We start from the raw sequence: 144,179 nt of genomic DNA on the forward strand, positions 1-144,179 counted from the left end.
ATATCATAACGTTGACACTGTACAAGAAATTGTAGGCATAAAACTTACACTTCACCAATCTCATATATAATGGAGAAATAAAACATAGTAACTTTAGCGGGTTTAGCATACTTTATTTCGCAATACAAAATATAACATAATTAAATAAAATAAACTCAAACGTTTTCGACACGTACGTGTGTCCTCATCAGGAATTAAATCTGCAATACATAAAATGAAAAATCGTAAGATAAATTTGACTATGCACTGTAACTGTAACGACACTCTGGACTGAAAGCACAAACTGAACAAATGATACGAGAATGATCGCGAGTAAATTATGCGGTGGGAAACAGATCACGTGAGGTGTAGACTACAAGCATTGGACAATACAATTAGAACACACACAAAAGGAACGATGAGCCACAGGCGAATAACTGCCGGTTGAGAGATGGATTGTTACGTTTGATTCTTAAGGCTTCCATGATCTTTGTCTGAAAATCAAATCTGCCTCGAGAGATGATTTTAAATCGATTTTAAACCAATTTAAAATCATCATTTAAAATCATAAGATCATGGAAGCCTTAAGAATCAAACGTAACAATCCATCTCTCAACCGGCAGTTATTCGCCTGTGGCTCATCGTTCCTTTTGTGTGTGTTCTAATTGTTTTGTCCAATGCTTGTAGTCTACACCTCACGTGATCTGTTTCCCACCGCATAATTTACTCGCAATCATTCTCGTATCATTTGTTCAGTTTGTGCTTTCAGTCCAGAGTGTCGTTACAGTTACAGTGCATAGTCAAATTTATCTTACGATTTTTCATTTTATGTATTGCAGATTTAATTCCTGATGAGGACACACGTACGTGTCGAAAACGTTTGAGTTTATTTTATTTAATTATGTTATATTTTGTGTGAAATAAAGTATGCTAAACCCGCTAAAGTTACTATGTTTTATTTCTCTATGGTTCAACAAAGCAAACTCTCTACCAAAGCTTTATCATATATAATGGTAAATCAAATAGCAAAAGCTGTTTGCTCTGGTTTCAGTGTTTTCATATTCGACACACTTAACCTTGCTGATGCTGGATTTGACTACTTATATTTCAAATAAGTTGTGTGCTTTGAACGTAATCCTATATGCATCGGGAGTTTGTTTTTACTTAAATATTCGTACTTGTTTCTAAAAGTGTTTAAAACAACTTTCTGTTTGGGCCAAATAAAACTCTAAAAGATTTAAGGCAGTTGGAGATTAAAATGGAGACAAATAAATGTTGCATTGAAATAAAATCTTATATTGACGTATTTAAAATTTTTCAACTCATCAATTTCCAAAATACTTTGGTTTCTATGAATTTTCACAGCAGTTGTCTAAATTGTAATAAAGTTGTTTTGATGGATATTTCTTGACTTGAATCTAGCCTACAAACCTTGAAAAAAAAGATTAATATTTGAATTTGTTGAAAATAGAGAAAGGAAATCTGGAAATGGTTATTGTGACGTCACTTTGACTGTGGGAGATGATGAATTTTCCAGCCACAAATGTATCCTTGGAGTATTTTCCTCTTTTTATCGAAAGCTTTTCTCTTCAGAGGTGAATTTTGTTAAGACCTTATTTGTTTCTTTGTTGATGGTGAGGAGGGAAACTGGTTACACATAAACCTCTAACTACAACAGAAAGTTTGTTCGGTTCTTTACTTAAAATGTTAAAGTTTTGCGAAAAAGTGCAAAAGCATTTTTTGGTTATCATTTGAACCGAATTCGGTAATCAACCCTTTAATATTTTGTAGATAATTTAGAATTTTAATCTGTCATCGTTTGTTTTCGCAACACAAAGTATTGATGTTTTCATATATAATAGGCTAAAAAAGTAGTTTTTCATATTGTAGCTAAATAGTAGCATACTTTAACTCTGAACACATAGGACTGTTATCAAAAAAAACAATTCATGAAATGATTTAGAAAGAAAAAAGGTTTTATGAAGATTTACTGAATTATAGAGAATTGAACAATGCGGTTATTACTTTTTCAAAACTATTCAATCACAAAATATATAGCAATTGTATATTAGGGTCTAGGGCTAGGCCTGGCATAGAAAAAATAAAACGCTTCTGGACATTTTGTTGTGTAAGCTACTTTATATAACAAGTATATACATTGACTGCAGACAGACACGCCACTGTTTCGACTTTTAAGTCTCCTCATTGCAATAAACGTAGATGTAGATTTGAGAGCATTTTTAGAAAAACAGAATTCACCAGATTAAACGTAATAACGTAAATTAAAATTGTTTTCACTTGAAATTTGAACAGAGATGATATTATTAGTTAAATTGAAAGGTATTTTCATCTTTGTTCAGCACTCGATTGTTTATTTGTAGCCTACAAGCTCATTTATTAGTCACATCATCAACATCATAATCTTGGTAAATGCGTAATGTTATGACTCAGCTTTGTTCATTTTGTGAATTGTTAGATGAAGGAAAAATATGAAAGTAAAGCGAATATCCACGAAGTGAAAGAGGATACCATGGAAGCTGTTTTAAACTTCATGTATACTTGTGAAGTGGTGGTCACAAGTGAAAACGTATACAATTTGCTTGAAGCTGCAAATTATTTGCAAATTCCAAGTAGGTGCTGTTGACGATTGTTTACTTTAAAAGAATAAATTCATCTTTTTTTGTGTTCTACAAATGTGAGGAAACATTTTTCACAACAGCTTATGATAACTTTAATCATTTAAATTTGAAAACAACCAGTTTTTTGAACACTTTTTTTGTTTTTAGACGAAGATATCAGTACAACAACAGAAGTTATGATTTTTAACTTGTTGATGGATAGTTTTGAAGCAATTTTCGTGATACAAAAGATTATTCAATGGTGTCGGTTGTTGTTTAGATCTCAAGCAATATTGCATCGAATTTCTTCTTGATGAAATTGATGTGACGAATTGCTTAACAATTCAAGCATATTCGAAAATGTATAATTTGGACCAAGTTGTGGCAAAAGCAAACATTGTCATTGCTGAGAACTTTGAATCAGTCATTGATGGAAAAGAGTTCAAAGAGCTAACACCAGATGTGATGTTTGAAGTGATGCAAGTGGAAGATAAAAAGGTTTGAATTTTAATCATAACTCCAAACAGATTTTGATAATCACAAATTCCACAACAAAAACGAACCAGACTACTCGTCGAGGCATTTAAGTTGCAAGATTGTAAGTCATAATGGTCTTCTGCAGGTCACATAAACATGGCATGTTCATTACTCAAACCAGTCCATGACATCAGATGCCTATCCTTCATATTGAACACATTAAACAATGGCTAATTTGGCGGTATTCTGATTCCTGATACTTAATGCAAGAGATTGAATGTTAACGTACACAAAATTAATAAAAGCGCCAATAAGTGAATTCTAGTTAATGATAAGTCGATTTAAACCTGCGCAGCACAGCAACTTTTAAGCTAGTAATGCTGACACTTACAGGAAAGTGAAAATTTGTGACTGCCATTCATATTCAACAGTGTAAAAAATGTTAGCAAGTACTGGACCTAACATTCTGGTAAATTATTTGTTTGGCCATTATTTGCTTCCTATTCCATGAACTGAGCGGGAGAATTTGGAGTCGACATTTGATATCTTGTTCTGTGACGTAATACTCACTTCTGATGAAGTGCAATAATAATAAATTGATGTCGTCATTCAGGTATCTTCGGAAGAAAATGTTTTTCATGCGCTCATAAGTTGGGTCAAACATGACGTCACCACACGTAAGAAGCTCATGGTTAAACTTTTCAGTTTTGTTAAACTTGGAAAATTATCCTGGAATTTCTTGCAAAATGTTGCATTGAAAGAGGTAAATCTGACAAATATTATACAATTTAGGAATCACTAACTGGCATGGTTGTGCTAGGAAAAACGATGAAATGAATATCATCAAAACAGTGCTGCCCAATGCCCATTCACTATTGTCACATATGTGATTATTTTGAAAGTATGTAGGAGATAGCATAATGTACTATATAATACCTGTGCAAACATTACGTCTAAATAAGATTCTTCAACAATAAGTGAGAAGAATTACGAGAAGTATTACATTCAGCTCACCATAGCGATGGGAAACATAACACGAGTTATAACAATAACAAGAAGTTTGAATACAACGTCACAAAACAATAAACTAACGTAGTGATGTAATCAATATAAACTAAGCAAAAGTAGTTCCACTCCAGCATACGGCTTCTGTTGTGGAGAAGGACTCGAGTATTTTGATCTGCAATCAATATCCTAAAGTTAAAACATCTGTACAACTTTGAAATTGCTAAATTTATGGCTCAGTTTAGTTTTAATTCATTGCCCGGCACTTTTCAAAACTGCCTTAAAAATGCAACGAAATTTAGAATCTAACTACTGGAAACTCCACCAACCTAGATTATTATTCATTATTGATACATAACCACTAAATTGTAACGGTCTATAAAATACTCTGGCCCAGAAATTCGGAATAATATACCAGTTGAAATTCGCAAACCCTCCTTCGCAACTTTTAACACGTACATTATTAGGAAAACGCCTAATTACTAATCAGACTTGCAATTGTAAGATAGTCTATGTTGGGCTACCTAAAGTTTTAATTTCTTATCATCTTGGACAGCTTCACCATTATTTATTTATTTGTTTCAATTAGCCAATTATACTTATCATTGATGAGTTTAAGGGTGGGTGAGACTTGAAGCTTGACTTGAAGACATTGAATGGAAACTTCGCAGCATTCCGTTGCTTTGATGCTATTATTCTTTTCTTTTTTTAATTGTGATCTTTCCAACAGTTTTAATTTATATACAATGTGTTTTGATATATCGTAAATCTTTTTTTTTCAGCCGCCAATAAACATCTATCTTATCAATCTTTTGTTGATTTTTGTGCCGAAATTCAATTCAAAAATAGTTTGATTTGAATTTATGAAACCGATGTTACAACAAACAACAACTATCTGATAAATAATGAAATATTGACAGTAAACTTGCGTTTAAATTTGCTAAAGTTCCTTTCAATTCTTCAGGAATTGATTACGACTTCATTGGAATGTACAAATATTTTACTTCAATCTGCAATTCCACGTGCTGCTGCAACTGAAGTTCTTCCCGCTCCTTCAACAAAGGAAGGTTTGGACAATATTTTAGTTTAAAATTTTTGTACTGCATGTAAGAGTTGTTCATTGAGTCACAATGTCCCACAGCGTTTATGACCAAAGTTTGTGTCGCATTATTGATGAAAGTTATTCATAGCGGAGTCAAACGATTCAGATCGTTTGTTTATTGACGTCACTAATCAAAGGTTTTGTTAGGAAAATATACGAGGAGTAATTTTTTCTACTTTTTATTAACAACTTCGAACATTGATCCAGTGCAAATTGAGGAAAGCTGCTGAATAATAACAAATTTCCAGAAATGCGAACGTTTGCCAAGAGAACCATGCTTGTTTACCAATAGCCTTGAACCAAATTTGATCTGGGTTTTGAAATCAAGACGTCAGTTTCGTCTTTCACATTAACATCGCTGTGTTTTACAAAAACTCTGGACATTTCAATCGTGGACGACGCTATGCTATTGTAGCGACGTCCACGTTTCAATTTATAACGGAAAAGCAGATAACTGACATTTTAACTCACCACATCCGGTGATATGTAACTTTTATAAAATACTTAAACCTGCAACCTGCATATTGCTTTTTGTATGTAATTGACACATCACATAACACAATGTTACTATGCTATTATCAGAGTGACTGATCAAGTTGTCTCAGCGGCGTTTCTAAGGCGCAGTGATAAACCAGAATTGTGCAGCGATATACTGAAAAATGCGCAGTGACAAAATAATCGTGTTTTGGACGAATAATAAGCAACGCATACAAACCACAAAGCAGATTTTTATTATGTTGGCAGTTTCATTGTTTTCAAAAAACCAATCAGTGTAAAATAAAGTTCGTTTGAAGTTGTCTAATCTATGACGTAATAATGTCAGTCTGGGCGTTTATCAGGTCATTTAAGCAGTGACAGTGGCGTACACAGGATTTTCTGAAAGTGGAGGGCCATTCAATTTTTTTTTGAATGAAAACGAATTAAAAAACGTCCACTTGCTAATAACAGCCACTAAGTCATATTGTGTAAGATTAGTAGGTGGTAGGTGATCAATCAACATTTTTGAAGAAAGGTGGTACTTCAGCCCAATGGCGCCTTCAGCGTACGCCACTTGCAGTGAACATGAATATTCACAGTAAGACATGAGACCACTTGCAGGCAACCGCTAGTGCGTCAAACTATCAGCGACTGCTCGTACATCAACATGAATATACCATCGATCTCTGAATACAACACAAGATCTGCTATTTTGAGGTCGATTGACGATAAAAATCGCAAAGTAAAAGACGCCAAGAGCAGGGAAGCAAGAGTGGCTTGCAAACATCTTTAATTATTACTATTATAACAATGACAAAAGTGCGCTTTCAGAGGAAACAAAAACAATTCAACGCTAATTTTGAGAAAGTTAATTTCCTCATTCCTGCATAACATAACATACAATGTACATTGACATGACATCGGTCTATTGATAACTAACCTACAGTTGTCTTGCCACAAACCTCTTTTATGTTTTTCAAAGTTGTTCTTATTGTGACATCACATCAAAAGCGGTTTTAATTAAACCAATGAAGCGCTTTGACTGATTTAAAAAAAATTTAAGTATTTTTTAATATTTTTCATCTGTTCAACTTTTACTTATCAAAATGCAACTTGATTGGTTATTATTGGCTTCTCTTCAATTTTCCCCAAAAAAGCTTGGATTTTGCACAGTAGCCTAAATCAGGGGTGTGCAACCTTTATTACAGGAGGGCCATATATAAATAACTGGGTGAAACCGCGGGCCGCACGTTTATTTAACATATGGTTTCTAGTAGTTGCAGGAACAAAAATGTATTTTTTTTGTTGTTTATGTTATTCTCATGGCACTATTAGGGGTTATCTCTTTGCAGATATAATAGGTCAAGACGCATAATTTTCGAAAGAAAACTGCTATTTAAATTTATTGTCACACCGACTTTATTTTCAGTTCAGTGAGAAATTGGCAGCTGGTTTTTTTTCCGACTGCTTTTTCTCAATTAACTTTATTGAAGTGCTCGCAATTCGAAGTCCATTTTCCAAATGTTCGTCTGTCAGAACCGATCGATAGAGAAATTTTATGACAACCATTTTAGAAAAAAATTGTTAGCACAAATACGTTGAGCCAAAAAGAGCCATTTTTGAAGCCATGAGTTTTTTCAAAAGTGGAAAGTCACCCTGTTTAAGACGTTTTCGGTAAAAATCGCCAAGATATGAATACTTTGCTTTCAAATCCGTTTTATCTTGAAGATCAATCAGTTCAAGTTGGATATCAGCTGGTGCTTTGTGAATGTCTGTCTTGAATGGCGAAAAGAATATATCAAACAAATGTTCATGAGATTTGAAGTCCTTGAAACGAGCCAAAAATTCATACAAAAATTTATCAAGTTGGTCTGCAAATTCAGTTTTCTTACCAGGATGCATTCCATAGTCTTTCAAAGTTGGAAAGTGGAAAATTTTTCAGTCTGTATGTGAGCTTTCCAAAGTCGTAATTTGTTCATAAAGCCTTTTATGTGACCATACATTTTTACGTACCAAATGATTAAATACAATGAATTTGCGGTCACCGGTGGAAAATTTTTAAAATGGCTGGGCTAACAGAAGGTGCTAAATTTGCAATACAATAATCCACTTCATAATGAATTGTTAACACGTCGGCCTATCAGACTAAACTAAATTATAAACACGTTTCGCGGGCCGCGCACAATTCAAAATTGGCACATCTTCGTGGGCCGCACAGATTTTCTTCGCGGGCCGCATTTGGCCCGCGGGCCGCACGTTGCACACTCCTGGCCTAAATGAAGCTGTGATACATAACAAGCAAAACCAAGAGCGAGGTAAACGGAAAAGCCGCTTTTGCTTGAGCTTGCAATTTTGTAGTTTTCATGCCACATGGTAGCCTATTATGTAACTGTTTTCTTAGAAAATGTGCAATGATAAAAATTCGTTAGAATTCGGTATGCAAGAACGGACTTGCAATCTCGCATGTAATGAGAATTCGTATACCACCAGTTGATAATGTGTGAATGAAATTCTTTAATTTTCCATCTCCGTTCAAACTTGCAGGTTCTTGCAGTGCACCTGCTGTAAAAATCATATACTCACGCTGATTGTTATTAAATTTTATATTGTTAAATATTTTAAACGTATTTTTTTTTTTGTTTCAGAATCGAGGAATCAATTTCTTGCGTTTCATGAAAAGAATGTGTGGAAGTATGACGTAAGAAAGAAAGAAGCAACTGACTTTCTGGTAAAACATTAAAGCTTTTCGGTTTATTGTTACTAGGATGAGTGCATTTGTTATTTGATGGTGTGCGCTCTAAACAAAAACTATTCTTGTACTATGAGTTGTGAGCTCCAAGTTCTGCTTCGTTGTTTGAGCTGTCTTCTTCCGGACTATATGTTTGGGCATGAGGTCATCAGCCACTCGACAGTCTCATTATCCAGGGCCTTCAGTCCAAGCGTTCCATGTTGTGGTTGGTGGATTGGGCAGTCATGGACGACATGGTCTACTGTCTGGTCTGTGGCACCACACTCGCATCCCGGTGAGGGAGCCAGGCCCCAAGTTGTTAATATTTAAATGTTCTTGTGTTTGTGATATCTTGCTCTTCAGCAAATGCATCACATGCAGTTGCAATGATTGCACTCGACGTTTCACAATTGATGTGAAATTATGTCGAACATTCAAGCAAGTCTTGTGAAATCGTGACGTTGTTGATCTTACACATTCTTAACAATTTATGTTTCTTCAGAACACAAACTTTGAACATGGGTGTGGGTCAGCTGTTTGTCATAAAAGTGAGGTTTTTGTTATCAGTGGAGAGGATACTAAAGTGGTTGAAAGATTCAATTTAAATGGTGAAAAATCTGGTTGGACTCAACTTGCTTCGACAAATGCTGTGAGAATTGACGCTGCTTCTGTGGTTTGCAATGGTAAGAATCCACTTGAGTTTAAACTCAAATTAAGTTTGTTGCACAACATGCAGACAAACTCATGTTTGTGACCAAAGTGATGAATATTAACAACGATGAGCGCCGAGTGCGCATGTGACGCGCACCACACAAGTTTGTTCTGGAGTGCCACATCCTCGCTAATGTTTCACCTTCATTTCACTCGATCAACAATTTTTTACGCAAATTTTACTATCGAGCGTTTATGTTTTATAGGTTGATGTTTGATGAGATTACTTTGGTTTGTTTGGAAGTTTGGTCCGGAATGCCACATGCTCGCCAATGTTTGCGTTTAATTTTACTCACTCAACAATTTCACTATCGTTGATTTAATTTTTCAAGTTTGATGTTTGATGATTTTTTTCATTGATAACGACATTAGCGCGATAGCCACTTTTTCATACCTCGTTCGATCTTATTTTTTAAACAAGTTAGGCCTAAATTTGATTTTACGAAATTAGCACAACTTTAAAAGTTATTATTTTTGCGCACTTTTTGAATAACATGCTTTCAAACAAAGTTTTGAAATGGTTTTAAAAATTTGTTGAACTTTGCATTGAATAATGCTGAAAATAAGCATTGCAATGCTCTTGTATTTAATTAAATTGATGTCTAAAATACGTTTCAGCACACAGTAAAAATGCGGGAAAGAATTTTCTTCTGACAGAAATTATATCTACAATAGCGTTCGATGAAAAACAACCTAGCAACATGTTGCGATATAAAATGGTTTACACTTGCACGAGTCAGTTTAATTATGCTCATTGGGCTCAACAGGCTGATATTGAAAATTATTAGTTACATATGAAGATGATGTGATTGGAAGTTCTCTGAGCGTGGTTAAGTTTATTCTTACGCAACTTACTACGTCGCTTCCCTCCCCCTTTGTGCTTAAAGTTTCTCTACATCAAAATCATCACTTTTATTATATATTAATGTCACAAAAGATTCATCAAAATCTATTTGAAGTAGTGATTGCGAATGTCTTCACCTAATAACAGAAAACAGGGCTGAGTGGTATCATGAAAAACTAAAGTAATGAAGGGCGCTGACTTTCTCAATGGTTTTCACCAACCTATTTTATTTTTTGCAGATATGCTAATCAAATTATGACGTCACGACCTGGTAAACTCTGTAATAACATAAATTGACATTGTAGGTTATTTAGCCTTCAGAACAATGTTATATGTGCTAGCAACGCTGGCTTGGTGACGTAGTGAATAGAACGCCCACCTCTTGATCGGTAGACGTGAGTTCTATACCTTGTCGGGTCGTGTCTGAGACGTTATACAGTAAAATTAGCACTAAATTGTGTTCTTGCTTAGCACTAAACATTGAAGAAATGGATTCGGTGTAACAATGCACCCGCCCGTACGGCTGCGATCACAAAGCGCTGAACACAACGCATTGGATCCAATACGCATATTAATGTATCCACAATAAAGTACAGAGTTTTATAATATGTCTATGTCACTTCATGTTAATAAGTGATAATAAGCCCAAAAAAAGAAAATAGATTGTAAAACACTCTGCAAATCAATAAACTCGATATCCAGCTTAGTGACGTAAAAATTATCTGAACGATTGTAGCGAGTATCATCATCGTGGTCGTCTCTATCTTGCCTCCTATTATAGGTTTTGTCTTCCTTTAATGGCGACGTATTAGAATGGATGTAAATGTCAGATGTAACATTGAAAGCCCATCATTCTGTGGTAAAATTAACGTGAGCAGAAGTCACATTGTGTAGAGCTGGAATAGGCAACTTGCACCTCGCGGATGAACAAGATGTTTTTTAAGTTTTTGTGGAATATTTCTTCTTTTTCCAGTCATTTTCCCCAAATATGGTTCATTATTTAGGAACGTTTGTTAGCTCAATTATCTGTTTAAACACAATAACATTCTGTGCACTTCTCACTAACTTTTATTTGAGCATTCACATGTCTGTATCGTTAAAAAGATATTTTATATGTTTAGTGGAGCACGGAGAAAGTTTTTCCTGAGTCTAAGTGAAAGTATGCTAACCTATTTTTACCCAGCAGAAACAAAAGTAGGTTTGTGATATGTCACGAAAGGTAGTTCTGTAATTGTACTGATCATCAAGGCTCCAAGATGTCGAGCCAGCTTCGCCAACATTACGGTTTTTGGTTTAAAATTTGTAAATATATTGGTTTATTAGGAAGCGCAATGTATTCAATGGATGCAATCTGCTTTCAACAAATATCGCACGCGGTGTTTGGTTGGTCTTCACTGTGAAGCACGAAAACAATATTTTCATGGGACTTGCATTGAAATTCCATCTAATGTTCATAGCAAAAGGGTGGTTTGAATACTTGTTGTAGAGGTTAACTTTTAGTCTGCTGCAAAAAAATTTAGATCCAATATAAGTAGCCCACGTGTTGAAAATGTTGCTTGCCCCTGTCATAGAGGGCGACGTAGTTTATTTAAATTTAAGTTTTTGTTTATTTTTTTTTACAAAAAATTTCTTTCCATCCCTGATTTTTCTCCGCTAAATATCTTTTGTTAGAGAAGTAATAAGCATAATCTATAATTTAGATTAATAATTATTAATTAATATCAAGTTATTAATATCTAGTTTTTTTCTCGTCGTCTATTTTTATTTTTGAAAAACCTTGTGCCATCCCTCATTTTCCTCTATCAGGAAGTCTTTTATAGAGAAGTAGCAGCATAATCTACATATACTCACACGTAGTGTTGGATAAATGAATGAATAATGAAACTTTCTGGTAACGAGGTGTCCACTTAACTCAGTGAGTTTTTCGTTCCTGCCTTCTTCCAGAAAATCATCAAGATTCTTTTAATTTTAATTTTTTGAATCAATAAGAATAGCAACATAAATTACAGGTTTGTTTCTGATTGTTAAGTAATACAAAATAAGAGGATTTTAATCATGATTTGATTCCAGCGTTTATACATAACAAAATTTGTTCGCATTGTTTAATATAAAATTTGTATTCCTTTTGGCAATACTTAAGAAAATGATTAAATCTATTTATTTAAGTTTCTGTTATTTATTTAATCTAATTATTTTGAACAAAATTACCATTGAAGAGAATCATTGTTTATACATGAACAGATTCCATCTTCACTGTTGGTGGCACAGAAGATTATGACACTGGTTTGACTTCATGTGAAAGTTACAACATTGTTGAAGACAAATGGTGCAACAGCGTTGATATGAATGAAGGTCGTTGTGCACATGCTTTGGCTTCCACTGGAGGTTTGAACTTTGTTGAAAAATTAAACAAGTGTAATCAATGTGTTGTGATACTGTTATACAGTAAAACTCATTCATCAAATTTATAAGTAAATATTACGATCTTACAGTAATTCATTACATTATAATTTCATTGACTTAACAAACAATTTTTTATTCTACTGAGAACAACAACATGATCACAATCTCATTCGATTCATGGTGAGATTGATCAATCTCATCAAATCAAATGTTTTCCGATTGTAACTATTGCACAGTTACTTGGCTGTTGTTTCGCCCCAACCATTACTGCACAATGCTCAAGTCCTTTCGTCGTTTCACCTTTTGCCTCGACATAATTACGTTCAAGAAGATATATCAGTTATAGTTCAAAAAAACAAGAAAACGTAATTATCGTCGTCATCAATTTTCGCCAAATAATCCTTTTTATTTCGTTCTTAGAAGCAAATTATAATGCTTAACAAGTTTGCATGAACTTTGCAGAAATTAGGTTTATGAGATAATTTTAAAATCTTGATATTAAAAAATTATGTCCGATGTTTTCTATGCGTTTGAAACCATACACAAAAGAATCTCTGAATGCTAAACGCTCCAAAAATTAACATGCTTTGAATGATTTATCGCCATTTCATTAAACATTAAATTAACACACAATGAAATAATTGATAACTACCCTGTGCTCCTTTCTTTGTTCATTATAATCATCTTATTGGTTATCAACTACGTGCCTGAGAGATGAGAGCGCTTGCACGATGCTGGTGACGTCTGTTGGACGCTTATCCATTGTGCCTTGGCACACATAATGACATGTTTGAAGGTGGACACGAAGATTGGCTTCCTTATCTTCATGTCCACTTAATCTTCAATGACAGAGCATAAGTCTGGATATGACAAAACTGCTCACTTGGGTTTGAAAAAAATATAAAGAAACAAATAGTCGAAAACAGCACCAGCTGGAAATGTTCAGAATGAACTGCAACAGTTTTGGAAAACCAATGGATACATAGAAGCTAATGTACATTGAATCAAATATTGATTTTAATATTGTCCTGAGTCTCAAAAGTTTTTGTGGACTTAAGAAAAATCTCATTGTGTGAAGTGTTGTGGGTTGTAGCCTTCAAAAAGCAGGAAGAGGTTAGATTACACATTATTCTATCGGTATAAAGCCTTTATTGGGGACAACGATAATAACAAATAAGAACTCATATCATATTTTCGAACGTAATTTGTACATGACACCATAATACTTGAACGATTTTAATGCCTTCTGAACGGCCAATCAAATATTAACTTATGTTTTTGAGATATTGAATTGCCTATGAAAATCATTTCCTGAAAACTAAACCTTTATACCTTACGATTTTTTGAAGTCGTCACTCAGTTTGCATTTTTTTAAATATATTTTAGCTTCAATGGTAATTTTAATCAATATTGTTCCAAAGTGAGTTTCATTATTCTTTGTTATTGAAGCAAACTGTGGAAGTGTTATATTATTGTATGTGTTGTGAGATATAGAATGCATGCGTAATTTGCATACATTTGCTCAATTTACTCTTAATCTGTCACTTTTATACGTTGAAACCAATTGTTTTCACGTCATACATGCCTTAAGTAAGACGTTGCGACCGTCCCAGTCCCTTGGTTTTGCTACTGTTTCTATGCATTTGCAATGTTCTCATAAGTTCTTCAGTGCAACCAATTGGGAATCAAAAGTATGTATCTTAACTTTGTTTTGGATTAAACCTTTTTGTGAAGGAATTCGATTCGTTTTGACCCGACAAAGTTTGTTTCAAGCAGTCCCAGTGCAAGCATATGAAGAATAGCCTAATGAACAACATGAAACACACAAAAAGTTGAAACTGACAAAAAACTTTTCAGTTTATACCATGCATCTTACATTATGTGTATCCAACTCACTACACGTAATGCAGGGGTTCTTAAACTTTTTTTTAACGCGGACCCCTTAAAACAAAAGTTTAGTTGGCTTGGACCCCCTTTGTGGCAATAAAATTAAATTGAATTGGTAACAAAATTTATGTTTTATTAAATCTAAGAAATAGCGAATGCAGATTGTTTTTCAATATCTTCGATTTAATTTAATGAAGGAAGCTGCTGTTTGTCTTCAACAAGAACATGAAATTGTGGCTTCGCCTTTGATAGGACAACAGCAACACGCATGTCATCCTTTGCATCCAACCGGTTTCGACTGTTCATTTTGATAGTTACCAAGGATGAAAATCCTGACTCACATAAATATGTAGTCGCAAAAAGGATTATAGCAGCCATGGCTCTCTTTACCAAAAGAGAATATGTTTGCATCAATGAACTCCAAAAATCGCCAATACTTTTCGAATTGAAAGACAATTTTAATGAATAACGTAATAAACGTACGTAACAAAAAAAACAGTACCGGTAGGCAGTACCAAACAGTACCAATAAAGTACTACTTAATAATAATGTACTTAATATGTACTAATATGTACTACAATAAAGCTTACTTAAGTAAGCAGCAATTGTTATTTCTAAATTTTGTATCGAATTATTTGAGCTTATCAGGGCTGTGTGGAGTCGGAAGGTGTGTGAGGTATCTGAAGTCGGAATCGGTGGAAAAAGCACGATTCCGACTCGCTTGATATAAAACGACGAACAATAGCACCTTTGTTGGTTGTGTTATTTTTGTGTCACCGATTGTTGCAGTTTTCTGTTTAAGTTAATTTCTTTACCTCAATGATTGTTCTTTTGACTTAGTGGGAAGTAAAGTAGCTTATGTTTGCTCGAAATGACGTTTATTTACAATGAAAACGAAATTTTTGGCAATTTAATTTGAAACACAATCAAGACAAAATCTTTTGCGTCAAATTAAAGTAAGTGAATATTTTTGAAATGTTTTCGTATGTGACACTTTTATGCTTAAATATATGTAGCCACTCTCTTACAAGTTTTATGTATCTTTTGTATAAAACAATTTTGGTAAAGAGGTCACTTTCTTCAACCACAGACATATACAACCAAGAAACCATACGGCATTTAACATAATCCATTAAAATTGAACATAAACTATAAACTACAAACGTTTTCGGCCATACACACGTTAGCCCTTATCAAGTAACAAAAAAATAACTGCTTATCATATCTACAATGAAAATGAATGAATGATCTAAACCAGGGGCGGGCAACTTCTCCAGCCGCCGGGCCTGATATAGGAAAATGAAGTACTTGGCGGGCCGGATTCATTAATCGCGTATTTATCTACCTACTGTAGACAAGAAATAAATCGTATTTAATGTAATGTAAACTTTAAGTTTAAAGCATAGAGACTAAAAACAGGATTTCATGAATTTATTAACAATTAACTTAATGTACTTCAATAGCTGCTGAAGTCAATGAGACATCTGTGGTCGATCAAAGTTGTCAACAAGTTCTTTGAACTCTGGCTGCATGTCGGACGTAGAAACCCTCAGTAAAGACTGCTCGAGAACATCAGTGAGATTGGATCGCAGCTTTGTCTTGTTGATATTGACGGCCGAAAATGTTATGTAGACCAGAACAGAACAAGTAGGCCTAGTTTCATGGCCATTTTTCTCAGGTTGGAAAACTTGGACTCATTCAGTGACGCATAAAATTTGTCAATGTTTTTGGATTGGAATATCTCTTTCTGGGTAGACACTTTAACAATCGGAAAACTTAACTCTGCCAATCTCGGTAACCGACCGTGCGTCAAAAGTCTACAAGTGGGCCTATGTGAAAGTACTAGGGTAGGGGAAGGTGGGGTTAGTTGAGTCATGTTTCAGATTTTTCCTTATAATTTTTTACCTATTGTAGATACACCTATCAAAGTCTAAGTGAAACAAAGGTAACGAAGTATGTTTGCTACTACCCATTTATTAAAATGCTATCTCACGTTTAATTGTCATTTTTATTACCTTGAACACAGAGCACCGTTTGACTCAACCAACCTCGCATGCAGGGTTAGTTGAGTCAGTGGGTGGGGTTAGTTGAGGCGCAATGGCATTCATGAGATGCGTAATTTTTTGAGGCTATTGGGCACCGTCCCCATCTGGCAGACTGGCACCTCAGATCTATACCATCAATGAACGTTTATTGTATCCAGAAGTGGGGAATAACCTATACTTTGTACTATGGGCCACAAGAAATATTAAAAATACCAGGCGGGCCACATGGCTCCTCCAAATTCGCCCGTTTCCACAAACTTTTCATAAAAAAAGAGTTTTCACAGCAACCAGTCACAAATTTTCTTCGAATTTGCCCGACTTCATGCCATTTCTCTAAAAAAAAGGTCTTCATATCGCCCAGACCCAAATTTCACACGTATTATCGAAAGTGACATGAAATCTAATACTTTTCATGCTCCCACAGGCCACATTATATTGCTTTGCGAACCACATTTGGCCCGCCGGCCGTAAGTTTCCTACCCCTAAATTAATCACAAGTGGACATGTAAAAACAGCACTGTTGTCGGTGCACGCCAAATGTGCCCAACTGTTGCATTGGAAACATGTAGAACTACTACTTCCACCATAGGACAGCACGAGTTGCATCAAGTGCAGCAATAACGAATCGAGCAATTCCAAGAGTATTGATGGTGCCGATCATAGTCACCAAATCTCCTCTATCCCTAAAAACAATAGACCCAACTTGTTTCATGCCTTGTTTGTGGTTTGAGCATCCCATCTTTACTTTAGAAGCATCAGCTCAAGTTTCATTTATCTTCTTCAAACATCTACGAAACGTTTCTTTGTCCACACCAACTCTTTCTGCTGCCTTTCTTAACGACATACCATCTTGCACTAACTTCAAACCAGCTTCAAAAGTCTCCATAAGCCATTGTCCACGACCAGTTTTTTTTATAATTTTTAAGACTTAATTTGAAAATATTTTAAAGCTAAACAGAAAAGTAATAATCAAATAATAGCTCATTTTGTCCAAGTAACTGAATTAATAATGCGCGTTTAGCAATAAAATTCAGAAGTAAGATTTCAGCAGCCTGCAACTTGAGGTAGGGTTAGTTGAGTCACTGCCTCAACTAGTCCCGCAGCTATTGACTCAACCAACCCCAATCCTTCCTCGTAACAATTATTGAAAGTATTATCTATACGTAAAGCTTTATCAGTTTTACACAAATGCACTGTGCATAAGATAGCTATAAACTATATGAAACTTCGACGCTATCTTCGCTTACGCCTATCATACAGTAGCTTCAGCATCCTAATCAACTTTGAGCTGAAAATATTTACTTTTTAGTCCAAAAAATGGCATTTTGCTGACTGTATAACCTGTATAACTTACACAGCTGCTAAAACAAGATGGACGCAGTTACCCATAATGCTTATTATTTCAAGCAATTAATCTTCACGAAGTCATGCTTGGTTAGTCAGAAAACAATGGTGACTCAACCAACCCACTGACTCAACTAACCCCACCTTCCCCTACCCAATCAAGGCTTTATCAGTCCGAGGATAAAGATACAAAAACCAACCAAATCAATCAATTCCAGTTGTAGAGCTTGAGACTGAAGGAGATTCTTACAAGAGATAAAAAAAAAAATGATGGAAAGGCACGTTTATGACGGAACACAACATAGCCTACTTGTCCCTTGACTAAAAGCCAAAAACAAAGAACTATAAAAAATAACTAACAGTCACTATTATTTGACGTAGTAAGCAAGTAGTGGGGGATTGCGGCAAAGTGTGGTCGCGGGCCATATTACCATGCAAAGACCGGAATCTGTTTGCGGGCCGCTCAAAATCTCGTCGCGGGCCGGGTCCGGCCCGCGGGCCGTATGTTGCCCGCCCCTGGTCTAAGTGAAACAAAGGTAACGAAGTATGTTTGCTACTACCCATTTATTAAAATGCTATCTCACGTTTAATTGTCATTTTTATTACCTTGAACACAGAGCACCGTTTGACTCAACCAACCTCGCATGCAGGGTTAGTTGAGTCAGTGGGTGGGGTTAGTTGAGGCGCAATGGCATTCATGAGATGCATAATTTTTTGAGGCTATTGGGCACCGTCCCCATCTGGCAGACTGGCACCTCAGATCTATACCATCAATGAACGTTTATTGTATCCAGAAGTGGGGAATAACCTATACTTTGTACTATGGGCCACAAGAAATATTAAAAATACCAGGCGGGCCACATGGCTCCTCCAAATTCGCCCGTTTCCACAAACTTTTCATAAAAAAAGAGTTTTCACAGCAACCAGTCACAAATTTTCTTCGAATTTGCCCGACTTCATGCCATTTCTCTAAAAAAAAGGTCTTCATATCGCCCAGACCCAAATTTCACACGTATTATCGAAAGTGACATGAAATCTAATACTTTTCATGCTCCCACAGGCCACATTATATTGCTTTGCGAACCACATTTGGCCCACCGGCCGTAAGTTTCCTACCCCTAAATTAATCACAAGTGGACATGTAAAAACAGCACTGTTGTCGGTGCACGCCAAATGTGCCCAACTGTTGCATTGGAAACATGTAGAACTACTACTTCCACCATAGGACAGCACGAGTTGCATCAAGTGCAGCAATAACGAATCGAGCAATTCCAAGAGTATTGATGGTGCCGATCATAGTCACCAAATCTCCTCTATCCCTAAAAACAATAGACCCAACTTGTTTCATGCCTTGTTTGTGGTTTGAGCATCCCATCTTTACTTTAGAAGCATCAGCTCAAGTTTCATTTATCTTCTTCAAACATCTACGAAACGTTTCTTTGTCCACACCAACTCTTTCTGCTGCCTTTCTTAACGACATACCATCTTGCACTAACTTCAAACCAGCTTCAAAAGTCTCCATAAGCCATTGTCCACGACCAGTTTTTTTTATAATTTTTAAGACTTAATTTGAAAATATTTTAAAGCTAAACAGAAAAGTAATAATCAAATAATAGCTCATTTTGTCCAAGTAACTGAATTAATAATGCGCGTTTAGCAATAAAATTCAGAAGTAAGATTTCAGCAGCCTGCAACTTGAGGTAGGGTTAGTTGAGTCACTGCCTCAACTAGTCCCGCAGCTATTGACTCAACCAACCCCAATCCTTCCTCGTAACAATTATTGAAAGTATTATCTATACGTAAAGCTTTATCAGTTTTACACAAATGCACTGTGCATAAGATAGCTATAAACTATATGAAACTTCGACGCTATCTTCGCTTACGCCTATCATACAGTAGCTTCAGCATCCTAATCAACTTTGAGCTGAAAATATTTACTTTTTAGTCCAAAAAATGGCATTTTGCTGACTGTATAACCTGTATAACTTACACAGCTGCTAAAACAAGATGGACGCAGTTACCCATAATGCTTATTATTTCAAGCAATTAATCTTCACGAAGTCATGCTTGGTTAGTCAGAAAACAATGGTGACTCAACCAACCCACTGACTCAACTAACCCCACCTTCCCCTACCCAATCAAGGCTTTATCAGTCCGAGGATAAAGATACAAAAACCAACCAAATCAATCAATTCCAGTTGTAGAGCTTGAGACTGAAGGAGATTCTTACAAGAGATAAAAAAAAAAATGATGGAAAGGCACGTTTATGACGGAACATAACATAGCCTACTTGTCCCTTGACTAAAAGCCAAAAACAAAGAACTATAAAAAATAACTAACAGTCACTATTATTTGACGTAGTAAGCAAGTAGTGGGGGATTGCGGCAAAGTGTGGTCGCGGGCCATATTACCATGCAAAGACCGGAATCTGTTTGCGGGCCGCTCAAAATCTCGTCGCGGGCCGGGTCCGGCCCGCGGGCCGTATGTTGCCCGCCCCTGATCTAAACACTGAATTGAAAAACGAAATGCAAAATGAAACGGCAGAGCATAGGAGAAAGGCAAGTTAGGCTACATGGCGCTTAAATTACGAGAGGCAAAGACGCATCATATGACGCATCAAGAAAAGACGTTGAGTAAATAAGAAGCGCCTGAGGCAAACAACTGTGTATTGAGGCAAGGATTGCATGATTTTATTAGCAAAGCCTCGTGGATTTTAGTGTCGAATTCAGTGGAACATTTACGCATAATTCTAAACGACTCCAAGGATGGTTTGTTATTTGAACATGTCTGGCAATCGAATATGTGATCTTTAATGGCACTTTGCTTGTTCAAATTAGTTAAATCTAAGTGCTCTCTCACTCTCGTGGCCAAATGCCGCGTAGACATACCGATGTATGTACAATTTGCGTCATGCGAACAAGTGAACTTGTACACGACATTTGAACACAAGTAGGAGGGAGTCCTAGATTTAAGCTGAAAATAATAGCCAACTTTAAACGTTTTATACACAGGAACAATATCCACGTTGAACTTCATTTTGATAAAACTTGACATATTACTGACAAAGCGTCTCGATGCTTTACCCCAAAGGGAACTGTAAGAAAGTTTTTCCATTCACGTTCGTCCGCTTGAGAGTGCGTAGAACGTGAATCCAAAAACCCCCTCAACACCTTATTGAAAAACCAAGTGGGGTAGTTGTTCGCAATAAAATAAGACCGTAAACGATTGACTTCAATATTAAAATTATCAAAATTAGAGCAAATATCTTGTGCTCGCTTGAGCAGGCATTTAATTAACCCAGATTTGTAGGTAGAAGGACATACAACATTAAAATTGAGAAGGAGGTTGGTATTGGTTGGTTTTCGCCAAACCCAAGTGTCAAATTTGTTTTTTATTAATTTTAATTTTGACATCGAGAAAGGGAATGGTCTGGTTGGCTTTTTCTACCGTGAAAGTTATATTAGGATGTTGCGAGTTGAGAATGTTGAGAAACTGCATACAAGAATTATCATCATTATCATCATCCTTTTGTATAAAATTAAATAACGATTTCTGGTAGTTAAGTGACGAAATACCAAAAACATCATTAAACCGATCACTCTAAAAATTTAGCTTTGAATTTGAAAAAGTGCCAGTTTTGTACGTTATATTGGATTTAGCTGCACAGTTAGAAATTGAGAATTGGTAGATTTTCGTTCGACTTCACAGTTTGATTTTCATCAAATCAATTTTTATGCAAAAATAACTCAATCCTAGATTGACTCATTGAGCTATTTTTGCTGTTTAATGTATGTAATGATGTTGGCCAGGTTTCATAATGGGAACGGCAACATACGCATGCAGATGCTGTCACTGATAGTTGTCGAGTATGACATTTTCGCTAGATTGCCATATTTGTGTCGTCATGAAATATGGCGCCATACTGCTTTTGAAACAGTAGCTTATAAGGATGTGTTACAAATTCTTTGTTACTTATTTGTGTATGTACAATCACACTTGTTGCTCATCAAAAGATGTTGAAGTTACAATACTACCGTAATAGCGTAACAATGTTTTACATAACTTCCAGCAAAACTAAATTGTTTGTTGCACTTTATTTTGATTTATATTTATGTTAAAAGAAGAGAAAATATTTTATCAAATTTAAGAACTTTTGGAAAGTAAATATTTAATGTCCAATTTCTGAGTTGGCGAAATGAACGGGATGTAGTTGCTGGTGTGCAGCGCTGCTGTAGTCGTCGCACCTTCCATCATTATTATTATATTGATACAGCCGCAACAATCACTTCTTGTTGCATTTTTATATTTAAAACATTGATTTATATAGAAATCTGGGGATGAAATTGAAATATTATTATTAACAAACCTAAATCTCCAACAGGGTTGATATACGCTCTCGGTGGTATGGACATAGGGGTGTTGAACACAGTGGAATGCATGGATCCACGAGAAGGTCGGTGGAGAGGAATTCCGTCGATGAAAGTTAAAAGATGTGACTTCCCTGCAGTTGTTTTGAACGATCAAGTCTATGCAATAGGTAGGATCGGTTGTATTATTATGATATCAACGTTTGTTGCCATGTTTATATTGATCTGTTTGTAACAACTAGGACATCTAGAATCTGAAGTTTTTCTGATCAGCTCAATATAATTAATAGAACACACGCAACTAAGTTCCAGGCGAGCATTGGAAAATCTTTCAAAGTTGACAAATGAAAAAGTTAATGTAAAATTAAAAAATATTTAACGAGCTTTTTTTCTCAATTTTTGAGATTTGACTTTATTAACCATTTTGTTGGGGTGGTATCTGGATCGTTTGTTTATACAGTCTTGCGCTCCATGACAAGCGAAATAATTATCGAAAGTATTAAAACAAACCAAATGCGGTACTCACAATCCTTCTTCGTGGCATTCAGAACAGCTCAGTTTGGAGGGAGTTAACACACGATTACGTCACAAGGCCTGTCCAGCGCTTTGAGTGTGGCTTGTGTAGCGCTTTGAGAAGCTATGTGAACAAAGGATGACAAAACATAGATTGGCGACACCCTACGTCTAACCAGGCACAAGAACAACTGTAACTTGACTCAGTGCTACTCAACCACTGGATTGCGACCTATATGTGGATGTCTCGTCCTGCTGCTCAACACAACAAACAGTGTACCAGCCTCATTTTTGTAATCAAATATCGATGTCGCTTTTAAAGCATCTTCAGTTTGATATCGTCAAGAGCCTAGTGGACAGTTTGGCTCTTGACGATATCAAACTGAAGATGCTTTAAAAGCGACATCGATATTTGATTACAAAAATGAGGCTTGTACACTGTTTATTGTGTTGAGCAACAGGACGAGACTAACGATAAGAGACAGTCAATCGCTTCTAGTGGACAGTTTGCTGGGTGGTTCTCAAAAAACAGAAAAGTTTTATTAGTCTATATGTGGATGAACCTTGAATGTCAATGGCTAAACTAACATGGATCAATTTGGTAGAAATCTCACAAAGTCCCAAAAATTCGAAACTTTGCAAGTTTTGCTGTTTAGTTTTGCAAAATTTTTAACAAGTTCTATTAATCATGAGCAACCTGCTGCATTGCATTAACTTTTCCTCTGCTTTGAAAAGTTTTGAAACAAACCATTGCCAGTATGACGACTGTCATTGTGACGTCACAAGGCTACACGGGTACGTGGTCTTCCATGTTTCGTTAGTTTATGATTAGGCTGCAACTGTTAAGTATATTCTTATAAACCTGCTTGACAAAAAAAAGTCGTGAACAGCTAAATATAAGTTTTTTGCTTCAAACTTCCAATTTAGTGATTTACATTGTGGCACCTAATGACAGAGGAGATATTGTCAGATCATTATTTGAAAAAAAATCCTTGAATTTATAAAGAATTGGTGGTAACTTCAATAAGAACATGCAGTAATGCTTTAAAAATAAATTTTGATATTAAATTCCAGTAGCTAACTTAAATTTTCAATTTAATGCAAACGGAAATATTCACTTTGTCGTTGCCAAGTACACAGGAAGTTGTTGTGCGTCCACCATTATGAACAGCTCGAAGCTTCTAAGATCACTTTATACATTTACGAGTGTATCGGATTATTTCATTTCCAACTGAATAAATACTTAAAGAATGTTTCGGTCCAAAAATAAAACATCGACTTTCGCCACCCATACATGATTTGGTAGAAGGTCGCCATTGCCGAAAACGTTTCCAGCATAATCGATCTTGCCGCCTTTTAAATATTCAACTGGTTTGTAAGCTTCACTTCGGGAAACGGAATGTTGGCAAATTGAAGTTGCTTCAAGTTTTCATCTTGGAGACTGTTTGACAGAAGTTGTTCATTTATCAACAGTGGAATAACCTCAGCAGAATTCTGCCGATTGTAACAAATCGATAAAACAAGTGAACCAAAATTCAGCAGCATACTCTGTTGTACGTTTTTGCTGCACACAAACGTATGCATCGAAAAGGTTTATATTTCTGTCAAAACAGTGTCTTTGTAGAAAACCACTTGTTACACTGTAATCTTGCATTACAAAATGATGAAGAGTCATTTATTTTATCCTCTGCTTCAGCTCCAAGTTGTTTATTTGTAGCATGAGCAATGAGCATTTTCGCTCGAAGAACCAATACAAAACAATGTAGAAAACTAGTTTTTAATAGCCTGGCATTCTTCGGGTGTAAAACTGAGATGACTGACGACAGAAAGAAATGTCATATTTATGTTAAAATAAAACGGAAAAATTTGAAAATACGGCACCAAATAATCGTTATAACATTATAATAAATAACCAAAATAAGGCAATAAATGCAATCACGGTGCATGATATCGAAGGTGCTCAAGCAAAAAAGTGGATTGATATTTAGCGCAATCTACATAAACACAAAATTCAAGTAAAACACGCTCGCGCATCCCCAGCTGAACAAATCTCAACCCTAGGTGTCATTATAACGCAGATTCAAGATGATTGCGATATCTCACCACTTATGATTTCTAAATGTTTCCATTGCATGACGTCACTTATTGAGCCTTTGCATGAAATGTAATAATGTGTTTTTTAAGTGATGTTTTTGCTTATTTTGCTACAAATTGCTATGAATCTTCGTCCTTGTGAGATGAAGCAAAATTTTGCTATTTTTGCAACTCATTCGAAATCGTTTACTCAATAAGCCAATGCAGATGTTCTGACAGTTTGTTCATCATCTTGACTGGTATACACTTTGCGTCCATTTAGTCTCACTTGAGTTGATTATTTGGTGTAAATCTTGCAGTATAACAAGTCTGCACTGTTTCAACGAGGCAGCTAAGGTTACCAGAATATTTATACAATTTGTGAATATTAACTTGGAAACCTTGTTCCAACAGGAGGATGTGGCGACAATTGGTCCAAACTGTCTTCGGTTGAACGATTCGATCCACGGAAGCAAGCATGGTCCGATGTTGCTGATATGAACGTTGCAAGAAGTTACCACGGTTCATGCGTCATAGACGGGATAGTGTATGTCGCTGGAGGGTGAGTGGTTGTTTGTGAACGTCATCAATGCATAGAAAGCATGTATATGTTGAATTAATGGATTCTACTAACCTGTGAATAGAAACATGATTCTAATAACTTAATATGAGATCATTACAATTTATTGAAACATAGTTTGGTTGAATCTGTCCATCGCTGATGTAAAATTTTAAGCTTTAGTCCATTTTGTTTTTAATATTTTAAATTTGCAATATTCAACTTTTGCAAACGACAGAGTTGATTTGACTGAATTAATTCAATCAGTTTTGAACACTGTTTTGTCTTTTAATGTTACTGCTTCGTGTTGTAACTTTTTATTCGATCATAATTTACAGAGGAACCGACGCAATTGAAACTTATGATGCAGCGAAGAATACGTGGGAAGTAGTTGGAAATGTTGAAGCAATCGAAGACGCACAATTCATTATAGCGATATAGTTGCGATAAACTAATCGGGTCATTTCATCGATGACTTTTCAATGTTTTGTTGCATTTTGGAAATTCAAAATCTTTTACTTTCCTTTTAATAAAAGCAGATTTGTTTGTCTCGCCTTATGTTTGTCGCATTTTCTTGTGTTAAAAACAGCAAACAATTTATTTTGTATTTTATTTTGTTGTTGAATCATCGTTTCAAAACGATAAAAGAGCGTAAGCTAATATGTGGAAATTAAACTAATTTTTCAGAAAATCCTTCTTTTCAGTTTTCAGAGCTGTGAACAAAGAACGATGTTTTTTTGTGTTTTCAACGTTGTTTTATATCAATGCAGAGTAAGCCTGAAGTAGTCGTCATTTTCGTTGATCTCATCAGGCATTGTTTTGTTGTTAACCTTTGACCAGCCCTGGTGAAGAGAGAACATGCGAGCGATTTTCTGCTCTAACATGCTCAACCAACTCCTATTAGCTCAAAGTCTCCCGAGACAATAAGTGACATATTATTTGATTGGCCTGTGCAAGTGATGTAACCAAAACTTTGATCGAATTGTCATTGCTTTGTATTTTAATCCCATTTCCATCGTTTTACTAAGCTAAGCTTAGCTGCCCCTGAAAACTAACTCACAAATTACGTAATTTCTTTGCTGTGCTGCATTTTGTTGTGTTATGTTTCTCAATCCAGGGAGAGATTGCCGCAAAACAGTTCGATTTTAACTCTAATGTTTGTCGTTCATAGCTCTATAATAAATAGCGCTAACCTTTTACTCAAAATCTAAATATCTATTGATAGTTGCGGATAGGTTGCTTACCACCGTTAAGATAAGGAACACTGCATGATAAGATCCATCTCATGAAGCTTTGTTAAGATTATTTGGTTGGCTCTAACTTGGGCATTAGAGTGGTCACCTTGGCGCATAGCTATCTCAGCGCTATATCAGCAATATGCTGCAGGATAATGTTCGCCTGCTTAAATCCGTAGTGCTCGCTGCAAATCAAATAGAATTTTTCTTTCCTTGATTCCCTTATAGAAGTGTACGTAATAATCGAAATTTGTAACTGATATTTCTGCTCTTCTTTCGTTCAATGATATAACTCCATCATGTCCTCATCAGAACAATCAAAGTTTCGAAAATAACAATCAAGTCACTATTACACTTTTAATTTGGATTATTTGCTTTTTGTTTGGTGATTAACTTGAGATTAAGATGAGTGTTTTATGTACACCTTGCAATAGAACAAGTCTGTATTGAATATAGACTAAGAGCCAACTAAAGTTACCAGAATATTTGTATGATTCTTGGATATCAACTATTTCATATCAACTATTCAACTAGTTTATATTTCGGGTAACCTATAGTGCTCTTGAGGTTTGACCAGTGAAGAATTTCTGCACAAGGCTGAGTTCACTCAATGTGGTCAACTTTAAAAGCATAACCTGGGTATCCAGTGTCTTTCAATTACTCAGCAACCATTTCTAGAGATTGCAATGGAAGCCTCTGAAGACTTGGTCCATTGATGTTTTTGGTCAACAGCGTAAATACAAGTGGTAGCTTTGATCATAGCGTGGTGTGATAAAAATATTTTGCGAAAATCCACGTAAACTTATTACAAATGTATTTACTAGCCTACCTTGTTCTTGAGCAATTGTATTGACTGATATGCGACCATTTGACCCGACAAATTGCACTTTGCCGCATAATCAAATTTACGTCACTGGTTTGGAGAGCTTCGGACAAAACCGTCAACTGCCGAGCATAATTCTTAAAAAAAAAAAGGTTTCAAAAATTGCTTGGTAGTCGTTTTGATAAAATACTTGTGAACGTGGCCGATCTGCTGCTTTGGATTTATTTTGTTGTGGTAGGGTTTTTGAATTAGGCTATTATAAATAATGCTGGAAAACTATGCTACAGCTCGAGCTGTTCAAAACAAACACATTTTGAAAATTTTGTTTTGATTCATAATTCCTTGTTTTGTCTTCGTTTCAAAATGTTTTTCTCAGCTGAAAATCTGTATAGTATTTGTTACTTGAAGTTTAAGCTTGTTAAACTATAGTTACCTGCAAGTTAGGTTATTTCATCTATTCAATCAAAGTTTTACAACGAGATCCAGGGTGTAACTTTGCAGTCTTCTTCTTCGTATATTACCCGAATGAAGCTTAGACTCTGGAGCAGTGGCCTTTCAATCTTAATGTAGGCCTATTGTGCTCCCCTTGCAGAAGTCTACATTATCATCGCCCCCCAGAAACCGGGGACTTAGAGAGCGTTACTCTAAGTCCCCGCCAGAAACCCATAAACACGTTGCAAATTTATTACAAATATATTAAACAACCCAAACAGTCACTTAACTGAATAGACCCGCACCCGATCTGGACCAGATAAAGGGGCTGTTTGGGGGAAAAACACGAGTCCAGCAAATAGTTTTTTTTGAACGAGATGGATGAGTTTGGTAATTTTCAATGAGCTCTTCAATATTGGGTAACGTTTTGGTCAAGTATAATCGTAAATCGCACTGTTTGCTGGTGGATGATAGCAATAACGTTAAACCTGAAAACACTTTTGTCCAAGTAAGACGTCGGATATGAAAGATTCAATGGTCTTACCTGGTTTCATATGGGCGGCATGGTATTTAACAAGTTTCGTGATCATTCTAACTTTATGAGAATGCGATGTCCCTCGCTTGTCGCCCTTTCTGGGTTTTCTCCTCTCTATTGTATGTTTTTACTGCAAAGCCCAAGAGGGCAATGTGATCCAATTTGATAATCACTGGCCTAGAGCACCACATAAGCTCTTGCTCTATTTTTGAACTCTGCCAAGTCTTGTACCGAGCATTTCACTTTTCGACCGGACCATTGCAGTGATAAATTGCGAATGACGTATCATTGATAAGTATCAATGTTACGTTTACCTCATTGTATAGCATTGCAAGGTAGGTCTACAGTATCACTACACTGTAGGTTTGTTTGTCAACTTAAAATTCCGTGCGTATAATTGCAACAAGCAACAGCTGTCATTTTTACGTCGTTTTAATGTTACGGATGGTATGATGATGTAAAAATGACAACTGAATAGGAAGTAAAATCAATTGAAATAAGCATATTATGAAATTGTAAAATGCTTTGTTTGGTCATGATCTAAAATTCTTTATCTTGTGACGTGTTACTTTGGGAAGTGAATGAAAATGTGTCATACTTTCGAACGTGGTATCACAATGTTTGTGAGGCCTTATAAAAGTTCTCCATTGTTTCCTAATACATAAAATATGCAGTGTAAATGTTGTCAGTTGCAGCTGTCACATCACAGTAACTTTAATACCAGCAACAGCCAGATTTGCAAAACGTATTTTCAGTATTTCCATTAAGCTTAGCCTACTAAAAGTTGTTGTTTTGTTTTCAAATCTAGCACCAGGCATCATTTAAATTTTGAAAACCATAAAACGTATGACAAAAAAAAGATATTTATTTATGTAATTGTACAATCAGCGATTGTACAATCAGTCTTAGTGCCGAAGGCTTAGTCTAATGAGAACCTTATCTTCTCGTTCCCCGAGGCTTGAATCAAGTATGGGACTCACCTTTACCTTTACTTTACAATCAGCAATAAAAATAAAGTGGCGTTTTAAACTGAGCGTTAATGCATTCTAGTGCAACAAAACAAGGACTTTCGAAAGCGGATTTAAATATCCGCTTGTAGCTTTATGACAAGAGAGACTAATTGTCTGCGCTACAAGTCGTTAGAAGATGATAATTGATCCCAAGCAACGTACTACAGTTTCCTCAGTATAAGTGAATTAATCCAAAATGCCAGCAATTTTGAAAATACAAAGTTTGCTGTTAAAGTATGACCAATTAATGTCAAAACAAGAGATCAAATATGTCGAAACTTTTCCATGTGCGAAAATGTGTTTTGACGTGCGCTAGCAATTGACTAAATCGTCAACGATAGAGTGGAAACTACCTATACATAGGCTACCTGACAAAGTGCAGGTTGGAAGAAACTAAAACATGTTGTACATTCATGTTGTAAACATTTACGGTGTGATGTTGAGAACCTATTTAGCAGTGTTGTACGCGTCAATGAAATAAATTGACGGCGTCAGCGTCATCGCGAATAACCTAAAAACTTCACGGCGTAAAATACTGCGTCAGTTCTTAAAGAAATTGTCAGCGTCAGTGCTAATTTCCAGCGCTATTTTTAGCCAGGGTCTCACAAAACACAAGTATTTCAGCCTAGAAGTATTTCAATAGTATTTCAGCCAAGAAGTATTTCAATAATATTTCAAGAAGTATATTTCGATAAGTATGATGTAATTTTGACCAGATCATTTTTCTTAAGATAAATCAAGGAAGTAGAATCCACCATCTGATCATAATGATCTGGAGCCTTCAAGTACATGGGAACCCCACAAATTCTTTCATTTTTCTTTACTTTGATTTTCTTTATTACTTTAGCGAGCAATATCACTGGTATGGGCCCTTTCCTTTTCATGAATTTCTTGAGGATGCATTCAAACAACTTTTCTTTTCAAAATTGTGACACCTCTCTGGAAAATGGTTTGCTCTTACTACAATTATGTCAAGGCTCTCTGCCAAAACTACAAGGGACTCTGACCTTTTATTCATTCAAACCGTTTACATCCGTGTCAACAAGTGCAAGGGGCATAGCGTATAAATATTTGTTTTTATTTTCAGCTTTTTTATATAAATCTATAGACTCACTTAAAAATTTCAACTAATTGAGAATTACTTAAGTAAGTAGGCCTAACAAGTAGGGTTTTCAAGTAGTAATTATGTAATTACGATAGCCTAGGCTAGTTACTTGAATCCAACCCTAGTTGTGTAGTGAAAGGAGTAGAAGTCATTAATTGATTTTAGTGGTCGCATGATGTTTGTTTGTAGTAAATGAAATGATTGATTGAATCTTTATCCTCGGACTGGGAAAGCTTCTTGCAGAGCTTAATCCTGGCAGTTTCGCATACTTGTAGAGGTTGTGAATCACTGACGCAAGTCCGGTCGCGAAATTTTTTTTACCACGAACTTTCTGTTTCATTGATTCTAGTCACTCTAAAAGTAAGATTTTCCGAAAGTGTTTTGAGAGATTGGTTGATTCAGATTGCGAAATAATTATTTGCCAATGAAATTCTGCAATTATAATAAAATATAAGCTTTCCCTAACCATACTTTTTTTTGAAAAGCTCTTGTGCACCGCAAAAATTAATTTAAAGAAAAAAAAAAGTTTGACTTCGACGGGCGTCGAACCCTCGTTCACACGAACACTAGGCAGAAGATGAAACCACTGAACCAACCGTGCCAACGAGAAAATGTTGTATTCACACGATTTTAATACAAACTTTTACCAAAATATGTAAATGAGACAGAAAGTACGTCGGAAAAAAATTTCGCGGCCCGGTCACCGAGATTGACAAAGTGAAGTTTCCGAATGTTGAAGTCTTGTTGCTGGGGAATTATTCCATCCAACAATGTCGCTGAACGGAGAGCAGTCCTTAAAGTGCGTTTCTCAAGCGCATACCGCAAGAATCGAACCAGCGCCGCTTGATCTTGGAGATTCTTCGTTCCAGAAGACACGAGCTAACCAACTGAGCTATCGGGGCGGACAAAAAATTTTCCAAAAAAGATCACGCAAGAATTCTAGGAAACACTGCTCAAACGAGGTGTAAATTTTCTATTTTTCTAAAACTTTTATGATTTTCAAAGTAGAGATAAAATTGCAATTTTGGAATAGACCAATCCATCGCCTAGCAACGTTCAGCCAATCCGAGCGCATGAGAGCAAGCTATCTTCGCTTGCCAACTATGTAGCATTTGTTTTGTGCAGTTTCTGTCACGTTTAAGAAGTTTTCGTGGTGGTAAATAAGAGATTTAGTTATGGCACTTGCAATTTTGACGACAAATATCCAGAGAAAATCAATTGAAATAAGCATATTATGAAATTGTAAAATGCTTTGTTTGGTCATGATCTAAAATTCTTTATCTTGTGACGTGTTACTTTGGGAAGTGAATGAAAATGTGTCATACTTTTGAACGTGGCATCACAATGTTTGTGAGGCCTTATAAAAGTTATCCAATGTTTCCTAATACATAAAATATGCAGTGTAAATGTTGTCAGTTGCAGCTGTCACATCACAGTAACTTCAACACCAGCATCAGCCAGATTTGCAAAACGTATTTTCAGTATTTCCATTAAGCTTACTAAAAGTTGTTGTTTTGTTTTCAAATCTAGCACCAGGCATCATTTAAATTTTGAAATCCATAAAACGTATGACAAAAAAAAGATATTTATTTATGTAATTGTACAATCAGCAATAAACATAAAGTGGCGTTTTAAACTGAGCGTTAAGCGCTCTAGTGCAACAAAACAAGGACTTTCGAAAGCGGATTTAAATATCCGCTTGTAGCTTTATGACAAGAGTTGTAGCTAATTGTCTGCGCTACAAGTCGTTAGAAGATGATAATTGATCCCAAACAACGTACTACAGTTTCCTCAGTATAAGTGAATTAATGCAAAATGCCAGAAATTTTGAAAATACAAAGTTTGCTGTTAAAGTATGACCAATTTAATGTCAAAACAAGAGATCAAATGTGTCGAAACTTTTCCATGTGCAAAAATGTGCAGTTGACTACATCGTCAACGATAGAGTGGAAACTATACATACCTGACAAAGTGCAGGTTGGAAGAATGTAAAACATGTTTTACATTCATGTTGTAAACATTTACGGTGTGATGTTGGGAACCTACTTAGCAGTGTTGTACGCATCAATGAAATAAATTGACGGCGTCAGCGTCATCGCGAATAACCTAAAAACTTCACGGCGTAAAATACTGCGTCAGTTCTTAAAGAAATTGTCAGCGTCAGTGTTAATTTCCAGCGCTATATTAGCCAGGGTCTCACAAAAGAGAAGTATTTCAGCCTAGAAGTATTTCAATAGTATTTCAGCCAAGAAATATTTCAATAGTATTTCAATAAGTATGATGTAATTTTGACCAGATCATTTTTCTTAAGATAAATCAAGGAAGTGGAATCCACCATCTGATCATAATGATCTGGAGCCTTCAAGTTCATGGGAACCCCACAAATTCTTTCATTTTTCTTTACTTTGATTTTTAATTGGAGCATCTGGCAACATTTGAATCTAACCGCTAGAGGGCCGTTTCTGTGATACCGGATGCTATGGTGATAAAGTTTTTGCTGAAAGTTTGTCATTTGCAAGGTCAATATTCAGAAAGACTTTGACAGCCAGCTGGTTAGAGCAGTATCAGTAAAAATGCAGAGATGCAAAAAAAACCGTTATTTTGCACCAACAATCTGTCTAAAATTTAAATGTTGGAACAAACTTTCCACTTATGCTTCTCTGAAATATCTTCTGATATAGCCTACCGTAATCAAGACATCAATAAGTTTCTAAAATAAAACTTTGTCACTAAACTCTTCATTAAAATCTTTTTTTGACTTCACCACTGATCCAAAAGGATGCATAGTACTGTGTGATAAAATAATAAACAAAAGTATAAAATTGTATGAAATTAAATTGGCAAATACAGGTTTATTAAATTTGAATTGTACAAACTTGAATTTTCTCATTTAGCATGGTAGGCTACTCTCTTACTCTTTTTTATCGCTAAGCGTGTATCAGTCAACTAGACTGCAGATTCACTAATTAAACTTTAAATAATACCAAAATATTCACAGCGCTACAGTAGATCATCAGTAAAACCTTACTGCACCAGTGTGAGGTTATCTGCTGTTACCATTTTAGCGTGAAGTTTATCGCTCTATAATCGGTTTTGCTTGGCATTGAGCACTTTTTATATTAATAATAGTATTCATTGTTTACATCAACAATGTATATATGTAATCAGTTTAGTTCAGCAGACCAAAGCCCTAAAAAAGGTCGTAGGCGTTTTTTTCTAGAGCAGCTTGCTGCTCATAATCATGAAAGAAATCAAAGGCTATAGTCGAAGGGGTGCTACTATGCAATCGACAGCATGTCGCTAAGTGTCTTGCCAAAGACTTAGCCTCATGCTCTTGAGCGGTGTCGGACCGGCAGCCTTTCGAACATTGAACCATGGTTCTCACCACTCAGCTATGCAGCCGACATATATGTAATGGGAAAAGTTGAATACTGGGACGACTCACTTTACTGATCTTTCTTGCGATATGGACAACCTAACAACACCTATTATGAGGATATGGACAGTTGCAAGATCACTGCAAAATTCCAAAATTGGAAGAACTGAAAACATTTTTGTTGCTTTTATGTATTCATTCTTATCAAATGAAATACTATATTTTGCTTGAAATGTTAGGTGCTGGACCATCGGCAAAACCTTATTCAGCGGTGTAAGGCTACTTACCGTTACCACTGCAGCGTGAAGTTTATTGCTGCATTATCATACCTTGAATAGTATTTAATAAATATGATATCATGTTTTTTCATACATTTATTTTGGCAATGCACACTTTATAAACATGCGTGGACACTGGACAGGGTCACATACACTGCATCTGGGCATGCGACATGAGGCGGTAGACCTCAAGCTGTAGTTGCATCAAATTTTGTCATAACACTATGACCATTCAGTTGCCCACCTTTTTTTGAGTGAGCAATAATTGCTCACTGAGCATTGAGCATTGATTGATTGATTGATTGAATCTTTATCCTCGGACTGGGAAAGCTTCTTGCAGAGCTTAATCCTGGCAGTTTCGCATACTTGTAGAGGCTTTGAATCACTGACGCAGGCCCGGTCACCAAGATTGACAGAGTGAAGTTTCCAATTGTTGAAGTCTTGTTGCTGGAGAATTATTCCATCCATTAGATGCCGCTGAATGGAGAGCAGTCCCTAACATGCGTTGCTCAGTCAAGCGCACACCCCGAGAGTCGAACCAGCGCCGCTATTGATCTTGAAGTTTCTTCGTTGCAGAAGTGACGCGCTAACCAATTGAGCTATCGCGGTTGCCCTTCTTCTACTATCCCTAATATGTAAAAAGAAAGTGACAGTTTGAAGTTCAATTGATTGTGCACAATACGGTAGCCTACCTCTGCACCGAACAACAGAAACTCAACAAATGACACGACACTGATGACAACCTAACAACACTGTGAGAAACAGATTATATGAGGTTTAAAATAGGCTATGTGAAGCAAATGATGTAATGCAAGCATGTGAAGCAAATGATTACAAAAGTCAAAAAAGAGATGATGAGCCACAGGCAAAGAATTGCCTAATAAAAGATATATCAATGTGTTAGATATTCAGGGATTCCATGGTTTTTGTTTGGTATTCAGATCTGAGACAAGTCTTTGCCTGGTAGCTATAGGCCTCATAAACTCCCAGCATAAAAACATTACGTTTATTATTGTTGAATTAAATGATACTAGGCTGTCACTTTGTTACATGTTGAAGTAGAAATGAAGTTTGCATATAATTCTTTTGATACCGGATTTGGTGAAAATCTACAAACGCTGGTTTATTTTTAAATTGTGATGCTCTGCCCTGAAAAGTGGAATTCTGGTTTAATCTTATCGCCTTAACCAAACGATATGCCTAAAGTAGATTTATGGAATTTATTTTTCTGCCTTTTGTAGAAAAATATTAATTGTAAGATGTACAAAAAATCTGGCTAAACTTGTGTAAAAAAATTTTTTGTAACATTTATCCGGTTATAAAATGTTTAAAGTGGGCCAATATTTTCAGCTAAAGTTGCTTATTTTTTGCTCTTCTAATGTTGTTTACAAGTTTGAATGTTTACTTGACACAAACTAGGCATACATTGATATGTCAATGAGACATTTGTTAATGAGAGCTGGGGAGCACTTTAACACGAATGTAACAAACAAAAGTTCAAATAGCTTATGGAACATGTTGCCTTATGATATCAAGTATATATTGTAAGTCTAATGATGTTAATTGGTTAACTGTGTGATGAAAACTTTATCTCTTTTAATAGTCTGACTCTATTATTTCCTTCCTCATACTGTATTGTTGATCTAATTATATTTTTGAGTTTATCAGAAGGTGTTCATATTTTTGGAGGTATAATCTGATAAAATGAATTTAAGAATTCCTGTATAAAGAACAAGATTATAAATAAATATATACATTTTAGAAGACCAATTATTAACACGCAAAATGCAAGAAATATTTAACAAAACATTCTTTTTCTAGGCTTCAAAGGCCAAACCTTTCATTGTCTGCTCCCTTTTTCCTATTTATGCTGGGAGCAGGCTGCCTGGGAAATTACAGAATCTTTAAGAAATGACATATTGGTTAAACTGGTTCACTAGTTAAAGAAAAGGAAACTTATTTGATGTAATAATGGATTGCTACAGTTTCATGCGTAGCTGGTACTAACAATGCTTCAATTAACTATTTTTATATCATTTCTAGAAGTCTATAAATCTGAGGCAAAAAGCATACTAGGCAAAATCATGGAAGTCCCGAACATCAAACACAATTATGCACCTTTCAACCGACAACTGTTTTCCTGTGGTTCATCTTTCTTTAGTGCATTTTCAAATCATTTGCTTCATGTGCTAGTATCTTACACCTCAAAAAGTAATCTGTTTCTTGCAGTGTTGTATACTTGTTACTATTCTTGTATCACTTGTTGAGTTTCTTTTGTTCGGTTCAAAACTATCGTTTGTGATTAGTGCATAGTCCAATTGAACTTCTAACTGTTACATTCTTTTATGCAACTGACTTGATAACTCTATGTCCCTTCGCTGCTTCCTGTTGTTTACTGTAATATATCTGTAAGCACAATGTAGCCTACTATTTTGTTGGAATGGCCACAAAATAAAACAAGACTGTTAATGTTTTTGTGCAAAAAATGTTTCAAACTATAATATTTTACAATAAATTACATGTTGCATCCATTTTGATTACCGGTGCCAGTACATTTTCATTTATTTTTATGTGTTTGGTACCATGCATTACTTTGAGATATTTTGAAAAGTGTTGTTAGTCTAATGACTGATCACTTAAATTTTGGCTTAACATATCATATGATATGAGTTACTCTTTGACAATAAACAAGTTTCTCAGAACAACATTTTCACTCATGAAAATAACAGCATTGATTCCAAATCTTTACCTGCTGAGGTTATAGAGTGCTCACAATTAAAATTTTAAGTAATTCATGTTTTATAGCTTAACCTTGTGTCAGTCTTAGGTATAATTGTGGCCTTTAAAAAAATTTGATTTTTGCATTCACATCATCACTTGCCAAGGAGCTATACTGTCATATATTTTGTATTGAAGTTACATCTGAGGTAGGTGATGTCACAGAATTTAGTTTCAGACTTAAACCTTAACTACATTACATATGTGATTGTTTAATTATTTATTGGCATCAAATATGGTAGGCCTAGTTTGCATTGAAACTGAAAAACAAAAAGCAAACTTATAAACTTAGGCTACTAAATGACAGGTAACTGACATAAAACTGAAGTTTACAATTTTCTATACATTGTATAATGTGTATTATTAATTTGATGTAATTCGCTCTGCTTAGCTTTTTTGCTTAGCATTGAGCATTTTTGTAGTATTGTTTTATATTATTATCTAAATATTGTAAGTTAAAATATGTTTATCACACATTTTTTAGGATGCTGTGATTAAATTTCAGTATAGACTATTGTGAAATCTGAGGCACAAAACTTTTTTTCTCTATTTCTGCTTGTTTCATATTTGCAAAAGTGTATTACTTGTTTTAAGCAAGCATTTGAAACTACACCACAATAAAAACCATGAGAAATTATGTTTCCTATATTTTTTGAAGTAGACAATCAATGATAGACAGAGATTGCTCATAATTGGATGATAGTTATACTTCTACAAAAGTGGTTTCCAGCCTGAGGTCGATAAACTGAGAACCTTGGGGGAGTGTTTGTTTGTTTTGTTTGTTTGTTTGTTTGTTTGTTTGTTTATCTTTATCCTGCATTGCGGGAAAGCGGATTTGAGCGCTATGCATCGGTGTACGCCTTCCGACATACACCTGACCCACGCTGCAGCCGACAGCAATGTCTGTTTCCGGTTGTCTACTTTACTTATGACTTAAATTTGGTACTACCCATTACTCGAAATCGATCACTAGGTAGAGGCAATTATCGTAAAGTTTCTTGCCCAGAGAAACAACAGCAAGTGCGAGTGGCTGGAGTCGAACATGCAGGCTCTCGACTGCGAGCCCAACGCGCTAACCACTCGGCCACGGGGTTGATAAATGCATTGATATTAGAAAAAATGCACAAAAATGTAAGCACTAAAGATTGCTCTTGGATACTTAACCAGGTTGAGAGTTGAGATCCATTGGTCCAGTTTTTCTAAAAAAATTTGATGCTCTTTTTCCTGGTACGTTAGGCTAGGCAATGAACACGTGTAAGAATGATTGTATTTTATAATGACAAAAGAATGTTTGAAAAAACTCTTTGTGGATACAAGCATTTGCAAGTGAAAACTTAAATAGTGCTTATGCAAAAGCTGTTTATCAAGTGAAAACAGCAGTAAAGAATAACTATATATATGATACTATATAATATGTTTTATTGTTGCAGACAAACAATAGAAAAATGGGATTCAAAGTTTTTCAAAGTGATCACATGAAGGATATCATGTCAAAACTGAACACGTAAATATTATGATTGTATTTTGCATCGATATAGTTGCAAAATACAATCAATATATTGCATCAATATGATTGTATTTTGCATCAATATTTCTAAAACCTCTACACTACAGCTTGTTTCACACTAAAAAGGGATCATCAGAAGGCCAATATTCAAATATTTATTAGCTTGGCATTTAAGCACTTTTTGTATCATTAATAATATATATTTATTATTTGATTGTAGTTTGCTGTTACTTTTCCCCATGAAATAAAATTGTTAAATTATTTTTTGAATTTATCATAAATGTTAGTAACTATATATACTATAGTTTCATCATCATTTGTATATACGGTATACTTTTAAATGAATTTTAGGAAAATTCAAGTATTTATTAAGTAAGTTTCACAGCATTCTGTGCTTTACATTAACACAGTTTGTGCTTTGAGCTAATACAGTTTAAAATATCAAACTTGGATCTGTTCACATAACACTTTTTTCTTCAGGTATTTTTTATTTGAAACCTTTTTTCGTGCTGATACTGCTGAAGGTTAATTTTTCCAAAAATCAGTTATTTTCTTTTACCATAGTGCTTTACATCTTTGGCTTTAAACTTAAGCTTTTATCCTTTTTGAGATTTGAAACAATTTTGTTTTGGGCCAAAGAAATTTTTGTCTAAGTTAAACTACTGCTAAGATAGGACTGTGTTAGTTATCGTGATTGTACCGACATTGTTTGTTTAAATCGATGGCTAAGTCAATGGACATAATTATCCGCAGTTTCTAAAAATCAATGTGATTAATATTCGATTTTTTTTTATTAGAGAAAGGAAGTCTGCGAATGGTTGTTGCGACATTACTTTGACTGCTGGAGATGGTGAATTTGCTGGTCACAAATGCATTCTTACTGCATTTTCGACCTTTTATCAAAAAATGTTTTTCTTAGAGGTGAATTTTATGTCATTTGTACTTTTTAAACCCGAGGTGGTAAAGTAGAGTGCTAACTACGGTGGTAACATCGAGTGCTAAATACAAACGTCTGGTGTTCAATGCCATGCTCATTGCTCTTGTGCACACAAACTTCTTTACGTGTGAGGAAAGAAATAATTCTTTATGTGGTTTGTAGTAGTCATATGTATCACAAATTATTACTTCATTATCAGCTTTAAGTAAGCTAAATAATACCAAATGATGTAAGCCTACCCACACAAAACTGACTGAAACAGTGATGGTTCGTTTGCAGGTGATTCATGTTTTTTTAATTACATGTATATAAATTTATAAATTTATTTTACAATGTTAATAAGTTTAGATTTCACGAAACAAACTGTGCATTTCTTTTGACCGGATTTTTATCTCTTTTCAACCAAAGCTATTGAATGGTGAAAACAGAGAACATTTGTAATTGTATAGGAGGTTTATACTCTAGATTTGACATATTAAGAATAATTGCCGAATGTTCTTCTATAAAATATATTATTTGTTTTTTATAATGTGCATTGGTATTGAATTAGTAAGAACGTTGCTAAAAGTTTGTTATGTCAGCTGCTCAGCTTAATGGTGAGATCATCTTACCTGCGTTCGAAGGTTGTCAGTTCGACACTCACTAAAAGCATGAGGCCATGTCTTTACAAAACAATGGCATGCTTAAGAAACGAAGGTTGGCCTCATATCTTTCCGTAAACACACAATTCAGATATTTACATGGATATATCACAAAATATAAACAAATCAGCCGTGACAATGCAAAGTGAATTTTATTTTTTTTGCGAAATAAAATTGTTTTGACTTGAAGCATAACAGAGAAACTACATCAAAATTAGTTACTAGTTTACTAAAATTAGTAACTAATTTTCAGTTTTAGTTAACTAGTAACTAATTTTGATGTAACTCGCTCTGCTTGGTGTTGAGTACTTTTTGTACTATATATTCATAGCATTTATTGCTTAACAGAGAAACTACATTTTTTCAAGTGAATTTTCTGTGTCTGTTTAAATCGTTTGTTTTATCAAACGTGTTCACTGTTCATTGCTTGCAATTGATAGGCTAACTGTAAACTGTGTATCGCAATGAACGAAAATTTATCTTAGGAAATGAGAATTGCTGTAATCAAGCCTGGTTTGTTTTGTGAATTGTTAGATGAGGGAGAAGTATGAAAACAAGGCGGATATACAAGGCATTGATGAGGAAACAATGGAGCTGATACTCACTTTCATTTACACTTGCGAGGTGAAAGTGACAGATGAAAATGTCTATAATTTGCTTGAAGCATCAAATTATATGCAAATTCCAAGTAAGTGTCAACGATCGTTTAATGAAATGTGTTTGTGTGATTGTTTAATGATGTGAAATGTGTGTTCCATGAATGTGAGAAAACGTTTTCCACAACAGGATAACTTTACTGTATTCATTTAAAACAATCAGGTTTTTAAACTTTTTTTTTAGATTATGGCAATAATATCAGTACAATGGCAAAAGTTATAATTTGTTAATCATAATTTTTGTAGCAATTTTCATGATACAAAAGATTACTCAATGGTGTTGGTTGTTGTTCAGATCTCAAGCAATATTGCATCGAATTTCTTCTTGATGAAATTGATATGACGAATTGCTTAACAATTCAAGCATATTCGAAAATGTATAATCTGGACCAAGTTGTGGTAAAAGCAAACATAGTCATTGCTGAGAACTTTGAATCAGTCATCGATGGAAAAGAGTTCAAAGAGCTAACACCAGATGTGATGTTTGAAGTGATGCAAGTGGAAGGGAAAAAGGTTTGCATTTTAATCATGAGTCCAAACAGATTTTGATAATCACAAATTCCACAACAAAAATGAACCAGACTGCTCGTCGAGGAATATAATTTGCAAGATAGTAAGTCACAATGGTCTTCTGCAAGTCACATAAACATGGCCTGTTCATTACGCAAACCAGTCCATGACATCAGATGCCTATCCTTCATATTGAACACATTAAACAATGGCTAATTTGATTAACTTACACAGAATTAATAAAAGCTCGCCAATAAGTGAATTCTAGTTAATGATAAGTCGATTTAAACCTGCGCAGCACAGCAACTTTTAAGCTAGTAATGCTGACACTTACAGAAAAGTGAAAATTTGTGACTGCCATTTATATTCAAAAGTGTAAAAAATGTTACTAAGTACTGGACAACATTCTGGTAAATTGTTTGCTTGGCCATTATCAGCTTCCCATTCCATGAACTAAACAGAAGAATTTGGAGTTGACTTTTCATATCTTGTTGTTCTGTGACGTAATACTCATTTGTGATAAAGCGCAGTAATAATTGATGTCGTCATTCAGGTATCTTCGGAAGAAAATGTTTTTCATGCGCTCATAGGTTGGGTCAAACATGACGTCGCCACACGTAAGAAGCACATGGTTAAACTTTTCGGTTTTGTTAAACTTGGAAAACTATCGTGGAGTTTCTTGCAAGATGTTGCATTGAAAGAGGTAAATCTGACAAATATTATACAATTCAGGAATCACTAACTGGCATGGTTGTGCTAGGAAAAACGATGAAATGAATATCATCAAAACAGTGCTGCCCAATGCCCATTCACTATTGTCACATATGTGATTATTTTGAAAGTATGTAGGAGATAGCATAATGTACTATATACCTGTGCAAACATTGCGTCTAAATAAGTTTCTTCAACAATAAGTAAGAAGAATTACGAGAAGTATTACATTCAGCTCACCATAGAGATGGGAAACATGACACAAGTTATTACAATAACAAGAAGTTTGAATACAACGTTACAAAACGATAAACTACCGTACTGATGTAATCAATATAAACTAAGCAAAAGTGGTTCCACTCCAGCATACCGCTTCTGTTGTGGAGAAGGACTTGAGTATTTTTATCTGCAATCAATATCCTAAAGTGAAAACATCTGTACAACTTTGAAATTGCTAAATTTATGGCCCAGTTTAGTTTTTGTCCTTGCCTGGCACTTTTCAAAACTGCTTTAAAAAATGCAACGAAATTTAGAACCTTACTACTGGAAACTCGACCAACCTAGATTAATATTTATTATTGATACACAACCACTAAACTGTAACGGTCTATAAAATACTCTGACGCAGAAATTTGGAATAATATACCAGTTGAAATTCGCAAATCCTCCTTCGCAACTTTTAAAAGAATGTAAAAAAAGATAATTATGGACACGTATTAGGCAAACGCCAAATTACTAATCAGACTAGCAATTGTAAGATAGTCTACATTGGGCTACCTAAATTTTTAATTTCTTATCATCTTGGACGCAGCTTCACTATTATTTATTTATTTGTTTCAATTAGCCAATTATACTTATCATTGATGAGTTTAAGGGTGGGTGAAACTTGAAGCTTGACTCGAAGACCTTGAATAGAAACTTCGCAGCATTCCGTTGCTGTGATGCTATTGTTCCTTTTTTTTTAACTGTGATCTTTTCAACAGTTATAATTTATATACAATGTGTTTTGATTTATCGTACATCTTTTTTTCTCAGCCGCCAATAAACATCTATCTTATCAATCATTCGTTAATTTTTGTGCTCAAATTCAATTCACAAATAGTTTGATGTGAATTTATGAAACCGATGTTACAACAAACAACAACTATCTGATAAATAATGAAACATTGACACTCAACTTGCGTATAAAATTTGCTAAAGTTCCTTTTAATTCTTCAGGAATTGATTATGACTTCAGTGGAATGTACAAATATTTTACTTCTATCTGCAATTCCACGTGCTGCTGCAACTGAAGTTCTTCCCGCTCCTTCAGCAAAGGAAGGTTTGGACAACTTTTTTAGTTTAAAATTTTAGTACTGCATGTAAGAGTTGTTCATTGAGTCACAATGTCCAACAGCTTTTATGACCCACAAAGTTTGAGTCGCATTATTGATGAAAGTTATTCAAAGCGGTGTCAAATGACTCAGATCTTTTGTTTATTGACGTCTCTAATTCTCCAATCAAAGGTTTTGTTAGGAAAATATACGAGGAGTAATTTTTTCTACTTTTTATTAACAACTTCAAACATTGATCCAGCGTAAATTGAGGGAAGCTGCTGAATAATAACAAATTTCTAGAAATGCGAACGTTTGCCAAGAGAACCATGCTTGTTTACCAATAGTCTTGAACCAAATTTGATCTGGGGTTTTGAAATCAAGACGTCAGTTTCGTCTTTCGCATTAACATCGCTGTGTTTTACAAAAATGCTGGACATTTCAATCGTGGACGACGATATGCTTTTGTAGAGACGCTCACGTTTCAATTTATAACGGAAAAGCAGATAACTGACATTCTAACTCATCACATCCAGTGATATGTAACTTTTATAAAATACTTAAACCTGCAACCTGCGTATTGCTTTTTTGTATGTAAATGACACATCACATAACACAATGTTACTAGCTATTATCAGAGTGACTGATTAAGTTGTCTCAGCGGCATTTCTAAGACGCAGTGATAAACCAGAATTGTGCAGCGATAAACTGCAAAATGCGCAGTGATAAAATAATCGTGTTTTGGACGAATAATAAGCAACGCATACAAACCACAAAGCAGATTTTTATTATGTTGGCAGTTTCATTTTTTTTCTCCAAAAAACCACTCAGTGTAAAATAAAGTTCGTTTGAAGTTGTCTGATCTATGACGTAATAATGTCAGTCTGGGCGTTTATCAGGTCATTTAAGCAGTGACAGTTGCGTACGCAAGATTTTCTGAAAGTGGAGGGCCATTCAAAAATTTTTCGAATAAAAACGAATTAAAAAACGTCCACTTGCTAATAACAGCCACTAAGTCATATTGTGTAAGATTAGTAGGTGGTAGGTGATCAATCAACATTTTTGAAGAAAGGTAGTACTGTCCAATGGCCGCCCTCAGCGTACGCCACTTGCAGTGAACATGAGAATTCGCAGTAAGACATGAGACCACTTGCAGGCAACCGCTAGTACGTCAAACTATCAGTGACTTCTCGTACATCAACATGAATATGCCACCGATCTCTGAATACAACATAAGATCTGCTATTTTGAGGTCGATTGACGATAAAGATCACAAAGTAAAAAATGCCAAAAGCAGGGAAGCAAGAGTGGTTTGCGAACACTTTTAATGATTACTATTATAACAATGACAAAAGTGCGCTTTTAGAGGAAACAAAAACAATTCAACACAAATTTTGAGAAAGTTAATTTCCTCATTCCTGCATAACATAATGTACAATGACATGACATGACATCGGTTTCTTGATAACTAACCGATAGTTGTCTTGCCACAAACCTCTTTCGTGCTTTTCAAAGTTGTTCTTAATGTGACAACCCTTTGAAGCACAATGTAACATATATGTTACATGACTTCATCTTCAAATATCTTTTTACTTACCACTCTTTTGATGCTTTTGTGACTTCTTGGAACATATTTAAGGTTTAATTTAACTATTTTTTTTATTTGGTTGGAAACACTTTTTATTTTCCCATGTTTGGAGTTGAAAACTTTTGTTGAGTTTGAGTGCAAAATTTTTAGGAATTTGAAACCTAATTTTCTTTTGTCTAAAAATGTATTTTGAATTTTTTTTTTTGCAAATTGTATGAAAACATCTTTAAAATTACTTATCACAAGTTTTTGTTTTGATATAATAAGGTGAAGATGCAAAATAATGAGATTCTACATGATGTAACATATGAGTTACATTGTGCTTCAAGGGTAACTAATCAGCAATCTTGAGCGGTTGCTGTAACTAGCTTCACAAATCAATTTAGATTTTTTTTTTCTTGATTTTTAGTGTTTGCTTAGACTTTTAACTGCAATATTGCTTGTTTTGATAATTTTTTTTTGTTTTCTACTAGTTTATACAACTAGGCCTATTCTACGATGGATTAAATTGTCATATAGCTTTAAAAAACTTAAGTTTATGTAAAATAAACGTATGGCTCATTTACAATATGTTCAGTAAATACAACTGTACTGTTTATGTAAAATAATTTATCCAGCAAGTACAAATTAGCTACCATATGGCATATTTTGTTAATTGCATGTTGTTTTTCTTTTTCATGATAAGCTAATATTGTGTGCATAATATACTATTTGATATGACATCATCGAAGAGGACAAAGCACTTTCAACTGAATGAAGATGAAGTGGAACAACTATTATTTTGCGACAACAGTGACTGCGAAGATGCTTTAGAGCTTGATGAAGAAGATATCCAGTTTTTAGAGGATGACATTAATGCAATAGACAGTAACCGCCTTCAAAATGATTATGATTTCATTCCAGTTGAAGTAACCATTGAACCACCCACACCATCCCAAATCCAAACTCAAGCACCTTTAATAACCACCACTGATTGTAGTTCATCCCACAAAAACTTAAAGTTTGTTTGGAAGAAATCAAAATTTAACAATGCAACCAATCAATCTGATACCAATGACATGGGGATTAATTTCGAATATGGAGAAGTGCTTGCATCAGTAACATCTTCTGCCACTCCACTTGAAATTTTTGATGAAGTTACTAATTTCAGCAAATTAATTGCTGAAATTATAATTCCACAGACAGTTCTTTACAGTCATCAAAAAGGTCATGTTTTCAATATTGAAGCAGATGAACTGAAAGCTTTCTTTGGAATGACTATTGTGATGGGATATCACAAAAACTCGTGTTTGAGAGATTACTGGTCAACCGAAAGTGATCTCGGAGTTCCATATGTTTCAAACGTGATGACTTTGCGACGGTTCGAAGAAATTCGTGCTTTTCTGCATTTCAATGACAATGAGCTAATGAGACAACCATCTGATGCATCTCATGATAGAGCTTTCAAAGTTCGGCCTGTTTTAGACCATTTTAAACTTGCCTTTATTGCGGCAGTGGGTCCAACAAAATGTCAGTCAATTGATGAACATATGATCAAATTCAAAGGTCATAACATACTTCGGCAGTATGTAAAAGGCAAGCCAATTGCATGGGGTTTCAAAATGTGGTGTAGATGCTGTTCTATAACTGGCTATTTGTTTGACTACAATTTGTACACTGGGAAGAAAAGTGGTCAAATTGAATATGGACTTGGAGAAGGAGTGGTTCTTAAACTGACAGAAAATATTAAAGATTTGAAGTGTGAGGTGTATATCGACAATTTTTTCAATTCCCCGTTGCTGCAATACAAGTTATTGGAAAGAAATGTATTGAGTGCAGGAACTGTACGAGCAAATCAAAAGCATCTTCCTAAGCCACCACAAGTTCCACAAGATAAGACCATGAAAACTGGAGATGTGGTGGCTTATGAATCCAATGGCATACATTTTGTCAAATGGATGGACAGTAAACCAGTAAATATGCTCTCAAACTTTGTTTCTGCCTATCCACTCCTTGAAAAAACAAAAAGAAAAAAAGGTTCCAGCACAAGGGAAACAGTAGGCTGTCCTGCCGTTGTAAAAAAATACAATAGCCACATGGGGGGAGTTGATATCATGGATCAAAAAAAAGTGACATACCAATTCGACCATCGATCAAAACACAAATACTATCTCAGAATAGTCCATGACCTTATTGACATTGCAATAAACAACTCGTATATTGTTTACACCAAACTGATGAAGGAAGAAGATGAAAATCATCTTCTTACCTCCAAAGACTTTTGCAGAAGTGTAGCCCGTTCCTTGATTGGATAGTTTAGTAGCAGGAAGCGAGCTTCTCTTTCAACAGCCATACTAACAGAAAAACGGGCAAGATATACAAGCAGTGCTAATGTTGTTGGGCACACAATGGAAAAGGCTGAAAAGCGTCAACGATGCAAAGTTTGCACCCGCAGGAAGCTACAAAACCTCACCAACAATAAATGTGTGGAATGTAACGTTCATCTTTGCTTTTTGAAAGACCGCAATTGCTTTCAGGTCTTTCACAGTGCCGACTTTAATTCGCAGACATAAAATTTAACCATGGCATTGAACTTTTTTATGCTTTTCTGATGATGCAAAGTTCTAGATTTTGCTTCTTCGCTTTTGATTGTATTGCACATATCAGGTGATCTTCATCATCACGATATGGAATAGGTATTCCTGTTTATTACATAAAACTGTTTTACTTGATTTGTGCATACAACTGTGCATATATCCCACGAAACTACAGTGTTTTTTTACTGTGTTTATCTTTATTTACACCAAGCTATACAATGCAATTCTGAAAAAAAAATTACCCTTGAAGCACAATGTAACATATATGTTACATGTCGTAAAATAAAAGCTAAACATATTTTGTGCTATTTTTTTTTAAATTGTTGTTAAATTACCTGCCAACAGGTAAAATACAATGTTCAATGTAAAAAAAAATAGTCTCAATCTCTTATGTACTTTAAAGGGAATAGGATATCTATAACTACGGGATTGGAAACTCTATCCAGTGCTATACATCAGTAGGATCATCACATTACTACGACTTCAGAAATATTTACAAAATGCAATACCGACTAAAAGACATACAAAATTCGATTTTACAATAATAATACAAACTGTACACTCACACCAAAACTTAATTGATGGATAAAAGTATATTTACGCTGCTAGAAAAAAAAAAAAAACGATGAATCCAAAAAATAAATGAATGCAATGAGTCCAAAAACCGTCTACTGTTGTTCTTTAGCATTTTGCGTACTGCAAATCGGATCAGAAGTAAATGAGGAGTGTTCAGCAGTCAGTGAAATATGCTGTTTTATCATCAACTTGTTCACAAACCAATCTAGTACAAAACCAATACGTTTACGATGTTATCAGAACTAAATCCAATAGTCATTCTGGAAATTTTTTAAGCAGCAAACAAAATACAACATGACTGCACTAACGGAATACAAACAAATAAACAAACCCAACGAGCGTAGACCTTACAATTTACAGCAGATGAATTGACTGTTACACTTTGGTTGTTCGTTTAGCCTACTACTTGCTTCCCTTTGAAGTCAATTTATGTGATTATTTATCACAGCAGCGCACAAAGAAAAGTGATCCTACTGGTGTATAAAATGGTTTTCAGTTCCACAGAGTTTCCCTATCCCGTAGTTATAGATATCCCTGATGTGGCATCACTTCAAAAGCGGTTTTAATTAAACCAATCAAGCGAAACCAATCAAGCGCTTTGACTGGCTTCAAAAAAAAATTAAATTATTTTTTAATGTTTTTCATCTGTTCAACTTTTACTTATCAAAATGCAACTTGATTAGTTATTATCGCCTCTTTTCAGTTTTCCCCCAAAAAAACTTGGATTTTGCACAGTAGCCTAAATAACACTGTGATACATAACAAGAGCGAGGTAACCGGAAAAGCCGCTTTTGCTTGAGCTTGCAATTTTGTAGTTTTCATGCCACATGATATTATGTAACTGTTTTCTTAGAAAATGTGCAATGATAAAAGTTCGTTAGAATTCGGTATGCAAGAGCAGACTTGCAATCTCGCATGTAATGAGAAGTCGTATACCACCAGTTGATAATGTGTGAATGAAAGTCTTTAACTTTCCATCTCCGTTCAAGCTTGCGGGTTATTGCAGTGTACTTGCTGTAAAAATCATATAGACACGCTGATTATTATTAAATATTTTATATTGTTAAATATTTTAAACGTATTTCTTTTTTGTTTGTTTCAGAATCGAGGAATCAATTTCTTGCGTTTTATAAAAGGAATGTGTGGAAGTATGACGTAAGAAAGAAAGAAGCAACTGACTTCTTGGTAAAACATTAAAGTTTTTCGGTTAATTGTTACTAGGATGAGTGCATTTATTATTTGATGGTGTGCGCTCTAATCAAAAACTGCTTTTGTGCTATGAGTGGTGAGCTCCAAGCTGTTAATATTTAAATGTTTTGTGTTTGTGATATCTTGCTCTTCATCAAACATATCACATGCAGTTGCAATGATTGCACTCGACGTTTCACAATTGATGTAAAATTATGTAGGACATTCAAGCAAGTCTTGTGGAATCGTGACGTTGTTGATCTTACGCATTCTTAACAATTTATGTTTCTTCAGAACACAAACTTTGAACACGAGTGTGGGTCAGCTGTTAGTCATAAAAGTGAGGTTTTTGTTATCGGTGGAAAGGAAACTAAAGTGGTTGAAAGATTCAAGTTAAATGATGAAGGATCTGGTTGGACTCAACTTGCTTCCACAAATGTTGTCAGAAATGGAGCTGCTTCTGTGGTTTGCAATGGTAAGAATCCACCTGAGTTTAGATTCAAATTAAGTTGGTTCCACAACAAGCAGATAAACTCATGTTTGTGACAAACGTGATGAATATTAACAACCATGAGCGCCGAGTGCGCATGTGACGCGCACCACACAAGTTTGGTCTGGAGTTCCACATCCTCGCTAATGTTTCACCTTCATTTCACTCGATCAACAGTTTTTTACGCAAATTTCACTATCGAGCGTTTATGTTTTATAGGTTGATGTTTGATGAGATTACTTTGGTTTGTTTGGAAGTTTGGTCCGGAATGCCACATGCTCGCCAATGTTTGCGTTTATTTTTACTCACTCAACAATTTCACTATCGTTGATTTAATTTTTCAAGTTGATGTTTGGCGAGTTTTTCATTGATAACGACATTAGCGTGATAGCCACTTTTTCAAATTTCGTTCGATCTTATTTTTCAAACAAGTTAGGCCTAAATTTGACTACGAAATGTGCACCACTTTAAAAGTTATTATTTACGCACACTTTTTGAATTACATGCTTTCAAACAAAGTTTTGAAATGGTTTTAAAAATTTGTTGCCTTTCACATTGCATAATGCTGAAAATAAGCATTGCAATATTTGCAATGCTCTCGTATTCAATTAAATCGATCTCTAAAATACGTTTCAGCACAGAGTAAAAATGCGGGAAAGAATTTTCTTCTGACAGAAATCATATCTACAATAGCGCTCGATGAAAAACGACCTGGCAACATCTTGCGATATAAAATGACTTACACTTGCACGAGTCAGTTTAATTATGTTCACTGAGCTCAACAAGCTGACATTGAAAATTATGAGTGACATATGAAGATGATATGATTTCAAGATCTCTGAGCGTGGTTACGTTTATTCTTAGGAAACTTACTTCGTCGCTTTCCTACCCGTTTCTGCTGAAAGTTTCTCTACATCAAAATCATCACTTTTATTATATATTAATGTCACAAAAGGTTCATCAAAATCTATTCGAAGTAGTGATTGCGTATCTTTTCACCTAATAACAGAAAAGAGGGCTGAGTGGTATCATGACAAACTAACTATTGAAGGGCGCTGACTTTCTCAACGGTTTTCACAAACCTATTTTATTTTTTGCAGAGATCCTAATCAAATTATGACGTCACGACCTGGTAAACTCTGTAATAACATAAATTGACATTGCAGGCCATTAGCCTTCAGAACAATGTTATATTATGGGCTAGCAACGCTGGCTTAGTGGTGCAGTGAATAGAATGCCCACCTCTTGATCGGCAGACGTGAGTTCTATACCTTGTCGGGTCGTGTCTGAGACGTTATAAAATTAGCACTAAACTTTGTTCTTGCTTAGCACTAAGCATTGAAGAAATGGATTCGGTGTAACAATGCACCCGTCCGTACGGCTGTGATCACAAAGCGCTGAGCACAACGCATAGGATCCAATACGCATATTAATGTATCAACAATAAAGTACAGAGTTTTATACGTCTATGTCACTTCATGTTAATAAGTGGTATTAAGCCCAAAAAAATAAAATAGATTAGTAAAACACTCTTCAAATCAATAAACTCGATATCCAGGTTAGTGACGTAAAAATTATCTGAATGATTGTAACGAGTATCATCATCGTGGTCGTATCTATCTTGCCTCCTATTATAGGTTTTGTCTTCCTTTAATGGCGACGTATTAGAATGGATGTGGATGTCAGATGTTACATTGAAAGCCCATCATTCTGTGGTAAAATTAACATGAGCAGAAGTCACATTGTGTAGAGCTGGAATAGGCAACTTGCACCTCGCGGATGAACAAGATGTTTTTTAAGTTTTTGTGGAATCTTTCTTTTGTTTCCAGCCATTTTACCCAAATACGGTTCATTATTTAGGAACGTTTGTTTGCTCAATTATCTGTTTAAGCACAATAACATTCTATGCACTTCTCACTAACTTTTATTTGAGCATTCACATGTCTGTATAATTAAAATGATATTTTATATGTTTAATGGAGTACGGAGAAAGTTGTCATAGGAATCAATTTGAAAAAAAAAAGTTTTTCCTGAGGCTGAAAAAGTATACTAACCTACTTTTGCACGGCAGACACAAAAGTAAGTCTGTGATAGGTCACGAAAGGTAGTTCTGTAATTGTACTGATCATCAAGGCTCCAAGATGTCGAGTCGGCTTCACCAACATCACGATTTTTGGTTTAAAATTTGTAAATATATTGGTTTATTGGGAAGAGCAATGTAATCTACGGATGCAATTTGCTTTCAACATATATCGCACTCGGTGTTTGGTTGGTCTTCACTGTGGAGCACGAAAACAATATTTTCATTGGACTTGCAATGAAATTCCATCTAATGTTCATAGCAAAAGGGTAGTTTGAATACTTGTTGTAGAGGTTAGCTTTTAGTCTGCTGGAGAAAACTTTAGGCCCAATATAACTAGCCCACTTGTTGAAAATGTTGCTTGCCCCTGTCATAGAGGGCGACGTAGTAAAGTAGAATTTGCCTATAACGGCTTCGTTTATAATGTCAATTCGCCTATTACATCACAATTCGCTCGGTCCCGGCAGAATTCCTATCTTTTACGTACATTGTAGCTCGGCTACAACAGCATCGCCTATAACGTCAATTCGCATGTAACAGCACCCTTTATTGGTCCCCAGACGTCTTTTGTTCGTTTATAACGTCACTTTAAGCCATCACCTTCACCACGAAGGGTCAGTCTTTTAATCCAGTTAGCACTGCTGCTTGCGAAATGTCTTCCCTTTATTTTGCTAAGTCGTTCGCAGCATGGACTTCAATTAACTGAATTAACTTTTTCCCCGTGAAAAACTATCACGTGTAAAAAGCGGTTATAGGCAAATTGTTCGTAAGCAATTTTTCGTAAAGCAATTCTTCGTAAACAGTTTTTCGTAAAACAATTGTTCGTAAACTGTTGTTCGTAAAATGAAATCCTTAAAACAATTCTTCGTAAAGCATTTCTTCGTATACATGAAATTTCAACTGCATGCACGAAAAAATGCTTTAGGAAGAGTTGTTTAACGGACAATTAAGTTTACGAAGAATTGTTTTACGAACAATTGCTTACGAAGAATTGCTTTATTACGAACAATTGTTTACGGACAGTTTGTCGGACACCGTAAAAAGCAGCTCTACACCTGACCTTTAAATAACTCAAAGCAACAGTTGTACGTGTAGTTCTGTATAAACTATAGACGATAGCGAGCAAATCCTACATTATTTAGCAAAAGCTTAACGCTATGTGGGTAGAGAAATCCGTGTCAAAACCAAAACAGCTGAAGATCAATGCCTTTTTTGCTAATAGACAATGAACTTCTCTACTACTGTATGTAACGAGCTGTATTGCGCAAATTTCCTGTACATTTCCCTGTAGGTTATTTTTTTTAAACAATTTCTTTGTTTACTGTATTTTCTGCGTGACTTTTGTCAGTTTGGTGGTAGACACAGTAAACTTGACTGGATTATACACCTCTTTCTTTAATCAAAAGACAGTTTTGGAATAGTTTGCGGTAGTTGGTCTATAACATCAATTCGGCTATAACGTCAGTTTTTGCAATCCCCTAGAGGTGCGATTATAGGCGAATTCTACTGTATATTTAAATTTAAATTTTTGTTTACCTTTTTTTACGAAAAACTTCTTTTCATCCCTGATTTTCTTCCGCTAAATATCTTCTGTTAGAGAAGTATATAACAAGCATAATCTATAATATAGATTAACAATATCTAGTTTTTTTCTCGTGGTCTATTTTTATGTTTGAAAAACCTTGTGCCATCCCTCATTTTCCTCTAACAGGAAATCTTTTGTAGAGAAGTAGCAAGCATAATCTACATTTATACTCACACGTAGTGTTGAATAAATGAATGAATAATGAAACTTTCTGGTAATGAGGTTTCCACTTATCTTTAATGAGTTTTTCGTTCCTGTCTACTTCCAGAAAATCATCAAGATTCTTTTTTTTTAAACCTTTGAATCAATAAGAATAGCAACATAAATTATAGGTTTGTTTCTGATGGTTAAGTAATACAAAATAAGGAGATTTTAATTATGATTTAATTCCAGCATTTACACATAACAAAGTTTGTTCGCATTGTTCAATATAAAATTTGTATTATTTTTGGCAATACTTATGAAAATGATTATATCTATTTATGTAAGTTTCTGTTATTTATTTAATCTAATTATTTTGAACAAAATAACAATTGAAGAGAACCATTGTTTATACATGAACAGATTCAATCTTCACTGTTGGTGGCTGGGAAGGTGGTGAACGTGGTTTGACTTCATGTGAAAGTTATAACATTGTTGAAGACAAATGGTACAACAGCGTTGATATGAATGAAGGTCGTTGTGCTCATGCTTTGACTTCCACTGGAGGTTTGAACTTTGTTGAATAATTAAATAAGTGTAATCAATGTGTTGTGATGAAGTAATTCAAATGTGGCGCCAACGCTGTTATGCAGTAAAACTCATTCATCAAATTTATAAGTAAATGTTACGATCTTACAGTAATTCATTACAATATAATTTCATTGGTTTTACTAACAATTTTTTATTCTATTGAGAACAACAACATGATCACAATCTCATTCGATTCGTGGCGGGATTGATCAATCTTATTTGATCGAATGTTTTCCAATTGTAATTATTGCACAATTAGTTGGCTGTTGTTTCGCCCCAACCATTACTGCACAATGCTCAAGTCCTTTCGTTGTTGAACTCTTTGCCTCGACATAATTACGTTCAAGAAGATAGATCAGTTATAGTTCAAAAAACAAGAAAACATAATTATCGTCGTCATCAATTTTCGCCAAATAATCCTTTTTATTTCGTTCTTAGAAGCAAATTATACTGCTTAACAAGTTTAAATGGACTTTGCAGAAATTAGGTTTAAGAGATAATTTTAAAATCTTGATATTAAAAAATTATGTCCGATGTTTTCTATGCGTTTGAAACCATACGCACAAGAATCTCTGAACGCTAAACGCTCCAAAATCAGGGTTCCCACGCAGTCGGGAAAGTAGGGAAAAAGTAGGGAATTTGAAAACCCGTTTTCCAGACCGGGAAAAGGTCGGGAATTTTGTGAAACCTCCCTCGTGGTATTGAAACAGTATGGAAAACCTTGATGACTAAATTGTAGATAAAAACTTCGATATCGGTGATATCGGCCATTGTTTGAGTATCGGTATTGGCAAAATTTGGCCGATACTAAACATGTAAAAAAGGCGCTTGCTGCGGATTTTCTACAGAAGCAATGATACAATTTTTTTAAAGTAGTAACTAACGTCACATTGATGTAGAAAAATAACAACCTGTTAAATTTTTGATATCTCACACTCCCATGACTTCTTGCGCGCGCATTTTGGCTTTGGTTACTTGCATTAATTCTTTCACTCAAACAAAACGTTTTGTTTCAGCAGTTTTGCGTTGTTCGATTCTTAAGTTGTGAAGGAGACTCAATTTCTCCAATATTTATCATTTGTGTTTCTTTTTTACTCTCAGCAGAGTATAAAACTTGTAAAAGTTTTTCTTCCATACGACGTCATGAATGAAATTATATCTCAAATCGGCGTAATGACGTGACATCACCTAAATCCCATTGCTTTCATTTTGAGTGATCATACTGATTTTCAATTTATTCCTACAAGACATTATGATTACGTAATGAAAAAATATATGATAACTAAGGATGGAAGACATTACGTCAGTCATGTCTTTTCAATTCAAAATGAATTTTAAAAGTTATCGTTCGTTCATACTCGTAATCCTCCTTCAAAGCGGTATTACAAAGAACAATGTTGTGGCGCAACATGCAGCTTTTCAATGAAGTTCGGTAACTGTTTTTTTCTTGTTCATCTGCGCTTTAAATACCGCTCATTTTCCGTTGTTCATCCACTAAGCAGTTTAGGTGAACTGTGGTTAGCCTTAGCCTACTTGCAACAGGAGTTATACTGTACAAACAGTGGCGGAGCGTAACCATGGCATGACTTATTTAATTGTGGGGCACTCCAGAAGCAGAAATATTTAACTTGACATGGAAATTTAGCCTCGGGAGATTTTTGTTCTGTAGCCTAACATTCAGAATTTTACTTATTATCATATATACTCGAGTGTAGTTCGAGATTTTCGCAAGTTGTTTTCACCTCAAAAAGCCAGGTTCGACTAATACACGGGACAAGCTGTTCCCAGCTCGGCAGCCTTCAAAATTAACGCATTTTTTCTGCGGCAAAATTATTGCGACCTAGATTACTGAGTGTGAAACTGCGTCGGCTGAAGTAAAAGTTTTGAATACGTTTATTTGCCGTGATTCAAACTTCAGTTTCAAATTTAATGATTTTTGTCAATTCTAAACTTTATACACTTGTTGAGCAATACGCAAAGCTCACGAGACAAAAGAGCTGATTTAAGCAATCAATTTTTTTTTATTCTTCCGAGTATAATCGTTCTCATTACCGTACGTAACATTCCATGATCGTTGAAGTCGATTAGCGGCCGCATATAACAATGATGTCAGGTTGGCTAGGTGATAATAGCGGTAAGAGACATCGTTAATGCAGGCAATATCTGTGACCAAGACCACAACACCTCAGTCCTCAATCACGGTGGCTTTTCATGTAAAACCTACTAGGCTATTATGACACAACAACAAAGACAATACCATTCATAAATCTTATTTACTGTACAATGTCTTTGTGATTCAGTGTTCAGAATCACAAAGACAGTGTTCTACTGTTCAGTGTTCTTTTCACTTACTTCATTTTGTCAGTAGTGTGATTTTTAATTGCTTTGGTTTGGCTTATGGCAGGTTGCCATGTCCGATGGAATGAGACTTTGAATTGCAATTTTAGTATAAATGTGACAGTTTATCTAAACTGATTTCAGTTCGGGTCTTTTGAAAAAAAAGAGTTTTTTTTTCAAACAGGAATCTTCTACTGTACATTATTATTATTTTTCATACTGTGCATGATCGTGTGTGGAAATAATACAGCACAGAAATTTTCATTGATTAAGCACTGTTAATGCGCAATTTAGATCAAAATCAAGTCGGAAATTTTTTTAATTTAGTATTGAAAAAGTAGGGAATTTTTAGAACTTAGTATTGAAAAAGTAGGGAATTTGTTTATAAAAAATGTGTGGGAACCCTGAAAATTAACATGCTTTGAATGATTTATAGCCAATTCATTAAACATCAAATAATTACCACAAAATGAAATAATTGATAACTACCCTGTGCTCCTTTCTTTGTTCATAATAATCATCTTATTGGTTATCGACTACGTGCCTGAGAGGTGAGAGCGCTTGCACGATGCTGGTGACGTCGGTTCGACACCATTCCATTGTGCCTTGGCACACACAATGACATGCTTGAAGGTGGCACATAGGTTGACTTCCATGCCTTCACGTTCACTTAATCTAAATATTCAATGACAGAGCATAAGTCTGGATATGACAAAACTGCTCACTTGGGTTTCAAGAAAATATAAAGAAACAAATAGTCGAAAACAGCACCAGCTGGAAATGTTCAGAATGAACTGCAACAGTTTTGGAAACCCAATGGATACATAGAAACTAATGTCCATTGAATCAAATATTGATTTTGATATTATCCTGATCCTCAAAAGTTTTTGTGGACTTCAAAAGAAAAATCTCATTGTGTGAAGTGTTGTGGGTCGTAGCCTTCTATAAGCAGGAAGAAGAGGTTAGATTACACATTATTAAATCGGTTTAAAGCCTTTATTGGCGACAACGATAATAACAAATAAGAACTCATATCATATTTTCGAACGTAATTTGTACATGACACCATAATTCTTGAACGATTTTAATGCCTTCTGAACGGCCAATCAAATATTAGCTTATGTTTTTGAGATATTGAATTGCTTATGAAAATCATTTCCTGAAAACTAAACCTTTATACCTTACGCTTTTTTGAAGTCGTCACTCAGTTTGTATTTTTTTAAACATATTTTAGCTTCAATGGTAATTTTAATCAATATTGTTCCAAAGTGAGTACGGAAGACCTTTTGCGGTCCAAGTAGATCCCTGGGATGACAAATAAAATTATGTAATATGGTCCAAGTACACCCCTGGGATGATGTCTACATATTTCTGATCAACAAGGTCCAAGCATCTCCGTGAGGTGCTTTTGAAAATTGGGAAATTTTGAAAAAAAAAAATTTGGACCTCAACGGACCAAAATCGGAAAAAAATTTGGTCCGCAAAATGGTTAACTTTTCAATGCTTTTGTTAACATTATCCACTTTGCTCCAACTTACTTTGCAACAAATGCTAGGTCTGTTCTTATTTGATTTCTTTTTTCAATAAAACTGAAATAATTTGTGAGCTAAACGTTCCAAGCAAATCGTGAATATTTTGTAAAATCCATGTCTTAAAATAATATCGCATGCAGCAATTGTTACTTCTAAATTTTGTATCGAATTATTTGAGCTTATCAGGGCTGTGTGGAGTCGGAAGGTGTGTGAGGTATCTGGAGTCGGAATCGGTGAAAAAAGCACGATTCCGACTCGCTTGACATAAAACGAGGAACAATAGCACGTTTGTTGGTTGTGTTATTTTTGTGTTGCCAATTGTTACAGTTTTCTGTTTAAGTGAATTTCTTTGTCTCAATGATTGTTCTTTTGACTTAGTGGGAAGTACAGTAGATTATGTTTGCTCGAAATGACGTTTATTTACAATGAAAACGAAATTTTTGGCAAGTTAATTTGAAACAAAATCAAGACAAAATCTTTTGCGTTAAATTAAAGTAAGTGAAGTATTTTTGAGATGTTTTCGTGTGTGACACTTTTATGCTTAAATATATGTAGCCACTCTCTTACAAGTTTTCTGTATCTTTTGTATAAAATTAAATAACGATTTTTGGTAGTTATGTGACGAAATACCAAAATCATCATTAAACCGATCACTCTAAAAATTTAGCTTTGAATTTGAAAAAGTGCCAGTTTTGTTCGTTATATTGGACTTAGCCGCACAGTTAGAAATTGAGAATTTGTATATTTTCGTTCGACTTCACAGTTTGATTTTTATCGAATCGATTTTTATGCAAAAATAACTCAATCCTAGATTAACTCATTGAGCTATATTTGCTGTTTAATGTATGTAATGATGTTCTCCAGGTTTCATCATGGGAACGGCGACACACGCATCCAGATGCTGTCACTGATATATAGTTGCCGAGTTTGACATTTTGGCGAGGTTGCCATATTTGTGTCGTCATGAAATATGGCGACATACTGCTTTTGAAACAGTAGCCTATAAGGATGTGTTACAAATTCTTTATTACTTTTTCGTGTGTACGATCACACTGGTTGCTTATCAAAAGATGTTGAAGTTACAATACTACCGTAATAGCGTAACAATGTTTTACATAACTTTCAACAAAACTAAATTGTTTGTTGCACTTTATTTTGATTTATATTTATGTTAAAGAAGAGAAAATATTTTTTCAAATTTAAGAACTTTTGGAAATTAAATATTTAATGTCCAATTTTTGAGTTCACGAAATGAACGGTATGTAGTTGCTGGTGTGCAGCACTGCTGTAGTCATCGCACCTTCCATCATTATTATTATTGATACAGCCGCAACAATCATTTTTTGTTACGTTTTTATATTTTAAACATTGATTTATGAAGAAATGTGGAGATGAAATTGGAATATTATTATTAACAAACCATCAATCTCCAACAGGGTTGATATACGCTGTCGGTGGTCTTAACAAAGGGGTGTTGAACACAGTGGAATGCATGGATCCACGAGAAGGTCGGTGGAAAGGAATTCCGTCGATGAAGGTTGAAAGATGGGGTTTATCTGCAGTTGTTTTGAACGATCAAGTCTATGCAATGGGTAGGATTGATTGTATTATTATGATATCAACGTTTGTTGCCATGTTTATATTGATCTGTTTGTAACAACTAGGACATCTAAAATCTGAAGTTTTTCTGATCAGCTCAATATAATAAATAGAAAATACGCAACTAAGTTCCAGGCGAGCATGAGAAAATCTTTCAAAGTTGATAAATAAAAAATTTAATGTAAAATTAAAAAATATTGAACGAGCTTTTTTTCTCAATTTTTGAGGTTTGATTTTATTAACCATTTCGTTGGCGTGGTATCTGGATCGTTTGTTTATACAGGATTGGGTTCCATGACAAGCGAAATAATTATCAAAAGTATTAAAACAAACCAAATCCGGTACTCACAATTCTCCTTCGTGGCGTTCAGAACAGCGCAGTTTGGAGTAAGTGACAGACGACTACGTCACAAGGCCAGTCCAGCGCTTTGAGTGTGGCGTGTATATCGCTTTGAGAAACTATGTGAATAAATGATGACAAAGCATAGATTGACGACACCCTACGTCTAACCAGGCACGAGAACAATTTTAACTTGACTCATTGCTACTCAATCACTGGGTTGCGACCTATATGTGGATGGTCCTTGAATGTCAATGGTCAAACTAACTTTGCTCAATTTGACAGAAATCTCACAAAGTCCCAAAAATTCGAAAGTTTGCAAGTTTTGCTGTTTAGTTTTGCAATAGTTTTAACAAGTTCTATTAATCACGAACAACCTGCTGCATTGGATTAACTTTTCCTCTGCTTTGAAAAGTTTCGAAACGAACCATTGCCAATGTGACTACTGTCACTGTGACGTCACAAGGCTACACGGGTACATGGCCTTTCATGTGTCACTTTTTCACATGTTTTCACATGTTCCAAAATTCAGGTAAAACACGCTCGCGGCATCCCCAGCTGAACAAATCTCAACCCTGGGTGTCATTATAACGCAGATTCAAGATGATTGCGATATCTCACCACTTGTGATTTCTAAATGTTTCCATTGCATGACGTCACTTATTAAGCCTTTGAATAAAATGTCATAATGTGTTTTTTAAGTGATATTTATTTGCTTGTTTTGCTACAAATTCCTATGAATGTACGTGCTTGTAAGATGAAGCAAAATTTTGCTATTTTTGCAACTCATTCGAAATCGTTCACTCAATAAGCCAATGCAGATGCTATGACAGTTTGTTCATCATCTTGGCTGGTAGGCTACTCTTTGCGTCCATTTAGTCTCACTTGAGTGGATTATTTGGTGTAAACGTTGTAGTATAACAAGTCTGCACTGCTTCAGCGAGGCAGCTAAGGTTACCAGAATATTTATACAATTCATGAATATTAACTTGGAAACCTTGTTCGAACAGGAGGACGTGACGACAATTTGTCCAAACTGTCTTCAGTTGAACGATTCGATCCACGGAAGCAAGCATGGTTCGATGTTGCTGATATGAACGTTGCAAGAAGTCATTACGGTTCATGCGTCATAGACGGGATAGTGTATGTCGCTGGAGGGTGAGTGGTTATTTGTCGACGTCACCATTGCATAGAAAGCATTGAATATGTTGAATTAATGGAGTATACCAACCTGTGAACAGAAACATACGAGATTCTAATAACTCAATATGAGATCATTACAATTTATTGAAACATAGTTTGGTTGAATCTGTCCATCGCTGATGTAAAATTTCAAGTTTTAGTCCATTTTGTTTTTAATATTTCAAATTTGCGATATTCAACTTTTGCAAACAACGGAGTTGATTTAACTGAAATAATTCAATTATTATCAGTTTTCAACAATGTTTTGTCTTTCAATTTTATTGCTTCGTGTTCTAATTTTTTATTCGATTACAATTTACAGAGGAATCGACGCAATAGAAACTTATGATGCAGTGAAGAATACGTGGGAAGTAGTTGGAAATGTTGAAGAAATTAAAGATGCACAATTCATTGTCGCGATATAGTTGTCATCAACTGGTCGCGTCATCACATCGATGACTTTTCAATGTTTTGTTTTGTTGCATTTTAAAATTCAAAATCTTTTACTTTCCTTTTTATAAAAGCAGATTTGTTTGTCTCGCTTTATGTTAGTCGCATTTTCTTGTGTTTAAAACAGCAAACAACTTATTTTGTATTTTATTTCGTTGTTGAATCATTGTTTCAAAACGATAAAAGAGCGTAGGCTAATATGTGGAAATTAAAATAATTTTTCAGAATATCTTTTTTTTTCAGTTTTCAGAGCTGTGAACATAGAAGGATGTTCTTTTGTGTTTTCAACGTTGATTTATATCAATGCAGAGTAAGCCAGAAGTAGTCGTCATTTTCGTTTATCTCATCACGCATTATTTTGTTGTTAACCTCTGACCAGCCCTGGCGAAGAGAGAACATCGAGCGATTTTCTGTTCTAACATGCTCAACCAACTCGTATTAGCTCAAAGTCTCCGGAGACAATAAGTGACATATGATTTGATTGGCCTGTGCAAGTGTTGTAACCAAAACTTTGATCGAATTGTAATTGCTTAGTATTATAATCCCATTTCCATCATTTTTAAAACTTTAAAACTTATGACAAAAAAATATATTTGTTTATGTAATTGTACAATCAGCAATAAAGATAAAGTGGCGTTTTAAACTGAGCGTTAATGCATTCTAGTGCAACAAAACAAGGACTTTCGAAAGCGGATTTAAATATCCGCTTGTAGCTTTATGACAAGAGAGACTAATTGTCTGCGCTACAAGTCGTAGGAAGATAATAATTGATCCCAAACAACGTATTATTATAACGTATTATATGCCAACAGAATTAATTATTATTATATTGTTAAATTATTATATTGAATTATTATATTATTAAACAACGTATTATTATATCGCTTAAATGAAAAATGAGTTATCGCGCCCAACACTGCAAACAACGCACTACAGTTTCCTTAGTATAAGTGAATTAATTCAAAATGCCAGTAATTTTGAAAATACAAAGTTTGCTGTTAAAGTATGATTAATTTAATGTCAAAACAAGAGATCAAATGTGTGGAAACTTTTCCATGTGCGAAAATGTGTTTTGACGTGTGCGAGCAATTGACTAAATCGTCAACGATAGAGTGGAAACTAAACATAGCCTACCTGACAAAGCGCAAGTTGGAAGAATGTAAAACATGTTTTACATTCATGGTGTAAATATTTATAGTGTGATGTTGAGAACCTATTTATCAGTGTTGTACTCGTCAATGAAATAAATTAACGGCGTCAGCGTCATCGCGAATAACCTAAAAACTTCACGACGTAAAATACTGCATCAGTTCTTAAAGAAATCAACGGCGTCAGTGCTAATTTCTAGTGCTATTTTAGCCAGGGTCTCACAAAACAAGTATTTCAGCCAAGTTTAGGATAACAATAGCTATATATAAGGAGCAGGTATTATGTTTTGAGACTACAGCCTATTCTAATTGGCTGCTTAACCTAGGCTAGTTATTTTCTTATAGAAGCACAAGCATTTAAAAAAAAACGTTTGTCTGACAATCTGCTGCGTTTGGACGCATAATGTCCTTTCCAAGTGAAAACATGCGTTCTACAGCAGCGCTGGATGGTATTGGTGTGTGGTATTTCAAAAACAAGCCTTGAAAACGTTTACTCGGAAAGGTATCAATGTTCCAAGCGTGCTGTGATGGTGTAGCATATATTAATCTTTTAACGAGGTCCACTGCACCAGGGCCGGATTAAGGTGGAGGCTGCAGCCCCAGGCCAACTAAAAAAATAGGCCCACCGATAACAACCTACTAAGAGCAAATGACATGCTTATTATCAGGATCGAAAGAATAAAGGACGAAAATTATAGAACGAATGCTAACAATGTAAACCAGTCGTTCTTAACCAGACGGCACGCCTCCCCAGAGGGGCGTCAGCTAATTTCCAAGGGGGCCCGAAACCTAGCGTGCATCAAGCAGTTCATCAAGTTTTGAAAACAATGTTTAATGACAATGACGAACAATTACAGACTAAAGAAACAGCCAAGGGGTTTATCTTGTCAATGGAAAAGCTTGAAACCGTTATTTTAATTGAGCTATGGTCGTGCATAATTTAACGGTTTCATAAAACTACAGTGCCGGCAAAAAATCTTTACATTCAGTCGGCAAAAAAAAAAACTTTACATGTAAAATCTGCACAAGTTCTTAGCTTACTGTTCCCTCTAATAGCATTGCGTCATAAAAACGCTTATAGTTACATCATTAGCTACTCTCTGGCTACACTTCACCGCAAAGTCATTGCTCTGCGTGCATAGTGTTGCTTTGCAGCTTCATGAATAGTAGGGTAGGTGAAATCGCACAATATTTTTTATTCTCTCAAAATTTCGAGGTCTTGCAAAACAATTTTCAAAAACTAAAATGGGTCGAAAGAAGAAGCAAATAGAAGAAAAATCTAGTGCCTTGACTTTGTTAGAAAAGGGAGATTCTGTGATTGCTGTAGCCAGAGATATTGGGCCTCAAGAGAGGCAATTTATCAATTAAAAGAGTGAAATATTCAGTCACTGTAATTGTAAAGATGGTCTTTGCATAAAGTGAACAACATGTGTATTTTTTGAATTACATTTATTTGCTTATTTTGTTCCAAATTGTCATCGATTTTCTTGTTCGTGAGAAGAAGCAAAGTTTTGTTGTTCATGAAACCAGATCGAAATTGTTTACTCATCATAGCTGCTGATAAACTTGTACTTTACACTTTACGTGCAAGTGATTTTCTTTGAGTTTATTGTTTAGTGTAAACATTGCATCAGAACAAGTCTGTAATGAACAAAAGAGGCAGTTAAAGTGACTAGAATATTAACTTGGAAACATTGTTCGAACATTAGGTCAGAATAACTATTTGGTATTGTGTATTATTGTACCGTACTATTCTCGCAACAGACGAAATAAAAGTTTTCCCTTTTTTTCATTCTGTCTCTCTCTGACCATGACGAAGATCTGTCTTCAGTTCAACGATTCGATCCACGGAAGCAAGCATGGTCCGATGTTGCTGATATGAACGTTGCAAGAAGTTTCCACGGTTTATGCGTCATAGACGGGATGGTGCATGTCGCTGGAGGGTGAGTGGTTGTTTGTGAACGTCATCAATGCATAGAAAGTATGAATAAGTTGAATTAATGGAGTCTACAAACCTGTGAATAGAAATATACGAGATTCTAATACCTTAATCTCAGATAGTGAAGAAGGAGCGTTCTTCCTGACTATCAGCACAAGGCTGAGTACTCAATCGTACAGCGAACCAAGCCTCATGGGCGAGCACTGTGTCTACAGAATCGCTATCAATTTTTGCTGCAATCGACTGCCGAGATGCATTAATCTGAGATCATTATAATTTATTGAAACATAGTTTGATTGAATCTGTCCATCGCTGATGTCGAATTTCAAAGTTTAATCCGTTTGGTTTTTAATATTTTAAACTTACAATATCATCAGCTTACAGCATTGTTTTGTCATTCAATATTATTGCTTTGTATTCTAATCTTTATTGCATCACAATTTACAGAAAAAACGACGCAATAAAAACTTTTGATGCAGCAAAGAATACAAGTAAGTAGTTGGAAATGCAGAAGAAATTAAAGGCCCAGAATTCATTGTAGCGATTTAATTGCGACAAGCCAATCGGGTCATTACATCAGTTACGATTGTTACGATGTCAATGGCATCGCGCAATGTTGAGCCATGAATCTTCTTGTTTCGTTGCATTGTGGAAATTCAAAATATTTTAATTTTCATGTTATCGGAGCAGATTTGTTTGTTTCGCTTTATGGTTGTTGTATTTTCTTTTGTTTAAAACAACAAATTACTTTCAAATTTCATTTTATTGTTGAATCATCGTTTCAAAATGATGAAAGATCGTAACATGTAAGAATGAAATTAAACGTTTTAGAAAGTCGTTTGTTTAATTTTTCAGCGCTGTGAACAAAGAATGGTGTTTTTTTTCAACGTTTTTTTTCATATTAATGCAGAGTAAGCAAAAAGTAGTCCACGTATTCGTTGATCTCATCACGCACATTTAGTTGTTAGCCGTTGACCAACTTTGCTGTAGAGATAGCCTATCGTGCAAGCGATTTTCTGTTCTAACAATGATCAACCAATTCGTGAAAGTTCAAAGTCTGCACAAACATATCTTCTAACTACTCTATCAATCAGTGACATATCGTTCGATTGTCTTTTGCAAGTGTTGTAACCAATACATTGATTGAATTGTCATTGCTTTGTGTTTTAGTCGAATTTTCAAGGTTTTATTTAGCGAATTACTTTCCTTGCTGATTCAAGTCCAAAGGAATAACTCATGTTATTCAGTCGCTCTGCTGCATTATTTTGTGAAGTGTTTTTCAAAGCAGATGAATCCAGCAAGAGATTTTAAACTATAAAGAAGTTCCATTCGAAATCCATTGTTTATCGTGTACTTAGGTTAGTTTTATAATTAAAGCCTTTAAGCTTCTATCCCGAACTTAAATATCTAGAGGTAGTTCTGGATAGGCTGCTTACCTTCCCCTGCCATAAAGAAGCACTGATTGAAACGATCCTTCTTACAAACCTGTGCTAACATGACTATTGACTAGTTAGCTCTGACTGGGTTGCTGGAATAGCCGCTTTGGGAATAATACTATGCTAATGTCTACATGGCCATGTTAACTGGCCTCTATACTTCCAGGCCAAGGAGACCATCGCTTTCTAGAGACCCACTTATTTTAGATGGCATTTTTAGTTAGGAAACCGAACCCTCGTGCGATATTATTTGAAATTTTAAATTACGCACAGTTTGAGAATCACTGTATGGTAGCCTAGTACTTTACTTCTGAACGAAGATAGTAGTTTAAAAATTACGTCATTTGCAAGCCTTTCTACGACTAAAAAGTCCTATGCGTGAACTGCAGGCGAGGCCGCACAAATAAAGCACAACCAAATTTTAAATGTCTTAATTTATCAACCATGATGCAAACTCGGAAACTTTCACAGACTCCTTGAAGTCGCTTTGCGGACCCCGATTGAGAACCGCTGGTCTACGCCAAGCTGTGGACAACAAAACGTTGACTTTACTTTATATCAGCAATTTGGGGAGTTTTTCTCTGTCTTCTCTGCAAATTTTGGTTTTGTTGAAACGCTGTTCCTGTAACTTCTGATTAGTTCAAGGTTTCATTGACTTTACAAAAAATTGATGTTTAAGTGCCTACATTTTTTTCAGTGTGAACACTCGTTTTTTGACATGCTTTATGATGTAGCCTACGTTTATGCTTGTCAATGTGAACCCCGCTTAAGAGTTGTCTGAAAAAACAAAAGCTGGTGATCAGAACAAATATAAAATGACGTTGCCAAGGTTCACTACGTCACTTCAACTTTTATTATATCACTGTGCCATAAAATTGCCCAATGATTTCGTCAATTAAAATAGTTCGCGTCCATCATAAAATTTAATCTTATTTGTAAAAGAGTTGTTGCTGAGCAACTGCAACCAAACAGGGTTTGTTCAGTTCTATTCATGATTGAATGGATTGGAAATATGTTTGTCGTGTCAGGGCGTTGACTTTGCTTTGTGTGTGATCAACTTAGTTTTTTTGTTTGGTGCCGCAGTATTTCCTTATATAATTATTGTACTAACTTGAAAAGTTGTAAAGTAATACTCACTTGAAGTCAAACTCATGAGCGCTGTCAAAAATGCAAACGAAACATTTTTGTGTGAAGATGAGAAGTTAGTGGCAGATTCAGGAGACCGGACGGGAAGGGGAGGTGATTGAGGTAATCGAGCCTCCTTGAGACACAAAAAGCATCATTCATTATCTATTTGCAAGGTCGGATTAATGTACAGTATTGTAGATCTGCACATCATTGTGTTTTGTTGAAACTGCTCTCATTAAAACTACTTGCTGGATCTTCCCCTGGAGGAAGTTTACGTAGGTTAAGAAATGATAGTTGTTTGAAGACTAGGAACAAAAAAACGTAATTTTTGTTTTATAAAGTTTAAAGATCAAACTTTGAGAATCGCATTCAATATAAACACAATAGCTGTAGTTATAGCCTATAATGTTCACAAGCGAATTTCTTTGATTTAATGAATTCAGCTTTTACAGGATATTCTTGAAAGTAATTTAAGTGTAAATTTCAAAAGACTTTGATTCTTTTCAACTACACCTGTTTATCAAATACTGCAAAATCTCCTCTACTTTTTACTGCAATTTCATCTAAGGTGAGTAATTCTGCACAGAAGGGATTATAACGAAACATAGAGTTGGCATTTGAATAACTATCGATACATTGCATTGCTAGTAGCAATGTAACGAAAGCATGCAGCCCTTGAGCTAAAGTTATTTCAGTGTCGTGGCTACTATCCCCTGTAATGGCATCTTCGTGCTGTTCAGTAGAGACTCGATCCAATTCAACAGTTGGGCTTGGGAACAATCTTTGAAGAACGTTTGCGGCCAGGGCAGCGAGTTTCTGACGTTTTATTTTATGACCAAGCTGATCCTGCGGTTGATCGATGTAGAAAGGTTTCTTGAGGTACCCAAAAAGGTAAACCAGTTCGGCATACCAACGCTCGTCGATTCGAAACCTAAAGCTTTTCTTCGTCCTTCCTAATTTTCGAATTTAGTTATTAGTCCCTTTGTACAAAACCCTGAAGCTTTCAAAACGGCTGGACAGTGGATAGATGTTACGTTTTGCTTTTTTTTTGTAGATTTACAATACAAAAAGTTTTGCCAAACCTCGGATTTCTCTTTGAACTTACATCTTCAAAATTCTCCATTCTGAGCTAAATTTTAATTTTTCCTTTGCAAAAAGATAGGGCAGAATTAGCAGAAACTGTACTAACAGCACAATGGCACAACCGCCTTTCTAACACTGCGATACCCAGTAGCACTAATGCTACGACTGATTGCGATTGCGTAGTTCATTGTTATGGCATGGTTGGTATGATTATCACACTAATGTGGAATGTTCAAAACAACCAGATGATATTGTAAAGCTGCTTTAAAACCAAAATAATATGAGCATCAAGCGATATGGCGCTACATCAGTTTTTGTAGATGTTTTCTGGAAATCCCGGGATTTTAACAAAATTATTCCCGGAATCGGGATCAGAAAAACGGGTTAAAATCCCGGGTTTCCGGGATTGGGATTTCCCGGGGTCCCAACCATAATTGCTACATATTTTGTTAATATGCGTTTCTTCATCCCTTGTTTGTAAGTTTGTCATGACACAATTCTACGATGATTTATTGCAGCATGTTGAATTTTCGTCCATACTTTTCAATTTTTTTCTGTGCACGCCCCTATTCTGATTGAGCATGCGTAATTGCAGACGTAGCTTAATTTATTTGAAACAGACCGGTTGCATTTTACACTAAATTTTACTGTAAAACTAATCCACATTGTATTGATAACATACATTTTGAAACTTAAACATGGCTTTGGGATAAAAAGGTTTGGCGATGAAGATTAAAGCAAATGTGAGTGAAAGTGTTTTTTATAAGTGGCAACCATGTACTGAAAAACAATCATAGCCAATGTTCATTATACGTTGCAGAGAAATTATAGAAAATGGGATTCAAGCAATTTAAAAGCACGCACATGGAAGACATCATGCACAAACTGAACGAGTAAATACGTTTCTTTATATTTTACCTTTTCATTTGTGCACACTGGTTTATTGTGGTGATATTTGTGACAACTCAGTAAAGCAGATATGGAATTAAAATTGCTTGTGGTTTGCGATGGAAGCTTTTTTTCATTTTCACTATAATATTAATTTTTGGGAAGCTGAAAACATTTTTAAATTCAATGCTTCTGCTTTTTATGTACACTGTGCGGTATATCTTGAATTTTATATATAACGTTGATACAGTACAGGAAACAGTAGGTTATGCATAATGCACTAATCTTGTAATGGTAAAAAATTATATATATCACAATGGTATTTTCTCTGGTGTCAGGCCCTTTTTCTTATTTCCAACACTTTTTCCTGATGCTGGAATTGGCTACTTATGTTCCAAATAAGTTGTCTGTATTGAGCATAAGCCTATATGCTTCTGGAGTTTTTTTATTCTTCATAGTTTTTACTGAAGTGTTTCAAATCAGCTTTTTGTTTCAGCAAAACAAAACTTCAATGGATTCAAAGTAGTTGCAAATAAAAGGGCCTCAGAATATTGTTTCATTTTTTGTTTGTCGTATCCAGGCTTTCACCCGGTGGTTGAAGATTTAGATTAAGTGGACGGGAAGGCAAGGAAGCCAATCTTCGTGTCCACCTTCAGGCATGCCTTTAAGTGTCCTGCCAAAGACACAGCCGCATGCTCTTGAGCGGTGTCGAACCGGCGCCCTTTCGACTGCCGTTCCAGGGCTCTCACCACTCGGCTATGCAGTCGACATTGTTTCATGGAAACAATATCTTATTTAAGTTTTTTTTTTTAGTTTTTCAGATTCAAAAATACTTTGGTTTCTATGTATTTTTACAGCAGTTGTTTAAATTGTAAATAATTGCTATAATGGATGCTTCTTCAAGTGAATCTACTGACATTTAAAAAAAAGTATTTGATTTATATTTGAATTTGTTAAAAATAGAGAAAGAAAATCTGGAAATGGTTATTGTGACGTCACTTTGACTGCTGGAGATGATGAATTTTCCAGCCACAAATGTATCCTTGGAGCGTTTTCGACCTTTTATCAAAAGCTTTTCTCTGCAGAGGTGAATTTTGTGTATTATTTGTTTCTTTGTTGATGGTGAAGAGGGAAACTGATTGCACAGTTTTAACTACAGATTAGAATTTGTTTGCTGTTTTACTTAAAATGTAAAAGTTTTACGGAAATGTGGTTACCCATTTTTGCTTATCACTTGAACTATATTTGAGAATCAACGCTTTTATATTTTGTAGATAATTCAGAAATTCTGTCATCATTTATTTTTCTTATACAATGTACGGAATTTTTATGTAGCCTGAAGAAGCTGTTTTTCCATATTGTAATTGAACATTAGAATTCCTTAACTTTAAACACACAGGGCTGCCACATACTTTGTTAATTTATTTAAAGTGTAAAATTATAATTTTAGAGCATTTGTACAGAAGATTTTCTTGCTTAACAGCGCCAGTCCTAGTACTGACCAACCGTGATAACTGGTAATGTTTGTTGCAGGCAAGCTGGTCCATACTTTGAATGCAACTTTAACTCTAAACAAGAAAAAAAAAACAATTCATGAAAAGATATAAAAAAAAATGGTTTTATGAAGATTTACTGAATTATGAAGAATTGAACAATGCGGTTATTACTTTTTTCAAAACTATTCAATCACAAAATACATAGCAATTGTATATTAGGTTCTATGCCTGGCCGGCCTAAAAAAGATAATTTATTAACAAGCTTCTGGACATTTTGTTGTGTAAGCTACCTTATATAACAAGTAGGCTACATTGACTGCTGGCAGATACGCCACTGTTTCGACCTTAAAGTCTTCTCAATGCAGTAAACTTAGATGTGGATCTGCGAGCATTGTTAGAAAAGCAAAATTAACCAGGTTAAATGTAATAAAGTAAATTAAAAAAATTTTTACTCGAAATTTGACCAGAGATGATATTAATAGTTAAGCTGAAAGGTATTTTCATCTTTGTTCAGCTCCGATTGTTTGTTTGTACAAACTCATTTATATGTCATCAAAATCATAATCTGGGTAAACGCGTCATTCTGTGATTCAGCTTTGTTAATTTTGTGAATTGTTAGATGAAGGAAAAATATGAAAGTAAAGCGAATATCCACGGAGTGAATGAGAATACCATGGAAGCTGTTTTAAACTTTATGTATTCTTGTGAAGTGGTGGTCACAAGTGAAAACGTCTACAACTTGCTTGAAGCTGCAAATTATTTACAAATTCCAAGTTAGTGTTAACGATTGTTTAAGAATGTGAGGAAACGTTTTTCACAACAGCTTATGATAACTTTAATCATTTAAAACAATCACTTTTTTAATATTTTTTGTTTTTAGATTGTGGCGAAGATACCAGTATAACGGCAGAAGTTATAGTTTTCAACTTGTTGATGAATAATTTTGCAGCAATTTTTACTGTACTTACTTGTTAGTGTTGGCTCCTTTCCTGAGCTCATTTTTGGTCATAGTCGGCTAGGTTAACTCGAAACATTTAAAAACAATCATTGTTTTGCCTTTTTATCTTTCATAGCAAAGATACCATGGCAGGAGTTGGCAGATTTATTTATTTATTAGCTTTTATCAGGTTTCATTGCACAATAAGTGGTTTCATTGATGTTGGCTGTTGTTTAGATCTCAAGCAATATTGCATCGAATTTCTGCTTGATGAAATTGATGTGACGAATTGCTTAACAATTCAAGCGTATTCGAAAATGTATGATCTGGACCAAGTTGTGGCAAAAGCAAACATTGTCATTGCTGAGAACTTTGAATCAGTCATCGATGGAAAAGAGTTCAAAGAGCTAACACCAGACGTGATGTTTGAAGTGATCCAAGTTGAAGATAAAAAGGTTTGTAGGCCTATTTCAAATTAAGACTACAAACAGAATTTGACAATCATAAATTCCACAAAAGAAAATTGAACCAGACTGTTTGCCAGTTATTTAATTAAAGCTTTGGTAGAGAGTTTGCTTTGTTGAACCATAGAGAAATAACTATTTCTCTATAGTTATTTAATTTGTGAGCATTGTACATGTTCTCGGGCAAGTCACATAAATCAAGGCTAGTGCGACCGGTGGGTGCGAAGAAATGTAGACGGCAAGTCACATACAAGTAATCATTGCCCGTTCATTATCCAAACCATCCGTGATATCAAATACCTATTCCCCATGGTAAACACACAGTAGGCAACAACTAATTGGGGAGTGCCTAAATAGTTAATACGCGACAAAATATCGATGTTTACATAATTTATAAAAGCTTCAGTGATAAGCGATTTCTACTTAAATGTGAGTCGATTTGAACCAGTGCAGAACAGCAGCTGTTATGCTAGTTGTGCTGACACTTACACAAAAGTTAAAATTTGTGACTGCCGTTCATATTCAAAAGTGTAAAAAAATGTTAGCAAGTACTGGACTTAACATTCTGGTAGCTAAATTGTTTGCTTGGCCATTATGTGCTTCCCATTCCATGAACTGAGCAGAAGAATTTGGAGTTGACATTTCATATTGTTCTGTGACGTAATACTAATTTGTGATGAAGTGCAGTAATAATTGATGTTGTCATTTAGGTATCCTATGAAGAAAACGTTTTTCATGCGCTCATAAATTGGGTCAAACATGACGTCACCACACGTAAGAAGCACATGGTTGAACTTTTCAATTTTGTTAAACTTGGAAAACTATCCTGGAATTTCTTGCAAGATGTTGCATTGAAAGAGGTAAATCTGAGAAATATTACACTTAGTAATCACTATCCAATATGTAGCCTACTAACAGTGAGCATATGTTGTTGCTTATGATATTTCTTATATGTTTGTAACTGGCATGGTAGTGGTAGGAAAAATAATGAAATAAATATCAACAAAACAGTGCTGCCCAATGCCCATTCAATATTGTCACTTATGTGATCACTTTGAAAGTTTGTAGGAGATGGCATAATGTACTATATATAATACTTGTACAATCATAAGTCTAAACAAAATTCTTCAAGATTAAGTAACAAGAATTATGAGAAGTATTACATTCAGCTCACCATAGCATTGGGGAAAATACCACGAACTATGATTACAATAACAAGAAGTTTGAATACAACGTTACAAAACAATAAACCAACGTACTGATGTAATCGATATAAACTAAGCAAAAATGGCTCCACTCCAGCATACAATTTATAGTGTAAAAGAACTTGAATATTTTTATCTGCAATCATTTGTAAATTTTGGTGCCGAAGTCTAATTCACATATGATTTTATGAGAAATTTTTGAAACCGATTTTGCAACAAACAACTAGGTCTGATAAATGTTCAAATATTGACACTAAGCTTGCATTTAAATTTGCTAAATTTCCTTTCAATTCATCAGGAATTGATTATGACTTCAGTGGAATGTACAAATATTTTACTTCTATCTGCAATTCCACGTGCTGCTGCAACTGAAGTTCTTCCCGCTACTTCAGCAAAGGGAGGTTTGGATAACTTTTTAGTTTAAAATTTCAGTACTGCATGTTAGAGTTGTTCATTGAGTCACAATGGCCAACAGCGTTTATGACCCACAAACTTTGTGTCGCATTATTGACGAAAGTTATTCAAAGCAGAGTCAAATGATTCAGATCGTTTGTTTATTGACGTCACCAAGCAAAGGTTTTGTTAGGAAAATATACGAGGAGTAATTTTTTCTACCTTTTTATCAACAACTTCAAACATTGATTCTGCGCAAATTGAGGGAAGGTCATACAATTCGAATTGTCTGTTTAGTGACTCAAACGTCTAAAAATATCTGTGTGATTTTTCCGGCATGTTAATAAATCCAATACCGTAAATCAATAATTATGGTCTAATCAATTTTGTCATGGATCGAATGCTAACCAAAGTCCACTACTAGCTGATACATGATCCTAAAACAGGGGTGTCTGAAGTCCTGCTCACAATTGTATTTGTATGGCCAACGTCTGTTGCTTCACAATGTGTTATTTTTGGCACGCGGACCCACAGAAATCATATCAATTCAACTTGCATTATTAAAAAAATTATACAGTATTTTCTTGCGCACAAAACCCGGCGAGAAAAGTTAAAATTATTATTGCGTCATAATTGCGAAATCAACTATTGTCCTGAGGAATAATCTAATGCTACTTTATAGTTTTACTAAGATTTAAAATAGTCGAGGCTATATGTTGGTGAAATATAAACTCTCACGGTCTTTGCGTATGTCTCTGTACGCCTACTTTTGATTGAATAATTATTACATTATGTAAATATGAAATACGCTGAGTTGAATGCAAAACATCCTATTTAAACAAGGTAGTTACAAAAAACTCAGCGACTTGGAGTTTCCTTCAGTATGCAAGCTCGCTCCCTTCCTAAAGATTTTTTTGAGTTAAAAAACGCATCTCGAATGCAAAAGTAGCCTATGTGGTGGATAGTCCCTTTCGTTTCACGATGCGTTTAATTTTTGGACAAGTCTTATGCTATCCACCGTTGATAGACACCTACCAAGAAAGCGAGAGCGTAGTATTATCTCTTCTGAAAACTCCGACAAAATAACATTGATCTGGTTTCGCTTCTTTCAAATACTAGTTATTCCAAATGATCATCAACAATACAAAACAGATGGGGGCAGTCTAAGCCATAAAATGTCGAGTTATTGTAACATTTATTGTCACAGTGTTTGTATAAAATTACCGAAAAACTCTGCACCAACTAAATATGAATATAAGTGGGCCCCTAAACAGAGATATGGGCCCACCAACTGGGGTTTTGGAAGCGGAAAATAGGGCCTTGCGTAATTTAAGCAATTGAATATCGAGCTTCTGCAGCAATATTTACTATTTTTTTCATTTCATATAGGCTAGCTACAAAAAAAACATTAAACAAACTGAAATGAGTGGGCCCCTAAACTGGCGTGCCCCCAGAAATACGAGAGGCGGCTAATATGGCCTTGCTACCGAAGACCACTCTTGAACAATAACATGTTTGCACTACAGTGACTACACAATCACAACAACGCAAAAAAAATCAACATTGTTAAAGGAGGGAGGGGCATGACTCAACGGCCTCCTCTGCGTTCGCCACTGGCAGTAAACATGAGTATTCGCAGTGAGACATGAGACTAATTGCATACAATCGCTAGTACGTCAAACTATCAGTGATTGTTTGTAGACCTACATCAACAAGGATATGGCACCGCTTTCTAAAAATAACACAAGATCTTCTATTTTGAGGTGGATGGACGATGAAAATAGCGAAGTCAAAAAACATCAAAAACAGAGAAGCAAGAATGATTTGCAACTTAAAAATTAACTTTCTCAAACTTTGCGTTGAATTGTTTTTGTTTCCTTTGAAAGCGCACTTTTGTCATTGTTATAATAGTAATAACAATATTTATTATTGCACATTAGCCTAAAATGATTTTGCACATTAGCCTAAATGATACTGATGCAGAACAAGCAAAGCCAAGAGCGAGGTAACCGGGAAAGCCGCATTTGCTTGAGCTTGCAATTTCTTAGTTTTCATGCCTCATGGTATTATGTAATGCTTTTCTTAGAAAATGTACATTGTACAGTGATAAAAATTCCAATCTCGCATGTAATGAGAAGTCGTATACCACCAGCAGGGTGAGGCTGGTGCCCCATTACACCATCTAACAAAATTTCGCAAAAAAATTTTAGTTGCAGAAAATTTTTTATGTATTGTGTTCTGCTACTTCAAACTAATCATCAAAATAGCAAAAAAAAAATCTGATGTGTCCTTACTTTTGATAAAATGTCACTTTTTCTGATTGTTAGTTTTACTCACAGATTTTCTGTATTAACCAGCATAGTTTTCTATTAAACGTGTAAGCATGCAAACACAAAGAAATATTATGCAAATAAAAGCCATATATGCATCATGCAAAGATGAAAACACTTCAAAAGTGATCACATTTGTGTGATATGTGTGTGTGTGTGATACGTGCCATTTTTCCGCTTCCACCAATCACCCATACAAGGATCAACACAATCAAGATGGGAGTGCAGGAAATGCATGTTTATGGACATGAAACACACCATTTTTCATATTCTTTCATCACATTGTTTCCAAAAGTTGATAATTATTGCTTCGTTTAACCTATTACCAAAATTCTGAAATTATGTCTGTATTAGCCTTGTTGAATTCGTCATGAGAGACTTTTTCTATATTTTGAGACACTACCGTGTCTTACGCAGCTTTTTTGCTCGAGGGTTTGAGAATCGGCAACTCAGCTGCTGAGTGCTATGCGAAACAGGTGCAATAGAACATAATATGGATGAATATACAATGTCATGTCGGTTTTTTGTTTTTCTAAACCGTGAATTGTCAACCATATAGCAACAACGGTCTTCTGTATGGTTTCAGGGTTCTCTCCCAACGTTTGAAATAGCAAATGCTGCAGTATCAAATGTCGTTTTCCCTTAGTCATCCATCTAAATTGGACCAATGTTTTCTGCAGATCACTGCATAAGGTGCACAGCTTTTAACTTGGTCAATTTGGTCACTAATTTCCTACCAAAATACATGTCATAAGTATAAAAGCTTTGCTTCTAGCTTTGTTTCACTGCACATTTCGCTTGTTAGTCTGATATGGTTACTGATATAGATAGACTACAGACATAGCAAAAAGTTTCAAAACAATCAGTAGAAAATCAATAAAAAATCAACCAGGTTTGGTAACTACAAAAGTTTATTGGTAGAGCTTTCGCCGCCGTAAAGGCGGCTTCATCAGTACTCTTATTCTATTTATTAGGTTTCTATTTGAATAAGAGTACTGATGAAGCCGCCTTTACGGCGGCGAAAGCTCTACCAATAAATTTTTGTAGTTACCAAACCTGGTTGATTTTTTATTGATTAATTATTATACGTTTGGCTGAATCCTTTTGCATGGATCTTACAATTATTTATGATTAGCAATTCCCAAAACACCGAGAAGCCAGAACTGAGGTTAAGAGTCTGCAGAAACCTTTTATTACAATCAGTAGAAAGTTTGCATTCACGTGATGATCCAATTATCAACTTATTTGCAATTTAGGCTAGAGCTTTTTACAGAACACAGTAAGAAACAATGAATGATTGAAACATTTTAAGTTCCATATTTTCTGATTACATTGATAGTAAATAAAAACAATTTGAAATTTCTGTACTTGCTCTATACGCGACTATGATTGATTGATTGATTGATGAATCTTTATCCTCGGACTGGGAAAGCTTCTTGCAGAGCTTAATCCTGGCAGTTTCGCATACTTGTAGAGGCTTTGAATCACTGACGCAGGCCCGGTCACCGAGATTGACAGAATGAAGTTTCCGATTGTTGCAGTCATGTTGCCAGAGAATTATTCCATCCATTAGATGCCGCTGAATGGAGAGCAGTCCTTAACGTGCGTTGCTCAAGCGCATACCCCGAGAGTCGAACCGGCGCCGCTTGATCTTGAAGCTTCTTCGTTCCAGAAGTGACGCGCTAACCAATTGAAAACAAAGATCATTGTTATGATACAAGCTACAATTATGAAGCTAAAATGATAGCCACCATGACGTCACACTTCATCGACCTTATAAGGAATTTACAGTAGAATAAGAGCTTGAGAAACTGGGTACTAAAAGTTCAAAAACCTTAAATAAATCTTTTTTGAACGACACTTGTGGAAAAAAATTGCTAGAAGCATGTTTTAATCAGCAATATCTATCGAAAAATACTAAAAACTTGACACAACTAATTTTTGTTACATGGTGTTATTTTTCAAACTTTCGGCTATCACCTCTACCTTTTTTTTGGTGGTGAGGTTTGATGAATAAAGCAATTTGGTGAAGTTTTATAAAAGTCGAAATTTGTTTAGGGGTCCCAATATGCATTTTACTATTTTAGCCCCAATAAGAATTGACACGACTGGTAAAAATGTCATATATCGACTTATAACTATCATATGAAGATGGCTTTGTGCTTAAAAAAACCGCAATGACCTATTTCCTATAGGTGTTATTAAGCATTTTAAGCTTTAAAACGTTTACTTTTTGAGTTATTGCAAATAAACTGTTTTTCATTTGTTATATAACCCTAAAAAAGTTCCCTGTGTTCGAGTGGTTATACAATGTCTGATATAGCGCCTTATAGCCCTGTGAGACTTCGTTCCCACAAAATTAATAAATCAGTCAGAACAGAATAAACAAAAGAAAACGTGTAATGTGTGGATTATCAAAACAACCAATACTATCTACAATAATGCTCTCGTCTCAGGTAATAAAAGTACACAGTTATGTATGCACTGATACCGAATTACTCATAAATACTTGATAAAGTCAATGGGTCAATGCCAAAAACCAACAGGTACTCGTAGGTAGTTTTCTTTGGTTTGGTAGCATTTTGCGATCATTCTCGATAATTTGGAGTATGTTATAATAACGTTTCTCGATCTTAGTCGCAGTTAAGAAGTCTGCACCAAGTTTAACTCCCCGCTCAGCACAATCATTGACACATTTTAGAGAGTTTACAATTCCTAAACCATAATGCAGGCCCGTAATTATACATTTTAGCTTGGGGGGGCTCAAAAGCTGTTGCGAAGTAAAAGGCTATGCACCAGTGGCGGCTCGTGACTTTTGGCAGTGGGGGTGCTGTAAATGGTGATGTTAAATATGACGTCATAAAGTGGCAGGAACGGACGAGCGCCGATGGCGCGAGCCTCCTAGGGGGGTCTGGGGGCATGCACCCCCAGAACATTTTGCACTTTTATATGCTCTAAAATGCCATTCCTGGTGTTTTCAGAACAAAAAATAAAAATTTTAAGCAGTTGAAAATGTGGATTTTTAGAACTTTGAAACAAAGAGCACGAGGGATCAGTATCGAGCACGAGGGATCAGAGAGAGAAAGCGAAAAATTAATGAATGTCATCACGGAGGTTGAAGATACTTTATTTCAAGAGCTCTGTGCCCCTGAAAAGAGCGATGTTGGTGCAGTGGGCCTCACTAAAAGATTTAGGCTATGCTAAACCATCACAGCACGCTTAGAATGATGATGATGATTATGTGCCTGATCTGATACAGACGTTGGCGATCATGGTCTTCCAAACTTCTCTGTCATTTGCCATTCGTATAAAATCGTTCGTTTTGACTGTTGTGTTTGTGGCCCATTGATTCAAGCTGTTTTAATAAGTTAATCTTTGTCGACCTCTGCTTCTTTTTCCCTGTATCATCCCCAATAGAGCTAATTTTTCCAAATCTCCATGTCTGTGAATATGACCTACAAATTGCATCTGACGCCTTCTAACTGTTGTTATTAATCTCCTTTCTGCATTTGCCAATTTCATAACTTCGTCATTACTCTTCTTTTCAGTCCAAGATATCCTCAACATCCTTCTGAGAAACCACATCTCAGCAGCCTCTAGTCTTTTCTTCATATCTTTACTTATTGTCCAGCATTCACATCCGTAGGTTAGAATTGATTCTACATATGCTTTTAAAACTTTAATTTTGGTCTTTATTGTCATGTTGCGATTCCTGAAGACTGTGCTCATTTTACCGAAAGTATCCTTTGCTATGGCGATTCTCTTTTTAATTTCAGTGTCACTTTTGCCATCGGAAGTTATAATGTATCCAAGATATTTAAATTTTTCAACTTGTTTCACTGTATCACCATTGAGTGTTAGGTTGCAATTTGGATAAGTTTTCTTTTTTGATACCGTCATGCATTCTGTTTTTCTTGAATTTAACTCTAAACCCATTGCTTTACTGTTATTGACAACAGAATTTAATAAGTCCTGTAGATTGTTTGCAGATTCTGCTATCAAGACTGTATCATCAGCGTATCTCAAGTTAGTTATATTTTGTCCTCCAACCTTTACTCCATTCATATTTTCGATGTCTCTCAAAATCATCTCACTGTAAATGTTGAAAAGGTCTGGAGGTAGGACACATCCTTGTCTGACGCCACGTTGTATCGGTTTGAATTCGCTAAGATCGTTATTTATACGTATTGCAGCCGTTTGTTCCCAATAGAGGTTTCGTATGATTCTGAGGTCTTTACCGTCGATATCTAAAGAATGCAGTATATGGAATAATTTGGCATGTTGAACCTTATCAAAAGCTTTAGAAAAGTCTATGAAACATAGATAAAGATCCTTGTTTTTTTCTATACATCTCTCTATTAACATTTTTAATGTAAAAATTCCATTTTTGGTCCCTTTGTCTGGGACAAATCCAAACTGTGCTGTTGAAATTTCCGGTTTTAGTTTTGGTCTCAATCTCATCATCACGATTCGAAGTAGGATCTTTGTTAAGTGACTCATAAGGCTAATTGTTCTGTGGAGTGAGCATTCTGTTGCTCCGGTTTTCTTTGGTAAAGTTATGAATATGGAACGTACCATGTCACTAGGGATGTTTCCGGTGTCATAAATATGATTTAAGATCACAGTGGTTAGGTCTAAACCCCACTCATCTAAAGCTTCGAGAATTTCAACTGAGATATTATCTGGTCCAACTGCTCTTCCATGTTTTGTTTTGTTCATAGCGATTCTTACTTCTTCTTTCATAATTGCAGGACCTTTCATGGGTTTGGAGATGCCTGGCTTGTTTCCGCGTTCGTCGAAAAACAGCTCTTCAATGTATTCACACCAACGCTGCAGAATATCTTTTTGGTCCATCAGAATAGTTCCATCATTTGCCTTGATGCATCCTGCTTGTGAGCAATACCTCTTCTTCCCTGTTACCTCTTTCACCTTCTTGTGTATATATTTACTATCTTTGATTTTAACATTTTCGATTTCTTCACATTGAGTATTTATCCAGGTTTCTTTAGCATCAACACACATCTTTTTAATTTTCTTGTTCAAAATTTTGTATCTTTGTTTATTATTCTTTGCTTTTCTTCTTTCTTCCATGAGGTCAAGAATTTCAGATGTCATCCATTTCTTTTGTTTCTCAGTTTTGACTAGTGGTATGAACTCTTCCAGTGATTCCGACACGCTATTTTTAAATTGTTCCAGTATTTTATCTGTTGTTGTTAGCCTTTCAAGCGACTCGTATTTGTTTTTGACTGAGACAGAAAATTTTGTACGTATTTCGGGATTTCTACGTAGTAGATCAATTTCATATTTCGGGTTTGGCTTAGTTTTCTTGCATCTCTTTAGCTTGACCCTCAGAGAGCAGACAACTGGAATATGGTCACTATCGCAGTCTGCACCAGGCATTGATTTAGATGATAGAATGGCGTTACGAAACCGCTTTTGAGCAAGGATATAATCGATCTGATTCTTGGATCTATCACCCGGGCTTCTCCAAGTCCATTTTCTTCGTGGGTGGTTTTCCGACCATGTATTAGTGATTAGATATTCATTGTCTCTGCACCATTCAATGAGTCGTTCTCCTCTGTCGTTCATTTTACCAAGACCGTGTGGGCCAACAATGTCTTCAATTCGTTCGTTTCCCACTTTTGCATTAAAATCCCCCATAATAATTTTGATGTCTTGTGATTTTAATTGTCTGATGGCACGCTCAACGTCCTCATAAAATGTTTCTGTATCATCCCAATCATGACTTGATGTTGGGGCGTATGTTTGAACTATTCCAATGTCAAAAGGTTTAGCTTTTAGTTTAACGACCATTACCCGGTCTGATACAGGCCAAAATCCTTTGAAAGTTGCAGATGTAGCAGAATCAAGTATTATACCAACACCTCTTTGATGTTGATCACCTCCAGAATATAAGATTTTGCAGCCATCCAATGTGGTTGTACCTGTACCAGTCCAACGAACTTCTGCTAAGCCAAGAATATTTATACTCATTCGTTTCATTTCCTGCATAACATTAGCAAGTTTCCCTTTTTGATACAAAGTACGCACATTCCACGTTCCTATGCGTTTTGGTTTAACTTTGCTGACAGTCGCATTATGACGATCGGGTGCCACCTGTCGCACATGGCAATCCCTTCCGAGCGAGGTGTTTACCTTGTAAACCCCATTTACGCTGTTCATTTGACTTCTTTTTATTTGTCTGACCATAATTTTCTTTGCAAAGATAGCACACAGTGGTTTGCAGTTGCCTTCTGTGTGGGCAGTGTCCTTACAGGACGAGGGTCCTAGCCATTGTACCTTATTCGGTATCTTCTGCCTAGCACCGTGAGAAATAAAACCAGTTCTGAAACCATATCAGCTGCCTTTACTCCTCATCCGTCACCTGCTTACCATGACTTCCGTGTCCCTGATCGGGGGGCAAGGGGTTTCTCATACGTGCCCATGGTACGACCCCAGACTGCGGAAGGGAGGAGCGTCTTACACCATCCTCCATGGGTAATCCACAGGACAGTATAGCATACCCATGCCGCTACCCTGATTAGAATAGTGATACCTTTGATACGCTTAGAATAGTGATACCTTTCAGAGTAAACGTTTTCAAGGCATGTTTTTGAAATACAATTACACACCAATACCATCCAGCGCGGCTGTGGAACGCATGTTTTCGCTTGGAAAGGACATTGTGCGTCCCAAACGCAGCAGATTGTCAGACAAACGTTTTAAAATGCTTATGTTTCTACAAGGAAATAACTAAAAGCTTTGAGCTTGGGGGGGCATTGCCCCCCTAAGCCCCCCCCGGCAATTACGGGCCTGCCATAATGGTATAATTGGGTGTCGTTCAATTCACCGATAGGCACATCTAAGAAGTTCTTGTTTACTCTCAGTATTGAAAAAAAATTTCCAGAGTCTTGACGAATAAAATTGGTGAGCTTTAGATTGTCAGTATCATGTTCATTCAGTTTTGGAAAATTTGGTTTTCCAAATCCAGTTCAATGGCGATTTTAGAAAGTTGTAGTAGGCTATTGGCAGTGAAAGTGTTAATTCCTTTTTTGCCAATATCGGAAGCCACCTCGCAGAACGAGTCGAAACTGATAAAACAAATAATTTTAAAGACTTTTTAGGTAACCGTGTTTCCTTTTCTATTTTCCTTGAACCACCAGACGTGTACGAAATAATAGAAGAAATACATCAGCTAAAATTAAATAAATCAGCAGGGAGTGTTGTTAGCCTATCTCGCCTTATTTCCTTCGAATCTTTTCGACTATCATAGCCTTGCCTCTATCCATCCTTTTCGACCACGCATTTTCGAATGACATATTTCCAGATGTTCTCAAAATTGCTAAAGTCATTCCAATTTATAAATCTGGAAGCAAACTCGAAACAAATGATTATAGACCACTTTCTCTACTCTTATGCTTTTCAAAGATTCTAGAAAAGTTAATTTTCAAACGTTTGACATCGTTTATAAATAAGCATTCGATCTTAACGCCTACTTAGTATGGCTTTCGTGCCAACCATTCAACAAGTCATGCTGCTCAAGGCATTATTACCTCCTCATATGAGCAAATGCAGAACAATGAATTGACTGGACTTGTTTTACTAGATCTTAAAAAAGCCTTTGACACAGTTCATCATGAAAAACTCTTGCATAAACTTGATCATTATGGAATTCGAGGAGTTGCCAATGCCTTACTTACTTCCTACTTGAAAAATTGTAAACAATTTGTGTCAATAGGACACGAAAATTCTACATTAAAAGAAATAAAATTTGGTGTCCCTCAAGGGTCCATATTAGGACAACTTCTCTTTTTACTTTATATAAATTTTATATCTAACTGTGTTTCTTCTGTTCCTAGATTATTTGCTGATGACACTTGTCTTGTTATTAAATCCGATAATTTAATAAGCCTTCAAAATTTAATTAATCTTGAACTGAAAGGAATCAAACGTTGGATCACAGCCAAATCACTCACGATAAATGCTTCTAAGTCTAACTTTTTAATAATTGCACCCAAGACCAACCAAACATTTACTAATATTGAAGTATTTTACGGCAATACCCAACTAAAAAATGTTCACACTGCTAAATACCTTGGTATCTTAATTGACAAGAATCTATCTTTTCTTCCTCATATTGATGCTCTATCTTCCAAACTCTCCAAATCTGTTGGCATACTCTCTAAATTGAAACATTGTTTATCAACCAAAGCTATGCTTCAGCTTTACTATTCTCTCGTGCATCCTTACCTAATATACGGACTGACAATTTGGGGGTCGTCATACAAAACACTTATTGAAAAGCTTGGTGTTTTGCAAAATAAGACAGTCAAAGCTGTTATGAAAGGAAAATGGGCTGACCAGTGACCATGTCACACCCTTTTATAAACAACTCAGTATCCTAAAGTTAAAAGATCTGTACAACTTTGAAATTGCTAAATTTATGTACCAGTTTAGTTTTAGCCTAATTTATTACCCGACACTTTTCGAAACTACTTTAAAAAAATGCAACGAAATTCACAACTTTACTACTCGAAACTCGACCAACCTAGATTACTATTATTATCGATACACAACCACAAAACTACAACGCTCAATAAAATACTCTGGCGCAAAAATTTGGAATAATATACCAGACGAAATTCGCAAATCCTCCTTTACAACTTTTAAAAGAATGTAGCCTACAAAAAGAAAAATATTGACACATACTGTATTAGGCAAATGCTAAATTACTAATCAGACTTGCAATTGTAACACAGGCTACGTTGGCTTACCTGAATTTTTTAAATTTCTGATCATCTTAGACAGCTTCACTGTTATTTATTTATTATTATGTCTTTTTCTCAATTAACCAATTATGATTAAGTTATCATTGATGAGTTAAGGGGTGGCTGCTTGACTTGAAGACGTTGAATGGTCACTTCGCAGCCTCCCGCTGTTGTGATGCTTTCATTATTTTCTTTTTTTCAATTGTAATTCATTTCAACAGTTTTGCTATGTACATTGTGTTTTGATTTGTTGTGCATCTTTTTTCGCAGCAGCTAATAAACATCTATCTATCTATCTATCTATCTATCTATCTATCTATCTATCTATCTATCTATCTATCTATCTATCTATCTATCTATCTATCTATCTATCTATCTATCTATCTATCTATCTATCTATCTATCTATCTATCTATCTATCTATCTATCTATCTATCTATCTATCTATCTATCTATCTATCTATCTATCTATCTATCTATCTATCTATCTATCTATCTATCTATCTATCTATCTATCTATCTATCTATCTATCTATCTATCTATCTATCTATCTATCTATCTATCTATCTTCATAACTTTTCAGTAAATAGAACAACTCTTTCTTTTCATCATTACTAACTTCTTCTGAAAATAATGACAATGGCACAACCTATTCTACTAGATACCAAACATGTTTGTTGAAAGATTTCAGTGCAGACTTTCCTACCAAGTCATCCATGTTTGTTTTATACCATGATATTTCTTTTAGAAAGCAATGTCATGGATGAAGTGCTGCAGAAGTAACTACAGGTGCAGTGATCCACCATGGAATGTAAACAAATAAGACAGACGGTACAAATTGCTTAAGCTTGTCAAGTTGTCCCTTGCCAAATATAGCACTCTTTGGAAGGTTTTGATCAATCACATCACTCAAGAGAACCATTTTGATACTGTAAAGAAGTCCAGACATCCATCTTGCTTTGTTCATAGCTCCTTGTCTTTGAAAGCAAAATTTCCTTTTAAATAAGTCTTCAAAAGTGTCCGGATCCAAATAGAAAATAGCTAGTTCGATAGAGAAAAGTTCTTTTATTTTGCATCATCGGCACATGTGAAAAAAAACAAAAAAAACAATACAAGATTACAATGTGAGCTAGGTTGTTTGCTGATGATGATGGGAGTGGCAGAAGGACCGAACTGGTCATCACGTCTGCCACACCCGTGTGGTGTCATAGCTTAGTTGACATGGAATGGTGTCGGAGTTAAACGCAAATATATACTATATACAACATAAAAAACAATACACATACGAAATTTAAAAGCACAATATGAATACAGGAATACAGAAATGTTGCAGAAATACAAAATGGCATATACATACATGATGATGGCTATCCCTCGTCTTCGAGGATGATGGCCTTCGCAATAAAATAAAAGCTAACGGTGAGTTCTTAAATCGATCATGAGTCCAATCCTGGCTTTAAAAGTTCGGTTACATTTGGTACATTTAAGATCCTTTGGGAGAGTTGGTTGTGGATGTGATTGTCGTTCTTTTCTATGCATTCTTTTTTCTTTTAACCTTTGAGATCTGCTCTTCTCAAACGTGGCAACATCTTCATGAGTGGCAGATCTCCAAAGCAGCCTATCCTTTGCGGTTTCCTCCCAGTTTGTGTAATTGATTTTACTCATTTTAAGATTACTCTTCAGTGAGTCTTTATACCGCTTCTGTTGTCCACCTACTGAACGCTTACCTTTAGCTAATTCCGAGTAAAGAAATTGCTGAGGGAGACGCTGATCTGGCATTCGCACTACATGCCCGCACCATCTGAGTTGGTTTTGAATAATGCGCACTCAATGCTTGTTGTTTCAGCCTCTTCTAGCACGCTCAAATTTGTTCTTTTCTCTTCCCAGCTGATATTCAGAATTTTGCGCAGGCTGCGTTGTTGAAATCTTTCAAGAGTTGTAATGTGGTTTCGGTAGGTGGTCCAGGTTCCGGAAGTATATAGTGGTGTTGTGATAACTACTGCATTGTAGACGGCGAGCTTTGTACTTTTTCGTATGTTATGATTGTCAAATATTCGTGAGCGAAGTTTTTCAAAAGCGGTGCTAGCACAATTTAACCTATGTTGTACGTAGCGGACGACGGGTAACTTAACTCATCCGCCCATACCTAGCTGTAATACTAGTCTACAGCGACATTTCGGGCACAACAATGTGGCAGAAATGATCCAAGAACGAGGTCTATACTTCTTGTTCAAAGTATGATTTTATTGTCACCACATAACTTAAGATTGCAATCGTCTTTCCACAACAGAACATAATCCAAATCATAAGTCCAACCTAGGAAACTGCACACTGAACGTTGACTGGCGGAGCCAGAATTAATACCACCACTATACCCAGTGATGGGCATTATCGGCGATAATTATCGGCGATAAATTTTTATCGCTTATCGTTATCGCTCAATTATTTTTTCAGTTATCGTTTATCGTTATCGCCAAAGACAATATTTGATTATCGCCGATAACACTGGTCTACACAAAATTTCAGGTTTGGGTTTTGACAACTCATTTTAGCTAATTTTGGGGCGCTGAATCCAAAAATGAGCTCAGATTTTCTCTATCACATCACATTTTTGAGATATGAAATATCCCTAATTTTTGAAAAAAATCAATTTTTGCCCTCCCTCTGTTGTCAAAACAAGGAATTCTGATGCAATAAACACTGTTTTACCTGCAATAATCTAGCTTTAATTAGCAAACAAGCATTCTATATTATATTCACACAAATTTGCGTTGTGTTTATTAAAATTTCATGCCTTGAAATAAAAAATAGGCATGCAAAAGAGCAACCATATAATAACATCAAACGCTACACTATGCTGACGAACATGTCGATAGGACAGTGACAAGGTATTATCTGAATTATAGCCTACAGTTCACACACTATGCACATAGACATTCCAATGGAGTGCAGAAATTCTGAAGACACACACAGAAATAGCAAAGTGCCAAAATAAAGATTGACTCAAAGGGACTTGGGCAGGGCGAGTTCAGAAACAGTCAAAAAAAGAGCTTTCATAAAATATGAACTCTTCACTTATAAGCTTAAAAATGCTCTTTTGAGGGACTTTCTTTTATGAGCAGCATCTGGAATTTCTCTTTCAAAACTCCAGCAATAGTCGGCCATCATATGACAATCCCACCGACCTTGATAACGTTCCTCCATGATTTTAATATCCTGGTGGAAACGTTCACCCTGTTCTTCACTAACTTTCCCAAGGTTTTCTTGAAACTCATCCGCATTGCTCTTTAAATAGTGAACTTTGATGCTCATCCTGCATCCCAAATCTTCAAAACTAAGCAGTAGCTCCCTTAAGAGATCTTTATAATTTTCTGCTTTTCTGTTTCCAAAGAAATTTCTCACAACAGCACCGAAAGCATTCCAAGCTCTAGCCTCGAATGGCAACATTGATTTTACAAAATTTTCATCCTTTAACAATTGCCTGATTTGTGGTCCATTGAAAATCCCAGCTCTTTTTTTCTCTTCACTGAGACCAGGAAAAGCATAACATATATATACTTAAAACACTCTCCTTCATGATCCTAAGCTTTTACATATTGTTTCATGAGACCAAGTTTGATGTGAAGAGGAGGCAAGAGGATCTTTTTGATACCAACTAACTGATGACGTATGATATTTTTGTCTCCAGGTGTCAAGGTGAGCCTTGGAGGCCACTCTTTTTTGTTCCAGTGGTAATCCTTGGCCCTGCTGTCCCAGTAGCATAGGAAACATGGGTATTTGGTGTAGCCACTTTGTTGCCCCAGCAAAAAGTTCACCATTTTTAAATCTACACAGATGAGCCAACCCTGCTCATGGTACTTTAACTTTTCAAGAACGGCTTTGATGTTCTGATACTCTTCTTTCATTGTCACCGAATGTCCTATCGGAATAGAACCGTACACGTTACCATTGTGAAGTAGAATACACTTCAAACTTCGTTTGGAGCTATCAATGAAAAGTCTCCATTCGTCTGCATCATACTGTGGTAATCCCATTTCTAGAAGAAGCCCTTCTATATTGTTGCAATAAACGAAATCATTGTGGAAAGCAAAATATGGAAGCAGTTCTTCTTCTCGTTTGCGATAAAATGTCACGCTTTTACCAGCTTTGAGAAGTTTCCTTTCCTGTAGTCTTGATGCCAATAACTCCGTAGATTGCTAAGGCAAATACAAATCTCTCACTAAATCATTTAATTCCATCTGATTAAACTGGGAAGGCTTTCTTACTAAGCAAGAATTTATTACTAAGTCAAATCTACTCCCACCAGCTGTCTTCCTACGATATTCCATTTGCACAAGTGCACAGAGATAGCAGCTGACCCACAGATAACGCCTGAGAAGCCAAAACAGGGAGTTCAAGCCAGCATGGAAAAACTCAACGCTACCAATCTCCACTATGTCCTATTACGATTATCATAAGAGGAATTTTTTTTTATTTTAGAAGAAATCTGAACCAATTTATGAATTTAGTGTAAAAATATCTCTATGTTTGAAAGTTTATAGTTGTCAGAACATAATTATATTTGACATTTTATTGCACTAAAAAGGGTAAAAATTGGTCAATTTCATAAAATAATCGCAACGATAGAACGAAAACTTGATGTGATAGAGAAAATCTGAGTTCATTTTCGGATTCAGCGCCCCAAAATTAGCCAAAATCAGTTGTCAAATCCCAAACCTGAAAAAAAAAGTTGAAATTTGTAGACCAGTGTAATTAATCGCCGATAAATTTTATTTCGGATCAACACACAAGTGGAAAGACCATGAAAAGTAATATTTTTACTAGCCACCTAGTTAATGAAACTAAAATTTAAACCAGTTCTTTTTCAGTGCCTGAAGTGTGTGTGCACAGGTCGTTATCAAGGGAGGGGGCACACCCCCTGCAGCGACGGCTCTGACAACACAATAATTTTTAGAGTTGCAAATTGCAATGCAAGGAAATGCATGCAACAAGTCTCTTGTTGTTTTGCTGCAATGGGCAATCGCGAGTGAATTTTACAATTAAAATGTAAGCGCACAGGCGGCACAACTTCCTTTGAAGCGAAGCGAAAGAAATTGGCAAGTGGTTTGTGACAGTGTCGCAATACGAGACCGCTTTTACATCGGAAACATGGTCTTTCGCGCCACCTTACGATTAACTATTTTATTCTTGTGTTTTCTTTTTTCGTTGGAAGTGTTAGTTTTTAGTAATTGTGGTAAAAAAATAAAATCTCTCTCGTCAAAACATGAAACTAACTGTTTTAAACGCATTAAATCTTTAGATGAGTAGATTAACTAAAATTGCAAGAACTTGCCTTGAGACGTGCGGTTACGTCACAAACTCAGATTAAAAGACAAAATTCACACACAATAACAACACAAGATCGGTTATAGACTGTAAGATCGATTTTTTTCTAGCTTGGCGATATAACTTTAATCCAAAAATAATAACCAAATGCATAAGTGCCATTTAACTTAAAAAGTTAACCCATTTGTGCCGAAAGTGAAAGTACTTAAAAAAAATTTCGGAAAATTTAAATAGTGCATAATTAGCCTATGACCTAAAAAACATATCACAATTATTTTTTTCTAATTGTGTTTGTACTTTTTGAGAAAAAAGCCGTCCTATATATAAGACGCTAGGCAAATCCGTTATCAAATTTCACAAGTTTCTTGTGCGTAATGCTAAAGCGTTATTACATTTTACTTATCGCTCAAAGTGATAAATGGGAAATGTCTTGTCATGTCATTATTGTCATCGAGCATTTTATTGAAATGAAAGTTCAAAAAATATGAAGATGAAGATTAGCAAAGTAACACAACATCACTGAAACAAGTCATTGCGGAATATGATATTGCTTGAAGCATTTGACATGCAGACCGACATCACATTTTTTGCATCTTGTAGTAGTTTTTGCATGACAATAGGCGCATCGAGTTGCGTGGTAAAATTATGCTAAATACAGTATAACCTTTCTCATTTACTGTAGCCTACCTATGCGACATAGCCTACGTCAATCAAATATTTTTATTCCCACTAATACAGTGCATGCATTTTAATTCTTATCTCAACAACTCAGCGTTCTGCCATTGATTTAATGATGGTGTTCACAGAGAAAACAAAAAAAATTATCTGAAATTATCAGTATATTACGATAATTATGTTATTGTTCTTAAACAAACACGACTAATTTGACAAGCTTGATGGATTTCACAGTATGCACATTTTTACTACCAATAACGCTTAAGATTACTCATAAATTTTCAAGCATTTTGCGTTTTTTGGAATTTTTTCAATTACTGCTGACTTTGCTGTAAACAGCCCGTAGAAAGCAAAATACAAAGTTTGGAATTTTTTATGGTATTTTCATTTGATTTAGTTATTTTGCTGCACGTAAGCGGCAGTGTAACTCAATTGATAAAAGCATCCAACTGGTATCTGAAGGTATAATTATAAGCACGGCGGTTACCTCAGTGGTTTGATTCTGGATCAAGAGGTTGAAGATTCGATACCCACTGCCGCTATTGCGATTCTATTTATGCATAACTTAAAAAAAGTTTTGTTCCTTTACAGTATATTATGTTCGATTTTTCGTCATGTTGATGAAAACAGTTCGTGCTGCATGGGATGGGGCAGCGCTAATCAAGAAAAAAAAAAATTATCGTTATCGGACATTATCGGCGATAATTTATCGTTTATCGTTATCGCTTAACTTTTTTTTGATTTATCGTTTATCGATATCGCTTTAGGCATTTTTCGTTTATCGATTATCGTTATCGCTTAACTGAAAAATGAGTTATCGCGCCCAACACTGATGATGATGATGGCGTATGAGCGATCTTTCCAGGCTAGATTGGAGGGCAGGAAATCTTCAGCCACTCAGCAGTCTCGTCGTCCAGGACCCTCAGACCATGCGCACCGTGTGGAGGCCGGTGGATTAGGCAGTGATGGATGACATGGTCTGCAGTCTGTTCAGTGGCACCACACTCGCATTCTGATGAAGGAGCCAGGCCCCACTTGTGCATTTCCGAACGAAAGCGGCCAACGCCAGTTCGCAGGCGGTTAAGCCTGACCCACGCAAGCCTTGCGAGGGACATCCCTGGTGGACGGGGATCGGCGTCGGGTATGAAGTCACGGAGCGTGGAGGTGTGATTTTGCCACTCCGTGTTCCACATATGGTTCGTCCAGTGTGCCGCACTTAAACCAAGTTCTTCTGCGTTCTTAAGTAGTTGTTGTGCGGCAGGCACAAAGGGGCGTCTTGATTTCAGCCGCTGCTTTATAGGTGGTGGTCTCTTGAGTGCTGCATGGAGGAGATGGTCGGGGTCCAAAGCGCGGCGGGCGAGAGAAATCGTGGCTCCTTTACGGCGTAGCTCAGCGGGTTGGATGCCTGCTAGGATGGGTAGGCAGTCCGTTGGAGTGGGACGCAGGCATCCAGTCACAGTACGCAGTGCGTCGTTGATGGCGGTATCAATCTGGTGGGTGTGAGAACTACGACACCAGACCGGCGCGCAGTACTCAGCGGTGGAATGAACAAGGGCTAAGGTAGCTGTACGAAGAGTTTTAGCACCAGCTCCCCAGCCGGAACCCGCCAATCGCCTCAAAAGTGCGACGCGTGTAGATAGTTTTTTGCGCAGTGACTTCAAGTGCCGGCGGTACGTGAGTGACCTGTCCAGGGTTATGCCGAGGTATGTAGGTTCGGCACAGTAGGGCAGGCGTTCCCCATCAATGTTGATGTTTATCTCACGCTGTGCCTCCCGATTGTTAAGGTGGAAGGCCGCCGACACTGTCTTTGACTTGCTGAGCTGTAGCTTCCATTTCTGGAGGTATGCTGATAGTGTTTGCATGTCTTGGCTGAGGTTCCTCTCCACTGACTGCCAGTTTCCTGCTGAGTGCAGGAGTGCCAGGTCGTCTGCGTAAGCATACTTCCTGGAGATGGTGGGGGGCAAGTCGTAGGTGTATATGTTGAACAGGAGAGGAGCCAAGACTGAGCCCTGTGGGACGCCGTTTTTAAGTCGACGTAGTCTGCTTTGACGACCGCTACCGGTTGTGAGGGTAAAACTGCGGTTTTGCACAAGTTCCATCATCATATGGACCATGTGTCTGTCAGGGAGCAGACGGAGTAACTTGCAGGTAAGGCCGCTATGCCATACGGTATCATAGGCAGCCGTGAGATCAACAAACACGGCGCCAGCCTTCTTCTTAGCCGAGAAGCTGTCCTCAATGTCTTGGGTCATAAGTGTGACCTGATCTACGGTTGATCGTCCGTGTCGGAAACCAGCTTGTTCACGGGGGAGCTGCGGATCTATTATTGGTTCGACACGGGCGTAGATGAGTCTCTCGAGGATCTTGAAGGGGATGCAGAGCAGTGAGATTGGACGGTAGCTCTTCGGGTCCCCTGGGGGCTTCTTCGGCTTAGGAACTGCAACCACAAGGGCTCTTCTCCAGATTCTGGGAATTCTCAGGTGGCGCAAACAGCAGGAAAGGAAGTCTTTTAACCAGGACTTTAAGGAGGCAGCAGCATGGAGTATCAGCTCCGGGCAAAGGTGGTCAGGGCCCGGGGCTTTACCTGGCTTTATGTGCTGGAGGGCGGCGGAAAATTCTTCCGGGGTGAACTCACCCGAGATGTTGTCCCCGTCTGGGGTTGTTACCCTCCAGAGGTCCGTCATTTCTTGCAACACGGATCTATCTGATTCACGGTCTCTCGATTTGTATTTCCCGTTCTCCACAAGTTGTGAGGCGATGGAATTTGCTGAAACGGGACATTGTTGACGAGAGGCACGTGATCTGCCAGTTAGGTTGTTCAGTGTACTCCATGCTATGCGGCTGGAGTGCGTGAAGTCGATTGATTCAATGGCTTCTGTCCAGCGCTCCTTCCTCTTTGAGTCCAGCCTTGCCAGCAGAGCTGTGGCTGAGCTGTTGGTGTCATTGCCCTGAGGGGCGTGGAGGAAGTCGGAGTAAAGGCTTTCACACTCCTTATCCCAGCACGGTATGTAGGTCTTTCGTCGGCCGCGGGGGATGGATTGTTTTGCCGCTGATGTTATTGCATCACAAAAGTCCTGGTAGGCTTTCTCCACGTTGTTGGTTTGAGGGGATGGGAGATACTGTGTGGCTTCATTTGTGAGGATGCTATAGTACTCCCAGTTAGCCATTCTGAAGTTCCATCGCTTAACAGGCTTGCTCGGGACAGGCATTATGAGCGTTGGAGCCGTGATAATCGAGGGTCGATGTTGGGACCTGGGGAACTTCTCTAGCACACGTCTGTCCGGTTGGCAATTATCGGGGTCATCACTTGCGAAAGCCAGATCGGGGTTTGTACCAGTGTTCCAGCGTCCGGAGAAGAAGCTCGCTGCACCCTTGGGATCGTGCAGTAGGGTGAGGTTATTATTGGCTGACCATGAGGCCAGGCTTTCTCCGTCGAAGTTGGTGGTGTTGTAGCCCCAGTCAACGTGGTGGCAATTAAAATCGCCAGCATAGAGGCTGGGTTGGGGGAACACTGGGATGGCTTTTGGTGTTAAGCGTGAGGGTGGTGGCTTATAGACATTGATGATGTGATAGCCTGATATGTCTATGCATAGCCACTCTATCTCCGATTGGGCACTGGACTGATCTATTGGCGTCCAGCTCAGTTGCTCATGGACAAACGTGGCGAGGCCGTGTTTCCTGCTGATGGTTGCGCCTGCGAGTGTGAAGTTGGGTAATACCAACTTATCCACTGATGTGCAGTGGGTCTCCTGGAGGAGAATGACGAGGGCCTGATGTTTTGTGGCCAGATACTCGATGATGCTGAGCTTGCTGGCCGTAATGCCCTCGGTGTTCAGCTGCAGTACGGTGGGTCGTCGGTACTTTTCGACAGAGGAGCTGCCGCGCCCTGAGAAGGGCGTTTCCCTATCCACCCTGCGCTGAACCTGGGCCTGGTTTGCTCGAGTATGACAAGCTTCGCTTCGCATATCTTTTTTCCTTTAAGATATGGTACTGACGGGAGGGACCACGAGAAGGTGCTTGTTCTTCCCCCCCTGACTATACCACTATACTATTCTTTCCCCCCCTGACTATACAACACTGACTATACCAGAATCATATTATAGTGAGCTGCACCAAGAATTATTCCATACTCTAACATACTCCTTCCACCAAAACTAAAATTCTCTGTCTCTCGAATGGTCGGCCAAAACGCGATATACATAGTCGCTGAGGAATGAAGCATCTGTAAGTTATAACGTTGAAAAGACGAAAAACTACGCATACGTGATTGAAACTGCAGGTTGTAAGAATGCTTTTAGCTGACTGGCAACCGATTTCTTAAGAGGCAAGCAAATTCCTAATCATACTTCAGGAAGCCCGAAGCATACTTGCCAAACTACATGAATTGGTTGAGTTACAGAGTAACATTACATATATGCAACAGAACGATGATATCAAGGCGGTAACAAGCGTTAAGAAAGGTTGAAAAGACCTAAGGTGAAAACACAGGGCGCTACAGACACCCCCGCAAGAAGGCAAACGGGGCGAACCGTTTGGCTTCTGATGAAGGTGCGAGAAGCAAAACGTGCAAGTACAAGACACAGCATGTATATATAACAAGGTGAAGTCTAAATTAAATCGACAATCCGGTATGCACTGAAAACAAGAACGGGGTCGGATCTCCTCCGCACGGCGCGAGCGCTAACAATCCCTCTGTCCTTGAAGAGCGGCTGGTCGGCTCTTGATTGGTAGAAGCAGAGGTCTCGTGCAGCGGACATCCGGCCAGTGACAAGACTATTCTGTGCAACAAAAAATGGGGTTAGTGAGGGCGATAACAATCATGAATTACAATTACATACAGGTTACTATTACGACGCCTACAATTACGACAAGGTTACAATTATAGACAATGAGGAACACAATCTAAACGCCACGCAATGACAATCCAATCACTACAGTTATTACGGTTACTACTACGGAAACAGATAATATCCAATTGCAGTGCACGAAGCTTAAGTTGTAAAAGATGATGCAGCATGTCAGGGGACACAGAGCGCACTCTCTCTACGAAACGGAGGGGCAGTCCGAACAACGGCCGTGCGAAGCAATCGCACGAACTACCGCAACCCGCGGCGCGAGAGCAAAGCGTCATGACAGCAGGACGGGAATTCTATCTGAACGGGGAAGGTGAAAAAAATGGACAAACGTTTAAATGAAAACCAGGCCAGGACTGTAGTGCCAGCAGACAACCAGGGGAGACGACGAGGCTTAAGTTCCCAGCCTCACGACAACCTGCAAACCTAGGAACTGAAAGATAGTAGACTGGAAGCATGATAGCTCTGAAAGCACGAAGCGATTGCACGGGGAACCGGTCCAACAGGGCAGGAAGCGGTGGACAGATGAGTGCGAGTAGCTGTGACGAAACAAGGCCGCTGAGGCAGAAGGCGACGGGCAAGCTAGTCGCGAGCAACATGCCGGCTTATATCTATGACAGCTGAGTGACGAGGGCAGGACAATGCCTGTAGAGCAGAAAGCGACGGGCAAGCTAGTCGCAGGCAGCATGCCGGCTTACATCTATGATGCCACTTTAGCGAGCAAGTACCTAACAACAGTGGCTACAAGGGTGAACAACGAGGCGCTACGTGAACCAAGTACTATATACAGGAAGTGTGCTGCGTCGCACGCCTATATGAGAAAGCGCAGCTCCTAAAGACAACTACAGAGCAAGGAACTGCTAAACGAGAGAGTGATTAGCTGAGGCAACTTATGCAGTTCCAAGTCTTACCCAGGACTAAGAGGTGGTTGAGAGCTACTGTAATTAATTCGATAACTATATGCAAGAACGGTGGCTAAGCTAACTACGGAAAGGTGGAATGGATGGATGGATGCAGGTTTACGTCGTACCCAGGACGGAGAACTAAACAGTGAATGTGTAACAAAGCCTAAAGTACCTACAGGCATCACAGTCCAGTGTCTGAAGGAAGTCGTCCGGACGGGGGCGAAACACATTGTCATCGCTGCTGTCAAGACGCCCCGATTGCGAGCCACGAGTGAGGCAACGACCAAGGACGACAACGGCGAGGGAGGTTAAAAAGCTTACAGCTACTACGATAATGTAAAAAGAATATTCAACCATCATTAATTAGTGTCACTTAACTTGAGTTCCACGGCGTCGTCGTTGAAGGAGCGTCCGATGAAAGGCAGGCTTGTTGTAATCCGTGATGTAGCCTACTCCAGAATAATCCAGTGCAACCAATGATCAGTTCACAGTCAGTCAATTCACAGTTAAATCACGTTATCAATTCACAGTTTAGCAAGATCACGTCAGGGTCACCATAAATATGTAGCGGACGACGGGTAACTTAACTCATCCGCCCATACCTAGCTGTAATACTAGTCTACAGCGACATTTCGGGCACAACAATGTGGCAGAAATGATCCGAGAACGAGGTCTATACTTCTTGTTCAAAGTATGATTTTATTGTCACCACATAACTTAAAAGATTGCAATCGTCTTTCCACAACAGAACATAATCCAAATCATAAGTCCAACCCAGGAAACTGCACACTGAACGTTGACTGGCGGAGCCAGAATTAATATCACCACTATACCAGAATCATATTATAGTGAGCTGCAGGGATCTCTGAAGTACGGGATGGCTCACTTGTTTTTGCCCCGGACACTAGTAGGGTAGATTTTCGAAACCCTGCAAACTTGTTAATGTTCTCTTAAATTAATGTTCTAAGAGGTCAATGCATAACGCTGATCCACCACATTTATTTTTTGATGTTTTGAGGGCAACTTAACTCACTTCGTCAGACCACATTGTAGAGATTATTACAATTATATTACCAATAAGCGGTAGCAAAGTTGGCTTCCAAAGGATATAATACAATTTGCAGCGATAATGATGTAACAGTGAATGCGTGAAAGGGAAAGTTTCTTCAAATACCGGTACTACACTAAAACTAGACCGTTTTAATTTGATAATGACATTTAACACATCCAACCTTTTTGGAGAAAAAGGCCGCATTTCTTTAATAAAAATAGTAAGGTGGTGTGGATACTGGATAGCCTGAACATACCAATGCTTTGACATTTCCGAAAAGGTGCAAACAGTTATTGTAACTATTCACCGGATTCGTATCCCAGTCGGGTCAGGCCAGAGACTTCAAGTAGGAACATACATCAAATATCACAAGCATACAAAGTACAAACAACAGAATTCAAAGGAGCATGTGGGTCAAGCAATCTACCCACTATTGTGGCTCTGCTTAACCCTTTGAAGTACAGTGGCACGCATGTGTGCCACAAAATAAATTATGATTTTATATTTCAAAATCGTAATATTTTGATATAATTTTTGTGCTGCAACCTCTCTATGCATCAAAATTTAATTTGAAACTTGTAGTTGGAAACTCTGAACTACTTTCTTCAGACATGTCAATGGTTTAGACAATACAGACAATACAATGGTTCACTGAAAATTTATATCCAATTCCTTATGTGCGTCAAAGGGTTAAACTGATGATTGCAAAGGATCCGATATTAGTTTGCCAGACAGAACATACTGGAAATTGTGTTTATCTTGCAAATGCCGAGTTAATTCAGGGAGTGCCCCCATAGTTTGTATGCACGCTGTGAAGGTTTCGGTTGTAAGTCCAGATCTATGAGATGCTTGCCATTCTTTTAAGAGTTGTGTTGCTTCTTGCAAGTATGCCAATGCTGCATGATTTTCACCATCTACTACCTTCATCTCCATATACATTTGGTCTCTTTTTCTTAAATCTACCAAAACATAACCAGAATTATTTTGTGAATAATATAATATACTTTAGTAGACACTAATAAGGATATATCAGACCTGGATTTTGAGTTCTGGCCAGATTAAAAAAATGCTTTTAAAACCATAACTATTGTGTGACTGTTCTTAGCGACAGTACCTATTTAATTCAGAAACAAGACTTACCTTTATATGGTGCTTTTACTGACATGATTTTCCATAATTATGTTGTTCACAAATTTCACGTACCGAGCAGTCTGCATGAATGGAGGGTAGGTGCTGGGATAGTATTCCAAACTTCTGGCAGTGGATTCACTGAATACACCTGGAAAGTACATTATGGTACAATATACTTTCATTCATGAAGCTCTTTTGAATTGTTCACAACAACAAACCTAATGGATAAGGAATTTAATGATTTACTAATTAATAATTATACAGTATAGTCATTCAATAATTAATCATGCAGTAAAAAGAGCACAAACCTGTTCATATAACCAGAGGTTGTCATTTACCCAGAAGGCTTGACATCAAGCTGCTATCTTACAAAACTTTGCTGTTTTTATGGAAATACAGCACTGGTACTGTATAATACAGTAACCGCTATTTTAACTAACAGTATTATACATTAAATTATGTCTATGTACAATATAAAGTTTGTTATATCCATAATTATTAGTAAAATAAACAGGTAACCAAGGTATAACAAACATATCTACTTACCCAGAGCATGTTGAGAAGTTCGTGCTATACTGCTTGGATTTAATGACACTTTCTTCAATCTGTGGGCTATTTTCTGAGTCTTATTTTCTTCCAGAGCATAGGCCTACAGCTTCTTGGTGTTTGAGAATTCAGCACAACAGGCTTCACCCAATATTTGTTCATGGCCAACAGTGGGAATACATTATTTTCCTGTTAAGAAAGTTGTTGTACATGTTATTGAAGTTGTGTGTAAAGTCGAATAAAATAAACAAACGTTCTCCATTCCGTGTTGGGTGATCAATGCTGTGTGACAACTTCCCCTCACAAAGGTCTACAAAAAGCTTCCTAAAAATATATATATGATATCATATAATATACAATATACATACACCAGTACCAGTAGTTAGTACAGTTTATAAATTACCATAACACAACAAACTAACCCACACAGAGAAAAAGAGCATTAAAATTATGCTTATAACTGTTATCATCGGATGATGCTATGTATGCACCAAAATATTAAAAACAGTGCAACACACTGCTTTGACAAAACCAAAATGCCAAACCACACTGGAATCATACCATATGAACACCACACTCTAGAGGATAGAAATTCTAGATGCAATTAAACGTTTTAACTCCACATTTGCTATTTAAAACTCCGAATCTTTTCACATACTGTATATACATTATGCAGTGTCACTAACAAGTTCACTTTTGCACAAAGCCGGAAACAAATGTGAGTTGCTCATAGGTTTTTGTAAAGAAAAAATGTTACCAAGTTAAATCATTTTCATGAAAAAATTTCAAACTCTACATTGAGATTAAAGACAAAGAGTATGGTGAGATTAGCGACAACTAACTGTCATTAGCTGCCAAAGCAAGCTAATTTCTTGCACACCAAAAATGTCAATTGTCTAAACAACAATTTCTTAAATGCTGCACATGTATCAATATAAGAACATATTTTAGCTTACCTGTTGCAAACATGATTATCTGCACATACAGCTACACGCTGTAATTTCCATACTATCAGTAATAATTACTGATGCCAGCAACTGTGGAGCATCAGCGAAGTTCCCTGAGCATTTCATGTAATGAAATTGCATACAATTGTCTTTCTTTATTGTAATGTACCCACTTATCAATGGTTCATCCTTTATTTTCTGCTGGAATGATGCAAAATCATTAAATGTTTCCTGTTGTAACAGATCTTCACTCATTTTTGTTATTGCTGCATTTCCTAAGTTAAGTCTTGCAGATGCAGGTTGAGATGGGATCCCAGGCTTAGATAAATACTTAGAAAGACACAGAAAAACATGTGGAACAGCCGTAGGTTTAAAACATAACCGTTGCAGTTTATCAGACTTGCGAGTAATCTTTCGACTCTTTGTTGTATCATGAGAAGTGGTAATGAAATCATCATTATTGAAATGTTTTGCACACACTCTATGTTTTTCTGTTGGATTCCAATCTTGACGAGGTATTGCTCTAATCCACTTTCCTTGTAGAATTTTACCAGCTGGAAATTTGAACAATGCGATTTTTTCAGTGGTGGTTGGATTAGTTGTTTTATACCCACTTTCACATTTCGGAATAGAGCAAGTAAACACCATGGTATCTAAACACTGGCAAAACAGCACTATCCTTAGTTGTATATATTTATTTAGACATTAAGCAAAAATTATTAACCTAATAAAATCATGTAAAGTAACTGATAGGCTAGTGATATAACACACATTGAAGGCAGTGGCTATTGGACCGGCTCCGGTCTTTTAATCTGAAACACTATTTGACTGATTATGACGTATTCTTTTTCTCATTTAAAGCAAAGGACGAGAGGAGAAGAAAACAGTGCACTGTTTTTATCTTGTAGTGTATAGCCTAGCTGTAATGATTAAATTCACTTGATATTGCTATTGTTGCACAGCGACATTGATAGTTCAACCAAAAAAACAGCTAAAACCTTGCAATTAAATATAAGTTGACTACAGTACAAAAAAAAACACTTTACCATTATGAGAACCTGCAAAAAAAGTATAGCCTACTGGAGTAAAACTTCTAAGGTACCGTATGTAGCCTGATAGGTGAAAGGCAACATTGCTGATCAAAAGTTTACAAAGTTATTAGGAAGTTTACCAGAACTGGAGAAACAGTAGGCTACGGTACCCACCCCAACACATGTTTATTGCTGATGTAAAAAGGATGACGATGACTACAATCTATGCTTAAAATAACCTGTTTGTACCAGCTAGTGAAGTAATAATAGCACTTGCCACTGAAACAGCTAGAAACTGATTTAAGCTAGCTTGAAAATCATAAGCTTAAAAGTCATCTCTCAGTCAGTAAGGTAGCAATTAGTCTTCAGCTAAGTCTCGTAAAACGAGAACCACCACGTTATTGCTTGTACTCATATGTTAGGAATACCATCTGTTATAATAAAATTACACATCATGAGGATTCATCACTTGCTTGCAAAAAACAGACCACTACCGACCTCAAAGAATCACATTCATAATTCTCAAACACGTGTGTTTTTTTTACCCTACTAGTGGCCACTAAAACACCGAAAATTCTCCAGTGAGCGGTCCCGGTATTCTGAGGTCCCTGGTGAGCTGCACCAAGAATTATTCCATATTCTAACATACTCCTTCCACCAAAACTAAAATTCTCTGTCTCTCGAATGGTCGGCCAAAACGCGATATACATAGTCGCTGAGGAATGAAGCATCTGTAAGCTATAACGTTGAAAAGACGAAAAACTACGCATATGTGATTGAAACTGCAGGTTGTAAGAATGCTTTTAGCTGATTGGCAAACAATTTCTTAAGAGGCAAGCAAATTCCAAATCAAATTCCTAATCATACTTCAGGAAGCCCGAAGCATACTTGCCAAACTACATGAATTGGTTGACTTACAGAGTAACATTACATATATGCAACAGAACGATGATATCAAGGCGGTAACAAGCGTTAAGAAAGGTTGAAAAGACCTAAGGTGAAAACGCAGGGCGCTACATTGTATTTCATCCTGAAGGTCAACGCTGTCTGAAATTTCACTTCCGAGGTAGCAGAAGTGTTTCACATTCTTTAGAGGTGTACCATCGAAAAGGATATCTGGCAGAGCACTGGTACGATCTTTAAGAAGTGGTTGCCATCCATGAGGAAAGATATTTCAATGCCAGATGGAAGGTCATGGTGGACTATTTCCAAGATAGATGCAATAAAAATTACAAAAAGAGTTGGTGCTATTACGCAGCCCTGGACATCCATATTTAGAAAGTACATCCCACAGGAAATCTCTTGAGACGCGGTCGAACGCCTTAGAGAGGTCAATAAACGCCATGTACAGTGGTTGATGTTGTTCACGACACTTTTTCTTGCAATTGTCTGAGGGAAAATATCATGTCTGTGGTGCTACGAGATGGCCTGAAACCAGCTTGAGATTCCGGAAGAATCTTCTCGGATATTAGTTTAAGTCGATTGTTCAAAATACGTGCTAAGATCTTGCCAGCAGTTGCTAACAGAGAAATCCCACGATAGTTTCCACACTCCGATCGATTACCTTTGCGTTTGTATATGGTGATGATATTAGCATCTTTGAAATCAGATGGAACAATTTCATTTGTCCAAATTTTGATTAGCTGTTGATGAAGGTTATATTGGATTAAACTGCCACCTACTTTGCAAATCTCTGCTGGGATTCTATCGGGGCCCGCTGTTTTGTTGTTTTTCATGGCCATGATGGCAGTTTTGACCTCGCCGAGAGATGGTACCTGAGAAAGAGAGTCTTCTTGTGTCATGTTGGGAATAATGTCAATCTCGCATTTGTCAATAACAGCGGTGTGGTTGAGAAGCTCCTCAAAATGTTCCTTCCATCAAGATCTTATTTGGCTTCGCTCTTAAGTATCGTTTCTCCATCCTTACTTCTCAGAGGGGATTGTGCATGCGTGGATGGTCCGTAGACTTCTCTCGTTGCATTAAAAAAGCCATGTGTGTTATTGGCATCTGCCAGCTGTTGCATTTCGCGGGCTTTCTTTTCCCACCACTGATCCTTGAGAATACGAGTAGTTCTTTGGACTTCAGCCTTACATTTTTCGTATAGGTCACGTTTTATATCAGATTGAGAGTCATTCTGGAGCGTAATAAAGGCTTCTCGCTTTCTATCAATTAGTTCCCTAAGAACTTTATCGTTCACAGCGAACCAATCTTGGTGGTTCTTCTTCTTATGACCAATAGTTTCTTTGCATGTGTCGTGAATAGCCGTTTTAAGGTGATTCCAGCAATCATCAACAGAGTCAGAAATCGAATTTTCCTGATGATGAGTTTGGAGGCACTGTTGAAAAGTCTTATGTGACTTTGTGTCCTGAAGAGCTTCAATATTGTATTTTTGTGGAATTTGTGCTTGATCGTGGTGTTTAATTAAGTATGCAGTTTTATCTAGGATCGATGCAATGAGACGATGGTCTGTCCAGCACTCATCGGCTCTGGTGACAGCTCTCGTAAGGAGCACATCTTGTTGGTCACGAGATCTTACAATTACATAGTCGATGAGATGCCAGTGTTTTGACCGTGGATGTTGCCAAGAAACTTTCAGGCGGTTTCTTTGGCGAAATAAAGTGTTGGTTATCACCAGGTTGCTCTGCACACTCAGTGAGAAGAAGGGTTCCGTTACAGTTGACCTTCCCCACTCCCCCTTTTCCAATTGTACCTCTCCAGAGATCCACTTGTTTTCTGACTCTTGCATTAAAGTCTCCAAGAAGAATAACTTGGTCTTCTCGTGAAGTGTGGGAAAGAACATGATCAAGTTGGTGATAGAAAGCCTCCTTGACTGCATCCTCTGCATCAAGTGTAGGGGCATAAGCACTGATAACAGTTGCATATTGATTGTTGGCCAATTGGATTCGGAGTGTCATCAGACGAGAGTTTATTCCAACTGGCTGTTCTGTCAGTTTTGGGAGGAGGCAATTTTTAATCGCAAAACCTACGCCGTGGATTCTCGGATGTACAAGATCATAGCCCTCCCAGAAAAAAGTAAAATTGCCACATTCTTCCCTTAGTTGGCCCTCTCTAGCTCTCTTGGTTTCGCTAAGAGCCACAATGTCAAAATTGAAACGATGTAGTTCACGAGCAATGATAGAAGTTCGTCTCCCTGGCCTGTTTGAGCTGGAGTTATCCATTAGAGTCCTAACATTCCAGGTTCCAAATTTCATCGTTACATATTTCGCTTTTCGACCGCAGGTAAGGTGAACTATCTGGACGCGGTTTTTCAGACAGGTTGAGTTGAAGTAGACTATGTTCAGGGCACCTTTTCTAGCCCCTTCCCTATTCAGGGTGAGCAGAGCGGATCCTAAAGAGGGCTGCTCAGTCGTGATAACTGCTGCCGAACATCTTTCCTACTTCTTCCAAAAGATAGAGAGACTGAATCAAGTTACCACCACTAATGTATCTTGTATGTATTTTGTATGCAGACGACCTGGTCTTGACAAGTAATAGTATGGAGGGACTGGAGAGAAAGTTTGAGAAATGGAAAGAAGCATTTGAAACCAAGGGTATGAAGGTGAATCTTAAAAAAACAAAAGTGATGGTGAGTGGAGCAGAAGGAACAGTTGTTAAGAGCAAAGTAGATCCCTGTGGAATATGTGGCAAGAGAGTGATGAGAAATTCAATGCAATGCAAGGAATGTGGAAAGTGGGTACATGCAAGATGTGCTAATGTCAAGAGAGCCGCAACAAGATTGGCGAAGTGTTTTGTTTGTGGGAAATGCAGTGAAGGAAGGAATGAAGTGGAAGGCCATGATGATGAGTTCTGCCATGGCATCGAAACAGTGACAGAATTCTGTTATCTGGGTGATCGGATAAATGGAAGTGGTGGATGTGAAGCAGCGGTGACAACAAGGGCAAGATTGGGCTGGGTAAAGTTCAGGGAATGTGGGGAAATGTTGTATGGCAGAAAATTCTCACTAAGGATGAAAGGGAAAGTATATCGGAACTGTGTGTGGCCTGCAATGCTATATGGTAGCGAGACATGGATATTGAGAGAGAGTGAACTGGCAATCCTGAGAAGAACGGAAAGGTCAATGGTGAGAGCAATGTGTGGGGTGAAAACGAGAAGGGAAAAAAGGACTGAAGAATTGTTGGATATGCTAGAGATGAGAGAGACCATAGACCAACTGGCAAGGGCAAATGGAGTAAGATGGTATGGACATGTGATAAGGAGGGAGGAAGGAAGTTTTCTTAGAAAGGCACTAGATCTAAAGGTGGATGGGAAGAGGAAACGCGGTCGTCCAAGAAGAACGTGGAAACAACAAGTGAAGGATGAATTTAAAAAAGTCGGACTGAAGGAGGAAGATGCAAGGGACAGGGTGAAATGGAGAAACTGGATTAAAACAATTGCTGCGCGGAAACAATCGGCCACCCCCACTAGTGGGAAACAAACCGACGATGGATTATGATGATGATGATGAATGTGTCGGGTCCGCACTAGAAACTTCCAGCTTTCACTTGCCTGTTCCCGTTATGCATTATCGATCGCCGTTAGGTTTGAGTGTCTTGCGAAGACGCCTGTGCGTGAGTTGATTAGCGTGGACTTGCTGGCGCACACTCAACAAGCACACGTAAACTTGAAAAAGCCATCAGCTTTATCCAATGGCAAGGCAAGCCAAGACGATTGGAGCTGGTGGCATGCTGCAGCCTTCATCCGCCTTCACAGTCGTTGAGCTTGGTTGGCTTCATCCGCCTGTTCCGCCGTTGGGGACTGGAGTACTTTGGACTACGTCTTGTCTGGCCTCTACCTTTTGACCAACCTGGCATGGGTGACCCTTCTGGGAGCAGTTAGCTCTCGCCAGTACAGCTCTAGAGGTCACTGAGGCACGCAAACTCTCTCACCACGTTAAGGTAGTAGTCCGGGGAGAGAGAATGGCATATACATACAACACACAACATAGCATACTGGTAAGACAAAAGGGAATATACAGTAATTAGTGAGATTCGACGTAATTAGGGATGGGCGACAAGTGGCTCCTCGTGCCCCATCCTGTGAGTAACATCTGCACCGAAGCAGATGCCAAACAAAACTTGTCAACCAAGAGCCTCCACCCTGACGGCACAGCTGCAAGGGGCAATGGATAAGTTCAGACGCCCCACCATTCTGCAGCTCAACATAGAAGGCTACACAACAAGCAAGATCAAAGTTGTGGAGCAGCTTGCCCATGCCAACCGGGCACTCGTCATCCTCCTCCAAGAGACCCACTGCACCTCTGCAGATAGGCTAGCTATTCCCAATTACACGCTAGCCGGGTCTACCTTAAGCAGGAAGCACGGCATTGCCACGTTTGTGCATGAGAGCCTGAAGTGGACGTTTGTCGACCAATCTCCAATTGATACTGAGATTGAGTGGGTGTGCATTTGTATCTCAGACTACAGCATCGTCAACATCTGCAAGCCCCCACCCTCGCGAATGTTGCCACCATCCCTTCCAACGTTTCCCTCCCCCAGTCTCTACGCTGGCGATTTCAACTGCCAGCACATCGACTGGGGCTACAACAACACAAGCAGCGACGGAGAATTGCTGGCTGACTGGGCCTCTACAAACCATCTTGCCCTCCTATTCAACCCAAAGGAACCAGCCAGTTTCCACTCCGCCGCTGGGGAACAGGGACAAACCCTGACTTGGCCTTCGCGAGTGTCGACAGCTCTCTTCCAGACAGACGTGTGCTTGAGAAGTTCCCGCGGTCCCAACACCGGCCGTCCCTCATCATCGCCCCAAAACTTGTGGCTCATGTCTCGAGTTCACCGGTGAAGCGATGGAACTTCAAAAAAGCCGATTGGAATCAAAATAGCCTCCTGACCAATGAATCTGCTGCAAAGTTACCATCACCTGAAACATGCAACGCAGACAAGGCATACCAGGACTTCTGCAATGCCATAATAACTGTGGCACAGGCCACAATACCACGTGGACATCGAACCAGCTATACACCATGCTGGGACGCTGAGTGTGAAGCTCTTTATCGCTCCTACCTAAGCGCCACAAGTGGTGCTGCTTCTAACACCGCCGCCACCAGACTACTTGAGCGGCTGGACACAAAGAAGCTTGAGCGATGGAACGAAGCCGTCCAAACCATCGACTTCTCACACTCAAGCCGCAAAGCATGGAGCATCATCAACAACCTCACTGGGCGCTCAGCAAACTCCCCTCGTCAGTGCCCCGTTTCTGCTAATGCCATCGCTTCCCAGCTAGTGCAGAACGGGGTCTACAAGACAAAGGACCGCAAGGCATCCCGCCTTGTTGCCAAGGAAGTATCTTCCCTTTGGCGTGTGGAAACACTACAAGAGGAAGCAATCTCTGGAGACTTCACCCCAGAGGAATTCGCCACCGCCCTCCGCCTAGTGAAACCACACAAGTCTCCAGGGCCGGATAAGATCTGCCCTGAGCTTGTGCTCCATGCTGGCCATGCCCTAAAGTCCTGGTTACGTAGATTCCTCTCTTCCTGCCTGCACCACCTCACAATCCCAAAAATCTGGAGAAGAGCTTTAGTAGTTGCGATCCCTAAGCCTTACAAGCCACCAGAGGACCCAAGGAGTTATCGTCCGATATCCCTCCTCTGTGTTCCTTTCAAGATCCTCGAAAGACTGATCTACGCATGCGTCAACCCAATCATCGACTCGCTCCTTCCAAAAGAGCAAGCTGCGGAAAATCCATCGTAGATCAAGTCAAACTTTTAACCCAAGATATCGAGGATTGCTTTGAGGCAAAAAAGAAGGCCGGCGCTGTTTTTCTAGATCTCACAGCTGCCTATGACACCGTATGGCATCGCGGCCTTACTTGTAAGCTGCTTCGCCTGCTTCCTGACCGACATATGGTTCATATGATTATGGAACTTGTCAGGAATCGAAGCTTCACCCTCACCACCGGTAGCTCACGGCGAAGCAGACTGAGACGCCTGACAAACGGCGTCCCACAGGGATCGGTCCTGGCTCCACTTCTTTTCAACATCTACACCCACGACCTGCCAACTACGGTCTCCACAAAATATGCTTATGCGGACGACTTGGCAATTCTCCACTCCACAAAGTCGTGGGAAAATCTAGAAGACACCTTGAGCCAGGACATGAAAACTCTCTCAGCCTATCTCCAGAACTGGCGACTGAAACTCAGCGAAACCACAACTGTGGCTGTCTGACACTTTGCTGGGCTGACACTTTGCGTATAGCAGCCTTAGCCCTTGTCTACTCTTCAGCAGAGTACTGTGCACTTGTTTGTGCCGCAGTGCTCACTGACATAACATCGACACTGCCATAAACATGCACCCTGCACACAGTGACCGGATGCCTGCGTCTCACACCATTGGACAATCTCCCCCTTCTTGCTGGCATCCAACCTGCTGAGCCTCGTCGCGAAGAAGCCACTCTGTCCCTCGGTCGACTGGCACTGGAGCCTGACCACCTTCTCCACCACAAGATCTCTGCTCTCCCAAACGAGCACCGCCGTCGACTGAAATCAAGACACCCATTCGTGCCAGCCGCTCAACTTCTCATCAACTAAGCTGATGTACAGGACATCTCTGCGGCTGCTTGGGCGGACCATAAATGGAGTTCTGAATGGAAGTCAAGCACCACCAGACTCTATTTGTTCATCCCCGACGCCGACACACGCCCCATCGGTCTAACACTACAGAGACAGGCATGGGTGCGCCTCAACCGTCTCCGTACGGGCGTCGGGCTTTTCCGCTCAACCATGCACCAATGGGGAATGGCCTCTTCCTCCTAATGTGAATGTGGTGCCGAGGAACAGACCGCAGACCACATCATCGATGACTGCTCCATCTTCAAGCCACCTAACGGAGTGGAAGGTCTGCGTTTCATGGATGATGAAACCAAAGACTGGCTGCTCTCTAGTAGCCTTCCAGTGTAGTCCGGGAACATCGTGAATCTGGGGTGGTAAAAGGATAGACCCTCGGCCCCAGACGCTCACACGACGACGACGAGTGAGATACGCTGAGAATAAGTAGAAACAGTTTGATGGTACCATACCAGTTACTTATACCCAGACTTTAACCCATTAACCGCTGACGTTGCGTTGCTGCAACGGTTACTTTGAGCCTCTATAAACGCATTTCAAAAGCAACTTTCTATCTAAAAAACTGAATATTCTTGTCATTTAAACTCTAAATAAAATGTTTAAAACCTTATTTAAAAAAAAGTTTGTATACTTAAAATCATCGCTCTTTTACGACACTTTTCACTCATTTCGAGCGCATTTTGTTAGTCGTATTTCAATATGGAATAATTCAATAAAATTATTTCTAAAATTGGGTTAAAGTATAGTGTAGTGATGCTAGAATATACCAGTGTAAGCACATTTTCTAAATGTGTAAAAATCCGGAGATATTTAAGTGCAAACTTTGCTGTACCATTTCTGCAACCTCAGCGTAAAACCGATACTTTATTACTATGCAGTGTAGTAAACACGCACCGTTGTTTCGTAAAGAGATGCTGATTACAAAAACTTCTGTTTGTTTGCTAACAAAGCATTTACAAAACAATGAAGTGACAATTGACCTGATTTGCAAATGATTTCTGAAAATTACTAGCCAGTAACCAGTAAACCAGTGGTTCCCAACGCAAGGGACGCGACCCAAAGTTGGGTCGCCGGATTGTTTTGTTGGGTCGCTTGTTTTTCAGGCATATTGTATCTTGGGCGAAAAACTAACAATAAAAAAAATTGAAATGTGAAGAGATCGATCACAAAACTGGAAAATATAAACACAAGTCATGAAGCGTTTCATGTCGAGACATCGGAAAGCTTTGTAGTATGATCGTAGTGCAAGAAGTTTTAACAGTTTTCGCTTTTATTATTGTTATTATTAAATGCAAACCCAACAAAAATTTCAGCCTCAAACATAAATTACCTTTCCAAACTTACGGGATGTATACATTGTAACGTGCACTCGATGTCACGAACACTATGTCGGATAAACCATGACAAAGTTTTCCACACGTTGGGCCACACATAGTCTGGTGTGGTAAAACGCATCAAAGACAAAGCCCCAAGTGCTGTATGGACTTATTGCTTTCTCCACGGAGAGGCCTTTGCTGCGAAAAAGCTGTCTCAAGAACTGCACGAAGTGTTGAATGATGTTGTGAAGTGTGTAAACTTCATCAAAGCAAGTCCACTAAATCGGCGTTTGTTTTCGTCCTTGTACACTGACATGGATTCTGATTATTATCAAGCAGTGCTGTTGCACACGGAAGTGCGATGGTTGTCACGAGGTCGTGTCCTGAAGCGAGTTTGCAATTTGCGAGAGGAGATTGCTATCTTCCTGAGGCAACAGAACTGTGTGAGATTAGCCTAGAAGTTTTTGCAAGAAGATTTCAAGGCAGAAGTTGCTTATCTTGCCGATATATTTGACTCTTTGAATTCTCTAAATTTATCTATGCAAGGCAACGGTTTTATGGTGATTGATCGCGCCGCAAAAGTTTCTGCTTACCACTAAAACTCATATTCTGGAAAAGTTATGTCACCAGAGATGAGTAGGCTACGATATATTTCCTCAGCTAACGTAATAATATAACTTATTTGTGGCAAGGAATTTGATATTAAGCAAACCATGATTGGACACCTGGAACAGGTTGCCAAAAAGTTTGTGCACTACTATGGAGAATCTCTAACACTTAGAGCCAAAATGATTGGATAATTAATCCATTTGTTGAAAAAGATCTGCCTCAACTTCCCATCCATGTTGCAGAACAGTTTATGGACACAAGGCAGAAGCACAAAATCGTATTTCTTTTGCGTCCTTCAAAGACAAATACTCCAAAGATTCTGCAAACATCCACTTTTGGGCTTCCATGTACAAAGTGTATCCCACACTTTCAAAATTAGTGATTCAAAAATAGATTCCATTTGCAACAACTTGGCTTTGTGAGACTGGATATAGCGCCATGTGTGTATTGAAAACTGAACAGCGAAACCGGCTCGAAGTCAAAGCCGACATGCGGCTGTGCCTTCGCAAAATAACGCCTTGATTTCAAAAACTCACTAACAGCAAGCCAGCACAGCTATCTCACTAGTAATTTGATAAACATATTATTTTAGGAAAACTTACTGCTTTTGTTGTGCTGTTTGTTTGAAACACCATCTTGCATGGCTTTTAAAATAATACGACAAGTTGCTTGGGTCGCAAGATTTTATCGAACTGAATTTTTTTTTTAAATGGGTCTTCTTAAAAACGAGTTGGGAACCACTGCAGTAAACGATACTTAGTTGTCTTACTGATTGCTTGACCGAAAAAGAGCTGGATTTTGTTTTCTGTCTCACACGGTAACTGATAGTTACAAGAGGCAGGCCAAGCTACTGCTATTTTTTCCGAACGGAAAAAAGTAGTGTTGAGAGTTAATTGAGGCTTCCCGTGACGCACCGAGTATTGAACGCGGACCAGTAGAGGGAGGAACTACTCCACTAACCGCTACGCCACTCAATACGCCGAACGCCTTACGTTACACTAAATAATGTCTCGCCAGAAGTTTCTTACTGTAGAGGAGGTATTAGCCGCTTTCGAAGATATGGAATATTGTGAAGAAGATGAAATTGACATGGTCAATTTGGTCATAGCACCACCAGATCATGCTGTTGTTAGCGACGAAGAGGGTATGGACGAAAACGATTTGACAGAAAGTGAAGCAGTGCTACCAGACGCTGCAGGAGAAATTGAAATTCATTGCAACCCAGTACAAAGTGATGATGTGCCAACGACCCCAGCTCCGAAGAAAAAACGCAGCTTATCGGAAGTAAAATGGAGTAGGAAAAACGCTTCTTTCTTATCTTCTCCTATAAGTAAAGAAGCAAAGAAACTGACAAGCTGGAAGAAAACTATGTTTTCGCACTTCACTAAAATATGGTCTTAGATTTTTATATGATCAGAGGAAAGAAAGAAAACAGTCAAAAGAGAGACGCAGAAGACGCAAAGGAAAGGAGTCTTAACACTCGATTAGTCAAACAATTAAAAAAATTGTATCGCTTAACCGCTGATGTTGCGTTTCTGCAACGCCTCAGATTTTGTATAAACAAACAAAAACATTTTAACTTTTTTTGCTAAATTATCGAAACTGGAAGGGTGCTACTAACATATCAGAAAATGAAAAAAAAAAACTTCTAAAGATAGGTGCGGCGTTTAATGGGTTAAGTGCTGTTTTAATTTTTTAGAAAGCATACTAATTGTTTGAACTTTTCTTAGCTGTTCTGGTAATTTGTTCCAAGTGTTTGTTCCAAGAAATTTAATTGAGCGTTAGCCAAGCTTTGTATGCATTCTTGGTTTAAAAAGTAAAGCTTTCGAGTTTCATTACTAGGACAAAAGTACTAAAAAAAAATTGCTGGTAGATGTCCTTTATTGCTTTTATAAACAAACTTACATACTTCTATTAAAAACATGTCTTCGACTTGTAGCAAGTTGCTTTTTTTGAAAAGAGATTTGGTTAAAGTTCTGTCCTTAATCTTGGTGAAGTTTAAACAGCGAATGATGCGATTGTGTACTAGATTTAAAGGATACAGTTGGCTACAAAAGAAAAGAAATAATAAAAAAAGATCTTGTTGGTTGGTAGTCTACAGAAGCAAAAGAAAATTAAAGGCGTTTCTTTGTTGGTTCTGAAGAAAAAATAACATTGGCAAGATAAAAGATTAAAGACAATCCATCTGTGCTTGAAGATTCAAGTGAAAGAATCCAAGCAAGTTTTGTGGACTTTTGGACTTCATATACTCGTACAGCTACGGTATCGTGCATTTAAATTCTTTTTTGTATTTTACGGTCTTTGCAGTTAAGTTTTTTATAACTACTATAATTTTGTGTGTTTGTGTAACTTAATTTTTTAATTGTTAAATTTAGCCCCAACATTTAATATGTCTACACTCGGTGGCGACAAGGACTCGACCGCCGTAGACTCGATTGAGTTTAAGCCTGATGATGTTCTTTGCGGTCGGGCAGGCCATTCTGGGGAGGGACCCAGTAACGATGAGGCTAAGTCAGTTCGAGAGGCCCGGCATCTTAGAAGGGATATTTTGACTCAAATTGGGGAACTTTCTGTAGCCCTAGGTTCTTTGAGTGATAAGCAGGAACTGATCATTTTTAGATCTAAGTTCTCTACTTTGGAAGAGGATTTACGGCATTTCCATGCTCTTTTGACTAAAATTTTTAACTCTGCAATCTTGGCAGAACTTCGTGATAGGGTAGACACCGAATTTAACTCGTTAAAAAATAACTTCGAACAAAAAGTAAATGAGTTCTCAGATATGTTGGATGCTGACATACATCCTGAGGATAGCGCCTCAAATGTAAGCACTAGGATGTCTGAGAGCTCGTCACGGATAGTTGCACAAATTAACCTGCAGCTAAGACGAGAGGAGCTCCAGATACAAGCTGACGCCGAAGCGAGAGCTGCTGAGGCCGCCACCAGAGCTGAGGCCGCCGCGAGAGCTGAGGCCATACGAGCTGAGGCTGCCGCAAAAGCCGAAGCGAGAGCTGCTGAGTTCGCACTCAAAGACGCACAGTTGAGGGCTGAACAACGTAAAGAGGTAGCTTTAGCTGAATATCGTTCAGAGTTGGGCTCCCGGCGTAGTTCTAAGAAGGGTTCTTCTAGCCATTCCAGAAGTGAACATAAATCGCAGTTTAATTTACATAACCTTTTCCAGACGGCTGTTCAATCTGTAAGTGGACCAGTACAATCCACATTTTTTCAAGCTGTTTCAGGAGGTCTCGGGGCCGCGGCTAAGGGTCTTCCGAAGGCTGTAGAGCCAAGGTCTGCGAATTACAACCGAACTCCTCCCCCAGAGCGTATAGGTCACGGGGCCGCCATTAGCAGTAATGCTTTGCCCCCTTCACAGTTTTCTGCGCCGCTAGTTTTTGATCGCCCAGCTACACGTAATTTGGGTGGTTGTGAGAGGCGTATCGCGTCTCCTGATTTTAACGTTTGTGAGGATCGTGATCGGGCTGTGCACGTGACTGAGCCCCCTCACCCCCTTAAGGGGTATAGCTTGTCTTCTCCCGCTAAATCGAGTTCTCAACAGCAGGATTGCTTTTTTTAATACCAAAATAGTAGGACGTTTTTCGATAAGGCGGCCTTGATTGGTTACGATGGTAATAATATGCCATTTATCTTCTTTAAAAATCGTGTTACGGCCTTAATGGCAGCTTCACCGTTTAAAGGAACTCGTTTGACTTTGTTACAAGCAGCTTGTGTTAGAACAGCTGCGCAAACGATTGCTAATTTGGTTTCCGACACTCCTGGCTTGTCAGAAGAAGACAGGATAGAAATGTCGTTAGCTCGCTTGTCCCAGCGTTTTGGGGTTCGTGGAGGTCTTTTCGCCGAACCGGAAATTAGAAAGTATCGCTATGGTAGAAAATTGACTTCGATCTCTTCCAGTGATTTGAAAGAGTTTAAAGATGAATTGTCGCAGTGTTTGCTTTACGCGCAAGCTTATGGTCAGCGTGACAAATTGGAAGGACATTTTGTTTTGGATTTGGCTAAGCGACTCCCGTTTGACGCTAAGCAGCGTTATCTTGACTTTTTAGGTGATCAGTATGGTGGTACTGATGAGCCTACTTTTCAGAGTTTGTTTGAATTTGTAGTACGGGAGGAAACGCGCAAGTCGACTGATTTTAGCATTATGCTAATGGGCGATTCTGGTGAGTCGCAGCATTTTAAAAAGTTTGGCAAAGGAAAATTGCCTTCTTGTCCGGTTAGGCAGACGTCGGTAAAACCCCATCATAATGTGATTTCAGGGAGTTCGCAGTACTCGACTGCTGTTGGCGCACCGCGCGGTGGTGTGGCCAGACGTAGTGACATACCGGCATGTTTTTATTGTTCGTCACGTGGTCAAGTTGAATATCATTTTTTGTCTAATTGTAAAGAATTTTTGCGCTTGACACCTAAAGGTCGGAGAGATGTCATTGTGAAAGCTGGCAAATGCTTGAATTGTTTGCGCCAGCATATGGTTAGGGATTGCGTTCATGCAAACAACTGTCGTAAGTGTGTCCCTAACAACGATAGGAAACATTATTTTCTTCTGCATGATTTTTATGTGACGTCACGTGATTCTCTGGATTCGATTGGCAAAGATGATGCTGGTGCCAAAGTTCCTGTGCGTAATGTTAAGATTGGAAATGTTAAAGCAGCTTTTAACCGAATTACTGCTGCTCGTGTTTTGAATCCAATAACTGGTAAATCGAAGTTGGTGTATTGTCAGCATGATCCTGGTTCGCAGTTGACGTTTGTTTCGAGTGATTTGGTCTGCGAACTTGGCGTTAAACCGTATGATAAAGCGTCGTTTAAAATGGATACTCTGGCTGGTCAGAAACCTACTTGTGCTAACCTTGTAAAACTCAACATCCAGTCGTTAGAGACAGATGAACTGTTTTGTGATATAACTTCGGTGGTTAACCCAGCTTGGGCTGACGATGTTAAAACTTCACCGCATAAACAAGATTTAAATGATTTCCGTCATTTTCATGACGTGAATATGTTTCATTTGAATGATTGTAGTACTGTAGATGTACTGATTGGCAACGACAACGCTTATTTGATGTGTGCAAAAGAAGAGCGTGTTGGTGAAAATCGTAGTGAACCGCATGCTTTACTCACTCCTCTCGGCTGGTTGGCTTGTGGTGGTAAGTCACCCTTAGATGAAAGCGTTGCTAACGTGTGCAGAGTGCAGACGTCTTCAGAGTCGGATGTCATCTCTGGCTTTCAGCGTAAAATTGAGTCTCGTGATATGGAAATAGCAGACCTGAATAAAGTCATTCAGGATTTGACCTTGCAAAATGAAACCTGTGAATTGTCTCGCAATGACATTTTGGCTAGAGAACTTGTTGAACCGAATATTGAGTTGAAAGATGGTCTATTTGAGATACCTGTTCCGTTGAAGGAAGTTATTGATCTACCTAACAATTTTGTGTTGGCGTCAGATAGAGCTGCTGCTTTAAGGAAGAAGGCTTTAAAACAACCTGAACTTCGTGATTTCCTTACTGACACCATGAAAGATCTTAAATCTAATGGCTATATTGAGCGTGCTGGTGAAGCAGGAAATGTCAAGGGATTTGAATGGTATTTACCATACTTTGTGACGTCACAATTAAAAAAGCGTATTGTTTACGATGGCAAGTCTGAATTTCGAGAAACTTGTGTTAATGATGTAATGTTTTCGCGTCCTGATTTGTTAAACTCTCTGGCAGATCTCTTGGCTAGATTGCGGTTTGGCAGATTTGGTTTCGTGGCCGATATGACCAAGTACTTTTTTCACATTCTGGACACTTCAATACGTAAGCCCAATTTTATTGAACTGCTTACGTACACAGGCAGTGCCGTTCGGATCGTGAACGAACGCCCTTTGGTACCTTTGAGTGACGACCCTAGGGATTTTACTGTCATCACCCCTGTCTCACTTTTGACCCCATACTTAGACCCATACTGTGCTGTTGGGCAACCACATGATCGTGACCAACTAAGAAGGGATTATCGGTTCAATTTGTCACTTTCTCAGCAGTTTTGGAGTAAATGGATCGATTTTTACTTGTCAGGGCTTCAGGGCCGGAAAAAATGGTTAAAAATGGCCGAGAATTTGGAGCCTGGTCAACTTGTAGTGGTGGGTTCTCTCCAAGACATTGGTAAACGTGGGAAGTATCAACTTGGGAGAGTGCATGAGGTAGTTCCACAAATTAGGAAAGGAAGCCTGTGGTTCGTAGAGCTAAAGTTGCCATCTGCAACTATGATGAGAGTACGGGGAAAGTGAAAGTAGACTACGTGTTGAGGGATATTTCGTGCCTCGCCCCCGTAAAGAACACCTAAGTGTTAGGGTTTGAGCCTGGTTTTGTCTGCGGTGGCCGACCCTTGTCTGAGCCCGGAACAGTCGGTTATTATCGCAACCATTGTATATAGCGTCATTTTAGCATGTACCTATGGTACCAATTTCATGTATCGTCGTGTTTATTCTTATTGTTGTTCATTCTTTGCATGCCCTTTGTATTTGCGTATTAACTTAAACGTGAGTGATTCAAACAATCTGTGTATCGTGTGTTTTTATTCATTAGCTCACAATTGTCGTCAATTCTTTTTTAGTTATGCCATGTCAGACTGTCATAACTAGGGGCCGCTATGTTCCCGACAATTATTCACCAAATCAAACGTCATATAAAACCGTTATGGTCTACTTAACCTAGCTGGCATCTTACGTCATGGAAATTGCTAGAAAATGTCCAAATATTGCACCATCGGTCGTAAGACCTGATGAAATATTGCATTAGCCGCTTGAACACCTGTTTGAATGACTTCATAATTGTCTTTCATTATTGCGTCACAGTTACTGTCTACGTGCATTTGAGATATTGCTATCTATTCTGGTCATTCGTAAAATTGTTTGTTGGAAGTCAGTCGCAAATTTAACTGTTTGCTTGGTGCTTGCTAGCTGGACAAATTTTCCGTCTTTTATCCAAGTAATCTGTTGTGTAGTGACAGTTTTAGAGGCGTACGGTGTTGCGTCCCATTTTCGATAGCTGCGGGCTAATTTTACAGGAATACACTTTTTGAATAGACGTTTCGAAGAGTGTTTCTTTTTCGGTCATTACATGCAGACGAACGGATTTGGGAATCTTATGTTACAATTTTCCCACGAAGAGATTATGGTTTACCGCTGTGACCAACCACCAATGCCTGACAAAAAGGAAATAATGTCATGGTGACAATATCAATGAGTCCGCTCTTTAAGCCACAAAAATAAACACTATAAAGTAGGAGTCAGTCTTGTTCTGTATAAACAGGCATTTTGGGTAGAGAGGTAACTCTTTTAAACCATAAACAGGCATTTAGCAATCAATCAAAAATACCGTACAGAATTTTACATTATTTTATCGGGCCCAGTCTTTTCGTTGCGGGCGACTCTTTGCAGACCAATTCAAAGCGAGCGATTCACTGCGGAGACAATTCACTGCAAAGGTTTTATTACTGCGGCAACAATCAATTTAAAGTGCCTCTGACAGGTAAATAAATTCGCTAAATTTACCTAAGATACCAAAAAGATGACACTAACAAACTTCCCTGACCAGCAAATCGTAAAAAATATCAACAGGCTACTAAGTTACACGCTTGCAAACTTTCGTTGACATCGGCAAATCTGGCACTCATTCAATTGCGAAAATAAAAACGGCAACACTGCTGTGACGTCACAGTAAGCGGGAAGGATACATTCTTTCTCTGTGATGACTTGGTAAAGTATGGTACGGCTACTGCAAAACGTGAATGTGTGGGGCTCTGTTGGTCTAAAGCATGTGCAAATTAAGAATTACCGAAATGAAAAAGTGAACTTATTATTACTATCAGGTTTCGATCAAATAGGTTGAGTTTACTTTTATCAAACAGCATCTCAATTCAATTGAAATTGCAGTTTTATAGGGCTACAATTTTCATACTTTTTTTATTTGTCCTAACCTGGCTATAGCCATTTGCAGTGTAACAACAGTATCTCACAAGCAGTAGCCTACCTTTAATTTATGGTTGAGGCAATGCCTACGAATTGCTGTTTATGTGACATTGTCAGTGACAAAGACCGTGTGCTTTCTTTTCCTACTTTCCCACAAAACAAGGTAGGCTACTAAGAAGAAAATGGTCAAAGTTTTCTTCAAGTGTTCGAAAGTGGGATGGGCCATACAAAACTAGTCGTATAAGTTCACTTCACTGAAGATGATTTTGTTAATACTGTACCACTCAAGTAAAAATGCCTACAGGCATGTGTTGGAGTGTATACTACAAGGTGATGCTCTCGGAAGCAACAATCGGATTGTGATGCCGTCATGCATTGTTTGGCGAATCCGAAACAATTTTCCAGATCCAGATGGCCGTTACACAGGATTTCAATGGCCAACTGAAGGCACATTATGAGAGAGAGAGAGAACTTTTATTTCTTCATTTTTCACTTCAAGTATATTTTAGGTTTTGTAGAAAAGTATTCAGTACAGTTTTATTAAACTGTAAAAAACAATAAATCTTCGAAAAAAGCAACCGCTTGTACCAACTCCGACCAAACTGTGATCCACCAATTACATCTAGGAAGCGTTTGTTTCATCCGTTGCTAACGACGTCCACTTAGGATGACGTAATACCACGAAAGTCGTCCCAGAGCAGTGAAATGTGGAGTTTCGCCTCTGGTGGCGCTGCGGAACAGTTGTTTGATTAAATTACGCCCCAACCAGTCGAGCTACGAGGTTAAGATTAAAAAGATTGCTAAGTGTAATTCTGCGCTAGGAAATGCTTTAAAAAGTTACTATACTTGGATCCAACCTGTCAGGGGCACTTTAAGCTCTGCCCGTAAATAGGGGAGCCTTCGGCTAGGACTCGTGAACAAGGGGGAGGGTCAGGCCTTGTATTAGTGAATTGATTAGGGGAGTCTCCAGCTAGGATGAAGGCACACCAGAACATAAGCGCATACTTCTATGGGTAAGTGTCACAATCAATGTGCAAAGCCTCGCGAAGGGCTGCTTTGTATCTTGACCGAACGTGCTGTTTTAATTGTAAAATTCTTATGCGATATGTTATTATCGGTCACTGTCTTGTAGTAACCTTTGATTGTGAAATCTTTATTATGTAACGTACTTCCAGATCATTCTGTAACATGCAAATCTGGAATATTTTTGTGTTTTTCACAATTGCCAAATGTCGTTTGTCATAACGTCATAAGATGTTTACCAATGGATCTCTGATTGCGAAATCTTTACTACGTGACGTATTTCTAGAACGTTGTTGTTGACGTGCGAATCTGGAGCTTTTCATGTTTTGCCAGGTGCAGAGTTTATGACGTCACACAGAATGCAACTTGACAGAACAATGAGTTCTGTAAGATTACATATCCTTCTCGAGGTTACTAGACCAAACAACCTGCTATAAATAGTGGTGTAATTTGCGTAGGCTATCATTATTATGAGAATTATTATTGTAGTAGTGGCAGTTGGTAATAGACGCAAGATTATTGTTGATCGAGAGTTGAAGTTATTAATTATTTTCGATCCAGTTGTGCTGATGAATCCTAATGGAAGAAAACCGGTTCCACAACATAAATTATATTAAAAAAAAAATTGAAATATTATTGTGAGTGTTAACCTGGTCAAATGATTTAAGGTTTAGACTTGAAAAAAAAACTATTGATTTATTTTTTTAATGATTGCTTTCTGTGTTAGGTTGATCGCCCATTTGAGGATGTGTCATAGTACCAGATCACCTTTCCAGTTAGTTTTTCTCACTTTTGATCACTTTTTTCAAAACATTTTTCTTTGTTGCGGAGCTGTTTGGGAATTTTTATGAGAGCTTGCATTTCTTTGTAAAAACGCTCTATCTTTTCACACATTTTGTGATGAGCTACTGTAGGTATGTTGGCCTTTCTAACGAGAGCAGAACCAATCTCTGTGGGTTTTTTTATGCTTCTCTGATTGTACTTTTTCCATCTCCCAACTTTTCAGTTCATCATGATGAGCAAGAAAACTTTAGTTGGCAACTTACTGGTATTAATATCTTGGTCTAAAATTGTTGAAGCTGTCCCAAGGAGAAAACATCTAGGGTCTTTTGAAGATGCAACCGTCATTACAGTCTTATCCAACAGTAAATTTGAATAACAATAAAGAGGTTACACAGCTTTTTTTTTTTATTTAAACTAGCTCAATTATTACATTAATTTAAAATGTATTGGGCTAAAAATTATTCTAAAATGCCTAAAAAACAGTTCTTTTGCAATAACTCGAAAAGTAAACGTTTTACAGCTTAAACTGCTTAATAACATCTATAGGAAATAGGTCATTGCAGTTCTTTTAAGCACAAAGCCAACTTCCTATGATACTCATAAGTCGAGATATGATGTTTTTACCAGTCACGTCAAATCTTATCGGAGCTAAAATAGTAAAATGCATATTGCGACCCCAAAACAAACTTCTATTTTTATAAAACTTCACCATGTTGCGTTATTTATCAAACCTCACCACCAAAAAAAGGTATATAGAGGTGATTGAAAAAAGTCAGGGCACCAGCCTCACCCTTACCACCAGTTGATAATGTGTGAACGAAAGTTTTTAACTTTCCATCTCCATTCAAGCTTGCAGGTTCTTGCACTGTACTTGCTGTAAATATCATATAGACACGCTAATTGTTATTAAGATATTTCATATTATTAAATATTTTAAACTTATTACTTTTTTGTTTGTTTCAGAATCGAGGAATCAATTTCTTGCGTTTCATGAAAAGAATGTGTGGAAGTATGACGTAAGAAAGAAAGAAGTAACTGACTTCTTGGTAAAACATTATAAATTTTTGGTTTACTGTTACTAGGATGAGTGCATTTATTGTATGATGGTGTGCGGTCAAAATAAAAATATTGTTTTACTATCAGTTTTGAGCTCCAAGTTGTTAATATTTAAATGTTTTTGTTTTTGTAATATCTTGCTCTTCACAAATACAGTACATCACATGCAGTTGCAATGATTGCCCTCGACGTTTCACAATTGATGTGAAATTATGTCGGACATTCAAGCAAGTCTTGTGAAATCGTGACGTTGTTACTCTTACGCATTTTTAACAATTTCTGTTTCTTCAGAACACAAACTTTGGACATTGGGTCGGATCAGCTGTTAGTCATAAAAGTGAGGTGTTTGTTATCAGCGGATATGAAACTAAAGTGGTTGAAACATTCAAGTTAAATGTTGAGGAATCTGATTGGACTCAACTTGCTTCCACAAATGTTGTGAGATGGGGAGCTGCATCTGTGGTTTGCAATGGTAAGAATCCACTTGAGCTTAAATTCAATTTAAGTTGGTTCCGCAACAAGCAGATGAACTCATGTTTGTGACAAAAGTGATGAATATTAACAACGATGAGTGCCGAGGGTGCATGTGACACGCACCACACAAGTTTGGTCTGGAGTGCCACACCCTCGCTAATGTTTCACCTTCATTTCACTCGATCAATAACACTGGTCTACACAAAATTTCAGGTTTGGGTTTTGACAACCCATTTTAGCTAATTTTGGGGTGCTGAATCCGAAAATGAACTCAGATTTTCTCTATCACATCACGCTTTTGAGATATGAAATATCCCTAATTTAAAAAAAAAAAAACAATTTTTGCCCCCCCTCTGTTGTCAAAACAAGGAATTCTGATGCAATAAACACTGTTTTACCTGCAATAATCTAGCTTTAATTAACAAACAAGCATTCTATATTATATTCACACAAATTTACGTTGTCTTTATTAAAATTTCATGCCTTGGAATAAAAAATAGGCATGCAAAAGAGCAACCATAATAACATCAAACGCTACATTATGCTGACGAACATGTCGATAGGACAGTGACAAGGTATTTTCTGAATTATAGCCTACAGTTCACACAATATGCACATAGACATTCCAATGGAGTGCAGAAATTCTGAAGACACACACAGAAATAGCAAAGTGCCAAAATAAAGATTGACTCAAAGGGACTTGGGCAGGGCGAGTTCAGAAACAGTCAAAAAAAGAGCTTTCATAAATATGAACTCTTCACTTATAAGCTTAAAAAGGCTCTTTTGAGGGACTTTCTTTTATGAGCAGCATCTGGAATTTCTCTTTTAAAACTACAACAATAGTCGGCCATCATGACAATCCCACCGACCTTGATAACGTTCCTGCATAATTTTAATATCCTGGTGGAAACGTTCACCCTGTTCTTCACTAACTTTCTCAAGGTTTTCTGGAAACTCATCCGCATGGCTTTTCAAATAGTGAACTTTGATGCTCATCCTGCATCCCAAATCTTCAAAACTAAGCAGTAGCTCCCTTAAAAGATCTTTATAATTTTCTGCTTTCTGTTTCCCAAAAAAATTCTCACAACAGCACCGAAAGCATTCCAAGCTCTAGCCTCGAATGGCAACATTGATTTTACAAAATTTTCATTTTTTAACAATTGCCTGATTTGTGGTCCATTGAAAATCCCAGCTCTTTTTTTCTTTTCACTGAGACCAGGAAAAGCATAACATATATACTTAAAACACTCTCCTTCATGATCCAAAGCTTTTACATATTGTTTCATGAGACCAAATTTGATGTGAAGAGGAGGCAAGAGGATCTTTTTGATATCAACTAACTGATCACGTATGATATTTTTGTCTCCAGGTGTCAAGGTGAGCCTTGGAGGCCACTCTCCTTTGTTCCAGTGCTGATCCTTGGCCCTGCTGTCCCAGTAGTATAGGAAGCATGGGTATTTGGTGTAGCCACTTTGTTGCCCCAGCAAAAAGTTCATCATTTTTAAATCTACACAGATGAGCCAACCATGCTCATGGTACTTTAACTTTTCTAGAACGGTTTTGATGTTCTGATACTCTTCTTTCATTGTCACCGAATGTCCTATCGGAATAGAACCGTACACGTTACCATTGTGAAGTAGAACACACTTCAAACTTCGTTTGGAGCTATCAATGAAAAGTCTCCATTCGTCTGCATCATACTGTGGTAATCCCATTTCTAGAAGAAGCCCTTCTATGTTGTTGCAATAAACGAAATTGGCCCTTTGTTTAAAAAGTTGGCTCTTTTTTGGCCCTTTTTGAACGTGCAGTTGGCTCCTTGCCAAATTTACATCTGGTAACCCTGCTGCACAGAGATAGCAGCTGACCCACAGATAACGCCTGAGAAGCCAAGACAGGGAGTTCAAGCCAGCATGGAAAAACTCAACGCTACCAATCTCCACTATGTCCTATTACGATTATTATCATAACAGGAATTTTTTTTATTTTAAAGGAAATCTGAACCAATTTATGAATTTAGTGTAAAAATATCTCTATGTTTGAAAGTTTATAGCTGTCAGAAAATAATTATATTTGACATTTTACCGCACTAAAAAGGGTAAAAATTGGTCAATTTCATTAATAATGGCAACGATAGAAAGAAAACTTGATGTGATGGAGAAAATCTGAGTTCATTTTCGGATTCAGCGCCCCAAAGTTAGCCAAAATCAGTTGTCAAAACCCAAACCTGAAAAAAAAAGTTGAAATTTGTAGACCAGTGTAATTTTTTACGCAAATTTCACTATCGTGCGTTTATGTTTTATAGGTTAATGTTTGATGAAATTACTTTGGTTTGTTTGGAAGTTTGGTCCGGAATGCCACATGCTCGCCAATGTTTGCGTTTAATTTCGCTCGCTCAACAATTGCTCTATCGTTGATTTCAGTGGGGCTGGTGCTGTTTGTGAGCAGTGGGGCTGCAATGAATAATCCGGGGGGCGAAGCCCGTCGCTGAATTCGCCGAAGGTGAACGACTTTGCGGGGGGGGGGTGACCCTCCAGAAAAATTTGAAAAATCTCATTAAATTTGGTGCGTTCTGAGCATAATTTTTGAAAAAATGCATTAAAATTTTGTTGAAAAGTTGATGTATTCCTCAGCTGTATTTAAAAAAAGCTAACAGTTTTGCTTTGGAGACAAACTTTACTAGTATTGAGCTTAGTCTTGACTAGCCTAGCCGTTGCATACAAGGTTCAAGTGATTTTGAGATGCCCTAGGCTGGAATAGCACTTCCTATAACCTGTTGAATACCTTAACTCTACAGCTAACACTTCCACATACATGGCTCATCGCTACTGTGCGAAATAAAAACTAACTTTAAAAAGTCTGTAAAGTTATTCGGTTAGGTGGGACTGTTTTCCATGCAGCCCCAACAGATTCAAAAATTGCTGTAAAATACCAAAAGAGGTGGAGCTTCAAGGATAATTTTTAGCATATCAGAGCGCTTGAAATCCAGAATCTCGGGCTGCAGAACAGTTTGCCCAAAGTCGGTGTTGCCAAACGAAACTTTTAATAATTTAAACTTCTATCTGCAATTCTTAAGTGAAAAAAGTAATCGGGTCGGACAAACACAGAGGAAAACATATTTTCCCTCTTCTCTTTCTTTCAGATGGGGCTGCAGCCCTACAGCCCCATGGCACGAGCCGCCACTGGTTGATTTAATTTTTCAAGTTTGATGTTTGATGAAAACAACCTGGCAACATGTTGCGATATAAGATGAATTACACTTGCACGCGTCAGTCTACTGTAACTATGTTCACTAAGCTCAACAAGCTGACATTGAAAATTATTAGTTACATTTGAAGATGATATGATTGGAAGTCCTCTGAGCGTGGTTACGTTTGTTCTTAAGGAAACTTACTTCGTCGCTTCCCTCCCTCCTTCTGCTGAAAGTTATTCTACATCAAAATCCCCACCTTTATTTTAATTACAGTAATGTCACATAAAATTCATCAAAATGTATTTGGAGTAGTGATTGCGAATGTTTTCACCTAAATAACAGAAAAGAGGGCTGAGTGGTATCAAAACAAACTAAAGTAATGAAGGGCGCTTCCTTTCTCAAGAGTTTTCAACAGCCTATTTTATCTTTGCAGAGATGCTAATCAAATTATGACGTCACGACCTGGTAAACTCTGTAATAACATAAATTGGCATTGCAGGCCATTTGGCTTTCAGAGCAATGTTATGTGTGCTAGCAACGCTGGCTTGGTGGCGAAGTGAACAGAACAACCACCTCTTGATCGGTAGACGTGAGCTCTATACCTTGTCGGGTCGTGTCTGAGACGTTATAAAATTAGCACTAAACTTTGTTTTTGCTTGGCACTAAACATTGAAGAAATGGATTCGGTGTAATAATGCACCTGCCCGTACGGCTGCGATCGCAAAGCGCTGAAAGCAACGCATAGGATCCAATACGCATATTAATGCATCAACAATACTGACTTAGCCTTCAAAACAATGTTATATGTGCTAGCAACGCTGGCTTGGTGGCGAAGTAAACAGAACGACCACCTCTTGATCGGTAGACGTGAGCTCTATACCTTGTCGGGTCGTGTTTGAGACGTTATAAATTACCACTAAACTTTGTTTTTGCTGAGCACTAAGCATTGAAGAAATGGATTCGGTGTAACAATGTATCCTTCCGTATGGCTGCGACCGCAAAGCGCTGAGAGCAGCGCATAGGATCCACTTCGCACATTAATATATCAACAATAAAGTGCAGAGTTTTTTATAACTATGTGTCACTTCATGTAATAAGTGATATTAAACCCAAAAAATACAAAATATGCTTATAGACCACTCTGCAAATCAATAAACTCGATATCCAGATTTGTGACGTAAAAATTATCTGAACGATTGTACCGAGTATCATCATCGTTATCTTCTCCACCACACGTCCGATTATTATTGGTTTTGTCTTATTTTGATGGCGACGTATTAGGATAGGTGTTGATGTAACTTTCAAAGCCCATCATTCTGCGGTAAAATTGACGTGAGCAAAAGTCACGTTCTATAGAGCGGGAATACTTCCGACTCGCGGGATGAACCCGATGTTTTCAAGTTTTTGTGGAACCTTTCCTTTTTTCCAGCTATTTTTCCCCAAATGTGGTTCATTGTTTTGGTATGTTTGTTTGCTCGATTATCTATTCAAACGCATTAATATTCTTCGCACTTCTCACTAACTTGTACTTGAACAATCACATGTCTTTTCTAGCACTATTTGCAACGTTCATCTGATGAAATTGAAAGTAAAAGCAACAACAAACAGGATGGTTTATTCACTTCACTGACTTTATTGCTTCACATGTCTGTGTAGTTAAAATGATAATTCATATGTTTAGTGGCCTACGGAGAAAGTTTTCATGGGAAGCGGTTTGAAAAAAAAAAGTTTTTCATGAGGTTAAGTGAAAGTATGCTAACCTACTTTTACATGGTAGAAACAAAAATAGGTTTGTGATAGGTCACGAAAGGTAGTTCTGTAAATGTACTGATCATCAAGGCTCCAAGATGTCGAGTCAGCTTCACCAACATTACGATTTGTGGTTAAAAATTTGTAAATATATTGGTTTAGTGGTAAGCGTAATGTATGCCACATATGCAATCCGCTGTCAACAAACATCGCAGGCGGTGTTTGGTCGGTCTTCACTGTGATCTGTCTTCTGGTCGGTTTTCGCTGTAAATATTTTGGTTTAGTTAGTATTACTTGTTGTAGTGGTTAACTTTTACTCTGCTGCACAGAAAAATAGGTTCAAGATGAAACATTTTATAAACCCTGTGACTATCTTATACTCATGTTGATACATCACCTCGACCATACATATCATTTTGACTGACCCATTAAAACATATTTAAATAACCTAATTATGGATTCATAACACTGGTCAACACAATTTTTTTGGCAAAATTTCTGCCAAAATTTTTTTCTCATTTTGTTGACCAGTGTAATCGCTACTTTGAGTGAGCATCCTCACTGCAGCGCAAACAAGTTTTCAAAAAGGCAAGGGTAAAATTGAATTGAATCTCACTGATCTGCAATAATTCAATAGGTCCATTTTGTTGAAAACAAAGTTTAAATCTTTTTTGCTGAATGGTTATCAAACAGTTATAAACTAGTAATATTTGAAACAAATCTGGTAAAGAAATTTCTTGAAATGAAAAGTTTAACTCGAAAGGAGACCAAGGCAAAGGAATTTTTACGAACGGAAACAATTTTGAAGTGCTCTGTATGTTGCTTATCACCTCTGAGAGAAACAAGTTCATACATATTTCATAAAACTTTTCAACATAGAAAAAACTATTTTATGTTTCTCATCAATCGAGTGTAACAAGAATTGACAGCGACAGACACCAGTGTTTCCCCCATGTGGCTGGTACTTTTTGACTTCCAATCCACTGCAGCTCTGACGACGCCTATGCATATATATTTTCATGTGCAGTACTTGGAGTGATTGAACAACGAAAAGATGAAAATATTAATAAGAGTTCAAAGGTAATCCAGCTCCCAAGTAAACATTACACTTTCCTAACTAGCCCATGTTTTGAAAAGGTTGCTTGTCCCTGGCATAGAAGGCGAGGGCGTAGTTTATTTAAATTTTTATTTTATTTTGGCGTAGTTTATTAAAAATTTAATTTATATTTATTTTTTTTAAACTCTTGCCTCATTTTCCTCCGCCAAATTTCTTTTGTCAGAAAAGTAATAAGCATAATCTATCATATAGATTAATAGTAATTAGCGTATTATTTTTTAATTTTGAAAAACCTTGTGCCATTCCTAATTTTCCTCCTCCAGGGAATCTTTTCTAAGGTAGAAGCAAGCATAATCTGTATACTCACACGTAACGTTGAATGAATATTGAATAACTTTCTGGTAATGAACGTGCTGTCCACTTAACTCAATGAGTTTTTCGTTCCTACCTACTTCCAGAAAATCATCAAGATTCTTTTTTTTAATCTTTGAATCAATAAGAATAGCAACTTAAAATATTGGTTTGTTTCTGATTGTTATGTAATACAAAATAAAAGGATTTTAATTATGCTTTATTTCCACCGTTTATACATTACAAAATTTGTTGACATTGTTTAATATAAAGTTTGTATTCTTTTTGGCTACAATTATGAAAATGATTAAATCTATTTATTTAATTTTCTATTGTTTAATATTTAATCTATTATTCTAAACAAAATTACCATTGAAGAGAACCATTGTTTATGCATGAACAGAGTCCATCTTCACTGTTGGTGGCGGGGAAGATGGTGACACTGGTTTGACTTCGTGTGAAAGGTACAACTTTGTTGAAGACAAATGGTACAACAGCGTTGATATGAATGAAGGTCGTTTTGCTCATGCTTTGGCTTCCACTGGAGGTTTGAACTTTGTTGAAAAATTAAATAAGTGTAATCAATGTGTTGTGATGAAGCAATTCATAGATGGTGGCAACACTGTTATACAGTAAAGCTCATTTATTAAATTTATAAGTAAATATTATGAGCTCATAGTAATCATTTATATTAAAAAATATTGATTTATAAAGAAATCTGGGGATGAAATTACAATATTATTATTAACAAACCATCAATCTCTAACAGGGTTGATATACGCTGTCGGTGGTCGTAACAGAGGGGCGTTGAACACAGTGGAATGCGTGGATCCACGAGAAGGTCGGTGGAGAGGAATTCCGTCGATGAAATTAGAAAGATATGGATTTTCTGCAGTTGTTTTAAACGATCAAGTCTATGCAATAGGTAGGATTGATTGTGCTATTATATCAGCGTTTGTTGCCATGTTTATATTGATCTGTTTGTAACAACTACGATATCTAAAATTTGAAGTTTTGTTGAGCAGCTCAATATAATTAATAGAACATACGTAACTAAGTTCCAGGCGAGCATGAAAAAAGCTTTCAAATTTGATAAATATAAAGTTAATGCAAAACTTAATGATTTATTGCACGATTTATTCAACGATTTATTTAAAATTAAACGATTTATTCAACGAGTTTGGTTTTCAATTTTTGAGATTTGACTTTATTAACCATTTCGTTGGCGTGGTATCTGGATCGTTTGTTTATACAGGCTTGGGTTCCATGACAAGCGAAATAATTATCAAAAGTGTTAAAACAAACTAAATCCGGTACTCACAATCTTTCTTCGTGGCGTTCAGAACAGCGCAGTTTAGCGTAAGTTAACACACGATTAAGTCACCAGGCCAGTCCAGTGCTTAGAGAAGCTATGTAAGCAAAGAATGGTGAAAGATAGATTGGCGATTTTCTATTATACGGACCTGCTGCATTCCATTAACATTTTTTTGCTTTGAAAAGTTTCGAAACAAACCATGGCTAGCATGATGACTGTCGTTTTGACGTCACAAGGCTACACGGGTTGGCCTTCCATGTTTTGTTAGTTTTTGATTAGCTTGCATCTGTTAAATTTTGTCTTATAAACCTGCTTGACACAAAAAGGGGTGAACAGCTAAATATAAGTTTTTCTGCCTAGAACTTCCAGTTTAGTGATTTACATTGTGACACCTAGTGACACAGGAGATTTGTCAGATCATTATAACATACATTAATGCTTTTAAAAATAAATTTTGAAATTAAATTCCAGTAGCTAACTTAAATTTTCAACTTAAAGCAAACGGAAACATTCGCTTTGTCGTTGCCAAGTACACAGGAAATTGTTGTGGGTCCACCATTATGAACAGCTCGAAGCTTCTAAGATCACTTTCTACATCTACCAGTGTATCTGAGTTTTGCTTTCCAACTGGTTGAATACTTAATGAATATTTCGGTCCATCAACAAAACATCGACTTTCACCACCAATACGTATTTGCTATCGCAGGCTCTGCCATTACAAAAAACGTTCCCAGTATAATTGATTTTACCAGGTTTTGAATATTCAATTGGTTTGTAAGCTTCACTTCCGGAAACGGAATGTTGGCAAATTGAAGTTGCTTCAAGTTTTCATCTTGGAGACTGTTTGACAGAAGTTGTTTATTTATCAACAGTCGGAAAAATCATCAGAATTCTGCAAATTGTAACAAATCAATAAAACAAGTGAACCAGAATTCAGCAGCATACTCTGTTGTAGGTTTTCGCTGCACACAAATGTATGCAGCAAAAACGTTTATATTTCTGTCAAAACAGTGTCTTTGTGGAAAACCTTAATGATTTCAGAAAGAAGTAATGAACGGAATCAGAGAGACTCATGTAATTCAGGATTTCAAAAACAAAGTTTAGATGAGCATCTTTTATTTTATATTCTGCTACGCGTGATAAGCCATCAAATGTGACCCTTTACTGCAGCTGTTCTTTCTCAACAACTTGATTTGAAACTCTTTTTTTGTGGAATTTTTATTCAATTTTTTTTGACCGAGTCAAACTGTAAAAATCTGACTGCAAAACATGTTTGTAGAATCCGACGAAACTTAATTGCATAGCGTTCCTTAGCATCATTATTTAGTTTTTTCATGACTTTGGTATCGGTCTTTGAATTGCAAATATCATCGACATTGCTAATATATAATATGTTGATTTTTAGAAAACCACTTGTTGTCACTATCATCTTGCATTACCAAATGATGAAGAGTCACTTATTTTATCCTCTGTTTCAGCTCCAAGTTGTTCATTTTTAACATGAGAATTTTAGTTCGAAGAACCACTACAAAACAATGTAGAAAACTAGTTTTTAATAGCCTGGCATTCTTCGGGTGTAAAACTGAGATGACTGACGACAGAAAGAAATGTCATATTTATGTTAAAATAAAACGGAAAAACTTGAAATTGCGGTGACAAATAATCGTTATAACACAATAATAAATAACCAAATAATAAATGCAATCACGGTGCATGATATCGAAGGTGCTGAAGCAAAAAAGTGGATTGATATTTAGCGCAATCTACATAAACACAAAATTCAGGTAAAACACGCTCGCGGCATCCCCAGCTGAACAAATATCAACCGTAGGTGCTACTATAACGCAGATTCACGATGATTGCGATATCTCACCACTTATGATTTCTAAATGTTTCCATTACATGAGGTCCCTTATTGAGCCTTTGCATAAATGTAAAAATGTGTTCTTTAAATCAGTGGTTCTCAACCGCCGGTCCGCGGACCGGTGCCGGTCCGTGTAATTTTTTTGCCGGTCAGCAGAAGATCTTACTTTCTGCAAAGCTTATTTTAATGTGGAGTCATTAGCATATTGTAAAATTGTGATCGCACTCGTGCACAGCTGTAAAACTGACAAATCTCCACATAAAATTGTTTGATAATAAAGGTGAAATTTTTGATGACCTAATTCTGTGCCGTTAATAATGCTTTTGTGACAAATTGCGAATAGTTTTCAAAAAGTTTTGAAACACAGAAATGCATAACCAAATGGGGAATTTTATTCTTGATTTTGAAAAATTTCAAAGTCGTTAGAGACGAAAATATGGAATTAGATAAATTTGAAGTTTCGGGATAAAGTCAAGCCTGCAATGGAAATTTGTTAGAAACGGAGTTTGAGAAAGCAAAGATGTTGTTTTTCAAAGACTATGCGGATATTAGCGCTTCGGAATGAAATGAAGACAAGCCGATTTGCTGTGAAAATGCTGGTAAAATGGAGTTGTAAAAAAAGTAAAAAGAGGTGCTGAGCATTGTGAGTCAACACTTGAAAGAGTTGGCTAACAATTTTGACAATTGTTTTGCGTACGGTAACATGAAGATCCTCGACATGGAAACGTTTGGATAAACAATCCGTGCAACGATGATGTCAACACATGCGACCTTAATCTTCATGAAAAAGAAAGTTTGATTGAATTACAATATGTTGTGCTTCTACTTTGCAGTCCAGATTCAAAAAACATGATTGTCACACTTCTGGATATCTCTTGCAAACGAATTCGTGCCTAACTTTCAAAACAATCGATTTGATGGTAATTGTTTCAACTAGCTATTTAGAAACGACAATTCTTTTTCATCTCTAGCTTTAACAAAGCAAAGAAATCGTCTGGATGACGAAACAGAGCTACGTGTTTTAGAAACTTCTTTGATATCTCGTTTTCCTCGCATAGGCTACTGGCAGCGTAACAGTAGCAAATTTCCCACTGACATTGATTTCGTATGCAAATGCATTGACATTTTTCTGTTTGAGTTGATTTGATTGCCGTTTTATTCCAATTTTTGTCCTGAATACAAATCATATGCTAAAACCTTGCATGTATGATACGCAACGACAACTTTGGTTAATAAAACATTACGAATAGGCTATTCATTTTATTTATTCTATTCACTACGATCTTTGGTTGCCGGTCCGCAAACATTTTTTAAAAAATCTGTCGGTCCCCCACTGTTAAAAAGTTGAGAACCACTGCTTTAAATGACGTTTATTTGCTTATTTGCTACAAATTGCTATGAATGTTCATCCTTTTGAGATGAAGCAAAATTTTGCTATTTTTAAAACTCATTTGAAATCATTCACTCAATAAGTCAATGCAGATGCTATGATAGTTTGTTCATCAAAGCTGGAATACTTTGCGTCCGTTTAGGTTCATTTCAGTTGAATATTTGGTGTAAACCTTGCAATAGAACAAGTCTGCACTGAATGAATGGGACATAGGTTACCAGAATATTTATACAATTCGTGAATATTAACTTGAAAATCTTGTTTACACAGGAGGACGTACCACCAAAAACTCCAAATTTTCTTCAGTTGAACGATTCGACCCACGGAAGCAAGCATGGTCCGATGTTGCTGATATGAACGTTGGAAGAAGTTACCACGGTTCATGCGTCATGAACGGGAGGGTTTATGTCGCTGGAGGGTGAGTGGTTGATTGTGAACGTCATCAATGCATAGGAAGCATGAATAAGTTGAATTAATGGAGTTACCAACCTGTGAATAGAAACATACGAGATTCTAATAACTTAATATGAGATCATTACAATTTATTGAAACATAGTTTGGTTGAATCTGTCTAACGCTGATGTAAAATTTTAAGTTTAACACCACTTTGTTTTTTACATTTTAAATTTACAATCTCCAACTTTTGCAAGCGACTGAGTTGATTTAACTGAAATAATTCAATTATCATCAGTTTTCAACAATGTTTTGTCTTTTAATATTGTTGAACTTGCTTCGTGTTCTAATTTTTTATTCGATCACAATTTACAGACTAACCGACGCAATAGAAACTTATGATGCAGCGAAGAATACGTGGGCAGTAGTTGGAAATGTGGAAAAAATTAAATATGCACAATTCATTGTAGCGATTTAATTGCGCTAAACTAATCGGGTCGTTACATGGGTAACGATTCTTGCGATGTTGAGCCATGAATCTTCTTGCTTCGTTGCATTTTTAAATTCAAAATATTTTACTTTTCTTGTTATCAGAGCAGAAATATTTGTTTGTTTTTATGTTTGTTGCATTTTCTTAAACATTGCAATTGTTAAACATTGCAAATAAACGTATTTTATATTTTATTGTTAATCATGGTTTCAAAACAATAACACTAACAGCTTAATACGTGAGAATGAAATTAGTTGTTTCAGAAAATCGTTTGCTCTATGTTTCAGCGCGTTGAACAAAGAGCGATGTTTATTTATTTTCAGCGTTGTTTTATAGAAGTCTACGTGTTAGTTGATCTCATCACGCATTGTTTTGCTTTTAACCTCTGACCAGCCCTGGTGGAGAGATAGCATGCAAGCGATTCTCTGTTCTAACAGGATCAACAGACTCGTGAGAGTTCAAACTCTCCTGAGACAATAAGCGACATTTGCATGTGTTGCAATCAATACGTTGACTGACCTGTCATTGTTTTGTATTTCAATCGCATTTCGAAGGTTTTATGAAGCGAATTATTATACTTACTGAAGCGCACCCGAAAAATTATTCATATGGCTGTGCTACATTTTGTTGTGCATGTTTCTCAAAACAAATGAATCTAGGCAGACATTTTCCAACACAAAGCTGTTCTAGTCAAAATCCAATGTTGATCGTCCAGTCAAGCAATCTTTATAAGAAGTAGCTCTGAGCTGCTATCCGGAACTTAAGTATGTAGTTGCGGATAGATTGCTTATCCGCCGTTACTATGAGGAAACATTCTTGAAAAAATCCATCACAAGACTCTGCTAAGACGACAGGTTGGTTTAGCTGGGGTGCTGTACTAGTCACCTTGTGCACTGCTACCACAGCTCTTCCTAACCGTGCTGTGGGATCATGTTCGTCTGCTTAAAACTGCTGTGCTCACTGCAATCAAATTAAATTGTTCTTTGATTCTCTTACTTATAGAAATGTACGAATTACTGCATATAATTAATCGAAATTTGTAGGCTATCTAATATTTCTACTTCTTTTTCGTTTATTCCATCATCAACTCATCAGTATAATCAAAGCTTCGAAAATATTGATCAATTTTAAACCAATACACGTTCCAGAACTGGTGTGGTTCACACACATTTTTAATTTGAATTATTTGCTTTTGGCTTGATGGTTTACTTCATCCTGAATGGTTGGTGTTAACCTTGCAATAGAACAAGTCTGAATGGTATAAAAAAAGATACAGTAGCTAAACGTTTGTACGATTCCTGGATATCAACTTGCAAATCCTCCCCAACAGGAGGTTTTAAGGACTCAGAGTGACATCGTTTTTTGTCGCATCCAGGTTTACACACAGTGGTTGAAGATTTAAATGAAGATGACTGGAAGGTGCGGAACTCTTTTGAGTGTTGTACCAGGCCTCTCACCACTCGGCTATGCTGCCGACAGCGACATCGGTGAAAGGATGTCACCAGTTGAACGATTCGATCTACGGAAGCAAGCTAGTCCCATGTTGAGTTCATTGTAACATAATTGAACACCATAGTTTTGCAGTTTTCATAAGTAATGGCTGTCAGTGGTGCTCGAGTGCGACCACACCGGCGATTCCACGAGTCCACGTGAGGAATTTTTTTCATTAGAGAAGATCTGAACAACAAATTTATAAAAAAGAAAAGTTGTAGTAAAATTAACAAAACTGAGAAATCAAACAATAATTAGGCCTATATCACGAGAAAATGATACATTGGAAAACACGACCTAAATACAAAAAAAAATGCAAAGAATCTATGGTATTTACAGTATATTGTATTTTCAGGTCCTCACACTTTCACAAAAACATTATTCTTTTACCCAAATATGTTTTATTTTGATTCAACGCTTAAAGACGTTGCTGATTAAAGACTTAAGAGTTTGGCTAGTTTGTTATGTGAAACCAACCGAAAGGAATGTCGAAATTGCACTGTGCTTAACACCTAATTACCTAACTGTAAAAATAAATCGTTGCATTGATAACCTATAGTTACAGCTTATGTGGATGCAAGTAAAGCGCACTTTAGCCATGTCGTCGTGTGAGCCTCTGTGGCCGAGGGTCAATCCTTTTACCACCCCAGATTCACGATATTCCCGGACTACATTGGAAGGCTACTTGAGTTTTTTTTTTTTTCATATCTTTATCCTGCATTGCGGGAAAGCGGACTTGAGCGCTATGCGTCGGTGTACGCCTTCCGACGTACACCTGACCACGCTGCAGCCGACGGCAATGTCTGTTTCCGGTTGTCTACTCTACTTATGATTTAAACTTGGTACTACCCATTACTCGAAATCGAACACTGGGTAGAGGCAATTATCGTAAAGTTTCTTGCCTAGAGAAACAACAGCAAGTACGGGTGGCTGGAGTCAAACATGCAGGCTCTCGACTACCAGCCAAACGCGCTAACCACTCGGCCACTACTGCCGACAAGTCTTTGGTTTCATCATCCATGACACGCAGAATTTCCACTCCGTTAGGTAACTTGAATATGGTACAGTTATTGATGATGTGGTCTGCGGTCTGTTCCTCGGTACAACATTCACAGGAGGAGGAAGAGGCCATTCCCCATTGGTGCATGGTTGAACGGAAAAGCCCGACTCCCGTACGGAGACGGTTGAGGTGCACCCATGCCTGTCTTTGTAGTGTCAGGCCAATGGGGCGTGTGTCGGCGTCGGGGATGAATGAATAGAGTCTGGTGGTGCTTGACTTCCATTCAGAATTCCTTTTATGGTCTGCCCAAGCAGCCGCAGAGATGTCTTGTTCATCAGCTTCGTTGATCAGAAGTTGAGTAGCTGGCACGAATGGGTGTCTTGATTTCAGTCGAATTGGTGCTCGTTTGGGGGAGCAGAGATCTTGTGGTGGAGAAGGTGGTTAGGCTCCAGTGCCATTCGACCGAGGGACAGAGTGGCTTCTTTGCGACGAAGCTCAGCGGGCTGTATGCCAGCGAGAAGGGGGAGATTGTCCAGTGGTGTGGGACGCAGGCATCCGGTCACTGTGTGCAGGGTGCCTGTTTATGGCAGTGTTGCTGTTATGGTAGTGAGCACTGCGGCACCAAACAGGTGCACAATACTCTGCTGAGGAGTAGACAAAGCTAAGGTTCCTATATAGGCAAAGTGTCAGCCCTCGCCCCCCAGCTAGAGCTGCCAAACGCTTGAGTAGCGCAGCGCAGGATGTCAGTTTCTTGCGCAGTCACATGGTGGCGGTATGTCAGCAATCTGTCCAGTGTCACCCCAAGATACCTTGGTTCGGGGCAGAAGGACAGAGATTTTCCATTGTTGTCAACGTGTAGTTAGCATATGTTTTTCATAGCTGTATTAAAACCTAGATTGCCCAGTAAGATGTAACATTACGGTGTAACTAATAGACTACAGAGACCAGGTAGATTGCTCTTTTCTATATAAGGAGTTTATAAGGTTAGTTTATAGACAGTTGGTGTAACTTCATAATCAGACAGCTCGACACTCCTGATGCCAGCCAGCCGACCTCTGCCCGAATCTCAAACAGATCAAGTTCTCATGTCAAGCGCGTAAGCGAAAAGTTGACATGATTCAACTTCTGTTTTCACGCTTGAAATCGAGATATCACACCGATAGAGCGATGCGACCACGCTTCACATTCTCAGTATGAACTTCTTTTTTGAGGTAGCCACTTAAACAGGACAACTCCCAATACGACCCGATGACACCGCCAACCAATCAGAACATGTTTGAGTGACTAACATCCAATTGTGGCCCTTCTAGCAATCATCCAATGTTTGTTGTGTTGAGCAACAGGACGAGACTTCTAGAAATCAGTCAGAGAGTTGATCTTATTTTGAGCTTTGTTTGGTAATTAGAGAAGAAAAAAGAGTTATGACTTGGGTGGGAATTAAACACACGTGATCAAAATGACTACCGCTGCCTTAACCCTCTACACCAGTGGTTCTCAACCATTTTGTCTTGGCAGACCCATGGGTACCAAGAGATACGGTCTGATTTGTCACATTTTGCAGAAATTTCTAGATTTTGCCAACTTTTGGCGACTGTTTGAATGAATTTTTCTAGAAATTGTACTTTTACACTTTCTTCACTGTTTTTCCCAGATGACACAATAGGTTTTAACATTATCAGATGTTGAAAAACAAGGACGATTTGATTTTGAAAATTTTAGTCAGACTTAATTTTTCAATACCAGTCTGATTGAATGTTTTTCGACTTACTTTTTCTCATTTGCTACTGCTTCCCCAAGGCAATAAAAAGCTTTTATATCATAAAGAGACTGCAAAAAGTAAAAGAAACCTCAGAAAATGTTAGTCAGACACTAGCAGTAGCGATTTTAAAAATCTGAAAAATGTGACAAATCAGGCCACATCTCCAGGTGGACATGGAAAACGCTTTTTGGTGCCTCCGAGGCGGTCGCGAACCCTTAAACAAATTTGCAAAAATGTAATTTTTATTTGTCAGCAATATTTCGTTGTAATCACAGTACTGACAAGACTGAGTGCTAATACTGTAGAAATGCAAACGTTATCTAGCCAGTCTAAGGTAAAGCGAGTCTCCTACAAGTCAAAAGTTGCAAACTGAGAATATGGCAATCGAACAAGTGACAACGGAGCTAGCAACATTTCAGCAAGTGGCTAAGTTGGCTAATGATAAAACTAAGCAAGTAACAACTGAGCAAGCCGAAACTTTGCATCTTGCAAGTCAGAAAATTCTGTTCAGCAAGCGATGACCAAACATGTCCGATGCTAGCACGTAAATCTCATTTGCTGACTTGGACGGGTAGCTGAAATGTAGCCTAGGTTACTTGCTGAGTTGAAGCACTTGCTGAGTTGTCTCATGCCGAGTAGTCTGGCGACCAAGTTAAAGCTTTTGCTGTCTCAAAAAAGTTAAGCTGAACATATATAATACAGTTTTGGTAAAGAGGTCACTTTCTTCAACCACAGACATATACAACCAAGCAACCACACGGTTGCAAATGTTTTTTTTTTGTTACTTGATAAGGGCAAACGTGTGTATGGCCGAAAACGTTTGTAGCTTATAGTTTATGTTCAATTTTAATGGATTATGTTAAATGCCGTGTGGTTGCTTGGTTGTATATGTCTGTGGTTGAACATACTGTATATAGTCTTATAAAAACTTTAACTCGTCGAGATGGCATTTTTTAAGTTAGGAAACGGAACCTTCGTGGGTTATCCTTTGAAATTTTAAACGACGCACCAGGGCGACGCGACGCACAGTTTGAGAATCACTGCAATATACATGGCAGTAGGCTACTTCGGAACGAAGATAGTAGTTTAAAAATCACGTCATTTGCAAGCCCTCCTATGGCTAAAAAGTCCAATGCGTGACCGGCAGGCGAAGCCACATAAATAAAGCACAACCAAATTTTAAATGTCGTAATTTATCAATCATGATGTAAACTTGGAAACTTTCACAGACTCCTTGAAACCGCTTTGCGGAACCCCGATTGAAAACCGCTGGTCTACGCCAAGCTGTGGACAACAAAACAATTTTCGTTTTTTTTTCTCTGTTTTGCCGGCAACGTCTGATTGGTTGAAACGCTCTTCATGTAACTTCTGATTAGTTCAATGTTTCATTGGCTTTACAAAAAATTTGTGTTGAAGTGCCTACCTTTTTTTCAGGTTGAACACTCGTTTTTTTGACATGTTTTATAATTTACGTTTATGCTTGTCAGTGTGAACCCCGCTTAAGAGTTGACGATCAAGCCTGGTTTGTTATATAAATGATTGTATAATGATTTACTAATGATTGTAAATGTAAATTGTAAATTTCAAAACACTTTGATTCTTTTCAACCAAACCTGTTTATCAAATACTGCAAAATCTCCTCTACTTTTTACTGCAATTACATCTAAGGTGAGTAATTCTGCACAGAAGGGATTATAACGAAGCATAGAGTTGGCATTTGAATCACTATCAATACATTGCATTGCTACATATTTTGTTAATATGCGTTTTTTTCATCCCTTATTTGTAAGTTTATCATGACACAATTGCTTGTGGTTCGCTTGTGGACATGCTTCTTGACATTTTGTTTTGTAAGCTACTTTGTATGACAAGTACATTGACTGCAGACAGACATGCCACTGTTTCGACCTGAAAGTCTTCTCATTGCAGTAAACGTAGATGTAGATCTGACAACATTGTTAGAAAAACAAAATTAACCAGATTAAATGTAATGACGTAAATTAAAATTGTTTTTACTTTAAATTTGAATAGAGATGATATTATTAGTTAAGCTGAAAGGTATTTTCATCTCTGTTCAGCTCCCGATTGTTTGTTTGTACAAACTCATTTATTAGTCACGTCATCAACATCATAATCTTGGTAAACGCGTCATGCTATGACCCAGCTTTGTTCATTTTGTGAATTGTTAGATGAAGGAAAAGTATAAAAGTAAAGCAAATATCCACGGAGTGAAAGAGGATACCATGGAAGCTGTTTTAAACTTCATGTATACTTGTGAAGTGGTGGTCACAAGTGAAAACGTCTACAATAGGGTGGGCCGTCGGAAACAGATCGCTTAGCAACTCGAGTTTCTTAGGAGGTTTGTCGAGTAAATGGCGAAATCGAAAACCATTTTTTAATTGAACGCCAGGAAGACGGCGCACAACTGGGACCTAATCGGTAAATCACCCCATTCCAGGGATATTGACAGGGTTGCCATAACGTCCTTATTTCTAAGATTTGTCCTTATTTTGAAGAACTCTATCTTAGAAAATATTACTGTCCTTATTGCTAGGAAATGTCCTTCTTTTTGACTTGAGTCCTTATTTTGTCTTATTTTCAACAATTAGTGAATAAACTTAGTGGAATGACAGCCAAATCCCTACTACAGTAAAAGTAAACCTAGACCTGAGTTGTCTTGAGATGCACAAAGTATTTTTTTACGAACAATGAGTTGCTGGAACACATTGTTTCTGGCAAACAATATGGCATGTGATATATAATGGCTCGTATAAATGCTGAGGTTTGTTCAAAAACGTTTGTTTTACTTTGTATGAAAATTTAATTTTTCTGTTGTCCTTATTTTGGGGTTCATGTCGATGGCAACCCTAGATATTGCAGTGGCGTATATTCAGAGTTTGTGTGCCGCACACCCATCAAACATGGTTGATTCATCAATCATCATACAGTTAAACATGCAAGTAGGCTACTTGGTAGCCTATATAAATGGTGAAGGCAGGGTATACAAGTAGCCTAAGTACTTGGTAGCCTATATAAAAGGTGATGGCAGGGTATACAAGTAAGTAGGCTTCTTGGTAGCCTATATAAAAGGTGAAGGTTTGGTATGCAAGTAAGTAGGCTACTTGGTGATGATGAAGGCGTATACAAGTACGGTAGCCTAAGTACTTGGTAGCCTACATAAAAGGTGATGGCAGGGTATGCAAGTAAGTAGGCTACTTGGTAGCCTATATAAAAGGTGAAGGCATGGTATGAGCATTGCAGGTAAGGTAGATATAAAAGTGAAGGCAAGGTACTCACGGTACTCAGGTATCAGGTATATATTAGTGCTCAGAGAAGGCAAACAGGTAGGGTATTGGCCTACTGACTGAAGCAAGTATAATTGGGTTCTGTTTCAGTGAAAAATTTATTCACAATAGTGGAGGGAAATTTAAAACAAAATTCGCAATTTATTACAGGTATTCAGTACAGTAATTCGTAGTGGTGGCGGTAGCCTACGTCGAATTTTACATTGATTGATTGAATACAAGTAATCAGTAGGCTACCGGTGGCAGTTTACCAATTAATTGCAGTTAATTGGTCTGCAATAGTTATAACATGGCCGCATATACTCGATCTGCTGATCCGGTGTTCGGCTTTGCCAAAGAAATGAATGAACTGGTTCTTCCCACCAGTGGTGACGTTCTCCGATATTGCGCCCAAGTGAAAGAACAATACAAAATCATGAAGAAGAAGGACACCGGAGATTGCAAGAAGGAAATGGGGCTGCGCGAAATGGCGGAAGCAGTGGCGACTAAGATAACAAGCATCTACAATTTCGCCACAGTGGCGATCATTACGCGTGAGGGAGTGATCAAGAAGATTCTGAAGCAATGGGCCATGGTTAAGATGAAGAATAAAATCCCCACGGCGAGAAAGACGGCTGAATGGAAAGCTTCAATGAAGGCCAGTCTTTGCCTCGACACTCTTTTCGACGTCGTTGACGACAAATCGCTGCATTCACGCGAGGTTGATTTTGTTAAAGACCAACGCGGAGCACGCATTGATTTCATTGGAAACGTCGATTGGAAGGCGGAAAAATCTGAGAAGAAGAGGGACGAGCGGAAGGATCAATTGCTTTTGAGAGAGAAGCGAGAAAAAGAGCGGGAAGAACGCGAAGAATGTACTTAAGACTCGGATGACGACAATACAGAAGAAACTCCTAGAAGGCGCTTCCCTTCAGAGTGCTCGATCGGCAGAGAAGAAATCGAAGAAGAGCAGGAGCGATGTACTTTCGATCTTCGTACAGTTGCGCGTGAGGCGGAAAGGTATGGAATTTCGAGTAGAGCAGCAGCTGCCCTCGCCACCGCAACATTACTGGACACAAAAGATGATTTCAATCGGATGATGGTAGTGGATAAAAACAAGCTCGTTCGTGCACGAAAACGGCTTCGTTTAGAGATGAATCACTTTGCTTCAATTTCGCTCGGCACAATAGTTGAAGGCCTTTACTTTGACGGCAGAAAGGATAAAGCCCTTACATTGAATGGCATAACTGGCTATCGTCAAAAATCAATCGAAGACCACTACGTGATGCTGAAATACCCAGGAGGTGAATATATCGACCACGTTTCCATTCAAGGGCGTTCAACTGGAAACAACATTGCCAAAACGATGTTGGCTGCTCTTGAAGTCAAGGGAATTGACGTGAAAGGCATTCAGGTCGTTGGCTGCGACGGAACTGCCGTCAATACAGGTAAGCACACAGGAGCCATCACCAGCATTGAGCAACATATCGGGAGTGCGGTACAATGGTCGATTTGCCAGTTTCACCTCAACGAACTCCCGCTTTAAGATTACGTTCTGTGATTGTTTTTGACTGTGTTTACGTCGTTTTGTGTATTTTTTACTTTTTTAATTACCGCACTTTTTATTTTTTTTTGGAAAAAAAAAACGTTTTTTATTGTATTTAGGTGATATTGATTTTTTTGTGCGGCGTCTTCCCGCCGCCCGATCTAAAAAATTTTTTTAGATTAATTGTTTGTAACCTAAGCCTCCTATCTGAGCCGAGTTGCTAAGTGATTTGACAAAAAAAGTGCATTGACGGCCCACCCTAGTCTACAATTTGCTTGAAGCTGCAAATTATTTGCAAATTCCAAGTAAGTACTAACGACTGTTGTAAACTTTTATTATAAAATTACGCTTAGTGCAGTGAGAATGAGTCGGTTAATAATGTGATAACATCGTAAACCTGATATAAATGACAAATGAGCCCTGTCGCTAAAAGACCTTAGCTGTTGTAGAGCGACAATAAATAAAACCATACTATTATTATTAGTATTATTATTATTATTTATGGTTTGTGTTTTACAGATGTACTTCGTTTCTTAGTTTTTTAAATTATAACATCCATTTATTGAGTTTTAAAAAACGAAGTACATCTGTAAAACACAAACCATAAATATAAAGCGAACAAAGTACATCTGTTTCACACAATCAGAACACACCATCGAAAGTTAAAAATAATAAAATACAGTGTTGGCGTCTGGAACTCGCAGCATTTTCGTATACAGTGCGATATAGACCCGGAAAGGACAATGCCGGACCTGATACATTAACTAGAGCGTATTGCGCGTCTACCGCCAGTTACAATCTAAACGAAATTCATCAGAACCTTTGCCACCCTGGTGTGAGGAGACTTTCCCACTTCGTACGGTCCAAAAACTTGCCATTCTCAATGGACGACATAAAGAGAGTGTGTAGTAACTGCAGAATATGCGCAGAATTAAAAAACTAAGATTTTTTACGCAGCAACAAGGCACTCTTGTTAAAGCTACTCGCCTCTTCAAACGCATATCGATTGACATTAAAGGACCATTACAATCCAGTAGTCGCAATGTGTATTTGCTCGTAATAGTGGATGAATTTTCTCGTTTTCCGTTCTGTTACCCGTGTTCAAACATGTGCACCGAAACGGTGATTAAATGTCTTGATAATCTATTTTCTTTGTGTGGTTTCCCTAGTTGTGTACACACTGATAACGGGGGAAGCTTCGTGTCTAGAGAATTCAAAAGTTACTTGACTAGCAGAGGCATTGCCACCAGTCGCTCTTCCATTTATCATCCCATCGGGAACTCGCAAGTCGAGCGCTACAATGGTATTATTTGGAAAGCGATACGTTTGGCATTGAAATCTCGTAATCTACCTTCTAGTCGTTGGGAAACGGTGCTACCCGTTGTACTGCATTCTGTTCGGACGTTGTTGTGTACTGCAACTAATGCTACACCGCACGAGTTATTCTTTCGTTTCAACCTGCGATCTCCAACTGGATTATCACTGCCGTCTTGGCTACTGAAACCCGGGCCCGTGTTACTGCGCAAATTTGTGGGTTCGAAGAACGGTGATCTGGTTCGGCGGGTTGAACTAACCAATGCCAATCCT

The 144,179-nt window shown here is 37.4% G+C and overlaps 3 protein-coding genes across 3 annotated transcripts; all 3 read left to right on the forward strand.

The window, feature by feature from the left end:
- Positions 1–2,455: 2,455 nt before the first annotated feature.
- On the forward strand, positions 2,456–28,825 carry LOC145774429 (kelch-like protein 6). Its single transcript, XM_082585678.1, has 10 exons — positions 2,456–2,609; positions 2,878–3,095; positions 3,688–3,837; positions 5,044–5,146; positions 8,304–8,386; positions 8,889–9,069; positions 12,183–12,326; positions 22,002–22,157; positions 24,988–25,135; positions 25,471–28,825. The coding sequence occupies exons 1-10, from the start codon at positions 2,456–2,458 to the stop codon at positions 25,571–25,573; spliced, it is 1,440 nt and encodes a 479-aa protein (XP_082441804.1). The 3' UTR covers positions 25,574–28,825.
- A 10,189-nt stretch (positions 28,826–39,014) lies between these two features.
- LOC145774754 (kelch-like protein 6) lies at positions 39,015–62,482 on the forward strand. Its single transcript, XM_082586059.1, has 11 exons — positions 39,015–39,132; positions 40,324–40,477; positions 40,741–40,958; positions 41,509–41,658; positions 42,885–42,987; positions 48,822–48,904; positions 49,202–49,382; positions 53,627–53,770; positions 59,100–59,255; positions 60,613–60,760; positions 61,107–62,482. Exons 1-11 carry the CDS (start codon positions 39,118–39,120, stop codon positions 61,207–61,209), a joined length of 1,455 nt encoding a protein of 484 aa, XP_082442185.1. The 5' UTR covers positions 39,015–39,117; the 3' UTR covers positions 61,210–62,482.
- Positions 62,483–63,627: 1,145 nt separating this feature from the next.
- Positions 63,628–73,382, forward strand: LOC145774430 (kelch-like protein 12). Its single transcript, XM_082585680.1, has 6 exons — positions 63,628–63,734; positions 69,820–69,943; positions 70,972–71,125; positions 71,527–71,744; positions 72,464–72,613; positions 73,257–73,382. The coding sequence occupies exons 1-6, from the start codon at positions 63,628–63,630 to the stop codon at positions 73,380–73,382; spliced, it is 879 nt and encodes a 292-aa protein (XP_082441806.1).
- The last annotated feature ends 70,797 nt before the right edge of the window (positions 73,383–144,179 follow it).

The sequence above is a fragment of the Aplidium turbinatum genome, chromosome 7, assembly GCF_918807975.1.
Source record: "Aplidium turbinatum chromosome 7, kaAplTurb1.1, whole genome shotgun sequence".
In the NCBI taxonomy this organism is placed as follows: domain Eukaryota; kingdom Metazoa; phylum Chordata; class Ascidiacea; order Aplousobranchia; family Polyclinidae; genus Aplidium; species Aplidium turbinatum.

Bases quoted from the DNA above. Each gene is read 5' to 3' on its own strand.
- LOC145774429 (XM_082585678.1), top strand. From the start codon at position 2,456: ATGAAGGAAAAATATGAAAGTAAAGCGAATATCCACGAAGTGAAAGAG. The intron at 8,387-8,888 runs GTAAAACATTAA...ATGTTTCTTCAG, and splicing joins AAGAAGCAACTGACTTTCTG to AACACAAACTTTGAACATGG. The intron at 9,070-12,182 runs GTAAGAATCCAC...ATACATGAACAG, and splicing joins TGCTTCTGTGGTTTGCAATG to ATTCCATCTTCACTGTTGGT.
- LOC145774754 (XM_082586059.1), top strand. The intron at 40,959-41,508 runs GTTTGCATTTTA...GTCGTCATTCAG, and splicing joins TGCAAGTGGAAGGGAAAAAG to GTATCTTCGGAAGAAAATGT. The intron at 48,905-49,201 runs GTAAAACATTAA...ATGTTTCTTCAG, and splicing joins AAGAAGCAACTGACTTCTTG to AACACAAACTTTGAACACGA.
- LOC145774430 (XM_082585680.1), top strand. From the start codon at position 63,628: ATGGGTCGAAAGAAGAAGCAAATAGAAGAAAAATCTAGTGCCTTGACT. The intron at 69,944-70,971 runs GTGAATTTTGTG...GTGAATTGTTAG, and splicing joins AAAAGCTTTTCTCTGCAGAG to ATGAAGGAAAAATATGAAAG. The intron at 71,126-71,526 runs GTTAGTGTTAAC...GCTGTTGTTTAG, and splicing joins AAATTATTTACAAATTCCAA to ATCTCAAGCAATATTGCATC.